Raw genomic sequence first — 142,520 nt, forward strand, 5'->3', positions numbered from 1 at the left:
CAGATAATTGTAAGAACAATACTCTTTTGAAGCTTAAGTTAACCACAAAAGTGTAAAACATCTATACAAATGCATCACTGAAAGTTCCTCAATTGAAATAATCTAATGTTACATGTTCTGTGAGGATCTGCTTCACAGCTAATACGATGTCTTAGACATGAACTACGTGACAAAATCTCAGAGCAAGTGTGTACAAAGGGGCATGAAAGGCTAGTCTCATGAAACAGACATCACCAATTGCAATTTGTGACATGCCTCAGGACAGTGAAAATTGGAATTTGGTCTTTGACTAGTCTTTGACACTCTCTGTGATGGCACTCAAAGGGATGATTCATCTCCAGCGTGGTGTGTAAGTGAGCTCAAAAAAAGGAGCTACAGTATATACACTTGTTTAATGGTTGCGAATGCCTCAGGTGAAGTGGGATCAGAGAGTCTCGTGTCCTCGGCTTCACAGCACTTCAACTTCATACATTTGTTCTTGGATGGTTAGGGTTTTTTAACAGTGAGATTAAATCAGGACAAGATATCAGGAGATGTTTGCTCATCACAATATGCCTCCTTTCAGTCTGTCCATTTCTACCCTACTGATAGAATCTGGAGACTACAGCTAAACTTAGAAGAGACAATATATTGCTATTTAACACCTTATTTTTACTGCATACTACAGAGAACAGATTGTATTTGTCATAAAACAGTTAGCGCACATGACTGTTGGATTTTTAGATCTATGTGACTGTCTTATCTGGCCAAAAGCAATTCAGAAAGTCATACAGAACTGCATACCACAAAACGTTGATGTAGTTTTGTGGTATGTCGTTTTGCATAAAGTATACTCTTGCCAGAAAACCGGATAACTGACCACTGTTTATATAAAAGAGAAGGATAAATCAACACAGTTTAAACATAAGGATTTAACAAAATGACTTCGGTTTTCCATTAGATGTAAAAAACAGAGCGGAAAGTGAACCCTTGGTGTGATGTGCTGCTGAAATTTTACACAGATATGTTGAATTTTATAACACGGCCAGCAACCAAGGGCCAAAGCAAACATTATCTTTCCATATTACAGTAAAAAACTTGTGGGTTAACTGATGAATCCCGACGCTTAATGCTATAATGAGATACTTGCCATTGGTCGGTGCCTGCCCTCACTTTGCTATTTTTGTAGTAGTATTTCACTGAGCAAACACCAGCGAAAGCCACCAATATTTGTATTATTTTTATTAATGTAAGTCTAGACAGTTTAATTTCTCTTAGAAACAAGGAGATACTGCTTAGCAAATGTATTTTAATTTCAGTCGATATATATTTTTTATTTAAAGTGCATAGAAATGGATAATTACATGTTTATTTAACTGACTGTAAATGTTGGCAAATATGTGACTTGTTAATTATTATTAATATTGTTGCATTTTTGATTTTCATCACATGCATTAAAAGCAACATATTGGTCATTATAGAAAAATTCAAACATTATTTGGATTTTTACATTTAATACAGTAAGCCTTATTTTGCACTCTCAGGAAGCTGTTGCTTTCCAGATGGCTTGTGTCTGTCCTCTTCATTTAAGAGGTTGGATTATGCAACGAGTCCTGAAAGCAGTCAGCCTGCCGACCTCCATCTTTCACACTGCTCCACTTCCTTCAAAGTTTGTGTTTCCCAGATGTGGAGTGTACTTGTGAAGAGATTACAGCAAGGCAGCGTTCAAGACTCGTTGGCAAACACACTCAAAGAGGAACTTTACCCAATTTCAAATTTCATACACATTATATGTAGTTTAGGACTGTCCAAAAATATTAAAAACACATGAAGAACTTTCCCCTAAACCCAGAAACTAGGGTGATACAACATTGTGATGTCATCAAGTATAAAGTGTGCAATTGCATTTGATTGAAATGTTAAAGCAGGACAATGATTGTGTTCTGTTTCCCAACTGAGGACACCACGAGACAATACAACTTATTTTTGCATAAAAAGAAAACAAACATTATGTAGAAAAAAGCTTTTTTTTAAACAGAGAGTAGTTAACAAATCATTGATTAAACATGGCCATGAAATTGAGAAATTGGAGATTTTACTTCAGCTGTCATTCTGCTATAAAGTCTAAAATTCATGAACTAAATCATCTTTATTTAAGTTATATTGTGTCTTACATACCAATAAAAATAATCCCTTATCTTTATTTAATTCATTTTATTTCCGCCATAAGGTTTTCAATGGCGTGACACAGCTCAATTGTTTCTTGAAATAGCTACACAGGCGGCACAAAAAAACCCTCAAAGTGTGCAAGGTCTTATAAGGATGACGCTCACGGTGTCCGATAAATTACTGCCATCTCTCTTTGTGTATCAACAACATTTCCATCCTGGGACAAAATGATGCCAGCTCACTTCCTTGTCAACAAAGGAAGAGGGGGAACCAGATGGAGAGCTGTTTCTGTGGACTTTAAACAGCCAACACAACAACAGCTCAATAAGCAATGGAACTGAAACTCTCTGACACCCAATTGTTTCCTGAGTTTCTGTGTCCGGCCTTCCGGACCGGAAACTTTTGGGCACCCCCCAGAGGTGAGTTTGAATGTTTGTGTTGATGTGTGCATGCGCTATACTGTAAGTTAGTGAGTGTGTGTGTGTGTGTGTGTGTGTGTGTGTGTGTGTGTGTGTGTGTGTGTGTGTGTGTGTGTGTGTGTGTGTGTGTGTGTGTGTGTGTGTGTGTGTGTGTGTGTGTGTGTATGTGTGTGTGTGTGTGTGTGTGTTTTGTATGTGAGAGCTAGGTGGGATTCTTACTAAGGATGCAGGAAGTACATTGGAAAAATGCCCATTGCTTTTTAAAGATTGTAGGAAAGGATGGGAAAGAAAGACACTGGGCGGTGTTGAACAATGCTGCTAACAGCTGCTCATGTTGACTACAAGGATTACAGTGTGTTCACAGAGGAAAGAGAGTAGTAACCTTGACCTCTGACCCCATAAGACCACACCAATATTACACTTTACGTGGGGTCAAAAGAGTCCAATAGGCACAGACACTGAGTGTATTGGCCATGAGAACACAGTTCACATTCACACTGAACCTCTAACTTCATAGCGTAAAGGACGATAATGAAGAGCAACAGAGCGGTGTAAATAGGCCATGACCTGTTTCCTGCAACAAGCAAGTAAGTAACACTAAAACACTTTCTTTTGGCAATCCAGGTTGCGTTAACTCCACCAAGGACATTATGTTTTCTGTTTGTTTGTCTGTTTGTTGCAGCAGGATAAAAAAAACTTGGAGGAAGGGTGAAGCATGGGCCAAGGGAGAACTCATTCAGTGACCTGGCCTTGGTCAGTGCCCATCTGGTTTGTTTAGTTTCGTAGTGGAATTTATTATTATGTTATTGCTGTGGATTATTGAGCTAACTTTGTATTATGAACAAATTCAAAGTCTTTATATCCAAGGTAATAGGAAGAGAATATTCAACTGCTGTATATAAACCATTGGTGGTAGATGCACATTGTATTATTACATAAAATGTAAATGCACATGACTAGCTAAGGCAACCATTTTCATGTATCTGATGTTCAAGTTACACACTGTTTACACGGGAAAGACGAGGAGAATATACAACGCAACTACCAAAATTGAAACAGACAATAAATAAACTCCATGGGAAACACCAACAATTCTTATTTAGTTATATATTTAACTTTTTGTAACCATATTTAGGAGCAGGCTTGGTCTATAATGTGTTATTGTGTAATAACTGCATGAAATGAATTGCTCATGACCACACTCAGAAAACATATCCTACATGTAATCACACCATAGAAATACATTAAAGAAAAAGGGTATATACAAAATATAACCGCAAAAAATAGAAGGAAATGAGTTTTATTCGATTTATATTTCAATCAGCAAGCATCAGAATAGCTACATGAGTTCGTAAGTAGCTACTACTGTATGCGTAGGGGGACAAATTAGAGCTGAAAGGAGGAGGAAGAGGCATCTCAAACATGTTCCTCTACCACCATCTGGTGTAAGTAATATACCATTACATTTTTCAAATATCAACAAAACATATCGTAGGTTTGGAATTTTTATACTGACTTAAAAAATATCCCCTTTTCTGTCATATCATTTCAGTTCTTATTTGTACAAAAATGCATCAAAAGTATTTTATTTTGAAAATCTCGGATCTGTTGTTACCCGGAAGTACCTTCGTGTTATTGTGCTAACGATGTGTCATCACCCCTTAAGGGTGGTAACAGCAATTGTTGGGGAAAATAAGAGTACAAGACCAGTGTTATTTTTTCTTTAGGGGTCCGTTACAGACAGCTAAGTTATATTGTCTTTGTGGACAGGCTGTCATACGGTTAACACGACAGCAAGAGTTACTTACGTTCTCTAACTGCTAAGCTACTTTTGTCTTCCTCAACTGCACCGTTAGCATCGGGCTAACTGGCTGATCCCCAGTCTACCTGACGGGACGGGGGAGAGATGTCCTGCAGCTTATTGGAGTTCTGTCGGCTCCAGGAGCTCAAAACGGTCAGGGACTACTTGTTCCAGAGCCAGAAAAACGAGCCAGTGGAGGAGAAAAATCTAACAGGTGAGTTAACCCAGGCTAACGTTACATAGACAAGGCTAATGCAAGTTTGTAGCATGCTATAGCACATAAATTCACTTTTAGCCAAAGTGACTTTAGTCCAGTAAGCTTCCTCTAGAACTTAGCTTAATAATGTCACAACACTGTAGCTTAAAGTTGCAAAGGGAGATTGATCTGTTTGTCTTGAACTATCTGTACATTATTTTTTGGTTTCAGGTGATTATTTTAGATTAGATTAGATTAGATTCAACTTCATTGTCATTGTGCAAAGTACAGGTACAAGCCAATGAAATGCAGTTAGCATCCAACCAGCAGTGCAAAGATGTACTATAATATATACAGAGAGAAAATACATTACTATATACAAATGTTATACCAGTAAGTATTTAGGGATTGTATATGCAGTATCTACAGATTGTATATGCAGTATCTACAGATTCACAGTATAAACAGTATAAACAACCAGTACAGTTGGTTGTGTGTACATTACTTATATGAACAGTATATTAGTTCAATCAATGCAGGATGAATAGTGCGATAACATGTTCGTTATTTACAGTAACAGTGCAGTAGTGAGTGCAATGATGATATATGGGTTATGTGTGCAAACAGCAACAGTATAAGCAGTGTAAACAGTTTAAGCAGTAATGCAGTAAGTTTAAGGTTATGTGTACAGTATCATATGAGCATTGACGTTATTCAGTCAATGGAGATATGAATAGTGCAATGAACGAGTTCTACAAGTACCAAACAGTACAGTAGTGAGTGCAATGGTGCTAATGGAGGGAGGGAGTGGAGTTCAACAGGGGCACAGCCTCATGAAAGAAGCTTTTTCTCAGCCTACTGGTGCGGGAGCGGAGGCTTCTGTAACGCCTACCGGACGGGAGTAGAGTGAAAAGTCTGTTGTTAGGGTGTGAGGCATCGTTAATGATGCCTCTGGTCTTGCCCAGACAACATTTTTGAAAAATGTTCTCGATGGTGGGTAGCTGTGTGCCGGTGATCCGTTGGGCGGTTTTCACCCCCCGCTGGAGTGCTTTGCGGTCTGATGCGGCGCAGTTGCCGTACCATACTATGATGCAGTTTGTAAGTATGCTCTCAATGGTACAGCGGTAGAAGTCCACCAGCATCCTGGGACAGAGGTGAGCTTTCTTAAGGCTCCTTAGAAAGTACAGATGCTGCTGCGCCTTTTTGACCAGGGTGGAGGAGTTTTTGGCCCAGGTGAGATCATCGGAGATGTGGATGCCAAGGAACGTGAAGCTAGACACACACTCCACTGCAGCTCTGTTGATGCAGATAGGGGGGTGTGCATGGCTCCCAGCCCGCCTGAAGTCCACGATAATCTCCTTGGTCTTCTCGGTGTTGAGCGCCAGGTTTTTATCAGCAAACCACGTAGCCAGGTGCCGTACTTCTTCCCTGTAGGCCGTCTCGTCGTCACCTCTGATCAGGCCTACCACCGTAATGTCATCTGCGAACTTGATTATGGTGTTGGAGCCATAAACAGGTACACAGTCGTGGGTGAACAGGGAGTACAGGAGGGGACTCATCACGCAGCCTTGTGGCACACCGGTGTTCAGGGTGATAGTAGCAGAGGAGAGGTTGTCTATCCTAACAGACTGGGGGTCTGTTCGTCAGAAAGTCCAGCGTCCAGTTGCAGAGGGATGGGTTGATACCAAGCTGGCTAAGCTTGGAGATCATATCTATATATAATATATATATATAGATAGATAGATGGATAGATTTTTCCTTCCAAAATTGGGAAATTGTTTTGTCACAGCAGCTGTTTTGTCCAGCATTACACAGAGTTAGACATATTTAAAAGATAGAAATATAATATAAATGAACATTTAACAGCGAATATTTACAAATTCACAGAAGAAAAGACATATAGCACTAGAGTATCCACAATTGTATAATATAACCGTTCTGTTAGTGCTGTAGAAAGAAATATAATGCAATGCTTCTTACATAAATCCCATTAAAAACTACTATTGTCTAACTGCCTTAATGTAGTTATAAATCATTTGATGGTAAGGCTCTGCAAAGTGAATGATGAAGAAGCTCCATCTGTGCTGTGCAATACCATCAGCAGGGTGCTGAAAGGGAGGAGGAAAAAGTGTCTGCCCTTTTGGCTATGAGTCATCCCACATGAGGCACCTGAACACATCAATGCAGGATGCTCAACAAAGGAGAACACACCGACAGGGGCTCTAATGCCCTTTCATGCGCTTAAACTATGGTGTCATCACCTTTAATCTTGTACCGCAAGGACATCAACACACACACACACACACACACACACACACACACACACACACACACACACACACACACACACACACACACACACACACACACATTGCACAATGCATTATTAATGTCCATAGCAACAGGATTTCATTTTGGATTTTGCAACATCACTTGGTTCCCACACTCTTGGATGTGATAAGGTTATATCCCTGGAGATGTTCTATTACTCCTTTCCCTCGCTCTCATTTATTTTTTATGGTTGGGTACCGTGTCATTAGCAAGTCTTTACTGGTTGGATGCCACACTTTCCTATTGCCTGGAAAATAAGTCTGTTTTTTATGAATTTTAAGATCACTGTTATGTTTGCTCAGTTATATTAGAATCAGCATGAATTCACAAATGAATACCAATTGTAATTTCCCTTACAGAAAATGATCTGTCCTGGGAGACCTCTGAGTGGGAGTCGGCATGGGATAGTGGTGAAAACAAAGAGGAGGAAACAACTTCTGCCACAAAGGTCTGTCATTATTTCTCTTTATTTTCATTATACAGCCTTTCTCCATACACTTTTTATGTGCATGTGCAATAGAAAAACCTACGTGGAAATGTGGAAAATGAAAACAATCTTGAAATATGGCAAGAATGTTTTTAAACACAGCCAACCTGGAAAAGTTTGTGTGTCCGTTAAAGCAAAATGTGACCAAGTGGACTGCCAACAGATGACAAAAAACAAGGGTGCAACTGGACATACATGGTTTATGGGGTTATCACTAGCAGAATAAAGGGAAAGTTGCCCTCCCACTGACTTTCCTCTACACTCCGCAGGTGGAGGAGGAGCCCACAGATCAGAGGTCCCCCTGGTTGCAGGACTGTGTAGTCTCCCTTTCGCCCTGCGCCGACCTGCTGGTTGTGGCCCATGAACAGAAGGCTGTCTTTCTCTCAGGTCAGATATTCTAACACTCACTTATCTTTTAGCACACAGAGGAGTTATACATTGCTGTTAATGATTATTGTTTGTTACAGCTAAGTGGCGTACAGATGACAGCGGCAGAGAGGAGATGACCCTGGCTGTGTCCTGGACAGGAGTGCTCAGCACTGATGAAGGGTAAGCATTAGCTTGATAACTTAGGCCAAGTGATTTAGAAACTATGGAAGATAAAGAAAGTCACATCGAAAATGGATAGTTGTTTGACAGTGGGGAAACAAATAAACATGAGCTAATGCTTAAGTGCTTCTAAGTTTTTTTGAGAGAGAGAGCTGTACAGTAAACATTTGCTACTTTGTGTGTGTCTCCTTATAACAGAGAGTGTGTGAGCAGCTCCATCTGCATACCATTGGCAAGCCAGAAGAGGTAAGAAATACCGAAACAGGAAATAGAGGGAAATGCAGAATGGTTTTTCCTGTGTTTATGTACATGACAACGTGTGTATGTTTATGTGTGTAGGAGTTCCACAGGAAGGCCTGATTGGACATGTGTGGTCGTGGGTTTCACTTCTGGCTACGTCCGCTTCTACACAGAGGTACGTCCCCGTGTATAACAACGCTTCGTTAGCCTGTGCACCATGAGCATTAAGCAGAAAAAATCAAATGAAGGCATCCAATAAATACTCAGGAATGTTGGTATTAAATGTGAGGCCGACCTTTTCTGCTCAGAATGGCGTTCTCCTCCTGGCCCAGCTGCTGCATGAGGACCCTGTGTTGAGGCTCAAGTGTCGCACGTATGAGATCCCTCGTCATCCGGGAGTGACTGAGCAGGTAACACACACTCTAAACACACCTGTCAGAACTGTATGAAAATAATGATCAAATTCTTTTATATTTTGGGATATACACTTGCAAACTTGTCAAAAGTTGTAAATATAGTGGCTAGAAACTATATTTGAATTTATATAGTTTCTAGCCACTAAGAACCACCACGTTTTAAGACTACATTCCCACATTGGAAAACACACATTTACTGCTCATCATCAAATCTGATGACAATTCCCACACTCTCACACACCATATTAGCCGGGAACTAAAGCCAGCCGCTAACGAACACAGCACACAGTCTTTGCTGGTTGCCTAGCAACATCATCGGGACTCTCAGAACTCAGGTTTTGATTAGTAAAAACAATCCCCACATAACCCCATAAGAAAACGTACTCCTTGTTCCTTATCTTTTGATTGTGTCCCTCCATGTGCTGTGGCAGATGTTTGATAACTGTGTATTTTTTTCTGTCACAGCATGAAGAGTTAAGCATCCTGTACCCCGCTGCTCTGGTCACCATCGACGGCTTCAGCCTCTTTCAGTCTCTGCGGGCCTGCAAGAACCAGGTGGCAAGAGGTACTGCTGTGTGTGTGTGTGTGTGTGTGTGTGTGTGTGTGTGTGTGTGTGTGTGTGTGTGTGTGTGTGTGTGTGTGTGTGTGTGTGTGTGTGTGTGTGTGTGTGTGTGTGTGTGTGTGTGTGTGTGTGTGTGTGTGTGTGTGTGTGTGTGTGTGTGTGTGTGTGTGTGTGTGTGTGTGTGTGTGTGTGCACATCCAGCTGGCTTGGTGTTTAAAGTGTAACATAAGAATCATAGGGTTTTAGTGTACAGAGTTTTCTATTTTTTGAAGTGTTTTTTGTTGTGCTGAGATGCGTTCTTCTCTTGCTGGCTGTTTGGATAGTGTTTGCCACAATGCATTCAGGTACTAAGGAGACATACACAACACTACAACTGCCCCACACAGCCCGCTTTAGACTCTTAGATTAGCAACCATGCTTCAGTGAGTTTTCTCTGAGCATCTAGTTGTGTGTGTGTGTGTGTGTGTGTGTGTGTGTGTGTGTGTGTGTGTGTGTGTGTGTGTGTGTGTGTCTTCCATTTAATGTGCCCAAATTCCTGTCACTGTTAGTTTACGTGTTTTAAATGTTGCTTAATTTCTAGACGTGACTCCTAGCTGTCGATTATAAAAACCTTGTCAAACGTTTGGTGCTTCAATGACAAGCTGCGTTCTGTATCCACTCAGCGGCAGCAGCAGGCAGTGATGTGATCCAGCCTCCCCCCCTGGCCTATAAGAAGTGGGGTCTGCAGGACATGGACGCCATTGTGGACCACTGTAGTGTGGGTAGGAAATATTTGTTTAATTATCACTTATAATATACTGAGTGGTGTTTTTGGCTGAACTTCTTAAAATACAATTTAAAAGAGTGATGACAGGAAACACTTATTCAAGTTTCTTTCCCCACTTTCCTCCCGTCTCTCCTGCTGTTAGGTGTGATGACGCTGTGTGTGTTTGACCAGATGAAGAACGCTTCTATCCTGGGGGGGTTTCATGCTTCAGTCAAGGGAAACCCCCCCGCTATGAGCCAGTATGTCACTGTGGGGGGTGGGCCATACACAGGCTTCTACTATGCTGTGGAGGTGAGTGAGAGCGAAGGAGCAGGCTGTTTGTTTTCCAATGAGAACTAAAGAAAAGGCTAAGGCAACTAAACCGTATAACTGTGTGTTCAGGACAGGGCCAGGCCTAAGAGTGTTTTGGGAGAGTGAACTCAGCTGTTGGTGTCTCTCTGTTTGTCTTTAGGGAAGCTCCCAGCCTCTCCTCTCTCACGTGGCTCTGGCTGTGGCCAGTAAACTCACCTCAGCTCTCTTCAGTGCTGCAAGGTACAGGTGTGTGTGTGTGTGTGTGTGTGTGTGTGTGTGTGTGTGTGTGTGTGTGTGTGTGTGTGTGTGTGTGTGTGTGTGTGTGTGTGTGTGTGTGTGTGTGTGTGTGTGTGTGTGTGTGTGTGTGTGTGTGTGTGTGTGTGTGTGTGTGTGTGTGTAAAATCAGAATACTTCATCTATCCATGTGGAAATTAGGTTTTGTGACAGTTGTTCCATTTAAGAAATAATAAATAAAGGTATGGAATAACAATATTTTAACAAACATACGTTGTAAGTAAGAGTGTGCTAAAAATAAAATAGAATTACGATAATTATCTTAACCTAAGAAGGGTGTATTTGCACTTCCATGTGGGTATATGTAAGCCTCAATTAACAATATTTTTACCAAACAGGATGCTATTTGAACTGTTTAACTGTTCTCGTGAAAATAAATAAATTGCTAATTGTATTTGTTAAAATGTATTAACTTATTTACAAAATAAAATAAAAAAAAGTTCTTTATTTTTTACTATATATGATGTATAAGACAACTTATATAAAAGTATGCAAATTAAGACCATCATTATTTAAAAACAAAACAATGTAAACTAAATGACTAAACTAAAAACTTGACTAAACTAATGACCACATTTATGTTGTGCATGACTTTAACGATAAATAGGGTTGTCCAATGTTTCCTCTGCCAGTGTGAGATTTATCTCCTGTCTCATACACACTTGAAGAATGACTGGGCACTGTTGATAGTTCTATTCTGCTCCAACAGCACAAAGCAGCCCGATCAATACTGTGAAATATAGCCTGCTTTCTGCTCAATGCTGCAGGAGGGTAGTTTGCTCCCCCCCCTGAATGTCCTTTCATTCTCTTTCTGGTGTATCTCAACTGCCTGTCAGTCGCCTTCTCTCCTTTTATTACTTATTCCAACTTTCTAGTCTCCCTTTATCAATTTTTTCACATAGATGCATCATCAAATTTTCCCTCTTGTTTTCCTCCCAGTGGATGGTTGGGTTGGAACAAGCATAAGAATGAAGAGGAAGCCGTCCAGAAACAGAAGCCGAAGGTGGAACCTGCCACGGCCCTGACCATCAGGTACCGGCTCTGATATCGCAACACAAATGCATCATGGCCCCATGGAGCTTGTTCATGGACCTCCATCGTTCGTTCTCTTAAATCCCCTTCCCCTCAGATTTGGTCTCCCAGACTCTCGTCGCCATGGCGAGTCCATCTGTCTATCCCCCTGCAACACACTGGCCGGAGTGACGGATGACTTTGGTAGAGTCACGCTGCTGGACTTGGCAAGGGGCGTGGCCATCCGCATGTGGAAAGGTGAGGAGAAAGAAAAGAAAAGAGACCAAGGACCAAGAAGGGAACTATAAAGATGTTTGTAGTAAAGATGCTCAACTCATGATGCTCAGTAGTATTGGCGCTTTATTTCTCATGGCAGATAAAGGCATTAAATGTAATATCGGCATGGGACAGATATTAACACATTTTCACAATAAGACTCACAAGATGTAAAAGGTCAAATGTGCTGGGTTTGTGCCGACTTTTAAGTATTGCCTTAGGGACAGCGTCTTCCAAGCTTGTTGAGATAAGATGAAATTGCTAGTTTTTGTTTAAAGATGTTACATGAAAGTAAATATGTCATGTGTAACATTTTACACAAGTTAAAGTGATTTTCCTATTACACCTAATTGTTGTGTACTTTGGTAAAACGATCTCCATTATGTCTGCATCTACCAGTCAGCCATCACTACGATAGTGGGCTTAATAATAATAATACAATAAATATCTTGAATCCTAATAATATGGTTATTCCACTAAGGATACTTGATGTTCTCTCCATGAGGTGAGAAAATGAAATTAGACAATCAATCAATCAAAGTTTATTTATGCAGCCCAATATCACACGTTTTACTTTTCTCTCAGTGGATTTTACAGTTTGTACAGAATATGAATATGACTCCGAAAATATTGCAATATCGAAGATTGTCAAAAATCCAATATTGTGCTCCCTTTATTTAACCCTTAAATGTTGTCTATTAAACATCAAGGGAATCTGTTCCTTCTTTATGATCAATAATGATGCCGTGCATTTAATCAAACATTTTATGAGTCCCTGAAATGCAAATGTGACCATTCATTAATTTAACACTCTGCAGGTTACAGAGATGCCCAGCTGGGATGGCTGCAGGTTCCAGAGGAGCGAGTCGATCGGGAGTCATCCCCCTCTGCCTCCCACCCAAGACGCCATGCTTTGTTCCTGGTCATCTACGCACCGCGCAGAGGAATCCTGGAGGTGTGGGGGATGCAGCACGGGCCCCGAGTCGGAGCCTTCACTGTGGGCAAACACTGCAGGTACAAACATGCACACACGCAAGACAGATGAGTCTTAGCCTTAAAAGCATCACAAAAAGCATGTACTGTACACTCACACTGTAAAACAAATGTGAAATGTAAATGATTCTCTCATTTATGTGTTTGCGCACTTTCAGACTGCTGTATGCTGGCTACCGTCTGATGGGGGTGAACAGTGTGACCAGTAAGGGCTGGCAGCTCCACACACAACAGGTGTGTCTGCTGGATCCCACCACAGGAGCTCTGAGGACCGTCAACATCCCCTTCCACCTGGCCCTCAGGTTGGTACACACAGGAAAACACACACACATTCACTTTAAAGAAACTGTAGATCAGCTGTTTGTCATGCAGCGCAATCTTTTTTTTTGGGGGGGGGGGGACTTTTTGCCTTTAATCGGATAGGACAGTGGAGAGTGACAGGAAAGTGGGAGAGAGAGTCGGGGTGGGATCCGGAAAGGACCATGGGTCAGGAATCGAACCCAGGTCGCCGGCGTACGGTGCAGGTGCCCCAGCCAGTTGCGCCACGGCCGGGGCCTATGCAGCGCAATTTAAAGGAATAGTGCACGACCTCTGTATCTCATTTGTTTAGAGCATGTTAGACACATATTCCTTATTTTTGTACATATTTCAATTGCTAATTTTGGCAAGAACCCTATTTGGACAATGCTAATGAATGTTAAGGTGATAGAATTTATAATAACTTGACCTATCATTTGTGTTTGGAAGGTTTTCAACCACAGCTACAAAAGTCATCATACTCTTTCAAAACGCTTACCCTCAACCATGGATTTTTAGACTGAGATACCTTGTCCCTAGTCTACACGCGTTTTTAAGAGACCCTTTGAGTGCTGCACGGAATCCATTCAAACCGTAACTCTGTCCATTTCAGTGACAAGAAGAGCGAGCGAGCCAAAGACATGCACCTGTTAAAGAAACTCACTACTCTACTCAGGAGCAGAGAGTTGGAGCCTGGTAAGAGATCCAAGAGAGCTGAAAGGAGGGTTAGATATAATTCTCTAAGCTGAGATAGGTCGCAATCCATCCATTTCTAAATCTGCTCCCTCTACTTTTCTTTCAGATATATTGGAGAGCGAAGCCAAAAGTGCGCTGCTGGACATCAAACATCCCGCCATTAAAAAGCAGGTATGAACAAACACTAATCGAGAGGCCTATTTCTCGGGGTAACAGTTGCATTTCTAATTGCAGTCTTTGTGCTTTCCTTATAGGCTTTGGAGTCCCTGCTGTCCAATAAGAATGCTCCTGTCTCTTGTCTTACTAACATCACATCCGCATTATATGACACTCTCAAGCAACAAGGTAATGATTCAGTTTATGTTTAAGAAGAACCATATTGTTTTGGTATATCTAAGATGTAATAATCAAAGTGTCCTATACTGGTATCAAAAAAGTAGTCCAGCTAATTGGCTAAAATGGGACCGAGTGTAAATGTGAAGTTTTGTACATATCATACAAATGGATATGAGTGTCTCTTTTTGATATTTTTGTGTCATTACAGACCCAGATGAAGTGGATCCAGCTCTACAGCAGCTCTGCTCCTCTCAGCTGAAACTGCTTCAGCTCTACTCTGACATCCAGCAGCTGCACTCCGCTGCAGACACAGAGGCCTGCTCCGAAAATGTGAGAGGACACACCTACAGAAAGCTCGTTCATAGTACTCACATAAACAACAATCCTTAAAACAACATGTAGGACATACAGGTCCAGATATATGGAACCGTAAAACAAAAACATAAAATAACATGGTACACTGAAGGCCGTAAACACAGGTAGTGTGGTCAAACAGAGGTAAGAATTTGTTCATTTGTTTTTTCATCAAACAAATTGTTTGAGTATTAGTCGAGTAGGAATTGTTAAAGTCTAGGAAAGCCCTCGAAAGAACAGGCTCCCAATGTTGCTATTTTTTCTAATATTTATTTAAATATGAATTCATGCTGCAGGTCCTTATGAGCTATCATTGCCTTATTTTGTTTGCTTGTTTTTTCCTCACTTAAAAGGATGTACACTAATAAATATAGATGTTGTGCCCGACCAGGAGGAGTCTCTGGAAGGCATAGAGGAGGAACTGTCTCGTGTTGGTCCGACCCTGCAACGCTACGCTCAGCTCACCACGAGACCCAGTGTGTCCTTCGCCCAGGACTTGCCCGACTCCCTCCTGCCGGCCAGGGCCTTCCTCTCTCAGATGGAATGCGCCGAGGGAGAGGAGCTGAGAGTTATCCGTGGCTCGGAATCAGAATGGAATCAGCTAGGTAGGGTAACATCACGCTACTGCCACTATATGCAGCATTATGTCACTGACAAATAAATAGAACCCTGAGTATAAAGAGGATAGAATCTCAGTGGGGTGTTTAAGTGTTTGTCTTATACCAGTGAGATATTCAAAACAACAACAAAGGTTTATGGGGGAGAACAGAAATGCAATTTAACCTTTTGATGTACAGAAACCTCAGTGACCTCAGACATATTGAGTACACTTGAATCCAGAATTTTCTCTTGTGTTTCCTTTGCAGGGAACTTTATGTTCTGGGGCTGTCTGTGTGGAAAGAACCCCATCCATAAAATGTGTGATACACTGCAGCAGGCAGGCATCAGTCCTCAGCAGCTCCTGGTAAGATGGATGAAGAGGCTGATGTGAAAATGACGTGTGGTTTCTGTTATTATTCAAATGTAATCATGTGTCAATAACCTAAGAACAGTTTGAAAAAAAGGTTTTCCCAGGTTAGTATTCTTAAAGTTTCTTTAAAAATAACCTTATGTGAAACTGGTGGGAACATTTATTTTCTAAACTACCCTTTTAAAGAAACAGTGAATACATAATTTTTTTTCCAGGATCATGTCTGTTGTTGTAATACTCATTTCCACCACTATAGCATGCACTGAAAATATATAAAAGATTTCGTAGGATTGATTCCAGGCAAAATAAAGACCTGACTAATTATACAATATATATGAGTCCCTAATGTTTAGAGTGCAAGGAGATATTCAACTCACCTATTTAGAACATGGGGTAATGGCACACTTCAACTCTGTGTGCTGAAAGAAATACTACAACAGCAAACACTTCAAAATGATCCTCACATACATTTCTTCACCTGTTCTTAAGTTATAAACACAGGAGAGAAAGCTCTGTAAATCCTCCTTAGATAATGGTCACCAGATTATTTTTGTAGAATGTTTCCTATAGCCCTAAAAACATCCATGTGTAAAAATGCGAATGACGGCAATCCATTAAAGACATTCTTCTTCCCTTCAGTCCCTGTTGCTGAGTGTGTGGTTGCAAAGAGAGAAGGAAGTGCTACAGAAACCAGAAGAAACTGTTAAAAATCTACACAAACTACTCATCGCCCTCAGCAACATGAAAGGTATGTGCATGTTACAGTGTGCTGACATGTTAGCTCAAGTGTCTGTCAGTCAGACCATAAAAGAGGATTAGAAGAGAATCACCATTTCTTCTTCTTCTTCTTCTTCTTCTTCTTCTTCTTCTTCTTCTTCTTCTTCTTCTTCTTCTTCTTCTTCTTCTTCCTCTCTCCTCTCTCCTCTCTCCTCTCTCCTCTCAATAGGTGCAGTTGAGGAGTCCTGGGACCCCCAGTCTATCTCCCCCTGGTGGCAGCAGGTCCGCACTACATGCATCCAGTCCCACAACGCTGCTGCTGCTCTGCTGGCTGCTTTCGTGGCTCACCGCGCTACCAAAGCTAGCATCACAAGCCGGGCTGACAGCAAGGTAGGGAGGTCTCATGCACACACACACAGATACACAGATAGACATAAAGATTTGAAACAAAGCACTATGACCTCATTTCTTTTGGGTCTAATATCAACACTTAAACCATACTTCCTGACATCCTGCCTGTTTTTATTTGGTGTGTGACAGTTTCAGTCGGAGTGGGAGGCTGTGTCCCTAGAGCTGGAGCAGTGGGTGGTGTGTGTTCGCCAGCTGGAGGATGTGTTGGTGCTACAGACTCTGCTGTTGGTGCCTTCTCCTCAGGGCACGACAGGGGGCGCTGCACCACAGTGCTCCATCAAAACACTACTGGAGGGAGGCACAGGTAGACCATAAAGATGTTCCTCATGGACGTTCACAGGCAGACGGCATTATTCCTACATGCTTCTTTTTTAATGTTTTCCTTTTGTATGAAGTTTTTTCATTCTTTCTTTTTGTTTCTTCTCTCGGTACCCATGTCCTGGTTTTTAGTTCAGAGCACAGATAGATCGTCTTGTATTTTGTTGCTAATAATGTTCTTTTCACCACTATCTATATAGGCGGCATTGCCGACAGTGTCTCAAAGTGGGTGTTCAGGCACAGCTTGGCCCCTGAGCGATTGAAGGAGATTCTCCAGAAGAAAGAAGAAGCAGATGAAAAACTGGAGCAGAAGTCCGGGGAAGGAAAGGAGCCGGAGAGTCAAGAGTCCACAGACAGGACAGCAGGTAAGAACTTAGGGCTGAATGAGATCTCATATCAAATCTTGTCCTCTGATATTTTTTGTTGTTGAATACAGGCAAATTAAGATTCAACTGTTAATGGTGTTAATGACCTTTGTATATTCCTTAATAATTTCTTGAGCTATGTAATGATTAACATGCCATTTCATTCTGTGTTTTACAGAGCTGCTGGTGGCGGTTTGCCAGCGTTTCCCTCACTCCCTCTCTCCGGACCTGCTCTTCGCCCACTGCTGCTGGGAATATGTAGTGCAGTGGAACAAAGACCCCGAGGTACACATTCACACATTCACATACACATAAGTCTCTGTGTTTAATAATATAGTTAGAAAGAATTCCAATTCAAAATGTATATTCCAAGTTCCAATTCAATGTTCCAATCCCAAATTCCAATTCCAGGTTCAAATTCCAAATCTCAAAATTGTAATTTCAGATTCAAGGTTCTAGGTTTCAATTCCAAATTCCAATTTCAAATTCATATTCAAGGTTCTAATACCACATTCTAAACTGCTCATTTAAATTCCAATTGAAATCCCAAATCCACTTCCTATTCCACTTACATTTCCAAGTTCTGATTCCAAATTCCAATTCCAGGTTCTCATTCCACATTCTACTTATATTCCAAATGTAAATTCCAAATGCACATTCCAATTCCACATTCCAATTAAAGGTTCTAATTCTGATTCCAGGTCGAATTCCACATTCTACGTACATTCCAAATGTAAATTCCCAATTCAAAATTCCAATTCCATGTTCCAATTCCAGTTTCACATTTAAAATTCCAGGTTACAACTATTTTCTATACATGTTTTATTTGTGCTAAAGCTCGAAAAGTTCTCTGTAAAGATTACCATTATGATTTTAATAATTAATCTGGACTGACCCCTGCTTCTCTCCCTAGGAGGGCCAATATTTGTGGTGTGCTGTGGAACATTTGAAGCTGGTCTCCAGTCCACATATCCAGCTAGGTGAGAGGCTTTTCCATCCAATAATGTAAAATAACAATTTTTCGTATCCATCTAACAATATGTCAACTCTATTATTGTGGGAAAGGGTGAACTTCTCGTTAGTATGCATGAAATAACAGCTCAAATATGTCGTCAGAGTGAAAGTAATACAGCAGCAGAAGTCATATCGATGTCCCCTCTAATCAGTACGTTCTGAAAGAGACGGTCACTGTGCTGTTGGGTTTCCTCAGGTATTTCTGCGATGATGTGGAGCACATTCATCGTGAAGCGCTTCTCAGCAGCGGCCTACCTCATGGAGAAGGTAAGTCACACACGTACAGTATGCCTATGTGTTGTTGAGTCCGAGAGGAAGTAAATAATGCTCACAGTTCTTGTTCCTAGGTGGGGAAGGCCCCCAAAGATCGCTTATGTCGACGGGTAAGTACATTTGATTTATTTCTGATGTAAAAGTGTGTAATGACTTTGTTAGGATGCTTTTATTAAGGACATGTGTTTGTGTGCAGGATGTTGGGATGGGAGACAAAGCTGTGACGTCTTTCCTGGGCTGCTGTGTGCAGCTGCTGCAGATCCTCATGGAGGTGACTGGAGCATTGGTTAAAAATACGAGCCCTTTGTCTTTTATAGATTACTCTGTAAGTAAAGAGATTCCTGTAAATAGCATGGAGAAACCTACCACTAGCCCTACTAACCACACCTGTACTTGAGACACATTTGATGTAGCATGCTGCTTGCAATTAGAATCGGTGTCTGATATGGGTTCTTCACAAAACTGTTCAGTCACCTTGTTACAAATATCCTAAAGTTAAGGAGATACACTACAGGTCAGTAGGGTTAACATTATAGCTGATAGATATCACCATGAAACTTCCTCCCGTCTGTTTCCTACACTATGACAATTATTGTTTCATTACATTTTAAGAAATTCTATGTTTAGACGCTATTATCTTATATTTTCTAATTTGCATACAGATGTTTACATTTGAACATTAGATAAAGCAAGGGTTTTTTATGAACGGCCCCAAAAAAACATGTTAAATCTGTAAGAAAAATTGTACTTGAAAAAACAGCCCTTCATTTAATTTAAATATACTTTTATTAAAAGGCATACATTTTGCAAGACACATCAGAATGAAACCATGTTCCCCATTTTAAATCCATAGTTTTCATAAATTCCATCTGAAACCTTATGTCTTAACCTAATGCTCACTTTTTGTTAATAAAGTATGACAAAGTTTTAAAATGCACACCTAAACCTGTATATAGAAGTTTCTTTTCAATAGCCTTACAATGGACTTTTAACATTGACCTGTAGTGACCCACCTTCAATGTAGAGCATATTGACTTCAAAGCTCAGTTGTTTGTTAGCTGCAGGTTACGAGCTTCCACATCCTGCCTGTGTAAGTTGCACACTGACTGGTGATTGGCTGGCATGTCACAAATCCTGCTCGTATTAAACTCAGCTAAGAGAAGCCTTCAGCAGATGAAATGGAAAATGGCCTTCTATTGTCAGCAGGATCCTGCTCAGTGAATCTCAAACCTCACAGTGCTGGGACAATAAGCAAAGCACACTGTTTGAGCGCTTTACATGTGTGCATGTGTGTACCCTGCACTTTAAATGTGTGGTCACATGGTTAATTATGATGTGAACACACACACACGCTTCTCTCATCATCATCTCTTGTGGTGCGTGTTCCCGCAGGCGGACTCTGCTGTGGAGGAGGTCTCTGCCCCGGAGCTGTCGATGGAGGAGGCGTGGTGCGGGGCCGAGGGCCCAGCGTCACTAGCTGAAATGGCCCTGGAGCAGCGAGGCGTCCACTACCCTCTGGTGCAGCACCACTGCCTGGTCGCCTCCCTGCTACATGCTGCTATGACCTTTAGCCTGAAGGTCAAACCTCTCAGCCTGTTTGACAGCAAGGTGAGGAGACTGCTGATACACTTTTCTTCTAATAGTATGTCCTATAGAGTTATTTGTTTACCAACATGTTTGTGTGTGCTTCCTCAGGGTAAGAATGCTTTCTTCAGAGATCTGACCACCATCCAGCTGATGCCCAGTGGAGACATGGACCCCTGCCTGGTGTCCCTAAGACAAGAGGTGAGGGCTGGAGTTAAAACTACAGGTCATCAGAACAGATGGTTTGTCGAGACAACCATCTCCTCTCTCTCCGTACCCGTCCTCTTATCTACGCTTCCCTGGTTCCTCCTGTGTTTAGTTCCTCCTCCGGGTGCTGACAGCCTGGGTGCAGGCGATCAACGATCCCTCCAGCTCAGCCTCCGGCAACTCGTCCCCCTCTCCACCATCGAATGGCCCCAAGGCTGACTGGTGGCCCTCGCTGTGTTTGGAGCTGGGCTCCCTGCTGCAGGTCAACCCCGACATCCTGAGGCGGCACCTGGTCTGCGAGCTCTACAACCAGGGCCTTGACCCCCGCGCTGAGGAGGCAAGTGAACACGTGCTTTCCTTTGTTGCAGGCTAACAATAAAGCTTTCTCCTGACCACGAGCCTGATACAGTTCTCTTCTGACTCTTCTTATTACCCTCCAGGTGATGCTGGAGGTGGAGGATAAGGACGTGCTGGGCTCCCAGCTGCTGGTGCTGACGGGACAGAGGCTGAGCTACTGTCTGCTCCATAGCCAGAGTCAGACACAGTCCGCTATGGAGCTGCTGGCCCGCCTGCCCCCCACCCTCTGCACATGGCTCAAGGCAATGGTGAGCCACCGAACAATGTCATCTTTAACACTGAACCACAAATCCTCAAATCAGCATTACTGTCTGCAGCTAAAGAGCTACCAAAGCTAACGGTCTATGGAGTAATGTTTCTCAGTGTTCTCACTCAGCAGGATTTTTTTTAAATGTACCTTGCTGCCTGTTAAACAACGCAGTATATATAATGTGTTGTTTTGTCCTGTAGGACCCCAGCGAGCTGCGCTGCCCCCTCGTCCCCTTAGCCCAGACCAGCAGGCTGGTCGGCCGGCTGGTTGAAATCCTGCCGGAGAACCACGCCCAGTACAGCCTGGCCCTGCACCTGTTGGAGGCGGTGGAGGCCCTCTCTGTTGAGGGCTGACCCTGAGACAGGGCAGCATAGTCAGTGAAGGCGGGTGGAGAGAAGGAAATAAAGAAAGAAAACAAGGTCCGTACCACTTTAGGGGAACGAGAACATATGATTAACGGCCTTCTGAACCTCTTTGTCATGGAGATTTTGTGTTTCGTCACTCAGCTCATGTTAACAATATATCTTTGTTCTCACAACGTAATCGTAGAAAGATCAATAGGGCTCTGATAGCCTATTTTAACCCTTATTTTTTAAAATCCATCATATTTTCTGCGCATGTAACATCAATTGTATTGTGTTATTGAAGATTATTGTCTGAAAAATACATTTAAGGAATGGTTATTATTGGACAGGGCATGTTTGTCTGAGGAACCTTAGAGATCACATGTCAGTGTTGGTGTCTTACTGTGTGCCATATCAGAGTTCAGTTTTCCTTCTCCTTCCTTTTTCCCCTCCCATGGACAAGAGATGTATCATAAAGAAATATGGACCTTATTTTTTATTTATATATGCAGACAGTACTGTACTCTCTGTGCCTGTACGTCTCCTATTCTGTAGTCTGTGTGCAGAATAAAGAGCTTTCTAATGCAGTGTCATTAGCTGATCATTTCATTGCTCTCATGTCTAGAGATAAAACATTTATTTATAATTAATTTTTTCTTCCACACCATTGATGAAGTTTACAGGAAACAAGATTTATTATACAGACGGATGCGTTACCTATCCCCCCCGATACAAATTCTCCCGTGATGTCACATAGTGACACTCATCGGAAGGATTCCTTTTCCATGTATTTACACATAAAAAAAAAAATGACTAGCATCCCTCCTACACCAAACATAAATGTTAATATCTTCCAATTCCCAACTGTACACAATAGTAAACGTTTCTCATGCTTTTTGATTTGTGGTACAAGAACAAAGCTCATTCACGCCGCAGACGAGTGACCGAGGCCGTCATTCTGGTTTTAGAGTTCTCCCCTGCTGCTCAGGGAAAATGTGTGTGCATAAGGCAGTGAAGCCTGAAACACAGGGATTTTAAGCGATGTCAGTCCTCTGTCCTCGCATAACTGACGGCGACCAGGAAAGCGGAGTGATGCTGATTTGGAGTCAGTTGTCTTTGGCGATTGATAGACCTTGTCAGACGAGGAACATCAACCGAAGCAGGAAAACACAACAGACAATAGGATGTTGGCTGGTCGTCGTGGTGAGAGGCCTGTCAGTGAGCCTGTGAGACGGCGTTCTGGCAGCGCGGGCACAGGCAGTCTGCTGAGTCGGCAGTGTAACGACGGCATCGAGGGCAGCGGGCGGCAGAGGTTGGCACCGCTGCTATTTTGTAGGCACTGTCCTCTCTGATAACACCACCTGAGAGGACACACACGTATATACATTAACAAATGCATGTAGAATATTGGAAAGTCATATCTTCTTCACGTTTTTTACACATTGGTGGCATAAAAATATTTTAAAAATCAAAATGTTACACTTAATAAAAATGTATTTAAAAAAAATAGTCATTACGTTATTAACATACTATTTCACAAGTCATAGCATAGTATTTCAGAAAAATGTCACAAATAAAACAGCATTTTATTTCCTAAAATTCATGGTCTAGTAAGCCGTAACACTTTAAAAAAAAGTCAAAGTATAGAAGATCATCAAAAAGTTCTTAGTACAATTTATAATTTTATTAAAAAAGCCATAGCATAGTATTTGATAAAATGTCATTAAAAACCATAGTTTACTGTAATAGTTCCTATTTCAACAAAAAAGTATAGTTCCAATATATTTCATTAAAAGGTCGTTGTTCAGTACGCCATGTAACTTCTGTTTAAAAAAGTCAGCTCCAGCAATCAGTGTCGCAAACGCAGAACTAAAACGTGCTGTCGTTTGTTTTGATCTGACACATAAAGGTAACAATGGGGATGCATCCCATTAAAGTGGAGCCAGCTGCATGGAATCAGAATTATGTATGAAGCTAAGTGTGGATGAGCTCACCCTCCAGGTTGATGAGGAAGGTGCCGCTGCTCAGCAGGGCGTCTGAGGGCAGGTCCCGGGGCAGCACGCTGCACAGGTTCACCCGCGCCACCATCATCAGCTCCGCCAGCTGGGAGGAGGTAGAGCTGGGTTTCTCTTGCAGAGACTGGGGGGGGGGGGGGGGGGGAGAGGAGGGGTTTTAATGTATTCTGTCCCTTTAAATAGAATGATTATATGCATGAAGAAAAAGACTTGCTAAGAACATTTCGCTGACCTCCATGAGTTCAAACAGCAGGCCGGGCTCTATGGCGATGCTGAGGTCATACTGAGCAGCGTTTTTGCCCGGAATGGAAGACAGGAAGGAGTCCCTAATGGCACAGGCCCCTTCCACTGCCTCCTCTAAACCTGGGCGGCGCCACACGGAGCTGCTTTTGATCCAGCCGCTCTTAAATAATGTCTCTCCTTCTGCAGAAAAATGCAGTTAATGAATACTGTTAGCAAGCAAACACAAAAGCTATACAGAGACTGCGTGGATGTGATTGGCTCCTACCTTCATGTCCTGGTGCGTGCAGATAGACCTCCTCAGCCAGGTGCGGCAGGATGGGAGCGATGGATCGGGTCACACCATCCAGAATCTCCTCTAGGACAGTCTGACATGATCTCCTGCCCAAAGAGTCCTCGGGATCACAGTACAACCTGAAGGAAAGAGCCAGAAACAAAGGTATAGATGCAGTGAGGAACACAGATGCACAAAGAGATGTTTAAAATATACATAAACGGGTTAGTTCCAATCTTTTGAAGTTCAAACAATACAAGCACAAGTTGTGGTTTTCATGTTTACCTGTCTTTGATGATGCTGAAATAGAAGCTGGAGAGCTCTCTGGCGATGAAGCCTTGCAGCACACGGATGGCCCTGCCAGCATCAAACTCAGCGTAGGCGTCCGTCACCTGCACAGCACACACACACACACACACACACACACACACACACACACACACACACACACACACACACACACACACACACACACACACACACACACACACACACACACACACACACACACACACACACACACACACACACACACACACACACACACACACACACACACACACACACACACACACACACATCAGCAGCTGATGCAGTTTGGACTGAGATCAACAAGCAATACACCTGAACTCACCTTGATGCTGTACTCGCGCAGCAGGTGCAGCATGTACTGGTCGATGTAGTGCATCTCTTTGGGGTCCACCGCCTGCACGCGGGGGTCGAAGCCCTGCAGGTTCCCGAGCAGGAACTTCAGAGTGTTCCTCAGCTGGGGGGGAAACGGCGAAAAGGCATTGAGTGTCATTCATAGAACGTAAAGTCACTTGTACCGTGTCCATGCCGCACTCTGGTACCTTGTTGATGCTGTCTCTGGCTGAGTTGAGAGCAGCGGGTCCAATCTGCACCTCGGAGAAGACGTTGGACTCTGCCACCCACCAGCGCAGCACATCGACCCCGTATGCTGGCAGACTGGGGTCCTGGAAACGGAGGGACGCAAGAGAAGAAGCGTAAGAGGCTTATTATTTAAATGAATGAATTAGGGGTTCCAATGATATGAAACTCAGATTATCAGGGTTTCGTTAAGGCCTCTTCATCTCTCCCCCCGCCATTACCTCCCCTCCATTAATGACTGTATCAGGATCCACTACGTTTCCCAGAGACTTGGACATCTTGTCTCCTTTCTCATTGACAGCAAAGCCATGGACCACCAGAGACCTACACACACACACACACACACACACACTTTTATTAGCTAGCTAAGTTATAATATAGTATTTATTTCACTTAGTGTAAATCAACATTTTGAACTTGGGAATAAAAGACATTTTGGAAATGTGATTTTTGGCTATTCTTACTGGTATAGCACATTTTTGGAGATGCTTTAAATGAGTATTTCCATGTTTAATTTGAATTTAATTGTGGTTTAAAAGGCGTTGCTGCATATTTTACAGTTCATTAGTCATTAGTTGTATAACTATTGTATTGGCTTCTGTGAAAGCAGGTATTTTTGTGTTTAGAGTCAAAAGCCACAGGAACTCAACCTCAGCGGCCTCAATTTAACTTTCTTCAGCATTTATCCACATTAGAAAAAAGTAATTGTATACATTTCAGTAAATTTTTTATGTATCTGACACATTCAGAGTGATTTAGACACGGCTCACAGCACAGGGACAGGATGGGACACTCACTTGTAAGGAGCCTTGTTCCTGACGGCCACGCTGGTGAGCAGCGAGGACTGAAACCATCCTCCTATCTGGTCCTTCCCCTCCACATACACATCTGCCCTGGAGTCCGTCTCTGCAAGAGAAAATTAATCTGTTATCGGCTCTACTTGCAAAAATGAAACAGTAAGTGTTGTCCCAGAGGAGAGAAATGTCTAAGAAAGGGAAAGGAGAACAGCCAGTATTAGTGGGGGGGGAAGCACTTTAAGGAGACTGTTGCTGAAGACTAGAGAAACATGCCATGTCCATAACGCCCCCAAACTACCCCTTTTTGTTTCTTTTACTCAAGACTTCATATCTAAACAGTTATCTGACAGACAGGTGTTGCAGCCATGGCATCACAGGCAGACTTTGGGCAAACGGCCATTCTTATCCTGAAGGAATCCACATAAAAAACACAGTGCGGAGTTTGGGCCATTCCTGGAAAAAGAAACAAGCTCCCAAAGAGAAAGAAAGGAGCAGTGGAGATTCATGCTGTCCACACTTCCATGTGTGGAATCCATAAATACTCCTCACAGCATATTCAGATGCTCAATGAAGAGTATTAATCGAATTGGACCAAATGTCCTTTTTCAGTTTTAAGGTACCAGAGTTGTCTTAACTGACAGGCACAAGCAATCTCAGCCCCAGAGAAACAAAGACAGGGAGGTAAAGGACACATGGGCAGATGGAGGCGCTGCAGGCCTGTAGGTGGAGGGTTGTGTAACCTGTGACCAGAGGTTTGCGAAGCTGAGCAGGGAGCCAGCTGAGACGGGACTCAGGCTCCTCTGTGTCTCCCTCCGTCTCCTCTGGAAATCACAACACAACCAGACAATTTTGAAAAGGTTATTAAGGAGTCATTCTGTCTCGTATTAATTTACAAAGACAGAAAAAGGACCTCCTCATCTCAATCATTTTCAGAAATATGTTATGGGTCCTTAAAAACACTTGCCGAGTTGAACCGTTTCTGCTGTAGATAAAAAAAAAACGAATTCATTTCATTTCCCATACTTATGGAATCTCCTAGAGGCAAGAGAGAAATAACATTTGCACTAATTTTCCTAAAAAATGTTGGAAAGCAAATGTTTGATTTATTTTGTAATAAAAGTGTGTATTTGTGTTATACTCATTTCAGCCACAGGAGGCAGCAGTGCACTACTACCATTTCAATGACAAAAGTTTACAATTAAACCACCAGAATTTTCTTTCTCACTTGCCTCTGAGGGATTCCATACATACTGGCACATCTGTGTATGTATGATTTGAAAACTTGGTGCGAGATTAAGTTTAGGTAATATCTCATCTTCATTTTCTGCTGTTATACTGATGTTCCGTAGCTTGGTGACCGGTGTGTGCTGAGGCTGCACTGTCTTCTAATCCATGTCTCTGCTTCTTCTGCTTACAGTCCACTTTCTAAAGCAGCTTAAGCAGCGGACTGTGTAAAGACAATGTAAGTAGCTTTCTCTACACTCACACTAATGACAGCTGAGTCCATTAAAGTCATTTTTGCTGCCACCCTTAAATCCACCCTGATGACTCTTACAAAAAAGGATGAAGGAGCAACATTATCACATAGGTGTACAATATCATTGTTAGTATTCAAGTATTTAGCAGGCTTTTTGAACATGCAGGACAGATTTAGATGTACCTTCTAGTACTGCAGCCCATGACGCTCCGCTGTCGAACCAGATATCCAGGACGTCTTCTCCACGAACGTAGTCAGTCACTGGACCTGCTTTACTCTGATGGAAACACAGGGAAAAGGTAGTGAATAAAAGGAGATTCATTGCTCACCTACAGAACACTTGTGATAATATTAATAATTGATGCATTTATCCCCCCCCCCCCCCAAAAAAAAGCAGGCTTTTTAAGATGCTTTGAGCTCTGGTTTACTTGTGGTCATGTTATTTGTTATTGATTTCAGCATTTCATTTGTAGGAAAAAATCCAAAGTCAAATGCAAAAGGTGATGCTGAGTGAGAGTCTTCTTTTGTTGATAATACAACTCCGGAAAAAATTAAGAGACCACTCCACATTTTTCTTGAATCTCAATCTCTACATGTATGAGAGCCATTCCAGTGTCTGTTGAATTCCAACATAGAGAAATGTTGTCAGTAGTTTACTTACAGAATACAATAAATATATATATATATATATTTAACTCAAAGACAAACCTATAAATAATACAACAAGAGAAAATGATAATGCTGAAGTGGTCTCTTAATTTCTTCAGCAGACAGTAGAGTGGCGGCTAAAAATACATTTGACTGCATTGATTCCAAACAGCTCTCCTTTCTACTCTTGACAAAAAGCCTTTAAAATACCATGAATAATTACTTGGGATCATATTAAAGAAGGATCTCATTTGATGTATTACTGAGGCTTATTTATCACAGCTCGGTCCTCACTGTATTTCAACCTCACACACATACACACACACACCTTCTTGAGCACCTCCTTTGGCAGTAAAGTCTCAACAGGAAGCTCCCACCAACAGTCGCTGCCCTTTTCTTTGAAGAGCTGAGCTATATGGGTCACTGTGTGTCTGCACAGATAGAAGGAATGTTCTCTTGTAAATAATAATAATAATACAGCTACGACTTTTTAACAAAAGTTCGTGCTTTGGATGGTTTAACCGGAAACAAAAACATTTCAAGATGACTTTAATTTGTGACAACTATAGCAATACAAAACCAAATTGGAAATAAAATACCCAAAAGCAATATTTAAAAACAACATTGTGTGTGTTTTACGAGGTAAAAATGACCATGTGTTGAAATGTGAGTGTGCATGCGGTATGTGTGTGTGTATCCAGGCATGTGCACGAGCCAGTCAGTCCGCATGTGTGTCGTGTTTCTGCTCACTTGTTGATCAGAGCCTCTCCGGTCTCTTTGTGGTAGAAGACGGGGATGGGGACGCCCCAGCTCCTCTGTCTGGAGATGCACCAGTACGTCCGTCTGTCCAGCATGGTCAGCAGGCTGCCCCTTGCCGACTCTGGCAAAACACGCACCTTCTGCAGTGCCTCCTACACACACACACACACACAAACACACAGGAATGTCTTTCTTAGGAACAAACTGTAACAGGATCTCTTCCTGAAGAGCACAATGCTTTGCGTTTTGTGCACCAGGGAGGGATTTTATTCTGATGGTGACATGTCTTCCGGCTTTACCTTGGCCTTGTCTTTGAGTGACGCCGTATTGATGAACCACTGTTTGCTGGGCCTGATGACCACGGGCTGCTTCGTCCTCCAGTCGTACGGGTAACTGTGGACACACTTCTCCTCCTTCACCAGAGCCCCACACTCCTTCAGCATTGTAATCACTAACACACACACAACATGAAAGGAGAAAAAAAACAGACAAATTAGTGAAAACACATGCAAGAACAAATCCACGTGGACTAAGTAAACATAGTGTGTCAAGTTTTCACATATACTGCTGTACCTTTGTCCGTGCCTTCTGTCATCACAGTCAGATTCTGCAGCTCGGGGCCGGCAAGCTCCGTGAACTTACCATCCTCATCCACCATACATTCCTTAAGTGGAGGGAAAACATACACACAGTCACACAAAGCAAGTAACAGCTTCATTTCAGCCATCTTTCACTTTGTTTTCCTTCATGAAATACTTAAACGGTTGGTGTGAAGTCCAGCTTTTCTCCATTTGCAAATGTAAAAATAAAACGTACCACAGACAGTTTAAACTGTGAGGCCACACTGTAATCATCCATGCCGTGAGCTGGTGCTGTGTGGACCAATCCGGTTCCTTTTGCCATGGTCACATGATTGGCCGGCAGTAGGGGCACTTCCTTGTCAGGAATTGTGGGATGCTTGCAGATCCCACCCTCAAGCTGGGAGCCTTGGAACAAAAGGACAGGGGACGTCAGCATTGTTATGTTTGTGCATGTGAGTGTGTGTGTGTGTGTGTGTGTGTGTGTGTGTGTGTGTGTGTGTGTGTCAGTACTACCTGTGAAGTGCCTACACTCTCCAGCTCTGTGTCCAGCAGTGCTGCCATGCTGGCTGTGCACTCTGTGGCCACCAGCAGCAGCTGAGAGCTGTCCGCCCTCTTCACCACAGAGTACCTGCACAAAGAAAACAAGGCACTTTAGTATGGGTGGTGCAATATCATGACTAAGCAGATACATGAACCAATGCACAAAGAAAAATGAGTGAAACATATGAATAATGATAGTTGCATCTCTACGGAAAGACAGGACAACCAACTAGAACGAGACAAAAGAGACAGTCATTTTGAGGTGCTTACTTGGCGTTGGGCATGTAGCACACGGCCTGATTAGCAGGAATGGTCCAAGGCTGGGTGGTCCACACCAACACAGAAACACTTTCCAAACCTGCCAGAAAACACGAATCCCAAATTATCAAGAGAGTTCTTACCGAGTCAAAAGAATAATATCTTGAAAAGGCAGAACTACCTGTGTGTGTGTGTGTGTGTGTGTGTGTGTGTGTGTGTGTGTGTGTGTGTGTGTGTGTGTGTGTGTGTGTGTGTGTGTGTGTGTGTATGTGTGTATGTGTTACCTTCTGAGGCTATCCCAGGTGGCAGTGTGCTCAGGGGGAACATGGTATATATGGATCTGCTCACATGCTCGGGGTTGTACTCCAGCTCTGCCTCTGCCAGGGCCGTCCTAGAGAGGCACAGACACAGGGTTACAGCAACAACTTAGATATTGTATGTTGATCTAGCATCAAATACATGAAGCAACCTCTGCACATGCATGTTAACTCCGTACCTTGTTGAAGGAGACCAGAAGACAGGTTTATAATCCTGGTAGATGAACCCCTAAAGATCAACAAAGAGATAATAATTAAACTGAGAGGAGAAACATTTAAATATCACACAGTATTTCTGTGTTGCTTTTTATAGTTTTTGCCCACCTTGCTGTGCATCTCCTGGAAGACCTTCAGCTGAGCAGCCTCATAGGCCCCGTCATACGTATAGTAGCATTGGTCCCAGTCAGCCATCACCCCCCAGCGCTGGAAAGCAGACTTCTGACGAGCTATGGCCCCCTCTGCAAACTCTCGAGCTAGGGAAGATAGAAGCATTACAGCAGCTGCAGACCCAACAACAGTCATCCGGCTTTCTGTCCACCTTTACCTTTCTGTCTAATCTGCAGGGGGCCCAGGCCGCTGGTCCCTAACTCCCCCAGAGCCTTTAGCTCGATGGGCAGGCCATGGCAGTCCCATCCTGGGATGTAGTGGACCTGACGGCCCCTCAGCATCTCAAAACGGTTTCTGATATCTTTCAGGATCTTAACCAAAACAACAAAGTGAAATGAATTATTATTTGGGCAGTGTTTGAGCACGTCGTTGCCACAACAGCAACTACATAGTAAAATAATAGGTAATTAATTATATTTTTGCACCATAACAGTTGGAAATAAGTCAAATATGACATGAGTTATCACCTTATTGAGGGCATGTCCTACATGAGGGTCTCCATTGGCATATGGGGGTCCATCATGAAGGCAGAACTCCTTCTTGGCCTTCCTGTCTCTTTGCCAGGAGTACAAATCTGCAAATCCACACTCCTGCAAAAGTATAGAGTATACATATTTCACGTGAAAAAAAACTAAACCTCATTCAAATAGAGCTACCTGAAACAGCACAAAACATTAGTTGTCCAAATGCATGCAGAGAGGGATAGTAGCGAACCCTAAGTAGTGTAGAGGATTTTGAGACTTTTTTTTAGTGGTGGTTGTACCTGCTGAATCTCGAGCTCTCTTTTCAGCAGCTTCTGTCCGGTAAGTTTCATTGGGAAGTCAGTCCGGGGAAGGAGCACTGTGTCCCGGTAAAGTCCCTGAGAAGAGCCTGTCTCTGCGGGCTGAGCGCTGCCGTCCCCTGAACTGACTGCATGACAGCGGCTGGAGCTGAAGGAGAGAGCCCGGTGGAGGAGGCCGCCTCCCCGGAGTGACCTCCGTCCCCATCTATATAGGTTCTGGCTTACTGCCGAAACCCGGCACAGCAGCATGGAGAGGCAAGGTAGCTCTGTGGCCAAGCGAAAACACAAAGTTATAACTAGCGTTTATCAGTTGTGACAGTTTAGTTTATGCAGTTATCGTGTTGTCATATTCCGTCCTTCGTCCAATGCTGTGTTTCTTACGGAAGAAATTGAAGCGAGGACAACTACGGAATCCCAGTTGGCTCAACAGTACCTACGTTGAACGGGCGGTCGCTGGAATTGAATAAACATTATGGAATGGTTTTAATATGAAGTGTTTCTATGTAGGAAACTACATGTTAATATTCATATTAATAGGAACATTTTTCCGTTACTGTACTTGGGCTTATCGATACTGTGATTATACAGATCCGTTTGAGTTATTTTACTTTGATAGTATGTTTAACCGGAAGTGCACGAGATTGCGATCTGTAGAGTGCTGGCCAATTTTAGCTTTCACTGCCATCCAGTGGTTTAAGTGAGAAACTAAAACTGTATAGTCAATGTTGAAAAAACGTATGCAGCAGGTGGTAGGAGTGGCTTATGACGTCGTCAGCGGGGGTATAAAGCACGCGGCTGCATCTCCTCTTTCATTCATCCCTTCATTTACCAAAGGAGCTGATCGTAGTGGCGAGCCAGCCTTTACTCACACGCCACAGCAAGATGAACAAGATGTGTCTAGCTTTCATTGGAGCTCTCCTGCTGTCTCTCCATCTCATCTCAACACAGGTTAGTTTTGTTCCTAATTTCTTTTTTGTTCTGATTTGCAACGAGATATTACTTTAGTTTTCAAAAACAAAGAAATTGTGAACATCCTCAGTTTCTTCTTCGGCGTCTTGGCAAGCTCTCACAGATTGTTTTTCTTAAACTACGTTCTCGTATAATACGAGTGCACACTTCAGGGAATAGGCCTATTCTAGTAGAAATGGTAACATTTAATTTAAACTAATCTTTTTTTGTGTCTGTTTATGCTTGACATAATTTCCCACTTCAACTTAAAATCACGACCTTACCCTATCCGAAGAGCGTTATCACCTTTTTTGTTTTTATATATAAATGTGTGTGTGTTATTGGAGGTTGTATTTTTCCCTTTGTGCACACAGAGGAATACTTAGTTGCGTTTGCTCTGCCTCAATTTAGCCTAGTTAAGATAAGGAAAGTAGCTGACGTGATCTTGTTTTTGGCAGGTGGTACAGGCTCAGAACTCCACGATGAGCAATTATACTACAATGGAGCCCACCACCACCATCAGCGGGAACACGAGCCTCAACAACGACTGCGTGAGGACCGACGCCTTCGCGCTGCTGCTGCCGCTGGCTGTGGCCGCCTCTGTCCTCTTCGGGAGGTCTTAAGGGCCAGGCTGATGTAGCTCTTCACACTGCCATGATGGCTGGACTGGGCATTCAACGGTCTCCCAAGAGCAGGTCCCTTGAACATATTTTGGATTCAAATACTTTTCTGTCACCTTTTTGGAGTTTGTTTAACTCTCCGTTATACTTTTACGCACCAACCGGGAACGCGGTGTAATGTTTTCTTGGGACTGTATAAAGAAATCTCGTCTTCGGGAAATAATGGTATTGGGAAGTTTGTATGCCCCCTGCACTCTTTGAAAAATCATGTTTATGATTCCTGGCTCCGATGGCCCTAAAGTGATTGTAAACTTTTGTATTGCAAATTACGGGAAATATGTATGATAAATGTTTTAGGCTGTTACATTTTGTAAGTCCAATAAAGCTTTGAATTGTAAGTGAACAGATTGATCAATTTATTCCTTTGCTGCGGGTATTATTCGTATTGTTTTTTTAATAGCAAATATAATTCAGTTATCTATCTGCATTTGTGGAGTGGAACTGTTCCTAGCCACGCAGAATATGTCCACTTGGACTCTAGTGTATCAATTGCACTTTGGGGTTATCCGGATCGGCTGTATACTCTTAAAAGGACCTAATCTGAGTGGAATGTAATGTCTCAGTGCTGATGAGGAACTTTTTTTTTTTTTTTTAGTCTAATAGGCCTACTGGGTCTCAAACAATTTGGCACTGCATTTCTTAATGTCAAGGCTTTCTAGGGCTGTGTTGCTATATCGGGTGTAATCTTGAAAGACTAGCTGTCCTTACTTGCGATTCACTTTTGTTTACTTGTATAATACCTTTAACCCACGGTGTTCCTTTTTGTACTGGACAAATGTAATATGGTGGGCCTAAACGTTTTCAAACGGCAAGTTCACCTGATGGCTTTCAATGGTTAATTTTGCCCTGGTTCATCATAATGCATTTTGGATCATTGAGTTCCCAAACCTCCACCCTTTCTAACGGGTTTGGAAAACAGTTGTAGCCAGTATTCACCTTAAGAGGGCCCCCTGTGTGCATGTATGCAGAGAACAGACATCAGTGAACTGTGACGCATTTTGTTAATCCTGCTACATTTGCAACTTTATAGGTTAATTTTTGGAGAGGTGCGGTTTTAAGGGGTGGCCTCTTTTGCTGGAACAATTGGGCACACACATCATTAAAAATATTTGATAACTTAAAACTAAAATGTTTCAGTTTGCACAACAGATTTCAAATGTATCCAGATCTTGTACATTTGTATACAATCAGCTGACTATATTAATATCACTACACAAAGGGAGGATGTGAGTACTAGACAAGTAAAACCTTAATTATTTACTTGAGACGGATGAATAATTCAAAGGAGCCAGGCTTCCTTTCACCTGGTGCAGGGGCTTTGTCGTCAAAGAGCCTCTCTATATGTGAAGGACAGTATGCTGGAATTCACCTGTTGCTCCCCCTTTCCTCCTTTTCCCCTCCCCCTGCTGTGCATACATCCTTGATCTGTGTGGGAATTGCATCCCACCGTGATCACATGACAATGGCTGTATTGTCCAGCTCATCTTATCTGCTCCATGGGCCTGCCTCTCAGCCTGCCCTCCCCCTCTCCATCAGGTACCTCAGTATCTTCCCTCATACACTTTTTTTATTCAAGATGTTGTCCATCTTGCATACATGTCAAGCCCATACCAAACATGCACAGGAACCCTGAAATGATTACCAACCGAAACTGTATGTGAGAACCCAAATGATCCAAAGCATTCTCTCTGGACATTTTAGGAACTCTACCCTGCCTGTTCCAATACGTGCAATTGAATTGTTTGGGAATTATTGCAAAGTCATTGTTAATGTTTCTGTGAGGGCTAGTGGGAAATCTGAAGAGAACAAACAGCCAAAGCTAAAATAGGGGCATTAATCATGTTATCCTTGTCATCTCTTTCTCTTGCACACTATCAGGTGCCTACCCATGACTTAAACCACACTGAGTGTTTCCAGTAAGTCATTAAGTGAGAGCATTTTGGACAATGTCATTAAATGAGTGAAATGTAAACTCTTCCGGATTTGATTATCCTACATTGTCATGAGTAAATTGCTTCATTCTGTTTTCCCTATGTCTCCAGTTTATAATTCAAAGCAAAAGAGGCCTGATGAAGCACTGGCCACATTCCTGCAGTGAAGCCGTGAAACCATTATGCCGCTGGAGTGCGGTCAGGTTATTGAGAGAAGAGCTCTCCTTTATTCGACCACTAGAGTGTAACCCACTTAAGGCCCTCCTCCAGCCACTCCACCCATCTCCTCCCTCCTACCAGAAACCCGAGTTCAGGCATCTGTGTTTGTTTGCTAGTAGAGAAGGGAGCAGGGAGCAAATGCTTCAGAACAAATACAAAAAGAGAGAGAGGGATCAGGGAAAGGTGAAGGATACTTATCACTGAGGTGTACAACCACTCTCGCTTCTCTTTGCTTTTCCCACCAGATATCTGCATTTCAAAACCATGACCATCAGCTGCCTTTGATAAGTGGCTTGACACCAGCCACTAAATGGCCGCCAAGTTTTTTACAATTTCAATAATGCTTCAGACTTTAAGAGCAAGGTTTATCCCTCAACATTGATTCAGCAGTCACTGCAAAGTGCCTCTATGGAGTCTAAAACAACAGGCCAGACCTTTTTGCTTATCAATAAGTCAAAGACTATCATGTGCTGGAAACAGATATCACTGCACAGTCATTGTGGTTTTCCAGAAGGCTTACAGCACCTGTGAGCTTTAAGGAGGTGTTATGTAGCTTCTAGTATTACATTTTATCTACCTATTCAAATCCACTGAGATAGAACTGAAACATTGAATTAATCAGTGCAAGAAGTTTTTTTGGACAGTCCCTGTTTTTACTGTATATTTCAAAATCTGGACTGATTGGTTCAAAGGTTTCCCAGATGTAATGATAGATTAGTACACACATTCATTTACCATTCTGGATTTATACAGTATCTTTAGTGATTCCTAAACTTTTCATTTGGTGTCATCCATGTCAACATTTTTGTATGTCCATTACTTTGTATTCTGACCAGATACCCTTGCTTGAAGGGAATGGTTATTTCATATGCGCTTTCGATTGTTCAAATGTATTAAGCCACCGTGGTATACTAAAGTCGGGGAAAACTGTCTATTCTGCAAATGTGAGGCAACATGTTAAAAGTCGCAGATTAAAGGCTATAAGATGTAGTTTGAAAATGTCAACATAACATTTGATCTAGGGAAAAAAGCGAGGCTGAGAACATAAACTTTGAAAAGACTCTGTCTTAAGAGGAAATTGAATTATGGAATATAGGACCCTGAAAACATACGCTTGAATGCTAGAACGCTACAATAAAAATAAAAAAATGGAGTATGAAGTAGCATATATGCTAAATTTAAGAATGTTAGAATCCTTATTAGCATGTTAGCATGCTAACATTAGCGTTTACCCAACTTCACCACTGTGCCTTAGTACAGATCTGTTAGCAAGGCCGTAGACTGGTCTGGCTAGCATTCGTTTAAAGCAGGCTAATAAGTCCTATACAAAATCTCATTTGAATTCCTCTGTAGTATTCTTATATCTCAGAAAATACCAAGTAGTGAGAGATAGAGGGAGAAAGATCATTTAAAACTGTAAGCTGTACGCTTAGCGGTTGGAACACGAAGCAACTCTTGGCTTTGATGGTGTTTTTTTTATGTTTCAAGGAATTTATATAAGTCTTCTTTAAAACCACTGTATGCCAAACGACAGCATGATCCAAAGCATAAACAAAGGAGAGTGTATTGTTAAATTACAGTGGCACTATGTAAAATTGTACGACTTAATAATTTCTTGCCAGTCAGGTATAGAGCTTGTAGACTAGAGGCACAGCAAAGCAACAGGAACAACTCCATTAATCACACTTCCGTACAGAAGTTGTATAACCATGATCTATGGAACTATAAACATCCTTTCATTTATTACATTTACAGTAAAGCCATCATGGAATTCATCATCACACTGAATGAATGCGGAATATAAGTCTCAGATAAAGACATTTACCAGTTCCATGCACAAAACTAATTCCTGTATTTTAGATAAGGCTAATGTTGTTAACCACTATGACTCAAAACAAAGCACGCACTGGGCAAAAGGTCAATAGTTTATCACGTTATCTAATCAAGCATCATCCACAAAACATGCTGAGTTAATGCAACCCCAATTTAATCTGTTGAAGGTACAGCAAGCTGAAGGAGCCAAACTCTGGGTTTGGGAGATCCTTTCACCTGGCAACACACACACACACACACACACACACACACACACACACACACACACACACACACACACACACACACACACACACACACACACACACACACACACACACACACTCACACTCACACTCACACTGCTAGTTTTTACATAAATAGACAGTACTGTCATGGTTTTCCAAGAAAGACACAAAGTTCTATAAAAATCTACTTCCCCTTCTTAACTCAATACAAACATGTTTATATTTCCTCTATGTGGGTGTGTGGGAATCCAATAACCATCACTGTAACCTATTAATATGACACCAAGGAAAGAGCAGGGCAGGTGGGAGGGGTGGAACAAGGATGAAAGAGTAGAAAAGGGGATAGCCAGCAAATCCGCACATCCGGAGAGTGAAATGTCAAAGGAAACAGTGGAGCCCTGCATGGGACTCCGTGTTCTTCTGTGTGGAATATTGTGACTGAAAGCTTTACGTTTTATACACATTTTCATATATGGAACCCCATGTTAAAGTGTGATAAGAAGCCATGCTGTAACTTTTCCTCCATACTCCAGAATTACTCCAAGAGTGGTTTGACTTTCATTGCTACAAAGGAGCAATGTGAAATTAAACGGATCCTCAAATCTGTACCAACGTTCCATAGTTTCATCTTTTCGGATCCTGCTAGGCGATAAGCATCAAGCCTAGAAGCAGAGTGTAACAGTAAGCCTGGCGCATTCCTCACTTATAGCAATGTGTATAGGTGGAGTCCCAAAAAGTCACACCACTCAGATAAAGACATTTACCAGAGATAAGGCTCCTAATTGCACCTGCAGAATCATGGGAACACGCTGTATCTAGTCTCTTAATCCTATTCTTAATTGTCTTAATGTGGCCTGCTGTAGCTGACTAAAGTCCTAAATATACGTGTTCTCAGGCTAAGTTGTCCTCTGTTCAACTGATGTGGAACAGGTTTTGTTCTAAACTTAGCATGTCTCATTTCTGCATGATAATTGAAGCACAGTAAGGTAGGATGTGGGGATCCCTGGGCACTATATCAAGATTAAGGAATGGTGTACCTAGTCTAAAATTATCCCAAACTAAAGAAATGTGTGTGCATTCCATTGCTGTGATTGTTTCCATGGTGCCAAACTCACCTGTATTATTGGCCACATTGAATTTCCTTTTACATAAACTTCAATGAAAACGTTTTGGAGATCTTGAAGAACACCATGGAGCCTGATTATACAATTTTGGTTTAAGATTGTCCTCAAATATGAAAATATGACAAATGTGACAAGTGCGGAAGAATATTAGTGCCACTGCCAGGCATCTGCTTTTTGAGAATAAATGGAAATTATTAATAATAAGTTCCTTAAATTCAGCTCCCCATTATGTCATTTTAATTGCAACTCGAGCTGTTGTATATACATAATTAATGATACTTTTGTTTCCAACTTTTCATTCTATTTTCTCACTTTAATTTGGTCCTTCAGTGGCAGAAGGAGGGACATTTGAGACGTGGTCTGTAATTGTGATACATATTTTGCCAGACGTCTGAGCATTAGATGTGTTGTCATGTTTATTTGACAGTAGTACATCAAAGGAGGTGTCTAAAAAATATTATGATAATATCTTTCAAGCATTGGGAATATTGTATAAATCAATCAAATCAAGAGCGGACAAATTGACCGAAACCAAAATAACACAAGATTTTTGATATATTATTGTTCATGAAATAATCTTATAGTCTGAGAATATGGTGATACAGGATTGATAATGTTTACCATGTTAATCATTTGCTTATCTGCTCTAAACAAAGAGAACAGTTTAGACTAATGGGAGTGTAAGTAGTTTAGAAGGTATTTGGTCATAAAACAAAGTAAAGTGAAATATAATAAGTACCCCTTTATCAATAAATGCATCCTGCATATCTTAAATAGCCACCTTTAGATAAACAAACAAAGCAGATTGAACACAACGTCCCTGCACTTAAAATATGACGCATGATGTAAAACAGTGATTGTAAGCTTTGTTGTAAATGTTTTTTATGATGGTTGAAACTCCATCGAAAATGTCCCAAAAAGGCATCTTATGTGTGGAGAATGTTCGTAAAAGTTACACTTTAAGTCCACAGTTCTCTTCATAAAGCTGAAGTCCGCTCTCTTTTGGACTTTTCAGTATCATTCCTGCTCTTGCTGGAGTCTCCATAGTCACTGATGGAGGGAAACCCAACACTCTGCTCCATCCATTGGGCCACACTAAGCAGCTTCCGGTCTTGGAGGGCGGGGCCTATGAGCTGTAAACCAATGGGAAGGCCCCGTCTTGATAAAGCAGTAGGCACAGAAACAGCAGGGAGACCTGTTATGGAGAAAGATGTTAGTTTGGAGAGTGATACAAGGCAAAACAGAATTTAAACTCACTCCTTTAAAGCTCTCAGGTACAATTTAGTCTGAGCTGAAATACTCGTGTGTTTACCTTTAGTTTAAGAGCATAACAAAGTAAAGAAAGAAGTGCAATACTCCTTTGCCCTTTTAAAAGGGACACTATTCTGCTCATTTTCAGGTTCATATTTGTATTTGTGCCTGTACTGTGACACGATGCTTTAATGTTCAAAAAGCTCTTTGTTTTCCTCATACTGCCTCTGCTGCAGGACCTCTTTTTACCCTCAGTCTGAAACCAGAGCCCAGTCTGCTCTGATTGGTTAGGTGGCTGGCTCTGTTGTGATTGGTCAATCGCCTAAAGATGTCCAGCACCTTAGCCTATCACGTACAATGCCTTGGAGCACTAGTCAATAGAAGCGCAATAATTACATAGTGATGTCACTATGTTGCGGAACGAACAAAGGAGTCTTCTTAGTCAGGAGGGGAGCTTAGCCTTTACAAACCATTTACATGCACAACAACCTATATAACTCCCTACAGGAGAGTGGAAACACCAAAGAGGAAACCCCCCAATACAAATAAAAGCACAACAGGGCCCCTTTGAACTTCACCACCACATTGGTGATTATTAATTTATGAGATGAACTAAACTGAAGTATATTTTGGGGAGAAAAAACGTTTTTTGTTGTGTGGGAGTATCTTTGAATGCATCCTCCTACACTTCCTATACGTTCCTCCTGAAGGCCTTGCTGCGTACCTGCCATGTTGACAGGCTGGGTAAAGACGTCTTCCTGGGTGCTGCGTGTGCGGTTGTCTTCCTGTGTGAAGTCGGAGTAGCGAGCTGCATCAGTCAGAGTAGTGGGCGTCAGCAGCACGTCGACACCTGAGCTGAAGACATGCTTAAAGTCTTCTGCAATCAGCCGCCGCACTTGCTGAGCCTTTAGGAAGTAATGCTCGTAATTCCTGGCAAAATGGGAGAGAGGATGCAGACAGTTATTTGTTAATGTTTCAGAAACATTACGTCCCACCATACAATAAGTTAAAGAGGTCAACGACAAAAGAAGAAGTAATAAGGTGCAAGTCTTACTGTTTGAGGAGGAAATAGTTCCCAGACAGTATCCTTCCTCTCACTACATCATTGAAGCCCTCATGTCGGCTTGAGGCATACATGGCCTCTGTCGAGCTATCCACCTCACTGCGATGACCTGAAGGGAAGCAATTTGTTTTATGTTAGATAATCAAAGAGATTCCCTGTGTAATTTGAAAGTTATGTGGCAACTAATGTGAAATGGTCCTCACAAGGGAGGGTGATTTATTAAATGTAATAGAAGTATTGCGTAAATTACTAAATTAGAAAAAATATTAATTGTCACTTTATCTTTAAAGAGACTTTGGTTTTCTGATTTCAAAAATAAAAGCAACCTTTCAATGAAGAAAATAGGACATTTTACATAAATTTTACAAATCAGTCAGTACATTTTATATAATTAATAAAATGAATCAAAAAACGGAAAGGAATACAAATAAATGTGATTAAATTAATAACATATCTCTGCAGTACTTCAGAGAAAAAATTAATAGAATTGTGTGTTATATCTAGTCTTAATAACAAAGAGTGAATTTCCATATTGACAGAACATTACTTCAGAGAGTTTAGATCAGTTTACTATCCCACTTAATGTTTAAAAGAATCGAAGGGTTCAATCAAACTGAAAATAAAAAGATATTGAAGCAAATCCTTAAAATGTTGAGATATGATTTATAAGCCATATCACCAAGCACTGGGGCACAATGAACCTTTATTAATATAATGTACACGGGTTCATACCGTATTCTAGGCCGTCGAAGCGGGCCATGTTAGACGCCACCTCAGTGGTACACAGGACGTGGTAGCACACAATGGAGTACTGGGTGTGGGGGAGAGATACTTGCTTTACCCGTGCCCCCGCCTTCTCAAACATGTCAGCAACACGACTCCACTGTGCTACAGTCTCCTCAGACAGCCCCGGGGCATGGTACTCCTGACATACAACACAAAGAGACAGGAAGGAAAAGCGGCTTTAGAAAATCCATGCATTTGTGTTTAAGGATATTTTTCAAACACATAGAAATATCCTTAGCTGCACATACTGTTCAAAGTATGTATCTTAATGACAATGCTGACATGCTGATAAGACACATAAACTTCAAGTACAGGTCATGGACGCATAGCTTACCTCTTGGTCTTTGACTATTCAAGTTAATTCTAAGGAAAAGATGATTTTAATATGAAGTTAAACTCACCTTAGGAATGCCGACACAGATGTTTTTGACATCAAATTGTTCTGGTAGCTCTGTCAGGGATGAGGGGGCAGGAATTGTTGTTGAGTCTTTAATATCAAGGCCTTCAAGGATTCCTGTGTGACATAGTAAAACCAATGTTAGGTAATCATTAGATCGCAGTATGACAAATTAGGTGCTATATTGTTTTTTTTGCAATGTCACATATTAGGGAAGTGACATTCTGGAATCACCATCTTTAAGAGCAATACATGTTTTTATGTAGGCCTGAATGACGTTCATTAAAAGATTCCTACCTAAGACGATAGCTGCGTCGCTCACACTGCGAGTGACGATACCGGGGACGTCCATGGAGTTGACCAGTGGGATGAGACCATGTCTGGACAGCAGACCATAGGTGGGCTTCAGGGCTACAACACCACACAGTGCCCCAGGGTTACGAGTAGAACCACCTGTGTCTGAACCCAAGGCCCTGTACAGTAAAAGTATTTTTTTTAAACATTGAATCAAATCTTTACTTTTGCATTCAGTTGTTTAATTTGTTTTCTTGGTAACAGTTATGAAACCTGTGAATATGTTCCCTCACAGGTAGCTGGTGAGTGAGGCCACAGCTGCAGCACTTCCTCCTGAACTTCCTCCAGTGATGACCCAGTCAGAGTCTGGCATTGCCCCTGTCTGCTCTCTGTAGGACGCAGCATAGCTCCAAGGGTTCCTCACCGGACCGAAAGCCCCGTCAGTACTGCCCGCACTTTAAGCAAAGAAACCAATCGATAAATACATAGGAAAACTGCAGACCAGTTATCAAAACATTTCTCTTTCTGTATGTGTAAAAATCCGTAAAGCAACTTGATCAAGCTATTTATAAAATAAAATGGGATTTGGAGATATCCAATACTGCATACTCGGCTATTGTGACATTGATAACAATGACCTTACCCCATAGCAAACTCATCCATGTTGACTTTCCCCATGAGGACAGCCCCTTGGTCCAAAAGCTTCTGGACCACTGTGGCATTGAAGGGTGGACTGTAGTCTGAAGCACAAGTAACATAATGTTATTTTTGGGAGAAAATAGGCTTCTATAAAATCAAGCTATTATAATATCCAAACTTGTAATAAGTCAAATCAGGTCTGTAGTGTGTTTATGTATACTATACAAGCAAGAATGTATGGGTATGAGAACATACCCTACTGCACATACTCAAGAGCACAATGCATTGTGTCTGGGTGCACAGGGCTGGCCATCAGTCATGTGATATTTTGAGCAAGGCTAATACTGTAGCTGTTAAAATGTCACTTCATTACATTTTGAAATGTTTTACACAATACTAACCATTTAGATTCCCAGATTGTTGTCATTTTCTTATCTTTATAACACCTGTTTGAAAGTTTGGTGCAATATTATTGGAGATGTGACAGATCCACCTGAGTATACTACAGTGTGAATAGGCTGCTGGTTAAATAATACCAATACTTGTTAATTTAGTAGTTGGTATTCAGTACATTTTATTAAGAATATACTGTAGTGTGCAGTATGCAGCATGCAGAAAGTTAGGATGCACAGACCTTTAAGCATCCTGGATGCACATGTAGTCTTGATATTTTCCGTGCAGAAGTTATCCTTGACTGCAAAGGGAATTCCATCCAGAGGACCTCTGGGGGCACCTGAAGGAAAAACAAGATCAGTAACACCAATGTCTTTACTAAGAATGTATATAAATGCATGCTCAGGTTTCCACACCTTGCAGCAGTCTAGTTTCTGCTTCTTGAGCCTGCTTCAGCGCCAACTCCTCCGTCACAGTGATGTAAGCATTAAGATGTTGTGTTTTCTTAATGCGGTTCAGACACTTCTTACAAAGCTCTGTTGGGGAGATTCTTCCCTCCCTGAGCGCCAAAGACACCTGGAGAACAATGAGGAAAAACAAGTAATGGAATATGACTTGTTAATTTGACTCAATTTACCATTTAAAGAATAAACACTTTGCTTGTTAGATTAGGAAAAGCACATTTTAGCTACAATCTATACAGGTGTCCCAAATTCCTTTTCAAATTAAGATTTACAAAAAAGGTATATGAAGTTACCAAATATTTATTCATTTGAAAAGCCTCACATTGAACACTCTGAAAGACACTTTTCAGTTCTGGGCTGGACATAAAGATATAACTTGACCTACTTTATAGAATCACGACAGGTAAATATACATTCTTACGTTAATACAATCATAAAATGTTGTAAGGATCAACAATATGTGTAGGCATTTATAAAGCCAAGGGTCATACACTTTACACTGTTTCACTTCAGGCTGGTTTGATTTAACAGTACACAACGACCAAGATATAATTAACTGTAACATGCTCTGAACAGACATGGAGAACAAAGAATAGTCGTACTAACCTCCCTTATTGTCAGGCTGAGCATTTTTACAGTATTTGCATCGCAACCTTTCAAAATAATAAACAACCTTCGTACAGTGTGCAGCACAAGCAGGCTACCATGTTTGTTTGACCAATCAACATCTAACAACGCCTTCTGTGATTGGACAGCGTTGAGGAAGACACGCTCTGATTGGTGGAGAGGCGGATCGCTCTGGAAGACACCGGTAGTAGAAGAGGCATGTTAAGGAAAGAAGAGGACGTTGGTTTGAATTTATCATAAGCGTTTTAAATATTGCTTAATAGAAATGGCTTGACATGTTCATAAAAGAAGAGCATGTTTGCATTTAGTTGTAAATGACTTGAATAACGTAATTTAACTGTAATTTAGCATAGTACCTCTAACGCTATAGCTAGAGTTGTTAAGGGACTTAAAGCACTTCTAAATTATAGCTGCCCTATTTTATTTAATATTTAAGAGTTGAAAATGAGTTCCGTGAGACACTTAATATACAGTAGGTTGTTGTTTCACTATAGTAAATCACCAATTGTGAACACATCAGTTTGCTGGAATGGCAGGCAGAAAAGACTGTTCAGTACTACCAACAGAAGGAGGACTGTTATGCCTGCCTGGGTTATTGATAAATATGGAGGCAGTGATGTGTTACGGTTCACTAAAAATGCCAGTTTCCCCGTTATCACATACCCCAATGAGGTTATTGTCAAAGTGAATGCAGCAGGACTGAACCCTATTGATGTCAGCATGAGAGGTGAGTGACAGCATGTGTGCATCCTTACAATGGGAACAGATTTGAACCTGAAGACAAGTATTCGTATTTAATCAAATGATGTTAATAAAGCTTCCTTTATAGATGCTTAGAAGTCAGGATACAGAGTGTGAGGTTGAAGTTTCCTGTGGTTATGCTGATCAAAATGCAGGGGTGCAAAGAGATGGGCAAATGCAATGGCATTTTCTGTGGTTGCTCACTAAAAAATGTTTGTCATAATTTCCCCCTAAACTCCTCCATAATTAGGCCGACGATATATACAGTATATTATATCTGCAGACATATAGATGATAATACATTTCAAATCTGTTCTTAGCCCTCAAGTTTCTCTTCAGACACTGTTTGTTAAATTAAATATGTGCCTCTCAAATATGTAAATCTCCTCGCTTATATCTCTGTAAAATCATTAAAGTGAACATTTTGGCTGTCGGTGAGCAAAAACAACACATTTAAATACACAACCTTCAACTTTGAAAAACTTGGATGGACATTTTATAGATCAAACAATTAATCTAGAAAAGAAGTGGCAGGCTTCATATTGAAAATCATTCTTTATTGAGATTATTTTGAAAAAATAATCAATTTAAATAATTGTTAGTTGCAGCTGCTCTTGGTTGATCGTAATGTAGATACCATTGACTGAATTACTTTCTTCCTGTTTTCTTTTACATTAAGCACACAAAAGTACAACATTTTCAATCTTGTGTTGTTGTTCCAGTGAATGATCTCTAATCAGAATCTCTCCCTGTCAGGTGGCTATGGTGCTGCATCACTGTCCGTAAAGAGAGACCCTCTGAGTCTGAATCAGGCTGGCAGGGAGTTCCCTCTCATCCTGGGAAGAGATGTGTCTGGGGTCATCATGGAGTGCGGCCTGGATGTGAAGTACTTCAAAGAAAGGGATGAGGTAAATGTACACTCAGTGACCACTTCAAGATACACAAGTAGCCCGCATGGGTAAGGAAACAACATGTTCCCGCACACAGTGAGTCATGTATGAATAAAGTATGAGGTAAGATTATAGTCATGATGCTGTAAACAAAAACATGCAGCTGTCTTTAACAGTGCACAAAAACACCTGAAACACAGATGATGAATCCTGACATCGTAGATACTTACAAAATGGTGCAAGCATCTGGTGGTGTAATAGTTTGGGGCTGTTTTCAAGCTGAGCACCGTCATCATTACAGTGGATGACCTGTTCATGCGGTCCTGGCCGCAGTGAATCCTCTGTCACAACAATCTCTCTACCGAGATAATGAACCGTCATGACATGACTCACATCTCAGCCCTTTGCAGTAGAAGATGGTGGTGCAGGAAGATGAGATACTATTTGTCATATTCAACCAGAACTGCTACCTGATTGGTAACACTTTAACTAGCTTTTTCCTTACTTTAACTGATGATATAATTAAGGAGGACATATGCTTATTTTCAGTACTTTATTTTGCTCATACTGCCTGTGCCGCAGCACCTCTTTTAACCCTCTGTCTGAAACCAGAGCCCAGTCTGCTCTGATTGGTTACCTGGCCGGCTTTGTTGTGATTGAGCAACTGCTTAGAGATGTCCCGCCTCTTAGCCTATCACTTACAATGTGTTGTAGCGCTAGCCAATAGAAACGTGAGTGTTACAGAGTGATGTTATTCATATAGGGGATGGATGGATGTAAACAAAGGAGTGCAATGGAGGCGTTTCAGGCAGGGGGGGAGGGTGTGGGGGGGAGAGACTCCCTCTGGATAGAATTTTGGGAATTTAGCCTTTGCAGACCATTTACACGCACAAAAACCCATATAACTCAATACACGAGAGGAAACAGTATTATAGGGCCCCTTTAAGAAACAACGCATTGAAGGGTTGAAACGACTTAATTTATTTGATAAATCCGTTGACAAGTTAATTGGAATCAAACATCAAACACACGTCTCTATGGTTAAAGGATGAAATACACAAAGATAATTAAACTCAACATTGGTTGCACATCATATGTTTTACTACTTTAGTTTCTTTCTTTTACTTTTAATAGTTTATTTGTTTAAACGTATCGTTTTTATAATAATTTTTGTATATTTAGTTCTATATACTGTACATTATTTGAAATTGTTTTTGATGTTTGTGTGAAAGTAAACTGGGTACGAGTAGTTTAAGCACTCCCCAAAGTCATATTCTGCTTTTGTTTCTACAGAGAGTGACTTACTGTATGACATCAGATGTGCTGCTTTAATTTTATACTCATCTTACCAAAGACGAACAAACTGTAGAAATGCAGGCGCACATTTGTTTACGCCATCATTTAATGGGTGTCATGTTTTTGTGTCTCCTTCAGGTGTGGGCAGCGATCCCTCCATGGAAGCAGGGAAGCCTGGCTGAGTTTGTGGTGCTGAGTGGCAACGAGGTATACTTCATTAATGTTGTTAGTGCTACAGCAAATCGCCCAATAGACTGTTGAGGTTAGTTTCTATTTCTGAGAGATCTCAAGGATTATAGGTTTCAGTTTTTTAGTCAGTTCCTCTTTAGTTTGTGGTTTGTGTCTGTCGCCCACTATCAGTTTCCTTATCGTCATACGAAAAATGGGCTTCTTCCTTTTAAATGTACTAACTTACCCTTTGAGGAATGTTAATGTGGATATCATTAAAGGGGCCCTATTATGCAATTTTTCAGGTTCATACTGTGTTTGTATTTTGTTCCTCTACTGGGACATGTGTCCATGCTTTAATGTTCAAAAAGCTCTTTATTTCTCTCACTGCCTCTGCTTCAGTACCTCTTTTACCCCTCTGTCTGAAACCACAGCCCCGTCTAATCTGATTGGTTACCTGGCCGGCTCTGTTGTGATTGGTCAACTGCTTAGAGATGTCGCGACTCTTAGCATATCACATACAATGTGTTGTTACAAAGTGATATAATATATATATATATATATATATATGATATTTAATAAGTTAAGAAGATAACTTTGGGATTTTAGGCTTTGCAGACCATTTACATGCACAAAACCTATATTCAAAGATTCAAGATTCAAAGGTTCTATTGTCATATGCACAGTAGCTAAAATACAGATATGGCCATAAAAAACTCCCAGGCTCCTCCAACAATGCAACATAACATATACAGTACAGGACATAAAACCAATAAAAATATAGAAATAAAATAGTGCAAAAGAATGTTGCAAAATGTGCAAGTCAATAAAAATATACCAAACTACAGGAGAGGGACAACTAGAAAAAGCATATGGGGCCTCTTTAAATGTGATGATCGGGTACATATTGTGTTGGTGAAGGCATTCAGATGCTTTTTCTTAATGACTCAGCAGGTGTACTGCTGAAAGGTGATCCCTTTATTACGGCTTTATTATTTAGAGATGCACTATGGATTTGTTTAAGCCAGTACGATAATTAGCTGCTTCTCATGGGAAGTAGTGATAAGATGATTTTACATTTTAACAGAGTAGATTATACTCCTGCTGTCTTCTGAAACCGTCCACACTGTTTGTTCTTAAAGGTGCTGAACTTGTAGTGTATATTTTTTGTAATGCAAACCATCTGTGAAGGTGCACACCACCACCTACAGTATTGGAGTGTTTAGGGATGCTGCACACGTTACGTCAATGAAAGCATTTTGGCTTATCATTACTGGCTATATTTTATTTAATTATCGGAATAACACATGATAATATATATATATATATATATATTTGTCATATCTGCCAGGTAAAAATTGTGAATCCCTAACTCTTGTAACTGTGTGCTGTGTTCAGATTTCCCGCAAACCAAAGTCCCTAAGCCACAAAGAGGCAGCAGCCATTCCCTATGTGGCAGCAACGGCCTGGTCTGCACTGGTCAACACCGGGGGGCTCAGCAAGGACAACTGTGCCAAGAAGCGGTGAGGGAGCATGGATAAACACTGCCACACACAATCACAATGTCCACTCGTTGTTGATCCCTGTTCACCCCAAAAAGCTTCCTGTCTTTGATCTGAATAATTATTCCACTCGGCGCTCCTCCTAAGCTTCCTGGCTCCGTAATGAGCCTCCAGGTGATGTGCCATTGTTCTATGGCAGCGGCTCACTGCAGGGAACTCAACACGCTGAAGCCCTGAAGCGTATTTGACATGTATCATAATGAGGGAGACTGCAGCAAAAGTGTATAAACATTCTTGACACTTATTTTTGCATGTGTGCTCTTCCTTCTCCCTGCAGGATATTGATCCTTGGAGGATCCGGGGGTGTGGGAACATTTGCTATACAGGTACGGATGAAGAGGAGGAGGAAGATAGCGGAGCTATGAAGTGGAGTCATATACTGGGCAATAATACTCTTAAAATCATATTCAAAATGACTTTTTTTGCTGTTTTGACTTTCAATTTGTTGTCATTTTATGAGTCACTGGTGTTAATATGACTTCTTTATACACCTTGTATTTTTATTCCTATTCTTTTTTAGTAAATATTATATTCCTTTTTATTCAAATTACTTTTACTAAATTAATCTTATTCTTATTGCTATTTTAATTTGCACTGATATTGCTTCCCATACACTGCTCTATTGTGATTTTATTTCTATATTGTTTTATTTTAATTTTCTTTGTAAGAAAATGAAGTTCCGTCTTATCTTACCATACACAAATAATTAGTTATGTAGCCTTTTTTAAGTTCATCAAGCTCAAAACAGCCTGCTCTAATACACACATATTCCTTCTCTGACACAGTAGTGTAGAAATAGACTCTGATCATAAAATAAACAGTGGCGTAATAAAAAGTCTGTTCAGCCTGTCAGGTTCAGACTGTGCACCACACCTTGCTTGGTGACCTGAATACTCTATCTCACATTACACCGACGTAACACTTGATCTCGTTCGTGATCCATAGTGAGTGCTTCTCAAACACTGGCTAGCATTCTGCTCTCTTCATAACTTCAACATGTGATTGTGTTTAACGTTAGATAAAAGTTACAAACTAAATCTGATCCTATCGTTTGTGTCCAGATGCTCAAGGCTTGGGGCGCCCATGTGACTGTGACCTGCTCCCAGAATGCAGAGCAGTTAGTGAGGGACCTGGGAGCCGACCATGTGGTTGACTACACCACGGGGCCTGTTGAGAAACCGCTCAGTGCACTGGAGAAGTAAAAAAATCCCAAACGAACAACTAAAGATATTTATGGAGGTTTTTAAGGGGAGTTGGTGTGTGAATGTATCAATGACTTGCCCCAAGACAACCCTGTCCCTCTAGCTACAGTTGACGCATTAGTGGGGGAGCTCTTACGTTTTCGAACAAACTTGTCATCTGTCTCGCAATTCTTGTCTTTGCACACCTTCAAATTCTCCTTTTGTTTTTATTCCCAGCAACTACATGTATCTTTACCCTTTTCTCTTGTATTTTACCTGAAGATTCGACCTCATCCTGGATAATGTCGGGGGGGAAACAGAGCGTTGGGCGCTGAGCCTGCTGAAGCCTTGGGCTGGCGGCAAGTATGTGACCCTTGTAACGCCGTTCCTCCAGAACACTGACTTACTGGGCGTTGCTGATGGCATGATGCAGACTGCTGCCACGATGGCCACTAAAGCCCTCAAGGTAATGGTGGTAGAATAACAAAGATGCAGCATGATGAGATATATATTTATTCGAAATTCACTGGTTGTGCCCTTGACCGGAATTGATCCAATTGCAAAATGTTAATCACGTTGGCATCAGACATGCTAAACAGTATATTGCTTTTTGTAGGTGTTATAGGAATAAAGTATCACCATGTTATTATTGATGTGTACTTATGGAGTGCTTCAGGGAGGAGTCTTGTATGCTAACCCGGAAGTTAGCTTTGTGCTGGTTTCCCCTTTTGCCATTGGCTTTTGGATTACTGAATTTAAAATAAACTCTATGGCAGACAAGAGGTTATGAAAATTAAACCTTTTGTCCGCAACTTCACAAATGAACTCCACTTTTATGATTTACGAGGATAAATGTAATCACTAGGAAAAAGATATTTTGAGTGTCTAAACGAACTACATCATGGTCACAACGCTTCAGCTTGAACACCCTGAGTCGATGAGTTTCCCCATGTTTGTCCTGATTGCTATATGTCCCCCAACTTCCTCTGTAATCTCATTTAGCCACTTGTGTTAAAATCTCCTCGGTTTATTTGAACCACAGACCTAATTAATCCAAGTTGAAACTCAATAGAACTGAGTGTACAAAAATGCTGACTCATCTCCAGGTCTAAGGACTTATTCCTGCAGTATTCTTTTTCTTCCCATGATAAAATGTCAGGATATCATGATTTTGGTTCAACATTTTGCATCATTTCCCTTAGTCTAAAAATGTCCCCGCAGAAACAGACATCTGAAGATGGATTTCAGTTTGGCTGCGTTTACGTGTGATGCATGGCCAAATGTATGTGTTCATCTTAACAAAGTGTGGGGACACATCAATGACATCCATATCTGTTTGCTGAACATCTCATTTTAAAACCATGATCATTTAATCAAAATCATGTCTTAGTGAACTTTGTGTATGGGGGAATTGTTGCACACTATTGCCTTAATGTCACAGTTTGCTAAGATATCCTTTTACCAGCACCAAGGGGCCTGACCTATAGTTAATTTCGCTAACGAAAACTATACCATATTACTTTTACTAAGAAAAGACAATGACGAGACAGGACTGACATCATAAGACACTAAATTGTCCGGCAATAATGTTGAATAAATATTTCCGTTGAAGTAAACAAATTATTATTTTTCTTTATTGGTCTACACTGGCAGCACAGTCAGGTGGACTTAAAGGTCTCCTATTATGCTCTTTTATGGCCTTTGTTATAGGTCTCAAATATATAAAAAAAACATGTCTCTGACGCTTTCATGCAAATGACTGCTGCTGGCCACGCCCCTTTGGAGCGTCATGATCTCTCTCTGGAGAGAGAAGTTTCTAACGGAGAAACTCTGCTAAACGCTGCCGTGATTAAACGCCATATTTTGTTCCAAACCACATCCAGCATTATTTCTGAAACACTTCTCAGTGTTTACCACTAGAACAGAGACATTATATATATATATATATATATATTATATATACAACAACTCTAAGTCCCTCCTGCAGACATCCTGCTGAACACACAGATACAGAGAGGTGCTGCAGAGGTTATTCAGCTCGCGACTGTATATTGCAGACGATAGGTTGGGACGTGTCACGTGGACTGGACGTTGCCAGGAGTTTAATGTAAAGCCAGTCCACATTTCCAATATGACGTCATATCGGCAGCAAATCTGGAACAGCTCGTTTGTACCCCTGTTTTTAGAGATGTGGGTAAGGAGGAAAAGAGAGAGGGTTGTATTTTCTGACACTTTGTGAGTCTCCTGACACACTGGGGACACATATTTATGTATAAAAGACATCAAAAAGTGCATTGTGCATAATAGGGGACCATTAAAGTAACTAACCTGCTTACAGTAAATTTAGCAACAAAAACAACAAAGCTCGGGAGAAAGACAAGGTGTATATATTATTGTTGTAATATTTGTGTTCCTTTTTAAAAGGAAGTAGCCCAAAACAATTACATATGTCTTTATAGTCCTCATGCAAAGAACACGTCAATTTTTGTGAGTGGCTTTAAACCTGATAAAATGTGTAGATTTTTAAAAAGTAGCTAAATAATTGTCCAACACAAAATGAAACCAGAGTTCTCCAGTAGTGATTATCTCATCACAAAATCTAACTGATATCATACCGAACAATAACATCATTAATACATTTCCATTACCTTTATGTTTTTACGTTCAGGATATATTCAGAACATAGCATCATTTACCCCACACACATTTCCTGGAGATCAGTACATCCTGTCAGTGCTGCGGTGAACAACCTGCGCAGAAGAGATGGCTTGTAGTGCAGTTGTGGCTAATGTGTGCATGACACCATCTCTTCTGTCTTGATGCAGTAACCACAGAATCCAGTACAAACTAACTTGTGTGTTGTTCAAAGTTAAAACCTATCTGCTTCCTTCTTGATTCAAGGTGTGGATACACCTAGAGCCAAATTTGAGTTGTTTGTCATGTTGATATAGTTACAATTCTGTTTTATATAAATGGCGTTGAGAGGAAGTAAATAGATGTTTTGTTTCTGGAAGTTCTGAAAAAGCTCTAGAGATAGAATTTACTGTCTGGGAGTTAAATAAGTGAACATGATGCAATTTCCTTTCTGTTCTGTACCAAGGAAATTGTACTTTGACACATATCTTAATGCAGACAGGATGTGAGATGGAAGTAATGTGCTCAGGAGAGACTTGTTTTGATGTAACAATATATTTATTGCTAAGAATACACAGATGAATGTAATGGTGTTTTGGCGATTAGACCCCGTTTTGTGGGAGTATCATTCAGGACGGAGGTCGGTAACGGGAGGTGGAAGGGATGGAGGAGGGTTGCGTCAAGTCACGTGAAATGGCAACTGTGAGGAGGGGAGAGAGCAGATTTAAAGGTTTAACAATGCGCTGTGATTGGCTTGTAGGAATAGAGACGAAAGTAATAGGTTAAACTGGTGAGTGAAGGCCCCGATCACTGATTGGGAGGGGTAATAACATGGACACATGTGAATAACAGAATATAAAGACAGTGTTCCCGATTGAACTTGCTCTTAGATTCATGTATAGTCAAGTATATCAAAGTATTTTTAAAAGTTCTTCACAAAATCATCAATGCTATCCTCAGTGACAGATTTTTGTGAAAAGCGAAACAGGATTATCAACACCATATTTGACTGTTTAAAATAGTTTCACAACAGCCAAAATTAACAACTTTGTAAAGCTGCTTTCATCAATATTTGATATTAAAAGTGGATCAATCCACTATTTGTGAATTCCATAGTACTGGGTACTGGGATATATCCATTGATAACTTCATGAGAAACTCACTTTTAAAAGCAAAGTGCCCACCAACCCACACACTGTGAAAAAAACCTGTCTGTTTTTCTTTGGTCGGAAAAAATGAGCTTCAACAAGCCATTCAGATGTGAGAAAGTTAAGAGAAGAGCGCTTAAATAAAGTTATTTTAAATTAATAAGAAATCAAAATCCTCAGTAGATAATAGTGATTCATCCATGGCCTTCCTCCAGACTTAACCTGCATTAATTTCCTCAAGCGTGATTGGTCAATACTGCTCTTGTCCTATCGCCTACAGATTCATATTCAGAACAGAGATTGCTCTATGCTGCCTAGGTACAAGCTTCAGCTGTTGGTCTTGAATTACTCATGTACTAGAAACTGAGTGTGGAAGGAGCTTTATAAGAGGCAGGGGAAGCCCCAGAGAAACTTGTCCTTTTCCTTAGTTTTCTGGCCTAAAGTACAGTAAAGTGAATGTGAAACCAAGGTTTTTTTTCAGCCTTCTGACGTTAACAGAAGAGGTGAAGTATGACTTGAAACAGTCTGTAATGCCAGATCTTAAGATGGGGGGTTGGTGTTCGATACAATACCATTTGAAGGTAGAAATAAAACTTAAGTAGCAACTGCATATTTGTGTAATTCTATTATCTTTCAGCATTTAAAGAAAATGCCAAATGATTTTCACATCCTGAACCACTTCATTGATTCTGCGGCATGTGTCACCAGACATTACAGAAAGAACATATTCACCCCACTTCTGTAGAAATAGAAACAAAATGAACGGCCCATGACACTCACATTACCCCCATGAACTTCAACTCTCTCACTCGTGAAGGGCTCAGCTGGTTTCATGGTTGACCCTTGTGCTTCAGACAGTGTGATATACAGTGGGGCAAAAAAGTATTTAGTCAGCCACCAATTGTGCAAGTTCTCCCATTTAAAAAGATGAGAGAGGCCTGTAATTTTTATCATAGGTACACTTCAACTATGAGAGACAAAATGAGAAAACAAAATCCAGGAAATCACATTGTAGGATTTTTAATGAATTAATTGGTAAATTCCTCGGTAAAATAAGTATTTGGTCACCTACAAACAAGCAAGATTTCTGGCTCTCACAGACCTGTAACTTCTTCTTTAAGAGGCTCCTCTGTCCTCCACTCGTTACCTGTATTAATGGCACCTTTTTGAACTCGTTATCAGTATAAAAGACACCTGTCCACAACCTCAAACAGTCATACTCCAAACTCCACTATGGCCAAGACCAAAGAGCTATCAAAGGAGACCAGAGACTAAATTGTAGACCTGCACCAGGCTGGGAAAACTGAATCTGCAATAGGTAAGCAGCTTGGTGTGAAGAAATCAACTGTGGGAGCAATTATTAGAAAATGGAAGACATACAAGACCACTGCTAATCTCCCTCGATCTGGGGCTCCACGCAAGATCTCACCCCGTGGGGTCAAAATGATCACAAGAACGGTGAGCAAAAATCCCAGAACCACACGGGGGGACCTAGTGAATGACCTGCAGTGAGCTGGGACCAAAGTAACAGAGGCTACCATCAGTAACACACTACGCCGCCAGGGACTTAAATCCTGCAGTTCCAGACGTGTCCCCCTGCTTAAGCCAGTACATGTCCAGGCCCGTCTGAAGTTTGCTAGAGGGCATTTGGATGATCCAGAAGAGGATTGGGAGAATGTCATATGGTCAGATGAAACCAAAATAGAACTTTTTGGTAAAAACTCAACTCGTCGTGTTTGGAGGAGAAAGAATGCAGAGTTGCATCCAAAGAACACCATACCTACTGTGAAGCATGGGGGTGGAAACATCATGCTTTGGGGCTGTTTTTCTGCAAAGGGACCAGGACGACTGATCCGTGTAAAGGAAAGAATGAATGGGGCCATGTATCGTGAGATTTTGAGTGAAAACCTCCTTCCATCAGCAAGGGCACTGAAGATGAAGCGTGGCTGGGTCTTTCAGCATGACAATGATCCCAAACACACCACCAGGGCAACGAAGGAGTGGCTTCGTAAGAAGCATTTCAAGGTCCTGGAGTGGCCTAGCCAGTCTCCAGATCTCAACCCCATAGAAAATCTTTGGAGGGAGTTGAAAGTCCGTGTTGCCCAGCGACAGCCCCAAAACATCACTGCTTTAGAGGAGATCTGCATGGAGGAATGGGCCAAAATACCAGCAACAGTGTGTGAAAACCTTGTGAAGACTTACAGAAAACGTTTGACCTCTGTCATTGCCAACAAAGGGTATATAACAAAGTATTGAGATGAACTTTTGTTATTGACCAAATACTTATTTTCCACAATAATTTGAAATTAATTCTTTAAAAATCCTACAATGTGATTTCCTGGATTTATTTTTCTCATTCTGTCTCTCATAGTTGAGGTATACCTATGATGAAAATGACAGGCCTCTCTCATCTTTTTAAATGGGAGAACTTGCACAATTGGTGGCTGACTAAATACTTTTTTGCCCCACTGTAAGTAAGACTGTGAGACGCCTGAAAATGTAAAAAGTACAAAAGAAAGTGACAGGGATGTACCTTTTTTAAATATATGTATATATATATATATATTTTTTAATGCTGTTAATACTTACCCACCGAAATGATTAGGTTTCACCTCCGTACACTATTTTATTCTAACACTGAAACTTCTGAACCCTTTGCCTCAAGCAAGCACTCCTGTCCCTCGTAGTTAACACTCTTCATTTACCTACACACCTTCTGACTAAAGTCGAAAATAAAACTAAAATGTTAATCGTCGTGCTTACAGCCTATAGTTATACCAGATCAAGTGAATAAAAAAAGGAAAAATGTGTAAATTATTATTATGAAGACAAATGCTTTAGATATGACAGTCGCAAGAGCTAATGGTTTGCCTTTTATTACAGGAACTAGCAGCACTGAGATAAGCTTGAATGCTGGACATTAGGAAGCCAGTAAATCAAGTAGTGAGAAAATGTCATTTTTTTAGATCGCTCAGCTCTCAGCTTTACTTTTGTGCACCGTCATTATCAGCAGGAGTGTGTCTGCTTTGCTCACAGTTAAACAGGTTTAATGCAGCTCTTTGCCTTTAATCTCCTTCTGTTTTCTTGTAGCACCTCGTCAAAGGAGTTCACTACCGCTGGGGGTTCTTCGCACCGAGTGGTCCTGCTCTGGATGAAATCAGTGAAATGGTGGATGCAGGACAGGTACAACACCGCCTTTGTTCTCAGAACTGTTTAGGGATGAAACCAAACTGACTTGTTCCTTCCTGTTTGTTTATAATTATATATAATTTACTCAAATATAAAAACACATGTGGAATGAATAGTAATTTCACTAGACTCCACTTAGGTGTGGCGATCACACAGCAGCAGGATGTATGAACTCTTTCTTCCTCTCTCTTCAGATCCGGGCGGTGGTGGAGGAGACTTTCAGTTTTGCCACTGTTCCTCAGGCCTTTGAGAAGATGGAGAAAGGCCATGCTCGAGGGAAGACTGTGGTCCAGATCAGCAAAGAGGATGACTACTTATAGCACTGACAGCTGGAGAATGTTTTGCTGCTCTACATTTGTCTGTGTTTTGTTAAAATGTCCTTAAAATGTGTATGTCAAAACATCTAAATATACTTTTGTGTTTTTTGATTCACCAGTAAATTATACAAAATCCTGTGTGCCGCTATTAGCTTGCTCTGGTGAATGCAATTCCAGCTAAAATCCATGAAAGAGGGATGACTGTTTTGAAATGATAGCATCTTAAGTGTCACAGAAACAGGTTATTAAAATATTTTATTTTCTACAAAAGACAGAAGAAACAAAACGGCATTCTTATTTGCGCGTGTAACAGTTCTCTCTCATACATTCACATATTTACAACAGTGGACAGCATTGTTATTGCAGTTCTGCTCTGAAATTTAAACTCAAATATATACACTTGAGGCTTATGTACAACCTGATGCAGCAAAGTACAGCTTGGGAAAAATGTAAGAACTTAGTCCTAAAAGTCAAAAAGATATTCAAACTCAACAATAAATCTTTGCTGATCTACAGTCATAAAAACAGAAAACAGTTTAGTCTCCATACAACTTTGGAGTGTAGTGTGCACATCAGACTTCAAAATGCAGCTGTCTGTATAAACTATACATTCATATCTCAGACATGATCAGAAATAAGACAAAGGAACCAGTAGAAATGTACCATAGAGTAAAGAGCGGTGTGCAGCATTGAAACAGGGCTGAGTCCTCTGTATGCAGTGAAAACATAGAGATGTGTGCATGGAGTCTTTGGTGTATAGTGTTGGAAATCAAAACAATATTTCATATTTTTACACTACTCAATCATTCAATCAACTCTATGAACACAGTTATATTGTTGATCCAGTCAATGGTTCCCCTCAACAGTCAAAGCTCCACAAAAAGGTGCAATTATTGATCCGTTACTCCCCTTTCTTCCCATCTCTGGGGAGTGGGCTCCACGACAGAGCTGCATCACAGGGTTCAGTGTGAGTGGAGGCTCATTAGATCACAGGATGTCCAGGATCCACCTTTGGTTCAGTTTTCTTTCCTCACATGTGTTCAGGATCACCTGGTTCTTGTCATACTGGTGTCCACCTAAGACCATAAAACACAAGTCAGTGTGTTTACACTGTAAACATTTTTGTTGACACAAACAGGAAAATGGATCATTAAGGGGAAAAGGGGAAACATCATCACCATGGAACTCCGTACTCTACCTTTTTTCTTATTTTTGGACATGTTATACTATGCCTTCTTTTGTATTAATCGACATATTATGCTACTGACATTTTATAAAATGTTTGGCATACTAAAGTGACTTTCTTCACATTTTGATATTGTGGTGAATCAATGCATCTCTCAATATACCAGCAGATGGAGCTGTTGATTTAGGGTTATGCTTTTACTTGAACCTTTTTAATACATTCCTGAAATGTACCTGGACAAATACATGGTTGAAGTTAGGAGAACGCTGTCTTACCTTTGACCTCCAGTACCAGCTGAGGTTTAAGGAGGCAGTGCACTAGACCATCAGGGGTGATGTTCCACAGGTGGTTGCCGTTGCCTCGCTCAGGGGTAACACAGAGCCTGCTGCCCTCCATCACCATACTGCCAGAGGTCTCCAGGCAACAGTCCTCCACCAGCTGCAGACAGAGAGGGCATGACGGTGAGGATGGATACACATTCATAATTCAAAACAATATTTACCTTTCATTTTTTTGTGTGTAAAAAAAAGAAACCTCTATGCTACAACCCACCGACGCTTTTGTAAAACAATCCCCTATGTGCTAATGCATTTTAGAGAGTTTTTAAAACCTCTATTTGAATTAGAATAAACAATGATAAAAGGAAAACACGTCCCACTGAATAACTTTCCAACAAACTGCATCAAAACCTGTTCCACAGTCTGAGACATCCTGCTGATTACCAGACAAAAAACAGAAATGAATGCATAGATTCTTTGGCAGACACCTATGGAATGAAGTCTGTTGGGAGTACATGTTTTTTCCTGCTTTGCATATTGTCTCGATCACGCCCATGTTTTCAGGAACACGGCAAGCTAAGACTACTGTGGCAGAAGGAAGAGGAAGTCCTCACCTTTCAAGTGTTTGTGTGACCGTTTATGATTTATTTTTAATACAGATTGTATTATTTTCTGTTGATTGTTCAGTTTTCTTGTTTGTTGGATGTGTGATTGTAATTGCAGAACAGGAAAGTTTAAATATAAACATGTATTGTTACTTGAATCTTCTTTCTATATCAAACAATATACACATGCTATATAACGCACTATAAGTGTGTTTATCATTTCAGTACATACATGGGCGCCTTCAAAAATGCATACAGACAAATACAGCCATATCTTTAAGTAATAAAACATTGGCAACATAAAAGTAAAAGTTGATCCCGGAATATCACTCTTTTTATTTCCCAAAATATAATGAAAATAATCAAGCTGTAAATGGTTTCCCGAGGGGATGTGAGTGTTACAGCATCATATATTGTGTGGTGCAGGTATAATGTACCTTGCAGCTTATCTGCCCATTCCGATAGAGCCAGACCTGCTCGAAACCTCTCGTCTCCTCCACAGCCTGAACCCTCATCAGCTGGATGTCGTCCAGAGTCCCCGTCAGAGACATCACACTTCCTGTCTCCCTGTTCCTCAGACGGAAGTACATCTGCTTCTGTTGGGGGCAAACAGGCAACAACAGAGGGTTAGATTCCTGTCAAAAACATGTCTGAGAATTCTTTACAACTAGATGTGTGACAGTTTATAGATCTGACTTCATTAATGTTACAGTGATTATTTGGTGCTCAATGTAGCACACAGTATATTCTTCATTTTGTATTTTATATCTAGGTTACAATAGTTTAAAAGGCTCCACAGTTATTCCTTTTTTTTTACATTTTAGACTTTTTTGTTAAATTTAAATTTAGATAAATACATTTCAATTCAGAGGGTGTATTTGTTTAGGTAATCTATTTTGATTCTGATGGTTTTACTAGGGCCTGCAACATGTATGAAGCTACATAAAATCAAGTCAAGTCATTTATTTGGTTCCATGTCAAAAAAGTTAACGGAAAATACCGTTTAAAGCTTAAAATACCGTTTAAAGCTTAAAATACCGTTTAAAGCTTTAAATACTGTTTAAAGCTTTAAATACCGTTTAAAGCTTTAAATACCGTTTAAAGCTTAAAATACCGTTTAAAGCTTAAAATACCGTTTAAAGCTTTTTTCCCTTTTTGTTTAAGTTTGAGTTTGCCATATAACAGCCCTGGGTCATATCCCTCGTTCCATACCTGGAGTAATGGCCGCAGGGATCCTACTGTCTGCATGCCGCTGGACTTCCATAAATCCACCACTTCACTGGGCTGCAGGAGCAGTTGTCGACCCCGGAAGTTACTTCCTTCATACAGCACCCACCTAGAGAAGGGACAGCCATGTGTGTTAGTTCAGCCTCGCAAATGTAGAAAACATGGCTCAATGTATTACAGAAATCACAAATTCACAAAGACAGACAGTCTTGACATTCCACCCTGTGCTTCCTGATGTACAGTTGTGACATACACAATGTACCTTGTGGCTTCCTCACATCGCTGATATGTTTACTGCTCCTAATGAGAACACGTGTGCTTCTAAAAGCTAAGCTAACACCATTTAAGGGAATTTCATGAGTGCTTGTCAAACCTTTCTGAGAAATATGAATATTTAAATGCTTTCCCACTGAATCCTTTTGCGCTCCTCTGCGTTAGAGCATGAGCCGGTGTTTTAGGACATGTCAATTAAGTTCATTAATAGCAGATTTTGATTGCTTGGGATGCGGTTTCTGATTTGTTTCCATTTAGATTACTGACTTTCTCTTTAAAACTACTAAAAAGATAATAGAAGACATTTTTAAACAACACATACATTCCTCCATCCACCACCAGGGAGCGTATGTGTGTGTCCAGGCCGGCCTGCTGCAAGTTCACAGCTTCTTGAGACAACACCACCCTGCGACCTCTACAGCCCGCCTTACTGAACAGCACGATGGAGGGCAGAGAGAACTCCTAAGCAAGAAAGAGAAGAAGAGAGTTTTGTTTATTATTAGTCTAGTCCACAATGATTTTATCACACATCGTTTTTAAAAGAGGCAGATGCTCACATGTCCAGTGGTCTGTGTGGAGCGGATGATGCAGTCTGAGGACAGGAAGCCCATGGCCTCTGCGTTGGGGTATTCTCCCTCCTCCAACACATACATGTTCTCTGTGAATTGAGCTCCTTCATAAAACACCCAGCTGACACAGAGAGACAAACAAACAAGTACACACTTAATATTGTTCTCAACTGTGACAATAACTCTGTATCATTTTTAAAATCGCTTGTTATAAAACACTGTACATGTATACATTCTCAAGCCTTGTTTTTGAACTTTTTAATTGTGAGGAAAACACATTTGTTTACAGATGGATAATTATCAGATATTTTGCTGTGTACTGGGATATGTGCCTGTAGCATTAGCAAGTCAGATAAAGGACATAAAAAACGGCCTATGGTCTCTTTTTAACCATACAATTACACAGTTTGACTACCAACCTAGTCAAGCAACTGTATTGAATAAAGTGCACACAATCTGCCTAAAATGACCCGCAAAAGTGTTGCATATATGAGATCATGTAGGTTCTTATAGGAATAAATGGACTTCCTGTTGATTTTATTTTTTACATTTGTATTAGTGTTTGCTCTCTTTCAGATCCAACCATTTTATAACCATGCTGAGGTGAAAGATGATATTTGGGTCCCACGAATGTTGCTGAGTTTATTAACTGTGTTTGGAAAGAGATTGTAAGTTGTCCAACTGGAGATGGATGTGAACTAAAAAAAGGTTTATATCTGTCAAAAAGACAGTTTTCTATTTGACGCTAAATAGATAAAAGGTTATTCTTCAGCCAAGTCCAAATCTCTTATACCCAGAATGTCCCTGATAGCTCTGGGGGGTGTTTGGTGCCTACCTGCCAGCCAGCACCTTACAGGATCTGGGCGTGAAGTCCTCATCCAGAGTCGCTGCGCTGTCCTCCAGAGACACCAGCCTGCCCTGGAAGCCTGCCTCAGAATACATCTGCAACTGTGACACACATAAAAACACAATTTAGCAACTTAGCACGAACAGAAAATGAGTTAATCTGTTATTATAAAGTCTCGAATGAAGGGATGATACCTTAAATTTAGTCGTTCCCATCAGCGGGTCCTATAACACAGACAGGAAGGAGTTATTAACACAAGCTTTGCACTAACACAGTCCTTATTAAAATAGCTGAATCCAACACTACTCCACATCCTGTTAACTGATCCCACACATTATTCCTTACACGGAAGACCGGCTGTATGGATGAGATCTTGGGGTTCTGGGCCCCCCAGTCCTCTGGGCCTGCGTACAGGCCTCTCTCCAGGACGTAGACCTCTCCACTGAAGCATGGCTGCTCAAAGCACACCCACCTGCAGGGACACAAAAACAACATCTCAAATAACTTTCCCTCCTTTGATACACTCCTATACTGTTGTACTATTCTATACTTCGTTATTCTTCATAGATGCGAAATATAATCGATTAGTTGTCATTGTTTAAAAAAAAATTGCAACTATTTTGATATTCGGTTATTGGTTTGAGAATTTAAAAACGCATCTCAACATTATACAGCAAATTGCATAACTTGACAAAAATAATCAAAAAACAAATCTGTAGTATAATATTCATTGGACACGTTAATCCAAATCGCTCATTGTAAACAGTCAGTTTTTTAAATAGCTATTTTGATGTACCTCTTACCTTTGTTTCTATGTTTAACTTTCTGCAACACTCTACATTTCCTGTCTGGGGATCATTCATCTTTTACCTATCTTATCTTATTGGAGACAAATACAGGTGAGTCTGTCTCCTCGTAATCTGTCTATCTCCTCGTATAAATCACTGACTTGGACTGCATGCTGCCATCATAAAAACATAAAGTCCTTTCTTCTAGGAGGTTGTAAAACTATCTAGCTGGCGCAGCTGATGTAACGCAAACAGCAGAATGTGTTGAATGTTGATAAAGGCTCAACAAATGCACTCTTCTAACACAAAAAAGTGTGTAATGTTTCAAATATATTATTTATATAATGAACTCACTTGTAAACTTGTATAACCTATTGTGAAATGTTTACTGATTTCACAAACTGTGCAGTATGTGGTGTGCCTGGATCACAGCCCTACGTCTCTCTGCTCTTAGAAAATAAGCTTGTAATGTTTGTTTTCTTAAGTAACTAAAGATGCAGTAAACTTATTAATATCAGTGTAAATCCCTGTCTTCAAGAGATTTCTATTCTTTGTCAACCTATCAATTACTCAAATGGATCAGCTACACAATATTATTCCTAATGATATCCTCTAGTGTGCGTGTGTTTGTGTGTGCAGTGACAGAGCGCTGAGTCACGTATGGAAGGTAAGAGGTACACGCCCAAACACCGCAAGGGTGCGGAGTCTGAATATTTCCCTCCTTCTTTATGACTTTGGGAGTTTTGCTTTTTTACTTACACTCCACCCATGACGTTGACAGAATGTGTTTTGCAACCATGGCCGATGTCCTCCATGTTGGGTACAGGTCCCAGCAAGTCCACATTGAGTCCTCGTTCATCAAAGTGCCGCTCAAGGAACAGTTTAGCGCGAGGGGAGAGGTAATCCTAGGGAAGATAATAAAGGGAAATGATAAGTTTTTCAGGTTTCCAGTTCATTAAGAACCAATAGGGGCAGAGCGGGAACTGATTAAATGACCAGTGCTCTGTGAAAGACAACTCCATGCAGAAACACCCCAGCAATGAGTGCCAAAGAAAGAATCAAGATCATGCAGAATAATGTTTCAATTATATTGCAGCTGACACTTACTGTGCATACAGGCCGAAGTGACAGGAGCCCATCCTCAGATCCTCCCCAGTCACTGAAGTGAGGATACTCACCCTCCTCCAGGATATACTGCTGCCCCTCAAAGTCCGCCTCTAGATAACCCACCCAGCTGCAAGCACAGAGAAAAACTGAGAATGTCTGCCATAAATATGATCCGAATACTATCAACATTTGCTATGAATCCTAATTATTATCTTATTGATTTCTCTTAGTGCTTTGAAGATGTCAAACTTTAAAAGGGGTGTGGCTAAGCACATAAATAGGCTAAAATCAATCACAACAGAACTTGCAGAATATGTTATATGTTATTATACATAACAGTGTTCAACTATTTTGAAACGGCTCCAAACAGTTCCAAAGTTGTGTCTGGCTCTGGAGCAAATGTAGCCATGTATATCAATGACAGTGTGTACAGACATAATAAACTCAAACAGATACTTACAGACCACCAAGAATCTTTATAGACCCCACTGTAGACAGGGTCTTCTTCTTCTCATCTGGTTTGCCCGTTTTCTCCTCTTCCAGTTCTTGCAAGTTGTACATATCACTCTCGACCTCTATGCACTCTCCGTCAAAGTTGGGCTTCTCAAACACTAAGGCCTGGGAAAAGAAGGAGTAAAAGGAGTTAAAGAGGAGAAGTCATTGTAAAGACAGACCTTAGATGTGTATCTGTCTACAGAGTTTCTACCCCTAGTGTATGGCTTGTGTGTTTTTTGGCCAATTGTTGTCCTAAAGTATAATGAAAATCAATGTTCAGATTACAGTGACATCAAGCCTACAAGAAAATATGGTGACAAATATCAAGTTTGCAAGGATTTTTCTATGTTGCTTTTTTTGGGGGAAAACATTTGTGTTTTTTGTTGTAATACTTGTTGCATTTTTAATCAAATGTACATGTTATATTGTGTGTCAGCAAGTAATCTAATATCACTAACTTTTGGCAAGAAATATTTATTATTTTAATCCTATTTAGAACAGTTAATTTAATCGGTAGTGGTTCATGTCAGCCTTTGGTGGCGAAAATAGGTATTACAAAAACAAAGAAAGGCACAACTTTCTTTTTGTGTCATAGATTTAAAAATATTGAAGGTACTTGAGATCAGACTTTATTTTTTTGCATTTTCATCTCACGGCTTCCATGGCATACAGGTGGTACCAGGAGCTAGATTTTGTTTCTGAACAAATGTCAAGCTTTGTTGTCAGCCTCTCAAATCCATTTTTAATGTAACTGTTGTTTAAAAAGGGAAATTGTTTAGTTTAAAATTTGATTTTTTACTGCTTTTCCACCATTCTATTAACATCATACTATAACTCAATAACAAAAACAACATAAAAGACTTTGTGTTGGCACTTTTGCTGCCAACACGTTTGTTGTTTAAGTAAACAGCAAATATTTATAGATGAAACAAATATAACGCAATGCATCACACACCTTTATCTCATGAGGCTGCTCCACCTTTATCTGCCCCTGTCATGAAGAGATACACATATTTGTCAGACCAAGGCAATTTACAAAAATACATTATAGTGGAAACATATATCTTAAATGTAGTGTACCATGCGGAGAGGTCTGAGAGAGCCAATGAAGGGTTGAGGGAAACCCCAGGTCTCTGGGCAGGGATACTCCCCTACCTCCAGCACTGCGAGAAAACCTCCAAACCCTGGATCAGTGTACACCAACCAGCTGCAGACACAGGCACAGCATGAAAGAGGGGAAAGGAGGGGAAGAGAACTTTCCACTGCAGCGCTCTGAAGAGGCGAATCTGCATTATACTAGTAAAAGGACTAAATACGGGACTTCTCCTCTATTAGAGTAGAAGAATATAAGTAAGATAACCATCAATGATGAGCAAGAGTTGAAACTATGCTACAACAATTGCAAGCACTAGCCTGCAGTTTGCATACCTTCACAGACAGACTATGATTTAAAACTATCACACCAACAATGAAACGGAAATACGCTTCCAAAATGCAACAACCACATTTACATTCGTTGTTACATTAAAATAGTTGGTTGAACTTACACTCCAGAATGAACCTTAATGGAGCCAGTGGTCTGCGGCATATTGTACGATCCAATCTCCACAGCTTCATCACAGTAAGATGTCATCCTCCCCAACCCATTAACCTCAGCATACAGGTCAATACGGGGTATGCTATAGTCCTGTAAACACAAAATACAAATAAAATGTGGTGCATTTGAATTGTATGACTGTCAATGCATTAAAAAAGAAGCCAGACTTTTTTAAAGGTAGATTTAAATGTAAGAACTCCACATAAAAATACAGCATAAAATAACATTATAGTTAAATCAGAAACGGTCTGATAAAAACAAATAATTAAACATCACAATACAATACTTAGCCAAAAAGTATTAAGGTACAATATTCAGCAAGGTTTTTCTTGCACACTCTACAGGGATCATATGTGGTTGGAAACAACAGAGCGATACAATATGGAAACAGTATGAGAGTTTAACCTACTCTAACTGCCAGTCGAATAGAGCCTATGACCATAGGTGCTGTCGGTACAGGCTGACCCATTTCATCTAGTGTGGTCGGGGTTCCTTCCTCTGCCCACATATTCACAATGTGCTCCGTAGGACCTTCCTCCAGGGCGATGATACGACCCTGGAAGCCAGGTTTCTCGTAGAGCAGCCAGCTAATGAAAAAGAGAGTTACATTGTCAGTTATCTTGCAGTTTGTGGAAGGAGACAATTTACACCTCTGTAGATCACTGTTAGATACAGTACATGTTTACAAGGGCAAAGAGAAACAAAAAACAAATGGGATGAATCTGAAACAAGTGCCAGCATTCTTTCATGTTCATTTTATGATCTCGGCATTCATATTAGGACTGTAGGTTTAAATATATATCAAATACACTTACCATCCTCTGATGACTCTGACTGAGATGACAGGGGACAGCTTCATCGTGGTGGCATCCTCTACATCACAGTAGAGTTCAAACTGCTGCCCTCCAAATTGGTCTTGTTCATGTACGACAATCTGGATTCAAATAGACATTTCATTTAAACATGACGCAGCAAACACAATATTGACACAAAACATTAGGAAATAAGTAAATAACATTTAATCATACCTTTCCAGGCCTTTTGTGGAACCCTCTTACTGCAGGTGTCTGAAAGAAAAGGTTATATTTTGATCATGTATAGTAGTAGATTTAACTTCAATTGTTTTCCTTCTCAGAGCTGAATTACATGTGGAAATAGGAAAGATTTATCCCCAGCTGCCATCTCCTAAATGTGTTGATTTGAATGTTTCTATCATTTATCCACTACTTCTAGCTATCTATTTCAACCATTTTCATTTTGTTAACCATATTTAATAATGCTTACTAACATTTTCCTAACCAAATTGTTAAAAACATGTTGTCAATAGGCATCCCTGGCAACTGCAGAAATAAAAACCCTAAGGTACAAGTGTTTTTGAATCACTGAGGGAGAGAAATGAACACGTCGTGCAGGAAGTGATACACAAACACTTATTTTGCATAGCCTTGCTTTGTTTGCATGTTAATGCAAATATGTTGTTGTGACGTGACAGTTCTTGGCAAATATTTTCTATGCAAAATGCCAGATGAAGCCATCCTGCCTTGTCTTGTCTTTACTTGCAAATCATTCATAACTAACCACAGAAGAACAGAACAGGATATGAGACTTGAGTCATATTACCATGGAAACACACTTCAAGAGAGAGAGCTCTTGTTAGGGCATAACTCAAAATCCACTCAGGCTGCTTTTTCTTTATTCTTTTAAAGAATAACATGAAAATGTACCTGATTTATCAAAGATCATAAAAGATTTAAATTCCTACCTTAGGCTTAGGTTTAGTAAGTCCATTTCGGGAAGTCTGCTGGGTGTTTTCGCTGGGTGGAGGCAGTCCTGCAGGGCCCTTCGGGCTCACATTTACATTTGGTACCGCTATTGAGGCCTGGTCCATTGCCACACCCGTAGGACTTGGTTCAGTTTTAGTCATATGTGTAGAGCCGTTGGAAGCCTCAGACTCTGATTTGTTCTTCTTGAGGTACTTCTCTAAATGATCAGGCAGCTTTATCACCGAGGGCAATGGGAGAGCAGGAGGAGGAGGAGGAGAGGAGGTGTTGACTGCTGACTCACTAACTGCACCTATACCTCCACCCACAAGTGGGCCTTGATCTTTACCTTTCACACCCTCCTTATCTGCAGGCAGAGGTGATTCAAACACTCCTTTCTTTCCAAGCGAGAGCAAGTCCTGTTGTCGATTTGAAAGTGTGCTATTTGTGTCAGAGGCAGCTTCCTCTTTGGACTTCCTGGAGGACCGAGGGGAATTCAATAAGCTGGAGAGGATGGACATCCTTTCAAGTCGGGATGTCAGCTTCCCGGCCTCTTTTCCATTGTTTTTTCCCTCTTCTTTTCCTTGTTCAGAGTGATTCCCCTCTTTGACTCCATCTTTACCTTCTACCTCGTCAAGTGATTTCATTTGGCCTCTAGATGTGTGATTGGCATTATCCTGTGCTCGTTCCAGGGACCGCCCTTCCCTATTAGTTGCTTTCTGTTTCATCCCCATAGATGGGGGAAGATCCTTAAAACCAGTGCCATTTTTCCCTAAGCCGAACTGGAATTGCTCAGGATCAAATTGTTTCTCAGAATGGTCCTCAAGGATAGGCGGCAAAACAAAAGGTGGAGACGGGGAATTCTTACGAATATGCTTCTTGGGAGGCTGTGAGAAAGGAATGCTGCCCTCCTTAATGCTCCTGATTAAATCATCATAGTCATCAGGATCAAGATATTCATCCTCACTTGCTGAGGCCTTTAGTCTTCTTTTATGTTCCTTCTTCTGCTTCGGATGCTCTAAATCTAACCAACTAGATGGAGAATCCTTCTTTAGCTGAGGACTTTGAGATGTTGTGGGTGCTTCCGCTGTTGCAGAAAGAGACAAACTGCCGTTGAGTGAAGGCTTTGCAGGCTTTTGTGGATCAACAAGGTTTCTGGTGTCTTTTTCTGAAGTCTGCTGTTCACGTTTCAAACCACTGCCTGATTTAGTTTTATCTTTAGTGTCTTCAGCCTTCTTCTGAGCATCAGTGCTATAACGTCCGGTATCTGGAACAACAGTGTGTTTGTGTTTTTGTTCTGCACCACTTATTTTGCTAGATGCATCTTTCACAGAAAGGCTGTCTGACTCTTGGTTAGCATCTATCTTTGATGCCTTCTTCTGCTGATGTTGCTGCTTTGTCACTTTATTTGATATTTCAACACCGTCTTTCATTTCTTTTATTTTCTTCTGTTTCTCAGGATTCTTGTTGTTTGCTTTAACATCTGTGGATTGATCAGTGACGTTCTCTGGTTTCTTAATCCTTAAAGATTCATCATTGACACCTGAGGGCTTCTGCTCCTTTTCTGTCCTTTCTTCAAAGTTAGCATTCTCACTAACAATCTCATTCACCAAACTCTTTATTGTTAAATCCATTGTTTTAGTCTTTTCTTTAGCTCCTTCTACACTCTGAGAGCATTCATCCTTTAGTTCTTGAATTAGTTTTTCTGATTTCTTCTCTGGTGCTTCTTGTTTACGGTCAGCATTTGGAGGTTTGGATTCGGTTGGTTTGCTGGTATCAGGTTTGGTTATGTCCTCATGTTGATCTTAACAATTACAGACTTTTGATCCTGTTGGTTGCTAACTTCATAGTTAGCTTTCAAATTTGCCGGTTCATTCAGCACACCCTCTACTGATGATTCCTTCGTTTCAGTCTTCTTTTTAGCTCCACCAGCTCCGTGAGATTTGTTGCTTATAACCTTTAGTTCTTCAATTTTTCTTTCAGATTTCTTCTTTGGTGCTTCCGTTTGTACCACTTCCTGTTTTAGGTCAGCATTTGGAGGTTTGGATTCTGTTGATCTGCTGGTATCTGGATTGGATATATCCTCATGTTGATCTTCAACAATTACAGACTTCTGATCCTGTTGGCTGATAACTTCAAAGTTAGCGCTTGCACTTGGGGTCTTACTCACCAAACCCTTTACTGATAAATCCTTTGTTTCAGTCTTCTCTTTAGCTTCACCAGCACTCAAGGTTTTTGTGCTTTCAACCTTTGGTTCTTGAATTTGTCTTCCTGATTTCTTCTCTGGGGTTTGTGCTTTCATCACTTCCTGTTTCACATCAGTATTTGGAGGTTTGGATTCTGTTGATATGCTGGTATCAGGTTTGGTTATATCCTCATGTTGATCTTCAACAATTACAGACTGCTGATCCTGTTGGTTGCTAACTTCACAGTTAGCTTTGGAATTTGCCGGTCTCTCTCACCAAACTCTTTACTGATGAATTCTTTGTTTCAGTCTTCTCTTTAGCTTCACTAGCACTCACAGTTTTTGTGTTTGCAACCTTTGGTTCTTGAATTAGGTTTTCTGATTTCTTCTCTGGTGCTTCTGTTTTTAGAACTTCCTGTTTAGCGTCAGTACTTGGAGGTTTGGATTCTGTTGATTTTTTTGTATCTGAATTGGATATATCCTCATGTTGATCTTTAACAATTACAGACTTCTGATCCTGTTGGCTGATAACTTCAAAGTTAGCGCTTGCACTTGGGGTCTTACTCACCAAACCCTTTACTGATAAATCCTTTGTTTCAGTCTTCTCTTTAGCTTCACCAGCACTCAAGGTTTTTGTGTTTTCAACCTTTGGTTCTTGAATTAGGTTTTCTGATTTCTTGTCTGGGGTTTGTGCTTTCATCACTTCCTGTTTCACATCAGTATTTGGAGGTTTGGATTCTGTTGATTATGCTGGTATCTGGTTTGGTTGTGTCCTTATGTTTATCTTGAACAATTACAGACTTCTGATCCTTTTGCTTGCTAACTTCACAGTTAGCTTTGGAATTTGCCGGTCTCTCTCACCAAACTCTTTACTGATGAATTCTTTGTTTCAGTCTTCTCTTTAGCTTCACTAGCACTCACAGTTTTTGTGTTTGCAACCTTTGGTTCTTGAATTAGGTTTTCTGATTTCTTCTCTGGTGCTTCTGTTTTTAGAACTTCCTGTTTAGCGTCAGTACTTGGAGGTTTGGATTCTGTTGATTTTTTTGTATCTGAATTGGATATATCCTCATGTTGATCTTTAACAATTACAGACTTCTGATCCTGTTGGCTGATAACTTCAAAGTTAGCGCTTGCACTTGGGGTCTTACTCACCAAACCCTTTACTGATAAATCCTTTGTTCCAGTCTTCTCTTTAGCTTCACCAGCACTCAAGGTTTTTGTGTTTTCAACCTTTGGTTCTTGAATTAGGTTTTCTGATTTCTTGTCTGGGGTTTGTGCTTTCATCACTTCCTGTTTCACATCAGTATTTGGAGGTTTGGATTCTGTTGATTTATTTGTATCTGGTTTGGTTGTGTCCTTATGTTTATCTTGAACAATTACAGACCTCTGATCCTTTTGCTTGCTAAAGTCATAGTTAGCATTACCAGTTGCTGTCTCATTCACCAAATGCTGTGTTGATGAATCCCTTGTTTCAGTCTTCTTTTTAGTTCCATCAGCACTCTTAGTTTTGGTGCTCTCAACCTTTAGTTCTTGAATTTGATGTTCTGATACCTTTGGAGTTGAATCTTTTGTTTCGGTCTTTCCTTTGATACTAGATGAACTTTGAGTTTCAGTGCCTACAAGCTTTAGATCTTGACTTAGGCTTTCTAATTCCTTCTCTGGAGCTTCTGTTTGTAGCGCTTCTGCTTCCTGTTTTAGGTCAGTGTTGGTACGATCTTCATTGCACATAGGTTGGAGTTCTTGACTTGTATCAGTTTGTGAAATCTGTTCCTCCAGTAGTTTCTTTTGAACTTGAGTTTTATCGGTCGGTGGTTCCTGTTCCAGGTTTGATTTTGGACTTTTGGATTCTATTAATTTGTTTTTCACTGGTCTTGTAACTTCCTCATCTTGCTCTTTCACAAGTGTGGACATCGGGTCTAGTTGGGTGCTTACTTCACTGTTAGCATTCCTAACTGTGGTGTCATTCACAGAACTCTTTATGGGATCAATTGTTTCAGTTAGAGTTTCAGTGCTTCTATCCTTTTGTTCTTGAATTTGGTTTTCAGTATCAGGATGTATGGATTCTGCGAAGTTGCTTATATCTGGTTTGGTTATGTCCTCATGTTGATCTCTAACAATTATGGACAACTGATCTTGCTGTATGCTAATTTCACTCTGAGCATTCACAATTGGAGTCTCATTCACCAAACTTTTGATTGGTGAATCTTTAGTTTCAGTGTTGTCTTTAGTACCTTCAGCACTCTGGGTTTCAGTGTTTGCTGCTTTTAGTTCTTGGGTTGTATCAATTTGTGAAACATTACTTTCTGTTGTATTCTTTGGAGCTTTTTCTGTTGCAGGTTGCTTTTCCACGTTAGTGTTTGGAACATTGGATTTACCTGATCCGTTAGCATTCTCCTCTACTTCGTCCGCATCTTGATCTCCAGCAATTAACGTCTTTTGTTCCTTTTGGCTCCTAACTTTGGAATTATCATTTGGTACATTTTGCATTGAAACTTCCTTTGTATTACTCTTAGTAGTTTTAGTGATTCTTTTCTTAGCGACGTCAGTTTTTATGTCTCCTTGTTTTGCCTCCTTATCCCTGATCTTTTTATCTTTGGTAAGACTTACTTTGGGTTTCTGTTTATTTTCCAAAGTTTGAGTCTTCATGTGCTGATCATTTTCCTGATCACCACTCTCTTCAATTTCCTTAATCTCACATTGCTTCTTTGTGTCAACCAAACTGGCTGTATCTTCCTGGAGTGCACTTCTTGCTTGCTCAGACTTTGTCTCTTCCAGGGCATCAGTAACTACCATCTGTGGTCCGTCCTCTGAGTCAGGCTGGGAACATTTCTCCCTTGATGATAGATCTGTTGACTTCTGTGCTTTTGTAAGGTCTTTTCTTTCTTCATCCTCAATAGTTATGGCCTTCAGCTCCTTTTTGCAACTGCTCTGTGAGTCAGCGCTTTCCAGCACAGTATCATTTAACTTTCTATTTGGTTTTGAGACCTTATCATCTCTTTCACATTCTCCTGGCACTAAAAGACGCTCTTTGTTCATCTGATTTTCAACATTCTTTTGCAATTCACAAACAGTCACAGCCTCTGTTTGAGTGTCCAAACCCTCTGCTGGTTTCTTGCCAACCTCCTTCTTACTTTTCTCTTCAAAATCATCTAATACATCTCTGATCAATGTGGGGGGTCTATCATTTTCAAGGATGGTGGTTTGATCCTTCAATAACTCCTTTTGCTGCTCCATTCTGGCCAGGTCAACACCAACATCAAGGGAAGTGCTTGCTAATACAGCTTTTGGTTCAGCATCTTGCTCTTTAGCAGGAAGACTATTTCTGCTTTTACATTCCGTAGAAGAGACCTTATTTGTTTCTTTAAAGGAAACACTACCCGGTAAAACATGATCCTGATCAGAATGGGTCATTTTGTCAGAGTGAGTGCTGCCAACCACAACAGGTTTTGCTGACATATCAGTTACATCCTCAGGTATTGTGTCTTTCGCAAACACGTCAGAATTTGGCTCTGGAACGGCTCTATCTTTGATTAAATCTGGTTTTCTGTTACCTACTAGCTGCGTTGCCTCTTTTACTTCTTCCGGACAAATCTTTGGTGCTGTTTCCTGTTCCTGTTTAGTGTTTTCACTTCGAATGAGAGCTGATTTGGGTTGCGAATCAAGTTTTGCACCCGTATCTACATCAGTGATAGACGTCTGAGATGAACTTGCCTTGGCAGCATCACTGCTTGGCAATACCTCAGCTCCTGAGCCTTTTCGTGGTGTAACTGTTATTTGAGACTTTCCTGGAATACTTGCATCATTGTTTTTGATTTGTTGGATGTTTGAAATCTCCTCTGTTGCAGGACTGGTTACGGTCTCCTCTAAATCTTTTGACCTTTTTCTTTTGTTTTCACTTATGCTGTCTGTGAGTTTTATTCCATGTTCCTTTTCTTCTGTGGATATAGACTTGAATACAAATATAGAATTGTCATTCACTTGATCTGCGTTGACACTCTCAGACGCTTTGTTCTGATTTGAATCCTCCTGTTTGGATGCGGATGTGCTCGCAGAATTCTCAGTTGGTGATTGTTTTCTGGATCTAATTTTGTTGGGGCTTCTCTCACCTCTTGTAGGAAGCTTGCTTACAGGCGATGGGACTGGACTCTTTTGGCGTTTGAAGTCGCTGGGTTTGGAGAGCCTTGATGAGATGGATTTCTCTTGCTTGGTGGGAGGTGGAGAGACACCAGCGGTTTGTGTGTCACTATCTTCTTGGCAGATGCTTCTTTTAGTAATGCGATTGGATGATCTTGGTGACAGCATGATTCCTATTTGAGACACACAAACAAATAGTTGTATGTAACACAAGAATGCAAGCAGATCCATGTGTGTGGTTAATAGGAAGCTGGTGCAAACAGATGATTAGCTTAGCAGCTTAGAATAAAAACAGAAAAGCAAGACCCAGCACATCTAAAGGTAACAAAATAAATACAAGTTTATTTATTCTAAAGCTTAATAGTTGTCAAATTATAACTCTTTGCGATGTGTAAAAACATTCTTTATGAGCTTTTCATCAATTTTGATCTGCTAGTTTTGCATCCAACAGCAAGTTGTTGTTTTTTTACACCATATGATTTTTGTACCAATTCATGTTTTATATATTTCTAATTAAATCCTGCAATTTGATTGGATGCTGTCAGAGTGGTTCAAACAAGGTGGATTTTGGAAATCAAAATTTAACTACGCTAATTAATAGGTCAAATGAAGCCATTGTAATTTAAGTCCAAGTTGAGTTTCAATTTAAATTCTAAATTCCTATTTTTTTTTATTGGTGTCTGACTCGAGTCATGCAATCAGGTCCACACCTTTAATGTCAAACTTAGGTCTAAGGATTATGTAATAATCACAGTACTATGTTTTGGTCGTACTTACCTTTCTTGGGACTTTCAGGTAGCGGAGATGCTGTTTCACTACCGGGCTTCTCATCAGGAGTTACTTCTTGCTGCTTTTGCTTCTGTTCTGTCTTGGATATTTCTGAATCGGTCTGATCATTTGTCACTCTTTTGAAGTTTGTTCCACTTGTTAGAGTTGTATCCACATTCTTCTTTCTTGTAGGAGATGAAATGGGTAATCGGCTCTTTAATGCCGAGGAGGTATTGCTCTCCTGATGGTTTTGCCTTTGTTTTTTTACTTCCAAGCTCTCCCTGTCTGTTTGGTGTCCTGTTTTAATACTACTCTCCCCGTGGTCATTCTCCAGGCCGTTTACCAGCTTTGTAGGGTCACTGACCTCATTTGGCTTTTCTTTAATAAGCTTTGTTCCTGTCTTGTTTGTTGTTTTTGTTGGAGAAATGCTCCCTGACAGAGCTCGGCCTCCTTTGGTTTCTTCAAAACTTTGTTTCCTGACAGCTCTGGCTGGACTCACCGGAGATTTCAAGGCTTCTTTGGCTTTGGGTTGTCTCTGCAGTCTGGAAGTGAGCACTGACCCGGAAGCATCAGCCACTGAAGTTTTATCTGGCGTCACTGGTGATTTCACATCAGCATCTGATGCCGACCTTTTGGGGATTTTAGACTTGGAAGCAGTTGGACTTGAGGGACCACTGGTGCTTGGGTCTTTTAATGTTGGTAACATAGAAGCTGTTTTATCATTGCTAGGTTCCCTCTGTGCTGGAATATCACTGGAAGTTACAACTTCTGTGCTCTCTGTGGAGGCTTTAGCTTTTGTTGTCACAAGTTTTGCCTTGCTGCCAGCTGCTGAGGACGGGGCCTTTGCTCCACTTGCTGTGGTATGCCGACTTTCTGCTGCTGCTTTAACCCCTCGTTTGGAGGGTGTAGCCTGAGCAGTTCCTTGGCCTTTTATCCCAGACCCCGGCGTTTGTGACTTTGCTCTGAACATGTCTGAGTTTGCAGAGGTATCATCAAAATCAGAGGCCGCAGACTGTGTGTTATCTATAACTAAGGGTTCAGGAGTGTTTGTTTCGGAGTGTTTTGTGTCATCTCTTGTTGGAAATGGCTCAAGGTTGGCTTCCTTAAGTTCCACATTGTTGTTTTCCTGGAGGCTTGGCAGTCTGAAAGGAAAGAGAGTGAGAGAGAGACATTAGCATAGATATTTTAGGGAGACATCAACAACCACACACTGAATGAGTCATTAAACGAGGTACAATGAAAAGTACATTCCTTTTTACTCTGCTGGGAAACGTTATATAATCTAGTAAAATAACTCAGTAGTGTACAGTAGTTGCATTAGTGTCACTATGGCAAATCAAAATGGTAACAGTATTCCCTTAGAGTGACATTTAAAAAAGGATCAATCGCTCTTATGCTACTTTCATTCTTCTTTATTTTTAAAAATCCAGTAGAGGGAAACCTGATTTGATACAAAATATCTGTGATTCTTCTATTCCAAGGTAACATTATTCGGTGGTAAAAAAACATCTTATAGATACTTTTTTTCTCTTGTATTTATTAGCATCACATTTGATGTTGAAGTCATCCAAAAACAGAAAGTAATCAGGTTACATTACTCTCATTTTATTTAGCTAATTATGAAGTTTTTTTTAAAGTAACCCTCCCAACTCTGCTGATAAAAAACGTCAACTATGTTAAAGAATAGTTGTGAGACTATAAATCAGTCATCAGGTATGTGTCAGGCAGGACCATTTGTAGCCTGGAGTGTTCGGTAACTCAGGGTTTTGTCACACAACAATGCATCCTTTTTTCTTTTGAGAGACGTAGCTTTACGTCTGCCATGCCTTTTCTCTATATCCATGTGTCTCAGTGTAACGATGTAACCTTAAGTCAAACAAAAGTGTTCACGCAGTAGTCGCCAGTTGCTTGTCCAGTTTCCGAATGATTAACTTATTCAGGCAGTGAATGCACACCATAGGTAAACACAGCAAAGGTGACCTTCATTTCAATGAAGCATAAACCTGACACGTATTTCTTAGAAAGTAACACATGCATTATATTTGTAGGGTAATCTATAATACTGTTTTTCTATGATTGGATGTACTGTACATGAATATTTCAGTGCTGGTCTGTATTGTTCTCCTCTGGTACAATAGAGCTTGGGAACTCAGAGCTCAGGTTGCATGCATGCTTAGCTCCCATGGTTTACCCCAGGATCAAAGGGACTATTAAACAGTAACCACAGAAAAATTAAAACACTCACGGCTTCACTTCTGTCGCGTCTGAAGTCTTTGTAGTGGTTGAATCTCTGCTGAGCTCCTCTTCCGCTGCTTCGTCCCCATCCAAACTTGGCTCGGGGCTAACGCGCACCTTGTGGGCAAACACCTTGTGCTTGGAAGGCAGATTCACAGACTTGCGCGTAACGCGGTGTTCCCTCGACTTGCGTTTCTCCTGAAGTGAACTTTGCTTTGAGCCTGTGCCAGTGCCAGGCTCCTCCGGCTGTGGTACTGTTGTTTGAAACTCCCCTGTAGTCAGTGCCAAGGAGATGTCTGATTCTGACGGCAAAGTCTCGGAGGGGGTGGAAGGGCAGTCTGCCACGCTCTGGGGTAGAGAGTCGTCCTCAGGAATTACTGTGACAGGTATAGCCAGCACGGGAGGAGAGTCTGCTCTGAAGCATTCCTCCCCTTGTTTCATTATATCCTTCTCTTTCTCCCCCTCCCTCCCCACGTCCTCCTCTGCTCCCAGGTGTGTTTCCACCCATAATGCTTTGTATAGTTGGACAGGAGAATCCCCTTCAGGCGCTTGTTCTTTTTCAGGTGATGGGCTCCATTCCGAGGCTTCAGTGTCCCAAGAGAATACCTGACCCCTCCTCTTGTTTTCCCTCGCTATGTACGGAGAGTCTTCGCCCTCCTGTTGGGTCGTGGCAGGTTGCGAGGTGGAGGAACGAGAGCCTAAAGTTATTCCTCTCAAGGCGGTGCTGTGCCCGTTCTCTCCAATTTTCACTGACATTTTCTTTGTTCCCAAGCTTATAGAGGTTAAGTTTGGTGACTTTGGGTTTTCAGCTGCCTTGGAAAGGGAGATATTCAATGTCGAGCTCTGATTAGCGGCATTATCCTTAGTATTTTTCACAGTATTTCCATCCAAACTGCTTAGCCTCCTCCTTACTTCCTCCTCCACCGACTCTGCAAAGCCTAGGTCTGACTCAGCTCTTGGTTGAGTTGTGGTAGCGAGATCCAAAGTGGTAGGAGGCAGATTAACAGTCTGCTTTTCAGTGATGGGTGTGCTGACCCTGCACACATGCACCTCCCTCACACTGCTTCTGCCGCTGCTGTTACTGTCTGCGAACGGGAGGTCTGCATCGGCGGTCGACAGAGAGATGACGCTTGAGCCGCTGGGACTCGAGCTTTGGCTGTGTGTGTCGCCAAACTCTGCTCCTTCAATGTCTTTTCGAGATGGAGTTAGCGTCTTGAGCCCATCTTCCTCCAGGAGCAGGGGTGAGCATGGAGACAAGGGGGATGTTGGGGTTGTTCCATCGCTGGAGGCGTCTGAGCGTGTTCTAGTGCTCTTCTTTCTCTTGTTGAAGAAGTGGCTGAGGCGATCTAACACTCCCTTCTTCTCCTCCGAACCCTGAAAGAGACAGACATAAAACAGATAGAACGATAAACAATGAGTTGAAGAGAGCAGCTGGCACACCCTTTCTGGTTTTGCTATGGATGAAAAGAAAGAAAAATAAAATAGGGAATGAAGAGGTATGCTCTTCAACAGACAGCACAGCTAGACAAATTGACATCATTTGCCATAGCTTTTAATTACAAAACCCGAAAACTGTAACATAATCATTGTTAAAATTCTAACTTAGAGCACATGATTGTTCTTAGAACAGGTACAATATTAGAATGGAATAACTATAGAGCATAAAACTACTGCATTCAGTTTCTGGAGAGAATATGAATGGAAAATACAAATGCACTAATTTATCAGACAGATGGATAAATATATAATATAATATAAACGTTTTTAGTGAAATAACAAATCCTTGAAACAGTGTGGCAAAAATCATTTTTGGTTTTGCTTAAAGTTTTGCTTTTGAGTTTTACTTGAAATCCTACAAATTTACTTCAAATGATAAGCTTTGGAATTGAATTAAAGAAATTGTGGCTTCATTATGAAAAACACTGGGCCTGATTTTATATAACTCAATTATTATGTCTTGAGAAAATATTGTGTATTGTATGTACTGAATCTTATTTTCAGAAAATAATTCACATATTTTAATTATTTGCTATTATTTGATCAGCGTTTTCATAAAAGCTCACCTTCAAGTTGTCAACGTATTGTCTTTTCAGGTTAAAGATTATATTAAACATTAAAGATGAAATAAAAGAGCCAGAATAAAGAAATGTCATAAATGAGATCTAGGTTGTTTATTTCAAGATTCTTTCATCTAATGCCTGTTAAAAGACAAACAAGTTACAGAGCCTATTAAAATATGTACATTAGGCAGGAAGGGTTAAATGCATTAATGGTTAAATGGTTAAACAACACAGTGGTGAAACAATACGACTGGGGTATGTTTGCTAATGATTGACTAGACAGATGTAAAACTTCTTTGATGCTCAGTTCAAGGTTCACTTCACTTATCACATCTAACTGTACATAAACAGTATGAGATTGAAATCAAACAACAAGAGCCTCATAATCAATCAGTACAACATTATTTTTAAAGTAAAATATCAGTAGAGTGTGAAACAGCAGCAGTGACTTCTACATGTTTGTGTAGTAGGTTTTAAATCACATTTTTATGCTGCTTTAGCACTTTTAAACCGAATTTCTGTCACAGTAAGGAATACCGAAGAAACACAGCTTGCGCAACATGGAAAACTGAAGTCCCTGTATAAAGAGCACACATCAGGACAAGAAGCATGAACCACAGTGTGAAAGCAACAGTTACATACCATTTTGACTTCCTGGAGGCTTGAGGCTGGAATTCTTTAGGAGTTCTGTGTCTTTAGATTCCCCAAAAAGTTAATATTTAAAGCTTTTTTGAAGAGATTATGATCCGTAAAACAACTCTTACGACTGAAATACAAAAGCCAGTATCCTCCTTCTGTAGCAGATTACATAGAACATGGAATAGTCCTCTCTTATGAACACACAAGCAGTACTGGCTGCAAGGGACATGTGCGTGTCAACGGTTAATGTCCCAGTGCTGAACAAAGTGACTCTAGGGCATGGCCATTAGCATCATGACTACAGCATAAAAAAGATATTGTGAGAAATGGCTCGCATGGCAAACAGGGAAAAAAAGGAATTTCCATTCCAGTGATATTGAAAGGGTGTGGAGAAAACTCCACCCTTCCTCATTCTAAAGAGCTGCAAATCAATAGGACATGTGTTATTTGCTGTCTGAGAAAATTTAAATCAGTTAAGACTCATTAAAGTTATCATTATGATAGGAATAGAAATGTACATTTAAACTGCAGTAACATATTTCTGTGTTACTATATAAATACATGGGCAACCCAATTTGTTTTTAACTTCAATGTTAAACCTGAGTAATTTGGGGAAGTATTTTTGATAAAAACCTGTTTTGCTCCCTTCTCCAGTGTTGTCAAACGGTAATTCACTAAGCAAACAGCACATAAGACAGCCTGTGGCAAAGTTTTCCAGCTCTTGTCTAGAATCAAACTCAAAAACCTAACTGAATAGCCTCCCTTGGATCAAGGATTTTATTTAGCTTTTGTATAAAGTGAAAGATTGATACAGTACCTCTGAATCGTCTGAACTCATTCACAAATCCACGCGTCGAAGCAGAGTAAACATTAAAAACAGCAAACGTAAATAATCCTGTGTTCAGTGTATGTTTAACCGTTGAGTGATTACCTGCCGTCCCTCTTAGCAAAGCTTCTACTATTAGCTCTGCACTAACCATTCCTCTTGTACTCACAGCAATGACAAATGTCAGGTAGGTGGAGATATAGAACCATATCTTTGTGCATTACGGTCCACTTCCTTATCTGCCAGCCAAAGCTCTGCTTTGTGCTCTGATCTCAGCAGCAGATATAAACAATAATAAAGTCACACACAGGAAGAATGGTGCTGATGCTAATTACAGCAGGGGATTGGATCTTTCAAACTCCATGCCAAAGTGTAAACAAGGCGGGATGGCTGTCATATTAAACCTGGGAACATTCACCACTTCCTAGCGACTCCCACCGACACACACATTATCAGGAACAGGTTTGACGGGATTGATGATAACAGCACACAGAAAATGAGATCCCATAGGATTATTATCACCTTATCTTAAAGTGGAGGCACACTTTCACTGTCCCTAAATCTCTACTTTAAATCACCTAAGACATGCTAGTCTGTCACTTAGCACTTAGCTTTGTTCCCTGGAGGCATATGTAAGAGGAAGCAGTCTGAAAGAGTAAATGTCATGGAGTTAAACAGCTGTTTGGAGAATGATCTGGAATTGGAAGCTAAGTAACTAACTAACAGTAGCTGCTATCAGCTAGTAAGCTGTGAGCTCAGATGGCTGTGCTGCAAGGACATCATCTTACTTTGACCTAAAAACAAAAAGATACATGAAGTATCATATAAAATGTACAAATGAAGAAAATAATAATGAAGAAATTGCCCCTCTAAGACTAATTATTTAATATACTATTAAATTATTATTGAAGTTGCATTCATGTGATAATAGTATTTTATTCTTGTAGTTGGTTGATGCTGCGCAAACTTTATTACACAACAGTGCATGATATTTGAAAAGCCCTATTCTGCTCATTTCGAGGTTTCGATGGAGGGTGTGCGAGAGAAACTCCCTCTGGAGGGAACTTTGGGATTTTAGCATTTGCAGACTTTCACTTGCACAAAAACCTATATGACACATTAAAGGAAAGGGAAAACCCCCAAAGAGCATAATAGGGCCCCTTTAAAGGATCATGCTATGTTTTTTTATGAAGAATATTATGCCTTTAACTCGTAACTGAAAAAATGCTGTTAAATTATGTAGTCAAGAATGCAATATTTCCATTTGAAGTAGCTAAAGCAACAATAAAAAAAAATAGCAGTAGTAAATAAAAAACAAAAAAGTTATTCAAAAGAACTTGAGTACTTATAAAGAACTTATTTTAAGTAGAAACTCCATTCCAAATATAAGTCAAATGTACTCAACATTACTATTTATTTCTAATTTTAGATTCTTTATTCATTTGCCTTACAAATGAGTGTCAGTTCCCCAGAAAGAATTAATGGTTCTCAACATCATTCCTATCTTTTTAAATACAACAAATGTAATACAACTATTATATCTGTTAGATCATTGAAAGAAATATAGAAACATTAGCATTGATTTCATGAAGATCGTCTTCAAGCATTTTACAGTTGCTGTAAAAACTATTATAAAACTGCAAGCACAGCACTTCTGGAAAATGCACACAGACACACAGACACACACGACACAGACACACACACACACACACACACACACACACACACACACACACACACACACACACACACACACACACACACACACACACACACACACACACACACACACACACACACACACACACACAAACTGAACCAAAACATTTAAAGTTTAAAAGTTTAGTCCAACGCTGATTATAAATGTCTGAAGTGTGTGAATAAAACCAACCTTGAAGAATTTGGAGGGTGAGGGAGGGTGGTGTGGCTGATTCATATCAAAGCTGATCATGGAGGAGGACTCAGGCTCCCAGTCCGACTTCGTCCGGAAACTGCACTCTGTGGAAACACTGATCTGGTCGTAGCTCCTGGTGGAGAGAGGCAGGAAACAGAGAGAGGGGGGGGGGGGGGTTATGTCATTGGCCTTTGTTTGTCCTCGCTTTACAGAGAAAGACAAGATACTGTACAAAATAAAGAGTGAGGAACATCCTTAAAGAAAGATTTATATTATACCATAAAACAATACATCATGAACCGTGATAACGCTGAAATTACCCCAAATTTAAAAAGGTGTGTCTTTAATTTACAGTTATAAAATGAAAGGCAGTCGCTGATGTATAGTAGGGGCCAGGTTATGTAAAGCCTTCTAAATCATTAAGAGCATTTTAAAATCCTTCTGAAAGACAACGGTAACCAGTGCAGTGATGCCAGCACAGGGGAAATGTGATCCCTTTTTTTCTTTTTTGTCACAACCTTGTCCGCAGCATCCTGAATAATTGCAATTTCTTTGAAGACTTATTAGGGAGACCAGTAAAAAGAGAATTGCAGTAGTCCATGCGACTATAATAAAAGCATGTCTAACCATTTCAGCAGCATTCCTAGTTAAAAATGGTCTGATCCTGGCAATGTTCCTTCGGTGGAAAATTGTGTTTTTGCCAGCTTGTTAAAATGACGTGGAAAATTAAGATCACAGCCTAAAATTCCACCAAGATTGGTAGCTTGGGTTTTAATATATTATACACTGACTCTACTCTGAACAAATAGTGCTTTGTTTTTACATTCACTTCATCAAGGTCTCTGTCATACCACTTTGTATGGTAACAGATTTCTCAAGGACAAATTGTCATATTGCTACAACTTCAATGTGACTTCAATATGCAAGATTTAAAAGAAACATGTGTACGACAACAATTGTAGAATTAGGAATAATAATAAATATCTAATAGTCTATAAATAACAAAAGAAAATCTACATAAAAAGAAACAAAAAGCAGGGATTATAGAAGATATAAAAAGATCAAATCTACTTATAATAAAATAAAGAATATATATATATATTAATTTGGGGAATCATTTCATATAACTTAATGTCTGTGAATAACAAAAGAAAAATGATTTATAATATTATATTTATAATACTGCTAATACAACATTTAAATAAAAGGGATAATATAAGATATCCTGTATCCTGTAAGTGTATGAACAACAACATTTATAATTAAAGAATAAAAAGATGGTGAAAATCTAAATGTGGGCATTTAACATCATGTCTAGTCCAAAGAGTTACAAACAGGATTATGGGCTGTCCCCTGTTTTTAACGGCAGTGACACTCTCCACTTTGCATTGGGTTGAAAAACAGAGGTGGAGACAAGCAATATGACACCTAACAGGCAACATTGACTCCCCAGCTACTCTCAGCAATTAGAGTGCAGCGGAGGATTGTAGGACACGTGTGAGGCATGAAGAGGTGCTTCTATTTTAGGGAGGAGTGGCTTTTCTGCGGCTGAAGTATTTACAGAAAAATCACACCCAGTCTGGAACTAAAGAGCAGCAAGATAAGAGAATGACAGCGTCGCACCTCATTTCAACAGTGGATGAGCGACAGCTGCTGTTGAGCCGCGCTGTATTGTGTCTGCGAGATAGTACTGTCATATGACTCGATCCTGGGTTCACAAATATGTCTACCTCCAGGTGTGATGTCAGAAACATATCCAAATGTCTCTTATAGCAAAGACATTAATCCAAGACTTCCATATACTGCAGCATTTTGTTATTCTGAACTGATCCAGACATTGTTTTATATTTACATTTCTACCAGAATGCTTGTAAAACTGATACCCACCCCTCAATTTGCCAAAACAATACATTGAGGGGTGCCAAAACCACTTTAGCAAACCATTTAACACACTTAGACACACTTAAGTGGCAACTTATAGGAGGGGGTGGTGACTTATAACAATTTATTCAGGGGTTAAGAACTTTTTTAACCACATTATAGAGTTGTATACCTTTTCTTATTGTGCAAGTCTTTGAGTTAAATTGCAAGCACATGCATTTGTTTCATGTGGAAACTAATATGTAATAGAAATTGAATGTAAATACACTCCAAGAAATGGAAAATAACTGAAGACTTCCTTGATTACTTGCAGTTAACACAACAGTAGAGAATACATCTTAAGACATATACATTTGTTATTAGTTGTAGAAATTTTAAAACCTTAATTTCAGAGTGGAAGGACCCAATAAAACCGTGTTATTTTTTATTCAATTAAACTTAACAATTCTTATTATCTAAATCTGTAAACATTTGTCCTCCTATAATCTATCTAAGAATTATTTTCATATAATTATTTTCTTTATACATAGATCCTTTAGTGTTTTGACTGTCTGAATGGTTGTTTCTCTTTCAGGGGTGTGTGTTTGGGACAGCCTATGCTCTCGAGGGGTGTGTCCTGAAATAATACATTTCTGACATGTTGCCACCTGTGGCAGTAGTCCCCTTTTTTCACAGCCACAATAACCAGGACATGGGTTTCTGTAGTGCAGTGTTTCCCCACAAGAGGACAGAGCTAGATTACTTTGTCAGATATCTGGCAGAGTGTCAATTCAGTTGACATGAATGACTGTTCTGAAGCCTTTGTCTGTGTTCAAATGTGGCAGGACAAGAGGTCTGAAAAAATATGGAAAAGCCAATAGCAGTTAAATTATGAATTAGAGCAGGATATCCAGACAGCTTGTGCGTTATTATTGTGCCGTGTTTACATTCTTGTGCAGGCTGAGCTGTGGGAGGACTGGGCCACGCCCTCACCTGATGTGAACCTCAGTAACTGTACTCTCGCTAAAACAGGCTGAATGTGTACTTTGCTGGAGCTATTGAAACCTCATGATGATATTTACATAATCTAATAGAGTTATGAACAGTTATATCACCATCTTGTTCATGGGTTCACTTTTATCTAATCATTTGGTTATTGTCTTTGGTTCAATTTCCAAAAATGTCCTTTTTTGAAATTAAAAAGACCTTCAGTGAAACAAGAATTAAATTAAACAAAGGATGAGGGAGTTTTTTCTGCATGTGTTTGTGTGCGTGTGGGGGTAGAGTTATTGTGGGAGCCATATTGATGTTAAAAGATGTTTTGTAAGTTATTGTTTAGATGTTAACAAAAGTGAAACACAACTGGTTTTTCTGGCCTGTGATTGAGATCAGTGCCAGCTTATCATCAAAATATTCTGTCAGCCAAACACATTAATATTAATAATGAATGACATTCAGTTTATTACCAGTGTGTACAAGTTATTTATTATTATTTAAAGAGGACATACAGTATTCCGTGCCTCTACTGTTAACATGCATTTATGTTCACAAAGCTCTTTATTTTTCTGTGCTGCAGACCCTCTCTTCACCCTCTGTCTGAAACCAGAGCCCAGTCTGCTCTGATTGGTTAGCTGGCCGGCTCTGTTGTGACTGGTCATCGGCTCAGAGATGTCCCTCCCCCTTAGTCTTTCACGTACAATGTGTTGGAGCACTTGCTACATTGTGATGTCACTATGTTACAGATGCGAGCAAAGGAGTCTAATCGGGGGGGGGACTCCCTGTTAGAGCCATTTTACTTTCATCATTATGGTTTGGATATTTGGCTTATTAATATAAGGCTTTAGATTAAACTCTTAACTATTTATTTTGTGAGTTACACTAGGGTTTAATAGAGGTTAATTTAGATGATTTATAAGTTCATTAAAGTCTCTATTTTTCTGTCAAATGTGAACTGTCAGGGGGATTTGATGTGCATGTCTATATCCCTATATATGGCGGGATAATGGGACACAGCTGTGAGTTATTAGACGGGAAGCAGTACAGTCCTTTGACCGAGTTCTTTTTGATACGGAGAACTTTTAGTTACTTTTTGAAGCAAGACAGTTATGTTCATGTTTGTATGCTGCCTGGATCTGGAGAGAAATTTGGGATTTTAGCTTTTGCAGACCATTTACATGCACAAAAACCTATATAACACACTACTGCAAACACACACACAAAAAAGCATAAAAGGGGCCTCTTTATTTCTTATGATTCCTGTAGAAAAGGCTATGGACTTTTAGGTTTACAAGTGGTTTTCCCTGTTTATTTAATGCACTTCCTGAGTTCAGCCTTATGACTCTTATTTTGACATGGTAGTTTCAGTTCCTTCATCCAAAGTAATCCTGGTGTTTGTGTGCATAAATGACCAACGTAAGTGACCAAATATTGTAGTTTTGGTTGAGTCAAGTGAATATTGATGCATATTTTGGTGTATTTTGTATTATCCTGTAGTTATTTGGTAGATTGTGTCAAACCTGCCTAGCTCACATGCTGCCAATGTAATGCTAGTTTAACTACCTCAGATGTGTATAAGTGATTAGTATAGTGCTCAGTGTGGAGTGAATTTAGTAGTAATGCCACAGACAGCAGTTGATTTATTGTATTTTATTTCCTTTGTTTAGAATCACGCAAACATGCGAACAAACCTGTACCTATGTATATACTGAAGTTTAATAGAAGAAAGTCAAGTTTAATCCACCGGTCTGGCGTCATCCTTTCCAACCAAACCCCCCCCCATTCCACATCTTCAGGCCTTAAGTAGTGCTCTGGCCGGCACTCCTTGATTGTGTTCGATGGAAACTGAACGGCGCAACCTATCAGTTTAATATACAGTCTAACTACCTGCTATCTCCCCTACAATTCCTGAAATGCTTCTCAACATCCTCTAAGGAGCAACATGCATGAACATGTTGCTTTGAGTCGAATACGGTCATATGGATATAATTTTACAGCAGAATCTGATCAAGCTGATACATGCAGATGAAGAAAGTTAGCTCTTAATGTGGATTAAAGCTCCTGCAGCATGTGAGGCAGGCCAGCCGTTGCTGCCTCCAGCATGTGAACTGATTTATTGTCTCTCATTGGAGCTCAGAACAGTAGACAGTGTCAGGCTGTGTCATGTATTCAGTGATAGTGTTATTGAAAACTAGGACATGTTTAAAGTCTTTGTGATAAAGCAGCAAAGGAGCCTAGAAGGAGAACAAATAAGCAGCCCTATAGGAGCTGACCAGTCACAGTGCTTGAGTTCTTCACATGTTGTTGAGCTGTTATCCTGCCTTTATATAATAGAGCACATCAGTTCGAGCTATGCATAACCTAAAAATCCATCTTAAAAATAAAAAATATATCTTAGATTTCAGTTTAAATAAAGATACGTCAAGGGAAAAATAAAATGTTTCAAATGTGCTTTGCTCAACACCTAAAACTATGAGTACAAAAGTACAAAAGTACAAATAGGCCTTTAACCGAAAGAAATGCTCACATAGGTGTGAAGGATCCTGGTGCTACAGTATATGAAAGATAACCTGCCCATGATTTGTTTTCCAAAAGATTTTGTCTATGAACTTCCCCTGCTACGTAACCACCGAATTTCAAAGTAAAATAAAAGTGAATAAAAACCAATAAAAAGAAACACATCAAACAGTGAGGTCCAGGTTTTAATGCTGGTCTTCACAGCTTTTTGTGAAGGGGACAAGTGCACTCTGTAACCTTTGACCCAAACACAACCTTTAGGAATTTCAAATAAATAACTGCAAGCACATGGCTGAAGGCCAGGTGTCACCTTGAAAACAGTACATCTCATTGTGAGAGAATAATTATGCATCCATTCCTTACCTTAAAGACCTAATAAAAGCATAACTTCTACCCCTTACCCTGTGACAGAATCAGGTGGGTGAAATCTTCCCAGCGTCCCGTCAACTCGCAGGCACAAACCAGCTCCGACTTGTTTGAACCTTCTCTATGTTGCAACAGACAGAAGCTTCTCTGTTGTAAGCACTCAGTTTATGAGATTTTAACAAGGAAAATAAACCATTGCAACTGTCAACAATTTCTTGGGGTACAAACTGTTTTTAAATATAACAATTGATCTCATATAACAATACAGTTAGGTTCAACAAATCCGTGTAAGGTCGCTGTTCTTAAGTCACCTTTGCTGTCACCTTGTCCTTTTTTGTGTCACTGTGAGTCTAAGAATGATGGATGGGCTCTTTATTTTCAAAACCAGTGCTACCAGTAATGCATTTATGACTGAGAAAATGTTGACAGTCTTTTTTATTATCATATATTTAATGTGATGTTGCCCTCAATTACCTAGCAATAAATTAAAGCAATATATTCCAAAAAAATACAATTTTCAAAATGCTTCTTAAAGTAAAAAGGTTGTTTCTCTTCAGTTGGAGGCCTTTTGGAAAATGTATCTTTATTGCTGGTATTAACATGCTTTTCTTTAAATAGGAAGGTGGGTAACATCTCTTCCCTTCTCTTTGGGTTTAAGTTTAGAAATATTTAGAGAAATGTTGCAAATCTGTATCTGAAAAAGGTGAAAAAGCCAATCTGGAATGTTCCAATCATATGTCACCTTCATTACTATGACACAGGCATTTGCATACTAGAAACCTCTATGAACTCCATAAGCAGTATGTCAGCCAACCCAGGGATCGACACCACACTAATACAACAGGCCGTTGAAGAAAGAAAGAAAACTTTATTGACACTAACTCACCTTTCACTGCTCAAGAACACGCAAATACAAAAAGAGAGTGAGCGGACCTGCAGGCCTGTGTGAGCTCCTGAATACACTCTAACAAGGGATGGAAAGGATTCAAAAACTGACTCACTGTTTGTTGGGTATATGAGGGGTATAATGTCTCACCAGAGGCTGTTGATGGAGTATAACTTGCTGTAATATAAGGGCACTGGATTAGACTGCTGCACACAGGAACAGACTGTGATACAAACATGTATGGCCTGTGTAAAGGTGAAGTTGCCCAATAGGGAACTGGATCTGATGCAAAAAAGAGGCTCATGCTCTGCAATTGGTCTATTTTTTTTATTTCCTCATGCTCAGAGCACAACCAAGTGTTGGATGTCATGCTAAGCAACACATCATGCACTTATAGGCCACTCAACACATGATAAATGCTAATGATATGATATAAATAGGCCCTTGAAACCTTGAAACCTTGAAACCTAAAGTGGCTTTACACTAGGAATCGAAAACAGCCTTTTAGAGTTACTGTAAATTGGGGAGTGCCTGGAACAACTGCTGCAGGGTCGAGTGTTTGCCAGATGCTGGGCGGGTCTGCGGCAACCAGTAGGCTACAGCCACTACACTTCCACATGGACTCATAACTGGTGTGCTTGTGTGCAATGGACACCAGTTCAATATGGTTTTTGAAAATGTTTGCAGACATTGCGAGCAGCCATGATCATGCATCTTTGGAAGCTGAACTATGTTTGACTTGCGGTGCAGAAGCCAAATGCGTGTGCGCTCCATCTTGCAGAAAGCAGAGGAAGTAATAAAATAGACACAGTGTATCTTTGTTACTACAACCTTGGGAAAGACAGTTGTGATGCAATCTCAACTACAAGGTGATGACGGTGTTACAATAGCTGTTCATAATGCTGGCTGACATGTTGACTTTGGAAAGGGAGGCAGACACAAACATACACTGGCACGTCCATTGTCTCTCCTGCTTTTTTCCCAATCTTCTATTTCATAAGCAACTATTATTGCTAGGGAACCTAGTTTCATGTCAGGACAACATCAACATATTGATAATGATACATAAAGATACTTTATTTCACTAGATTAGAGAAAATACTATGTTTAGTAAGTAAGTGTTTTCCTGTGATATTTCATGAATTTGACTTACATTTTAAAGCTAATTTTGAGTTAAAACGAGTATGTTTACCTTTCTTATCCATAATATTTAAGGGCTTTATAACATCAAACCTTTACCCGTTCAGAATGATATCCCCAAGTCCACAAATCACAAAAAAAACCGATATATTCAAGTATAGAAATCAGGAAACGTAACCAATGTAGTTCCTAATCATAACTGTTATGCCTCTTATTCCTTTTATTTGATATATGAAATAATCATTTTGTATGCTTTGTTATCCATTATAATATGTTCAATTGTTGACAGACTATATAATAAAACAGAGAGGTTGACTCATATTTTCCACACAAGAATTAATCAGGGCATCAATAAGAATTGAGCTGATAAGCAACATTTAAAATAGACTTGGTATTATAACAATCTTTCTAAATCTAATCCCTTTATAAAGTGAGAAGAAAAGTAAAACTGTGATGCACAGAATTTGAAACAACGAGGTGGATGTGACTGCATGTCTTCACACAGTTGGCTCCTGTGCTCACTGTGCTGCAATAATGGGAGCTCCAATATTATTCAAGATCCTTTCCAAATAACAACATTATTTTCCATGGAAAAACTTGATTCAGCCCAAAGTTCTTACCTAATCCCAATTGGATCCTGAGAAACACATTCCTGGAGGTGTGTGTGAGAGCTGTGTGATTGTGTAAGCAGTTTGTTGTATATTGGCTTCTTAAATTAAAGGTAAAATAAGTTAAAGTCCCATGTCAAACGTCACGTGTTAAGTTGTGTACTTACTTGGTTGTTTTCATGAGGGAATTTGGATTTGAATTCATTAAAGGAACAAGCTGAGCAAATGTTGGACATTGAACAGCCAAAGACAATCTCAGGTTTTTGACTTGAGTCTGCTTTATTCAGCGTATTTACTGTTAATCACCAGATCTGTTTTAGGGGAGAGGAGATGTCTGGGGCTAATTCGGCTCCTGGTAAAAACCTCCTGAACGTAAGGGGCGCACCTTGAAAACCCCTTATTTTTAAGTAGGAAATTCCTTTAAGTGTTTTTACCTGTTTTAATCAAATGATTTGTTTGTTTTGAAGAGGAGGAGGAGAATGTGTCTTTTGTCTTGAATTTGATTTACCTAGTGACAAAAGACTACATTTCCCTGATGAATAGCTGCACACAGGTTCAACAAACGTGTTGGTTTGGGGACCAAAGCCAGGTCATGTTTACTTAAGTTATACCTGCCTATTTGCTGCTCACTCAGCTTTTCAGTTTTATGGATGTGTTTTTGTTTGAGGGCCTATTGCAGTACAAAAGTGCAACAAAGGGGTGTTTATGCTGGAGTTAACACGCAGCTACCATCACATCGTCAAAATCTACCCAGCATGCAAATAGTGACAGAAAGAAATATACAGTTATGCAACATTCAACAAAGATGGAGACATGTGCATGTTTATGTAACATCATTCAACTGCGTTCCACTTTCTTTATAACTGCAGTCCGAATGAAGTAGTAATCAAAACCCTGCCTTCTACAGAATCATAGCAAATGGCTTTTAACATCCTGCACAACTTAAATGACTAAACAATCTCAATGGTTTACAAGGCCAACAGAGAACAATATTAAACTGGCTCCAGGTAGACAACACACAGTCTCACAAGCAGTAAGTCTCAACTGAGGATCTGAACGCTGAAGGTTTTCTTGGTTTTTGCGGAAAATAAAAGTGAGAAGATGAACACTCACTCCAAATGTCTAACTTAGACATTTTCCATTCTCTTATATGATAATGCCATAAAACCCCCTAGTTTATCCTTCTACTTTTAGTTATCCACCTGCATGTAACATAAAGCTATGACAAACAGCTCTACTTAGGAGTAACACTTATTTAATACCTTAGTGATTGGACCAGTTCAAAGTGAAGGCTGATCAAACGTATCCAGTGATTCATAGTATACTAGTTCATTTGCAGGCCATGTGTCCAACCCCAGTTTAAGTATAGTAAATATAGTCAGAGCTCAGCTTATCAGAACAGTTAAGGTGGTTTCGTAGAGAGTATGGCCAACCTTTTAAGCCTTAACAGTATTTGTTTATATTAGTGCAAAGATTTTAAGTAAACTATTAGCAGTTCCTGTTTGTGATGAGGCCCTAATACTCTTCCTTCGAGGCCTGATGTTTTGAGTGTCATGTTTTTATTATATTTAGGCTAATTTGTGAAAGTTTATTTGTGAGTTACATTAATCGAGGAAGAATAATTCTAAGCTAGTTTGAGTGTGGAGTTTGAGAGGCTTTTAGAGGCTGCACAAACCCAGGTCCTGCTATGCTAGCAATGCAGTCTCGCTGAGGACAGATCTATAAGTTACAATAAAGAGGGAGGAAGAACAGTTAAAAATGATTATTTAGATGCAACTATGAATCACTTTGGAGGGGGACAGAAGGACAATCCACATTCCTCAGTATTAACGTTAAAACCTGTGCAAATGTAGGTGGTTTGGCCAGTTATGTCAGAGATGTGTGAGCATCAATAAAGATCTTCTGCAGGTCAAAAGTGCGTTGATTTTTATCAACACTTTTTGTAAAGATAAAAAACACACTTGTCAACCCCACCCAAGGCCGGTTCAAAAATCTCTCTCCCAACAGTTAAAACAGCACAATTTACAGCGTGCTCCCTGGATCGACATCTTTCAAGCGTGAGTGAATTCTTTTGTTTCCCTCCCAACCCTCCCTGCGGCACACACCTTCTCAACCGTGCCTGCGTTCCTCGTTCCTCCAGCAATATATCTGAGCTTATATTTGATATAGACAGCACTCAACATAATATTAACCAGTTAGGACAGCATGCGGCTAGTATCATTTTCAATATTGTGTTATTGTCATCATGGCAAATCCACGGATACACCCACTGCAGCTGCAACCGCCTCAAAGCAGTTTTGTGGAACTGTGCCAGGTGTATATATTCTAATCTGTGGGCAGATTTAGTCAAAGCAACAGTGCAAGATGCAGTCAAGAAACATTACAGATAGGTATTTGATCTTCAAAAGATGAAGATGGGCGTGTTCCATGATCATCACCCTACAAATAGTTAATTTTCATTCGTTTGAAAAGCTTTGCTCTTCCTGTTTTGGATCTCAGTGAATCTTTTTCGCGTAGCAGGTGAGACAAAGAAAACTGATTCCAGCCGCTCATTGACATCTGTTTCCTGAAGTTGCAACATTGTTTAATTACTTATAACACATTTAAACAGCTGTAATAGTGGCTTGTTGATTGAACATGTGACTTCATTCCTTACAGATAAGGCCATGTGTTCGTTTCTCAGGAAGGTGAACCTGTTGTTTCAGCATTTGCCATAAACCGCACCTGTCAAACAGTACATCTTTATTTATAATCTGATTCTCTAGAAAATGCAACCAGTCAGTTGGTATTGCTGGCTGACTGCATTCCCATGAAGTTAATGAAAGTAGAGCAGAGAACAGTAGCAGAGGTAGGGTTATGAACTGGATCACCAACAAACAAAAGAACAGTAGAAGTGCACTGCTTATCCACTCTTTCCAATTCTTTGTGTCACACACCTTTCTGCTTTGATGTTTGGCAAAATAGCAAACACAATCACTCTTTCGTTCTCTGTTGACTACACACACACCACTTTAACATTCAGCCCCAAAACTAACAAATACAGACAGTTTTTTATGGGTGTAAACCCATCCCAGCATTATTAGTCGCTCAAAGCAAGTGTTCCAGGGTATGTAGTACTAAGACGGAAAAAAGAACGACTTAAGGTGATGGGAGGATGAATGGATGGGATGATAAAAAAAACTGCTTTTTTGCTTTTGTGTACAAAAGTAAGTTTACTTGTACTTATCAAAAGCAGTTCAGTTAAACTAAAAACGTTTCTAAAGCTCTCACAAGGTCATTGTGTTCCCAAACGTAGTCAAGTTCTTTAGTTTGAATTAAAAACATTAACCAATTGTTAAAGCATTATATTTTCATAGGTCTACACATCTGAAAGTCAAGGGGGTCCTGACAAAGCATCCATATGTGATGGGAGAATGGCTTGACACACTGCACACTGAACTACTCACCAAAGCAGCTAAGCTAGTGTTGTTATATATAAACCTATGTTTGTTGATTGCAATCAAACCAGGCCTTGGCCATTTCAGCACATAAGTATTTGCTCGTGGTGTGGTGCTTAAAACCTTTTTCTTTATCTATTCCCATTCAAGGGCAATGTGTGTCCAATGTTTTTTTCTCTGCTTGATGATATTCCATTTTGTTCTATTACATTGCAATCTTGGTTTAAATTTGATGATCATTAAGTTATATTTAAGTTACTTATGGTTGCATTTGCTTATACAAGTTTTCCCATTGCCGGGAGAAAATCAGCAGTATAGCTCTCAGCCTGGTCCATGTGGCGTCTAACGCTCCTAGTGTCCTTATTCGACGTCCTGGTGTCTAGTCTTTGTTTGCACATGGATGAGCAGGTGAGAACATGTGTGCATACTGTATATATCACGGAGTTCCATCTCATCTTATTCAGTCCATGTCCATCGGTAGAATCATCAGAGCTTGTGACTAACAGCGTTGTGCCCTGGGGAGGAGTTGAGCTTCTTAAAAACATACAGACTACAGGTGGTATGATGTAGTTGCTCTGCGTGTTTGTTTTATGAATAACAGTGAAATATATTTTTCTGGATAGTCGACAATATCAACCTTATAACATGTCAGGGCTTCTAGATAATAATGCTGGGTTCACACCTAACGGCCCAGTTTCTTCATTTAACCAATTCTAGGGTGACACATGGTTTACATTCTCCAACTGAACCTGTTGAGTTCCCAAAGGCAAACTCAAATGGTTCAGAAATGTTAAACAAAGAAATGTGGTGAATGTTGGCTTTCCATACGACTCAACAGTGTCCATGTTGGGTATGATGTGCGTTTCTGAAGTTTGAAAATAGTGTCTGGATAAAGGAAATGTGTACAATTGTACTCATATAGCTGCTGGTCAGTAAGCTAACTAGCTTGCTAATTCCTGTATTCTATACTGGTGAAAGAGAATGGGCCAAATCGCAGCAGGGGGTTAAAACACTCCAGGGTTCAGTTCGACCTGGTTAACTCAGGCTGATGAGAACTAGGTGTAACGTTCTATTGATCTGTATCTTTATCATCGATGCAAGGTCAAACGATGATAACCAGTCTGATACATGAATGATTTAGGTCACTAAATGCTGCAGAGTGTTTGGTCGATATAGAAAGCGAGTGACAGCGACTGCTATCGTAGGTAGGAGGTTAAGTGTCAGTGATACACGCTATGACCCATGTTTACATTTACTTCAACTTTATCAATCAGCCCCTGAACTGAACCAAACAGAAATGCTACAGTGACGGAGGTATTTCGGCAAACACAAGGCCATTGTCCAAATAATAGATTTTTAATCGTAACATGAAGGAACTTTAGATTTACACCCTTAGTGTGAAAGTGTTGCAATAGGAAGAATAATCTTAGCAGATATGAATTAAGAGTGGCCAAAGATAATGTTGATTAAACAAGGCAGAGATTATTCTCTGTACTGATGTGGGACCACAGCCACAAAAATGTGGACTTGTTCATTTTTGCTTTTAAACTCCACACCCTCACCTTAGGGATTGTCTAGAAACAGCAGGGGCAGGAATCTGCAGTGTCTGCTCAGAGGGTGGGACAGGTATTTCTGTGTGATAGATTAGATATTTTGGAAGACTGCATGAGCTTTCAAATACTCTCAAAATCCTTTGGTTAAAAGTCATTCAGTGAAGCTAGCTTATTTTTGCTGATAGACTTTTTAAAATATTGCTGCAAAAGAGAGAATGCATGTATCCTAGCACCAATCAGACAACAGACTCTAATCCTCAGTATTATCAGTGAGTTTGAACAGGCTGTTCTTTCCCTCGGCTGTTCCCTCAGTACTTGAAATATTTCAGGTGCTATACTGGTCAGATTCCAACAAGTCCCAGTCCTTGAAATTCTAAAGATCTGTGATATAAGCAGCTGAAACCTGCCTCAAACTGAATGATTTCATTCTCTTGCAAAACAGTCTTGAAAAGGTGTAGCGTGATGATGTATCTGTTTTCAGTTTACATATTATAGGGAATATACCTGAATCCACAAGGTGTGTATGTTTGTTTAATACTGTACAAACTGACTCAGCAGGCCATGAAACTCGGGAATAGAGAACACAGAGAGACATTTACGGTCTTGAAGTTGCATAACAATGTAGAAGTTGACAGTTTCTTGAGATGCATGAATAAAATGCACCCCTATGTATTACAGTAAGTGTGAATAAAGTGTGTCACTGATTCTCCTTAAATGAATACTTGAATGACAGGTGAAAAACCAACACCATTTACTCTGTCATATGCAGTTGAGTTTATGTTGCTGAACTACATGGCTTAGTAAACACCACACAATCCTCCTGTTTGTGGCAAGATGTTGGTATCATAAGTGTACTGGGTTCCATTTGTAGTCTGATCAGTATAAAGGTAAACCGTTCATGTGGAGGGCAGAAAATGTGCTTTCAATCGTTCTACTTCTATCCAAACTCCATTCTTGCATTCTCATCAAGTAACCATTGCACAGAAATGACCTAGATATTCACCAGCAGCTTCCAAACCCTAAAATATGTTCCCTACGATAACTAGGTTAGTTAGTTTAGTGTGTTAATTAGTTATCTCTTCAATCTAGCAGTGTAAAACAAAGAAAATAAACAAAGAGAGGTGTTTGCTAGAGGGGAACTCTTCAGAAATTGGACAAACCTTACAGAGTTGTTTTAGAATGAACTGTATTGGCTCTAGTCTGTTATTATCTATTGCTTGTTTTGGTCCTTGTTTGTGTGACTAAGAAGGTGTCTGGCTGATAAAACAACTCAAATCCTCTATGTCATGTATATCATTTTAAACCATGACATAAACATGGTTGTACATTTTGTAGGCAATGTAAAGCATAGTTGTTGGCAATGAACAAATCATTATATTTTTGATTATGTATGTTTTGTTGTTCTCCGACCTGTACCCTACACAGAGACTTAGGTTAGGATGATGTTGGTCTCTCCAGGAAGTCATCTTGTCTTTTGCCCTGATGCATGTGACTGAGTTCAGGGAACATTCATTTGATGCACAAAGGCTCTCACAACACAAAACAAGTATTATACCGAATCAAGTTGATTGGTAAAAACATAATCATTGTCATATGAATGAGACAGTTATCTTTTTCTGATGCGTCACATGTCATGTGTCATCCAAACTCTGTTAGTCATATTTACTCTAATGATCAAGTCCAGTTCACAACACCAACTTCAATTCGTCAGATATACAGTATTTGGACGGGAGAGGGACTGATTAATACCTGCAGGGCCGGTTTTTCATTTCACCATTAATTGATATGCAATGCTTGCTCTCCTCATATCATAACAGCATCTGTCACTGTAAGTTAGCCCGACCGCATGTGAGAAAAACACCTGAGTCAGAGGCAACAGATCTAGACTCATCAACAAACTGGTTTTGGTGCAGAACATCATTGATCTTATGGAAGAGAAATGGGGCCAGGGATAAGGGGGAAATGACAGAATGAAGTCAAACTACATTCACTCAAAAGTAGAAGTCACACACACGCAAGGATATTCACATCACACATTCACCTGGGATTAGCTAGTCGCTCCCCAAACATGATTTAATGGACCAGGGCTGTTCATTTTACTCGTGATATTTGAACTTTATGTTGAAAACTTTAACTTTATCCAACATTAATTTGATCTCTACATTTCAGAAAAGTAAATGTGCTTATCTGATTTAATTTGTTATGATCTTATAATCTTCATGAATAGAGGAAGAAGGAATAGATAAAAAAGACCAAAAAAATGGAAATATCTAGTATAAATAAAGTCCCTGAGATGTGAATGTATATCATTATTGTGACCGCTTGAGGTTAACCAATCGTTCAGTTTGAATCTTTAATACATCCAGGGGAAGAGTGACTCAGAGTGGATATTTACTTCTTCACAGTCACACAGTTCCCCATGTTCCCATCAAGGATCTGCTAGAGTCTTGCACCGTTGGCCATAAAGCAATGATTGAAAGGGTGAGTGGTCAAATACCTTGCCCAAGAGCAGCAGAATGGGGTTTAGCAATCACTTTTTAAAACTTCCCAAGGAGTGAATGATTTGAATTGCGAGAGGCCATGCAACAGCATCTCGTGTCCTGCGTGACAGTCCAACTGCACGCCCTCCTCGCTGTAGCTGTTTACCGCTCTCTGCAATTTTCAAACTTGACTAAACTAGCTGCAACCACAGCTCAATGCCACGGTGGTAGATTTTGTGCCAGGGGGGAAATGGTTGCTATGTGAGATGTTTTTACTCACACAATTCTGATCTTCCCTCAGTTCCTGCAGCTTTTTATATTTGGTGCACTGGTTTTCAAAGTGGGGTTTAAAGTACTGCCAGGGGCCAAATTGGGAGTTTCGGGGGGGGGGGGGGGGGGGCATCAGTATTATTCTGTATGATTTTGTTTTGCACTTGTATCACTCAGCTCCCAGAATCAACAGTGATTATGATCAATTGATACAGTCAAATATAAATGACCACATGTTTTATGATCAGGGGTCTTATTTAAAATGGTCAAACAGAGTAAGAAAGAAAACAAGGCTCTGTCTGTCTTACTTTTATTATTAATTTTGTTATTTTTGCAGGAAAAAAATGACTTTAATGATTAAACAATTAAAACAGTTCATGTTTTTCTGTCAATCAACTAAACAATTAGTCGACTAATCGCGCAGCTCTATGATAGCGGTATGATTTTAACAGTTCAATATCTTATTATTAACTCAAACGCCAATGCATTGCATCAAAACATGAAACAAAAATAAATAAATAAACTTGTTTTCTCTTACATGTTGCTGTGGAAGCTGTCCAGTTCATCAGGGAAGAACACCTCTCCTCCTGCCTCTTCTTTGTGCTTGGATTTCTTCCTTTTCATCTTGAATGACAACAGCCTCCTGGACTTCTTTTCTTTCGGGGAAGTTGGTAAAACATCCCCGGCCAATGTGACGATGTCTCCCGGGCTCGAGGGACCGAGGTTGGCCGGTAAAGTCTCCGACCTTTCTCTGGGGCTGGTCGCTGTTACATCTTTGAGGGAACAGGACCGTTTCCGCTCCTTGCTTTCTTTATCAGGTGATTTGATTTTAAATAAGTTCTTTACTTTCAGGGAGCTGGACTTACTCATGGTGGCTGTTATTCAGAAAGTGCGAAAAGGAAAACATAATCATGAGGAGAGCTGTCCTACTTATAGCTCCTGGAGAAGTGAATCACCGGGATAACCTGCAGAGCGAGTTACCGCGAGGCTGGGGACTTGCCCACATTGGTCGCGCGCTCCATCATGTAAAATAAAAGTTCTGTTAAACACTTCCGACTATTAACTTCAAAATAAAATGATAGAAACACTATGATCGATTTATAAATACGAACGTTTTATTATTCTGATTCTAAAATACCTGATGTAATCAAAAATAGTTGCTGTCATATATACTTCATGTTTCTACTCATTTCTAATACTATATATGTAATAAATACAGTAGGTATACATTGTAAACATTACATTTTATAACTCTCCCCAGGAAAATTCCCAGAGTCGGAGTTTGATTTTGTAGTCTAGCTTGCCCTACTTGTAATAATATTATATTTTTACATTTATGTAATTACTCAATCAGAACAATGCAACAAAGTGAAACCCTTGTGCTTGACTTTTTAAAAGTTCTGATGTCATTAAAAGATACACATTTCATACACTGCTTAAAAATAATCTACATAAAACGACCTTAGAGTGGCAACAGTACAGACACACACGCGAAATTACACATAGAATGTGTAATTTCGCCTTGAATATGCAGCTAAACGTGTTTGAAATAAAGAAGTGCTTCTTTCAAAGGAGCTGGGTGGGAGTGAGCTGCAGGCACAATGAGGTTAAACATAAAGGTTAAAAGATCAACACAGGAAGAACAGATAGAAAGGCAAAGCTATTGACCCACAATAGAGGCCATAAATAGGTCCCCACTGCAGGTTTTTAATTAGTATTTGGTATTCAAAAAAATGCTTTAAGCAGGGATTTAAACAAAAAGGTTACCCAAGTAGTTATGCTGGTGTTTGAGAATGTCCTTTACCCTGTATCCTCCTGAGACCCAGCCCACTGTAGTGGACATTTTGTTCACATGCATCTCCTTTTACTCTTTTGGGCTTCTTTATCAATCTCTGCTGCACTGTACAGAAGACATCCTGGGCTTTTCAGTGATATGTCATGGGTTAAAATGGCATGCTGGGGAGTTCCTCTTTCTTTTCAACCAAAATGGCCAGCATGCCAACAACACATTTGAATGGAAGAGGACGGGTATTTCAAATATTGTTGATTTATTGTTATTTTTACAATGAAAATCATTTATTTTCTTGTTTATTAACATGTTAGGAATTATATAACTAGTTCTGAAAGCAGTTAAATAAGGAGCTTTTTGAAATAACAGCCCTTTTATAAATGTCCATTCTAGTGGACATCAGTACCATCTTCATAGAACTAATGACTCAACGTTGTTGCAGGAGACAGAACTAAAGCAGACATATTCTGTACCAGATATTAAAGGGAGATTCAAATTTGGAGCTTTCTACACCAGGGATAGAAGAAGGTGAAGAACAAGAGAAAAAGATGCAGGAGTAGCAAACAGGGACAGACACAGATAGGGACGAGCAGGGAACGTGCCCCTCTGCGGACCAGGGGTAGCACATATTTTCCATTGTTGTTTTTTTATTTTAAGTGGTGCCATGAAAAATGCAAATTGCCTCAGGAAATCAAAGTTTGTTCCTTTTGAGTATGGTCAATTGGAGACCAATATGGAGACCATCCATAAAACTAGTCAAGATGACCCTACAATCAGTGCAGACTGGAGTCCAGTTCAGTACTTTCCCCAGTACATTGACTGCAAATTCTTTGAAGATGTGGCAGCATTCACCAAAAACCTAACTAGTTTTTTAGTGGCCCATTATACAGCAATGTTTAGATCAATGTCTTCTTTTTTAAATAAAGGTGAATCTATTTTATTATTAATATCACTCTATAAGCATAATATGTTACATAGTTTATCTGTGAATATTAGCTTTCTTTTCACACTAAAATGGTCCTGACTTCCTCTACAGTGGACATTCTGTAAAATTAAAAAAACTAAATATATTTTAAAAAGTCTGAATTGCAAGATGTTTTTGTTTTTTTAACTCTAAATAGGTAGGGAATCAAGCAAAAAAGAAAATTGGAAAACACTTATTTTCCTCGGTTCCCTGGAGGATATGTTAAGCAGGTGACAATTTATTGAGTGTTTAAGGTCACAGACTTGATTTTTTGCAACCATGCTTTAAAAGTATACCCTGCATTTTATTACAGTATTAGCTGTATAGTTTATTGACGATTCACAATAAAAAGCTTTCATTTTGAAAACAAACGTTTCACAGCCAGATTATTGCTTGATGCTGCTCTTAAATATTTCAACAAAATCTATGCAGTTAAGTCTCACAATGATGGGTAACCTGCATTTTCCTTTAAATGACATCTCAACACTCTGTGGGATTATGATGGTTTAATATTTGTATATGGGTGTGGATGTAAGTCTTTTTCTCTAAATGTAAGAGAGCAATACAAGTTCCCCCACATGCTTTTCAAGGATGTCAGTTGGATTGAAAACTATGATAATAAGGGATACAACTCAGTCTGAACATACAGCACAGATACCCCCCGGGGGCAACTTTTGCAAAATAACAGGAAGCCAGGGTCCAGTCAATAAAAATGCCCTTGTCGTTGCCTATTTTATTCCCTGTTTAAACTTTGGGTTCTCATTCACTTTAAAAGTACAGATAATAAAAACTTCTCTTAATATCAATGTATTTTCATTTTGAATCAGTGAAAGAAATGGTGGGGAATCCAGCATTCTAACCCCCTTCTTAATCTCGCTGCCATAGGCTCTACCATAATATCTGTTTTACTTTTTATCCTTACAATCCCTAGAATCAGCATTTGACATTGATTGTACCTTAATATCACATGAAGTTCATTAAACGTGGCCAAAAGATGATTGGTTCCATAAATAAGCACTCAATTCTTCTATGCCTAAGAATGAGAGCTTGAGAAATATTATTAGATCTAGCATCTGTCAATTCAAATACATTTAGTTTCTGTTGTTGTGACGTTCTGCTTTACAACAGTAAGAACGTTTGTATCTACTATCCACTCAAATAACAGCTCTACCTGCTGGTGATGTTGTGGAAAAGCATTTACAGTCTGTATTATTGTTCATCTTTGTTTTACTTCATGTTAAACACTAACAATTACATCCTACAAATATATTAACATTGACTCTTTTGTAAAGGATTCATCAAGCTAAATCAGGGTTAAACTATACTTAAATCTGACAAAGTTGAGCAAGCATAATAACAATAGGAAAATACACAAATAATATGAAAGGGAAAACTAAATAGCATGGTTTCTATAACTGCCTAGCATAGGGTAAGCAAATTCTTGGAAAAAACAAAATTGAGGGTTTGAGGGCATGAGAGAATAAAGAGAGAGGTTAGTATGTGCAGGATGTTGGCATGAATATGTTTACACCTACCTTCAAAGACAGAAAGTGAGAGTGAGGGAGGGCAGCTAACTGATATTCAGTAGTTTGTAAAACTCTATTCAAAATGTAATTGATGATATGAAAGAGACTTTCTGCAAAGTGACGAAAAAAAACCAGTAGTTGTTAAATAAAATAATTGCGCCCTGAACTTCAAGGGTTGACTTGTTGAGACTTTGAGCAGTCGTGGTGAATTGAGCTAAAAATTCAAAGTGCTGCCTGGAAAGCAACAGAAACAGATCTGCATCGAGCGTACAGGCGTAATGTCCCTGCATGTGTGACTACAAAAAGGAGGAAGATCCCTGATGCACTTTACTCACACTGCAGCAGAACCTGTGAGAACGAACTTTGCCTCTATCCTCTTCTTCGTTTGATATTTAAGACGCGCAGTAAGTAACATATAGCCCCCTCCACTGATCTTTGTTCACAACCAGCCTGGCCACAGGTGAAGCTCCGGCGCCTGGGAGGAAGATTTCTCACTTTTTGGTCTTTGTTCAACCAAGAGATAAATCAGCTTTCTGCAAGGTATGTATGATCAGAATATAAAATATACTAATATAGAACAAGTAAATATGAATTATTATTTGGTTTATTTGGTCACATTAGCCACTTTGGTAACTGCCCATTGCATTTTCACCATTTGTGGACAGTATCTAAATAAATGTACATATTAATGTGCTTAAGTACAATTCTTAGATAGATATACTTTACTTAAAGGTACTTTTAGTGCTACTTTATTTTCTACTCCACTACAATTTAGAAGCAAGTATTGTTATTTTTATTCCACTAAATTTATTTGCAAAAAAAGAAGGTGAATAATAAAACAAATAAAAAACATATTGATAAACTATCATGTTTTATTAAAGGTAAGAAAAAACTGAAAAAGATCCCTCTTTACCAGCTGAAACATTAAAGTTGTGAATACACTTATGCATCAATAGTTTTAGTTCATTAAAATGCGATACCTTTGTACTTTTAAGTGATATTTTAAATGCAGGACCTTTATTTGTGGTACAGTATGTATACACTGTGGTATAAAAACTTTTAATTAAATACCATATTTTAGTACTTCCTCCTTATTGTGGTGTTCCTAAATGTATTAGAAACATTAGTGTGGAAAAGGTCATGGTTTGTCCTTGACATAGCTTGTGTAGAGACTTTCACAGCCTGAAAATGCAGTTGTTGATAGATCACTTAAAAAATGTATAACGTTGACATATAACATTGACTCAAGTTTCCCACAGGACAGACTTTTACAGAACTAAACTGTAAAATATGGAAACAATACAGGCAGAGCTTTTGAAGTTCTCATACTGAGTTTCAAAACAAAAAGCTCATGTTTTCTCGTTCAATTATCTACTGTTTGTTTAAACCCATCCCTTCCTCACTGACCCATGCCACTGTGCCTATGTATAATCCTACTGTAGGGATTTGTGAGAAGTGAGAGTGCTGGCAGGCGATATCATCATATTGTCATGTCTGTTCCTTATCAGGCTTTTAAAGAAGTAAGTGGAAGCAAGCAACAGGTTTCTCTCATGCTGCTATTTACATAAAGGGGAAATCCTGTGTTGAGGTGTGTAATTTTATATTCAGCAGATAAAGCAGAAACGGTTAATGTTGTCACACAGAGAAAATCATTTTCTTATTTATTTCAGATAACAGTAGGTTTCTACTTTTACATGGAGTTAAACTTTTTTTTTAAAATTATTTTATTTAACTAAATCCAGTTAGAAAGTCACCAAGTTATTCATACTAAAGCTACCAAGCTTAGCAGCCTCTCCTCTTCCATTGACAGCTGCATACTGCCACACACAGCAATCTGCTGGCCTCGTTTAGCCTTAACTACAGAGAAACAGTAATTTCTTCAAAGTGAGAAAGATCTGAGCACCTCTCTGCTGAACCTGTTACATAGTGAGCTCCGACTGACTGATGCTCAGAGAAACATCTCGGATCCTTCATGATAAAGATCTTATCAGCCTCTGGGATCAGACAAAGCGCAAAGTAACAACCTACTGCCTCATTTTGTTTGCATTCCCTTTTTGTCTAAAGCTGCTGAAATAAGGTCATTCAAACCCAGAGGTAGAGCTGAACTAGAACACTGGCTTTTATCCTGTAAGCAGAAAAAAAAAACTGTGATGTGACTCATACCCAGTCCAAGTAATGTGCACACTTTGCAAATAAACTTTAACAAGGATGTTCTAGATTTTGTGGTGCTACCACTTTCCATCCAAAGTCTTTGTTGGGGTACATTACTCAGTCGTTTAAGAATAAATACATTTGTTATACCTTTTAGTAACGTCATAAGTTATTATTAATAATATATTTAGTTGCCTAGTCGAGGGAGAACGTAGATATTTTTGGCTTGGTTAAAGAACAAAATAGTCAACAAACACTCAATTACTGAGTATCACAAGACTCAAAGAGTGCATTTTACAATTTGTGACACAAAATCTAAATGAAGAGCCTTCATTAAAATGTGACACAGGAATGTTTTAAAACGGTTTGACATTTGTTGTTGGTGTAAATTTTCTTTTCCTTCTCCAGATCTAAACCATGGAATATTCGACACAAGACTACGATAACTTCAGTCTAGGCCCCGAGGAATTGCTCTGCAACCTCGACCCTAACCATGTTGAAGTCCTCACCCAGACGTACATCCACTCTATCATCTGTGCGTTCGGTCTGATCGGCAACACCCTGGTAATCGGCACCTACATATTCTACAAGAGAGCCAAAACGATGACAGACGTCTACCTCTTCAACGTGGCCGTGGCAGACCTGATCTTCGTGTTGTCTCTGCCGCTCATCATATACAACGAGCACAACGGCTGGGCGATGGGCCGCGTGGCCTGCAAGATGCTGAGGTCAGCCTACAGCATCAACCTCTACAGCGGCATGTTTCTGCTGGCGTGCATAAGTGCAGACCGCTACGTGGCTATAGTTCAGGCTAGAAGGTCCTTTGGTGCTCGCTCATGCGCTCTGCTCTACAGTCGCCTCATCTGCTCAGCTGTGTGGGTGTTAGCCGTGGCTCTAACTCTGCCCACACTCATCTACACCGAGCGCGATGAAGAGCCCAATCATGGACAGGATGAACCGGTTTCTGTGACGTGTCAACTGTCTTTCAGCAAGAATGAAACGGCAAAGCTGATTAAGGTGGTGGTTCCCAGCCTTCAGATGGCCATCGGCTTCCTACTGCCTCTGCTGGTGATGGTGTTCTGCTACTCCTGCATCGTGTGCACCTTGCTGAGGGCACAGAGCAGCCAGAGGCACAAGGCTGTGCGTGTGGTTTTGGCGGTTGTTGCGGTTTTCATCGTTTGCCACCTTCCCTACAATGTGGCTCTGCTGAAACACACCCTGTCTCTTTTTAAGGAGAGGAGTTGTGACATAGAGAACATTAAACTCCAAGTTCTGGCCATTTCCAGGAGCGTAGCATACCTCCACTGCTGCCTCAACCCCATCCTGTATGCCTTCATAGGGGTGAAGTTCAGGAGCCACTTCCGGCAAATAATGGTGGACCTGTGGTGCTTTAGCAAGAAGTACATCTACTCTGCACGCACTTCACGGCCCACGTCCGATATTTGCATTTCAGGACGCGTCTCATCAGAGGGATCCAACCACTTGACATCATTCAGTGCATGACACTGCAGTTTCACACAGCTTTCTAGAAACGAGTTAATGTAATGTCATATGGGCTTCTAGTTATACAGCCCAGAAGTTGTTGCTCTCTTGCATTCCTGTCTGATGTTGAGCAAGTCTTTTTGTTTTTCCTATATATTTACCAGAACGATATACCATTTATTTTTTATATTTTGTGTATCGGATAGTAATATTCTGTAACAATTTCTGATTAAACACTTTCTAAAACATATGGTAAACAGTCACTTAATTTCATTTGAATTTTGAGTCCTCTCAAAAAGCACTGCAAACTGAACTGGAATTTAGTATAATAACAGTATGCTTGTAACCTGTTCTGTCGGAAACTTTGTTGGCTCACATATTCAGCCACCATCTGTCCTTGTAAGAATACAAACTAAGTAAATAACAAATCCACTTCATCGATCCTTTTAACTTGATAAACTTGTCTGAAAAAGTACATTTGCTCTTTAAAATTACCTTTATGGGGCAAGACCCAGATTTCGAAATCCACCTGTACCCATGAAAACAATCATTTCCTGTAGTTCAAGGTTTACGTTGGTTGTGTTAAATGCCACCACTTCCTTCCACTTTGAAGCTGTCAAAGTGGAACAACAGGCTTCTGGGGCACTGACCACAGACAGAGGTCCTTAATATAGACAGTTAGGTGCACATCAACAATAATATTGAGGTCATTGATGCTCCGTTCCATCTCTGAGCAGCTACAGAGAACAGCATTGTTCTCAACTGAGTATTTAATTACAAAAAACAAGGAAGTACTAAAATAATGACAGCTATAACTTTCCTGGTCAGTTATCTTGAACCACTATGTTGTGTTTCAAACATCCTTATTAGTGGTGTTTGTGTCCCAATCCTTTAATATATTTACTAAAGAAGCATTTTGTTGGGTCCATTTTCCTATTTCTGCAATAGCAACTTTGTATGAACAGGGCCCCTATTGTATGACCAAAGAAGGATTGTCTTTAGTAACTCCTCATGATACGTCTCTTCTTCTTTGATGGGTTTGAGAATTAGAGATTTTGAGCCAAGAATTTGACATATAATAGGAAATGTAGAGGCAAACAGAAACGATGTGGAACTTACTCTAGCTCAGGTGTACCTCGTATGCAACAAAATCTCCTTCACATCTCAGAAACAACCTTTTAACTGCATGAGAATAAAATGTTTGCTATAAAATATAACAATAATCACTGAATTTATAGCTACTAGTTGTATGACATCTTGTGAAGTTTGTATTTGAATATTTAATTGACTGTATACCTCAGTGTAGATGAAGCTCAATTCAGAAACACAATGTGGCACCTTTACATTACAAAGACAAATGCGTTATACCGACCACAAGAGGAACTCCTTCTTTCTCCACCACTGGATGTCCTCAGTAAGCTTTGATGAGGTTATATTCTTAACTTTATGAAATACTATCCTTTTACTACACAATTTACTATAGTATTTTACTGAAGTTAGAAAGCTATTGACAAATTTGAACATGACAGATCAATAACTCAAAAAGCAAAAAGTTCGTAAAACACAAAGTACCTGTCTGTACTGTTGTAAGGTCAGAATATAAGACCACAAAGACTTTAGAGGCCCATGGCACTGGAGCATGTCAAGATGCTTGATAAAGAAATATATATACAGTATATTCTAACTTACTCGACACAACGACACTGTCAGGAAGAAAGAAGTCCCCAATTCATGTTATGTCCCTGGTCTAGGGCAACCTAACATAAATGCAACACCACACTCCAAAGAAAGGTCTGCGACACAATATAGAAATCAAATTAGCAGTTTTGTTTAACTACAGACTTGAGCAATGCCAAAAATGAATAACAATTAAAAACTCTTAATATAAAAAACAAAACCCAACAAAACCCAATTATCTGGCCTAAGCTCCTAAAATTCCCCCCAAAAGAGGAGTAACACATAAAGGGCTTTTCACTCCTACCTCATCTTTTTCTGGTTTGGTTGTTCTCTCACCTCTCGTGCAGTTTGAGTGTGACCTTGAGCTGGTTGCTAACAGAGGTTAACTGGAAGGAATTTCAGAACTTGAGATTACACAATGTAAATCACTCAATCAAATTGATATTTCACCCGAGACCTATTTTAGACACGCAGGATGCCTGATGTGAACTGCAGTTTAAACTCAACTGAATCTGGGCACAGTGTGGACACATCTGGACACAGGATCTGTCTGAACAGGGTGGAGAGTAGAGGATCAGACCCAGCTACAGGTGTGTTGGCAAAGCACCTGTCCGCTAGGTGTCCTCAGTGAGCTGTCTCTGCCCACTACATGACATAGTATGCTGTGAGTCATGACTGTGCAGCTGTTCCTTTTTAAGATAGTTTGCAGCAGGAGCGTGCAAAAGGAAATCTTTATTTTTGGGAAATAGCTAATAATTGATCAAGTTAAACCAAATAATATCACAACATATCACACAAACTTTTTCATTTGCATTTTTCCAGTTTTATTTTACATGCCTACAACAAAATTGTCCAAAGAGGATGACAGTTATTTTGTATATTTAATTTGAACTTGATTCTAGAATTGACACAGCTTATCTGTATCGCTATTAATTGCATTATTTGGTTGTTCTTTGAAAAATGTATTCAACAGTTTAACTGTATTATTTTTATTTTATTACTGTTTGAAATAGTTTACCCATGCAGGTTAATATACTGTACAGTTTCATGTACACCAACAATCTCACAGCACACTGCAGAATTTAAAAACACAGACGTCCTTCTTTTCAGGCTGTATGAATTAAGATGCCAGAATGTGTTGTGAAATAGTGTAGGACAGGTGTAAGTGATTACATTAATGATGGCTCTGTTCCAGCGAGATGTCCTGGTATGTTATGCAAGTTGTAAGCGTGCATAACACCAGAGCCATGACACACACAAGTGGAATGCATATAGTAATGTTTTTGCAAAATGTTGCAATGAGAAAGTTGTATTACTAATTGATTTATTTATACAGTTTGAAAGCCCTGTGCAACACAGGAGATTTCTAGTTTTTTGGTGTGTGGAGTATCAGAATGAGAATCAGGAATCCTTTATTTGTCCGAAAACGGGGACATGTAAGTGATTACAACAGCAAAAGATTTTAAAAATGTATGTATTTGTTGCACCAGTTACACCTTCAACATTCTGTCGCTCAGCCCAGTGGAGGAGAGGTGGTCCGGGGTTAATTCCACGTCCACATTTCTCACATAGTTACTCTCACTTTTTCTGTGGATTGGCACCTAAAGCACGGAACTATGTCTTTATATAGGTGATATATGACCATCCATTTATCTTCTGAGAAACAACACCTTGTAAAAGATCATTTTACTGTGATGATTTAGAGGCCCTTAACCCTAAGGCTCATTCCAGATGACTCTCTTTAGTCTCACTGTATGGACGGACATGCTTTAACAAGGAAGCACTGGATGCCATCTTTGGTGCAGCAGTGACTATGAGGGGTTCAGATCCAAGAGGGGTCTTTTCAAACCACGCTTGTATAATCATCTAAACATCTGGAATTTGATAATAAGCCACTCCTTTGACTCTGTCACCACAATAGCTTGTGATTCATTCTCACAAGAGCCATCACTGCTGAAGGGTTTTATTGTAGCATCCTCATATAGTTCCTTGTTAGACCCTTTATACAGTATTTGGTGAGTCCAACTCGGCAGGGATTACTGCACTAAATGTGTTTTTGTTTATCTCCTTGTGTGCTTTTGCTGTGAGTACCTTTGTTTGTAGAATACAAGGCCTTTACCAGATGTTGGAGAACAATGGCAAACAGTCTGATGTGTGACTTTCCAGACTCTCCACCTTTGTTCTGAGGAAGAAAAACATCTAGGCAGAATGTTTTTCAGCCTTACATTACTCATTTGCTCCTTCCGACAGAAATAATGCTAACTGTAGATTTGCCTGGCTGGAAGTGTTTCATGTAGACTTGACACAAAATTTGAAATGGCAGAAATTAAGGAGACACTGACATTTTAGCACTTTTCCTGCAAGAACATTGTGAGTACTTAAAGTCACATCTCCCTTTAGCTCCTTTTCCAATGGAAGTAGCTACAGTAGCAGCACTAGCTAGTCACCAAACCTAGAAAAGTCGTGAAATAGGAAACAAATACAGATACTTTCACAGCCACTTCTAAAATTCATGCTTTCATGTAAAAGGGGTTTTATGGTTACCTCAACGGTATTCAATTCTGCATCTGCTGAACAACAGGTTGTTAGCCTAGCATTGATGTAGCATTAGCTACTGGCAATAATCAAGAACAGGGGCAAACAGCAGTAATCAATGATTATATTTTGTATCTTGACTTCCACAAAAGAAGGGACACGCCCCTTTGTTTTGTATCAATCCTAAACTGTTGACAGTTACCTATTTGGTTTTAAACTGAAGTTGTGCTGCGTCGCTCCTTAAGAGATGTTTTACATAGGTTAAATTCCACAGATAACAATCTTTGTATACATGTTTTGATTTAACTGTGAATCCAAAGCAATTCTCACTTGGTTAATGCACTTTATGACACCTTGAACTAAAATATCATAGTAAAATGCCAGCCAAGTCATAATCTTGTCTGATATCTTTGATTTAGGAAGATATGGATGTTTTGCTGGCGCCGCAGTGAGTGTGTTTTTGTGCGTGTGGACATACATTCCTTTTGTGCGTCAGGTTGGCTTCCCGCATTAGCTAGCACATTTCAGGGCCAAAGGAGAGCTGATTAGGGGTCCTGGCAGCGAGAGGATTATCACGCTGGGTCAGACTGTACCCTGCTGGTGTCCACTGAGGAATGCAGGAAAATCAACCCTATCAGTCCGCCAGTCAGTCGGTCATGCAGAGTCATCCCATCTGCCAGTCAGTCATCTGCCAGCAAGGCGCTAAACCAGTCCTCACATGAGATTAGCTTAGCTTTCTCTCAGCAACAATTATTTTGTAGGAACTGTTTGTTCTCCTGAACTCACTGCCTGGCTATCAGACATATACCCAACATGATCATATCTTTACTGGATGACATAAGCTCCTCTTATCTGCTGACCAGTTTTGTCTATTTTTCAGCAAAACGGTCCCTTCTGTTTGGGCAATTATGGTTAATAGACCTTGGAAAGGAGTTTGGTATTTTCATATGGGGGAGAAAATCCCCCCAGGGGGAGAGGGGTTGAATGTAGCACTCAATATGGCGCCTGGTTACAGCAGTAAATTAAATTAGTGTAACTGAAACGTTGCAAGTTGGAAACAAAAAAGCTGAGAATGACATCAGGGAAGTAAGAAGAAAGAGGAACACAAGCGTGGAGGTGCTCAGTTTCACACACACACACACACACACACACACACACACACACACACACACACACACACACACACACACACACACACACACACACACACACACACACACACACACACACACACACACACACACACACACACACACACACACACAGAGACATTCGCACACACAGTTACATACTTCTGTACCCTTAGTGACTAGAGCAAGTCGCTAAATGTACATGTGCACACCTATCATCAATGAAACAATGGCAATCATAGCAAGGTGTCAATGGTTAGCTGTTTTAAAAAGCTGTTTTAGGAATTTGACGGCACTTTAGGAAGTCAACTGCTACCTGAGCAGAGTCAGAGTAAAGTGACCTTGTATTGTTTTTTGAAAAATAACTAGTACTAAGCTACTCATTTTTTTATATCTGTTGGGGCAAATTTTGCAGTCCTTTTAAATCACCCAAACCAGAGTTGGTGATTTTTGGAACATTGTTATGAATGACAAAGACCATTTGATGTGTTTGAGTCATTTGTTAAACAACTTACAGCAAGCAACATTACTCTCAATGAAGTCTGCTGTTTTTGAGGAGAGATAATTAATTCAAGGTGTTATGAAGTTAATACATTATTATTATTGTTCAAATCCTTGGTGATATTATTAATTTATAAAGTATATATTCACTTCTACATCTTCATATAGCACTGCATTAGAAAAGGGGCAAAATGTGTCCAAGTGTCATGTTTCCGTTACTAGATCAAGGCAGGATTTTTAAAAACAACAGGTAACATTGGAGAAGCCAGCAAGAGTTCACTTAATTTTTTTAAATAATCTAACTGAAAAACCAACAACACTTTTTTTCCCCAATGAAAGTACTGAGCAGCACTTTCTCCATATTTATCTAAATCCAGTTAGAAAGTCACGTTTAGCCTTTACTACAGAGAAACAGTCATTTCTTCAAAGTGAGAAAGATCTGAGCACCTCTCTGCTGAACCTGTTACATAGTGACCTCCGACTGACTGATGCTCAGAGAAACATCTCGGATCCTTCATGATAAAGATCTTATCAGCTTCTGGGATCAGACAAAGCACAAAGTAACAACCTACTGCCTCATTTTGTTTGCATTCCCTTTTTGTCTAAAGCTGCTGAAATAAGGTCATTCAAACCCAGAGGTAGAGCTGAACTAGAACACTGGCTTTTATCCTGTAAACAGAAAAAAAAAACTGTGATGTGACTCATACCCAGTCCAAGTAATGTGCACACTTTGCAAATAAACTTTGACAAGGATGTTCTAGATTGTGTGGTGCTACCACTTTCCATCCAAAGTTGTTGTGTCTTGTCCAAAATGTTAGTCTTGTCAAGTTTCTTGTTTGGGTCATCATGCCCCAGGTCTATGGTTGGTCATGTTTTATGTTTTGTTTAGTCATTTTTGTCTTGTCTCCCACTTCCTGTTTCATTTTGGTACTCACCTTCTGTGTCTCGTTCCAGGTCTCTTGACTCCCTGTCACTGCCCTCGTCAGCCCTGCCCCTGATTGTTTCCACCTGTTCCCTGTTACCTCATGTTTAAATAGTCCTGTCTCCCCCTGTCTTGTGCCAGTTCGTCTTGTCCTGTCTGTGGGTCAGTAACCAGCGTACCAGCATTTTGTTTATTAATCCTCCATGTGAGCGTCTTGAGTTCTTGTTTTTGTTGTGCCTTTTTGGAAATAAAGTATTTTTTAATACTTTAACTCCTGGGGTCGTGCATTTGAGTCCTACTGCATTGTGTTTAAAGTTTGCGACAAAAGTCTTTGTTGGGGTACATTACTCAGTCGTTTAAGAATAAATACATTTGTTATACCTTTTAGTAAAGTCATAAGTTATTATTAATAATATATTTAGTTGCCTAGTCGAGGGAGAACGTAGATATTTTGGCTTGGTTAAAGAACAAAATAGTCAACAAACACTCAATTACTGAGTATCACAAGACTCAAAGAGTGCATTTTACAATTTGTGACACAAAATCTAAATGAAGAGCCTTTATTAAAATGTGACACAGGAATGTTTTAAAACGGTTTGACATTTGTTGTTGGTGTAAATTGTCTTTTCCTTCTCCAGATCTAAAACATGGAATATTGGACACAAGACTACGATAACTTCAGTCTAGGCCCCAAGGAATTTGTGCCCTGCAACCTCGACCCTAACCCTGTTGAAGTCCTCACCCAGACGTACATCCACTCCATCATCTGTGCGTTCGGTCTGATCGGCAACACCCTGGTAATCGGCACCTACATATTCTACAAGAGAGCCAAAACGATGACAGACGTCTACCTCTTCAACGTGGCCGTGGCAGACCTGATCTTCGTGTTGTCTCTGCCGCTCATCATATACAACGAGCACAACGGCTGGGCGATGGGCCGCGTGGCCTGCAAGATGCTGAGGTCAGCCTACAGCATCAACCTCTACAGCGGCATGTTTCTGCTGGCGTGTATAAGTGCAGACCGCTACGTGGCTATAGTTCAGGCTAGAAGGTCCTTTGGTGCTCGTTCATGCGCTCTGCTCTACAGTCGCCTCATCTGCTCAGCTGTGTGGGTGTTAGCCGTGGCTCTAACTCTGCCCACACTCATCTACACCGAGCGCGATGAAGAGCCCAATCATGGACAGGATGAACCGGTTTCTGTGACGTGTCAACTGTTTTTCAGCAAGAATGAAACGGCAAAGCTGATTAAGGTGGTGGTTCCCAGCCTTCAGATGGCCATCGGCTTCCTGCTGCCTCTGCTGGTGATGGTGTTCTGCTACTCCTGCATCGTGTGCACCTTGCTGAGGGCACAGAGCAGCCAGAGGCACAAGGCTGTGCGTGTGGTTTTGGCGGTTGTTGCGGTTTTCATCATTTGCCACCTTCCCTACAATGTGGCTCTGCTGAAACACACCCTGTCTCTTTTTAAGCAGAGGAGTTGTGACTTAGAGAAGATTAAACTCCAAGTTCTGGCCATTTCCAGGAGCGTAGCATACCTCCACTGCTGCCTCAACCCCATCCTGTATGCCGTTACTAGAACAAGGCAGATCTTAGGGGGGTATTTGTGGGTTTGTCATCCTTTCGGAAAGGGCCTTAAGGGTCTACACATTTTATGTTATGTAAAGTGTCTCTTTTATGCTAAAAACAGCTGCCTGTTGCTGGAAATGAAATTGATGAGAGGAATAAGGTTGAACCAAGAAAGTACATTTGTAGGCAGAAAACCAAAACAAGTAGTTAAAAGACTAAGAAACACAAATCAGAGGAAACAGGAGATCCAGAGAAAAGAAGGTAATGGCATTCAAGGGTCAGAATGAACCTTTCCTCTTGTTCACCCATGTGGACAAGCTTTACATTATGATAACTGGGCTGTACTTATATACCCATCTGTTTACGAAGACTTCATTCACCCTTTCACACCTCATTCATACAGAGGAGTTTCATACAGCGTTGGCCAAGTATCTTGACCAGGGATACATCTTCATGTTGACTTGTTACTGGTATCAAACTCACAACCTTTTGTTTGAAAGACGACTGCCCTCCCTCGCAGCCACAGTTGCCACATTAAGCTTGACTAAAGAATAACACAATGTTAAAATCCAGTGTAACTCTAAACAATTTAATGTGAAACTAATTTGGTGCCAGTAGACTGTATCTTGTGATTACAAGCGGGTCAGACACCAATCACCTTTCCTAACCCTTTAACACATACGGTAACAGCCTGTGCTAACACCTGCAGTATCAACTCAGTGGGCTTGTGTGTCAGTGCCAAAAACACTAGCGGGAAGCCATCTCTTGACATTTCCCACCCACTGGGGGTGACAAGCCAAGTCTGCAGTCCTTTGTGTCCCAGGATGCAAAACCTATTTTCCCCTAGCGGGACACCACTTCTCTCCCTTTCATCCGCCTCGCTCTGGAAATGAGAATGACGTTCCACTAGTGAGGGGAAAGAATTCCCCACCTTGGCGAGTGAGACGTGCAACGCCGAGAGCCATTTGCTTAAATGAAATTCCAGTAGGCTGAGAGGTGAGTGGGAAGTGTTGGGTAGCCAGGCTTTTGCAGCTGCAGGCCTGTGTCCTGTCCAAACCCAGAAAGCCACTATCGCTTCTTTTCTGTAGTCTGGAAGGAGATATAGATCAAGGATTTTGTCTCAGTTGACTGCAACCGATTCTGTGCTCTGATACAGGTTTTTGTGTGTGGTATTATCTACCCACATCTAGCTCCACACACCTACAGCAATTTCTAATTTACATAATCAGACTGCCCATCTCAAGTAAACACAGGAGATTTCATTCAAACAGCCTGGAAGGGAAACTCCAGCAGATATGTGAGTAACCAGAGGAAGTGCATGTGTGTTTCATGTTTGTATCTCACAGGAATAGACCTATTACTCAAAGGTAAGGTAGGTCCCTTGTTGTTCGGAGTGATAATGTCTTTTCCTGCCTGGCTGGAATATGAAGGCACTTTTATCTGTGCAACCACTGGAAAGCTCATTTCCTGGTCCAGTTTTCTTTCCAGAGCCTCGGTCCACTCACCTGCCTGGCTGCCAGTGCTGAGTCTACAGGGAGAGGTAAAGAAAATGAAGGGAGGGACAGAAAGCAGGGGGATGGAGAAGAGTGGGAGCAGGATCCAATGGGGGAAGATTGTGTTGTTTTTGAGACACTACAGGTCAACACAAATACACTTTTTTAGTGTTAATCCAAAATGTAAAAATACAAAGTAGAAATTAGTTCCCACTGAGCACATGTGCAGACACAGTTTGTGGGTTTATGTGCGGTACAACCTGTGACAAATAATCCAAGGCTTTCTCTCACATAGTTTAGGTTCTCATGCCTCTTATATTACTCACTTTGCAAATATCTTTCCCCAAACACTTCACAGCTGCTTTCTGTTTAGACACACTAGCTTAATGTTGTCTCTGATGTCAAAACCTGGCTGATAGCAAAAACCATGTATGGTTGAACAGGAGAAACAGGGTCAGAGCTCTCAATTCAATTTTCTGTACTTTGAAACATTATTTTGGGTTTTATTTAGCTGTCTGTAATGATCCGGTACCACAAAACAATAAGGCCTTGACTTACCAGCCAAATTGTTGTTTCCAGTAATTGCACAACAGCTTTTGTTTTGGATTTGAGATAACTGTTCTCCCAAAATGTTTTCACTGAGGGCCACATACAGAAAAAACATATGAATGGCTGGGCCCCTCACTAGAGGTAAGGTATATTGCATAACAAGTTCAGTTAGCACAATTAATCAAATGTAGGTAAATTATGCTTGATACTTGAATATGCTTAAAGAAAATAAACAGCCTGCGTCACAGCTTTCCATAGGGTTTCATTTATTTGTTGGCAGCCCATCCCTTAAAACAGAAGTGTTAGATTGCTTATAATAAGGGGAAATAGGAAGGATGTATTTCTTGTTATGGAAACAAGTAATTGGGCTTTCTTTATCAATAAGATTTGTTTAAAAATGTTTTCAACTTTAATTGATTGAATTGATTTGAAAAGTGGGCTTATTAACACGTGGATATATTTTTACACAAGCATCTCAGAAGTACAATAAAAGAAAGGCACAAGTTTCAGATGTGGGCCATATTCCATTATGCATTAACAATCTGCTGAGGGCCGATGAAAAATGGACAACGGGCCACAGTTGACCCCGGGCTGTAGTTTGGACACCCCTGGTGTACACAGTATTATAGCCTACTACATTGAAGTGTGAACTCTATTAGTTTAGCTGAAAACAATAATTGTTGAATGCAACATTTAAATTTTTAACTTAATATTATTGCATTCAACTAAACTAATACAGTTAAGTGAAATTTGTCGAGATAATACATTTAATCGAAGTCAACGTTACAGTTTTTCAGTGTGAGGGCGACTTGTACTATGCTAACCTCAGCATGCTAACACGACAATGCTAAGATGCGTATGTTTAACTGTTCATAAAGCCAACCTTAGTTTAATGAGTAAGCATTTGCTCATAAGACCTAATACAGAGCCATCGCTAGAGCCATGCCACTTACACAAGAAAACCAGTTAGGAGGTTTCTTCCCATCTACAAATATCCAAATGCACTTCATGCTTGTGAGTGAATGCAGGTCAAGCGATAAATACTACATTTGCTCTGTAGTAAAGTGTCCAAGTTAATGAAAGCAATAGAGAGGACTATCACAATCCCAACATGTCTATGTATTTTCAGAGCAACAAAGAGCTGATGACAGCTCACATCTTTCACAGTGAGCTCATCTGTTGTTCAGCAATATGCCTCCTGCCAAGCAGAGGAGCTCAAAAAAACAGGCAGTGACATGCATTCCTATAATTAACATGTGGCTTATTTATTTATTAATTATTACTATGGAGAGGCATACATACATTACAGTGCAAACCATTCTTTGGCAAACGTACAATTCAATTGTCATGATAGGTACTATTATATCCACAAAGACCACTGGCTAAGGGACAGTGTAGGTAAAGCATGTTCAGTCTTGCAGAGCAGTGCATCCATTGATACTTTCTTGGGAGGAATTAAAAAAAAAAAAACGAGGGAACTATGATGAAAATAGAAAAACAAAATGAACTAATACAACAGATATGTGACTACGCTGACAGGTAACATGAAAGCTCACAGTGCTTTGACAGCCAAAACATGGGACACTTGCCAAAATGCATTTAGCCTGACAGTCATTCATACATGTTTATGGATATAGATGAAAAATACTAAAGTCATTAAAATTTGAGCACATGAAAAATATGTTTTAGAGACACAATCAGAAAGTGATTGAGAGAGGAAAACAGATCTGAAAGGCTGTAAACACAAAGCTGACCAGTACATTTGAACATTGATATGATACCAGTTCACCAGCGCTGCTGCCAGCCCAGTAATCCATGTGGAATCCTTAATGGAACATTCCAGAGAGCATAGTTGTTTAGTGACAGATGCTCGCTCAGGACATTACCACATAAAGAAAACAATGGAAAGGAACCCTGCAGCCGCTTCTCCACAATTAGGAGCGGATAAAAACAGGAAAAGAGAAACGTGACGCAGTTTGCACCGAGTGGAACAGTCTACAGTCCATGTAGGCGGTCAGTGGAATAACTCTCACAATAGCAGGATGGTGGAGTCTTGTTTTGATTGACACTGTATTCCAATCATGAGCACCCCTCCCCCTACACTACCCTAACTTCCCCTCTCATATGGCTTCCATTAGAGCGGAATGAGGGTCAGAGCGCTGGAGAGGGCTGCGCTCAACACATGCTCTGCTCGATGACGTCACCCCGGTCTCAAAATCTTAAACATGGCAGAGAAACATGAGCAGGAGGAGCATTCCTAACCTCTATCAGCACTGAAGACTGTGCTCACAGGGGGAAATCTCCAGACACTGAACACACATGAGGAGAAACTTCGCAAGGGGAAAGCTGGAGTCAAAGCGGAGGCCTGAGAAAGGAATGCATGCGAGCGTGTCCTTGTCTAAACTGGAGCTGCAGGTCCAGCCCAGCGGAGAGGAACAGTCAACAGATATGGTAGCAGTCCTTCAATAGTGTGTAGTCTGTGGACAGAAGACTCCACATGAATAACAACACCCTGTGAGCCGGCCCAGAGGAGAATACTGCTGTGGTAGAGTGAGCAGTACAGGCTGAACCCTGACCTCATATCAACATTCAGACAGAGCTTCATAGATAGACATGTGCTATTCATTTCATTTGAGAAGTAACTTAATCACGCATTTGAGGCCAAGGAGAATACTGGGACTTAGTTCTTTTACTGCTTTCTGAAAGCAAACTGAAGGTTGGAAAGGAGCACAAAGGTGCAAGAGCTGGTTTTGAGTGTCCTGCAATGGGGAGTGCTACACGGCTCCACCTCACTCAAGTTCAGGACAGCCCACAGGTTGCCCAGGGATACAGGAGCAGTGATCAGTAGACATCTCTTTTGCGTTACAAACATTTTCCCAGGGCTTCACATTATCTTCATGTAAGCATTTTTATATAAACAGGGAGGGAAAAACATATTCATCACATGATATAAAGCACCTTGGATTAAAAGGAAATCTCTATTTATAAAACGTCTCAGTTTGAGTAAAACCATTCTCTCATTTGTGATTTATCATAAAAAGGCATATACTGAGTGTATATAGGTTGCTTTGCATACAAAAAAACAATACTTTTAAGGTTTGTATTTAGCGATTAACTCATTAATAAAAAAGGGGAAAATAGCACCAGTTTTCGGCATCTCTAACCTGAGAAACTTGTGAGACAACAAGATGGCTGCCGCCTTTCAATCTACTTCCCTTTCCTGCTTGTCGACGGCAAGTGGCCCTGCGTTTTGTCAAAAGTGTTATTGGCAGGAGAACAAACACAGCGGCTGTTTGTATCACTCCAGAAGTGTCAGCGGCCTCTGAGCGCAGGAGGAGAGGTTTGTCCGTCGTGTTTACAATCCACCCATTCATCCATAGCTTCAGAAGGTAAATCCATTTAGTGATTGCTGGCTGGCTGCCAGACCATTTCAAACCGAGCCTCAGGCCGCTGGCCCTGGTGGGGGCAACAATCCAAAAAATAAAATATAGTCACCCCCATCCCCCATCAATGAAAAGAATACAAAATGAAAAACAAAACAAGAACTGAGGCTACTGGGTCACTTGAGGATATTGGTGGCAGTGGCACACCTTCATGAGTCCCATCCTCTTTGCATGTCTGTGTGTGACTGTCAGCCACTAGAGTGTTGGCGGGTGGGGAGGGGGGGTCCTGAGGGTTTATTGGTGGCGGGTGTCTGCTTCTTGCTGCTTCTTAACAGCAGCCTGTGGAAGGCACACAGGGCAGCAGGATCCTTTTAGCTTGACGGGCCGCTTGCACTCGGGCGGTGGACAGGACTCTACAAAGCAGGTCACCTGGGTGTCCTGTGGGGGGGTGGGGGGACAACAGGTCAGATACATTATTAGATTAGACTTGAAGGAATGTTCCTGATCAGGCCAGCTGCTGATACCAGATGTCCACATGAATAAAGCAAATGGAAACCGTTATACATCACAAAACTAAAATATAGTTCCTAATATTTTATCAAACGTACATATATGTTCAAAAGGGGGGGACAGACATTCACACTGCGATTGTAAATGAATTACTTGAATAAAGTCACAAGCTGGCATCGTCTTTTGCATTTGTTTGCCGAGTTACAGAAAGTAAACGCTGCTGATGACATAGCAGGAGCAAACAATGAAGAGCTTTGTCTCAGAGCAACACCGTGATGTTTGGAAGCCTAACTATTCCTTCCCACACAGTCCTTATCACTGTGCTGAGGCCTGCCAAATTCAATTAGAACAAAAAACCTCTAATCACAGAGGAGGGGGGAGAGAGATAGTTATGTGAAGGCGAAAGAGGGAAACATGGAAGATAAAGAAACACCCGTCACATGTGGTTAGGAGAATAAACTTGTATTTGGAAAGAGGGCAACCAAATGTAAGTGAGGGAAGAAGGGCTGAAGATCAGAGGCAGTCAGGGTTGGCATCGAGAGGGTGAAGATAAAAATAAGAGAAGTAGCCTTGATAGAGGAGTTGAAACACTGTCAAGGAGACTGGGGCATTGTAACGGGGCTGACATGTGCTCTACCTAAACAGAATCAGCACATAGAGTGTGGAAAGGAGTGGATGACGAACTGTGTAAGTGATTGTGTGTTGTATAAACCATTTGAACTTAATACTGATTTATATGCTGGACATACTCTGCATTCACATGTGGTGCAAGAGTCCTTTTTCCACCGCTCTCCATCTCTCCGATCACGCCCGTCGCTGTCAGTGCAGTCAGTCTTGCTCAGACGGGACTCAAGTTTTTTAATCTGCAAAGACACAAGGACACATATACTCAGAGGAGCACGGCCACAAATACCCTATTTCACATTTTATAAGACTTGAGTCAAATACACATGAAAATATCAACCCAGCAGCAGTACAACATCTACTATCAAGTCAAAAATATGACATATCTTTAAACTAAATCTAAAACCCACCTTATTATGAACACAATAACTCAGCACCCTCTAAAATCATTCTATACATCATGCAACACATGATGTATAGAACGCTTTTAGAGGGTTAAAAGGCTTTAAAGGCTGCTGTGACCAGAAGATAAAGTCTGGGTGCTGGGCCCCATCCTGAATAATTAACTGTACCGTGCACATGTTATTGAAAAGCATGTCTGTCTGGATGCATGGGGCCATGAACGAGACTACAGCACAGCTTCAGTGCAGGCATACAGCCTGTTCAGAGATGAGATTAATGTGTGTGTTGGTGGGGGGGGGGATAAAGACCCTCACCTGCTTTCGTAAACTTGTGATGGTCTTCTGCATGTCGGTAACAAAGCCCTGGAAGTCATTCATTGATGGTTCAGCGCTTTTCTTGAAGGTCTCCTCTACTTTCACAGGACTTTCTACAGCTTCCTCCAACAGTCTATAAAGAACAATGTACAAACATTAAGTCAGGATCAACTCCACCCATCTTTCCTTTATATGCCCTTTAGGACAGAGGGTAAAAGGTCACAGAAGAGTAAGCGTTGCTACACATTTTTAGTTATTTTTAAACTGCCTGGGTGTCATGGTAGACTTTAGCACAGATGTGTTGTTTGAATATTTAATCAACCTAAACCTCAAACATGAATTTAATTGGGTTTTGTTGGATTTCACATGATGTTTTTTTCTGGTAGAAGTGCCTGACTGACCTTTTGAAAAGATTTAAATTCAAGATTTTTACCTAAAAGTGTTAAAAGAAGGCTAAACACAAATAAAATTGGAGTGCTCGTAAAGAACCTGCTTTATGAACACTCAGGTAAATAATTATAATAATTCAAGGTTTAAAGCTTTAGATTTTGGGGGTATTTAGGGGGTTCAATGGTCTGTGTTTTTTATAGGACTAGAGGTCCTTTGTTTGAAAACGTGTTAGAAACACTGGAAGCACTGCTGTGAGATGATATTCCCTACAGACCACCTTCTGAATTCTTGCTTCAAAATAACAGTTTAACCTGCCTTGCTGAATTAATGTCACACAGACAGGCTTCAGATTAGTCGTATTCCAGTAACATTATAGTCACACATTGAGACCACATTTTTTTCTTAAACCAATCATTAATAACTAGAGTCACTCCACCTGGTTTCCTGGATGCTGCCTACAGGGGCATCCTCTTTGTAGCTGTGCTCAGCTGACCTGCGTCCTCTGAAGTGGTATGACAGGGCATTGAACTGACCCTTAGTTCTGCAGTCTGTTGGGGTTAAACACAATACATCATGCAGTGATTCACTAACAGAGGCCAAATTAACCAATGACATTCGCAAGAAAATACATCTATGGTTGCCCCATTTCACTTTTCAGGATCAAGATTTATTTCCTATTCAATTTGATACAATAGCAACAAAGAGCAACTCACTGACCACACAGGGAGAAGAATACTTTTGCAGGGCAAGGAGGTTAATCATTTTCGCTGATGCACAAACACCCATACACTCTCAAAACAGGAAACCATGACTACTGATGCCACTTTCCTTCTGCTTCAAAGTGCTGATATAGGACTCTGAGGCTTATTGTATTACCACAACCCGCTACTATCTGCCATTGCTGTACCCAGATCAAAGAGAAGAATAGGCAAACGAACACACAGGGTACCCTGCTCATACCCTAGTACACACCCAGGGCATGCTGAGCACCAGCCAAGAGGAACAAGAGACAGTCCATAATACATTTGGGGAAGGACAGATAAATGGGATCAGGCCCTGTGGTTGGGAGGGCTTCACCTTTATCTGCCAAACTTTAGAGGCGCTGCTCAGCCTCACAGGGCCTTTGATATAACAGTCAGTGAAAGACAAAGACTGTCTTAACACAACAAGGAGTCCTATCTCACGCTGATACACGCATGGGCACACAGATAAACGCTCATCCCCCGCTGCACTGCGTGCTCAACACACACACACACACACACACACACACACACACACACACACACACACACACACACACACACACACACACACACACACACACACACACACACACACACACACACACACACACACACACACACACACACACACACACACTAGAGTTTCAGTTCAGTGGTGTCCTCATTCTAAATGGGGCCAAACACAACTGTGAATCTTACTGACAGACAGACAAGTGTGGTAACTTCCTCCCTCCCTCTTCTTTCTGGCAGGATATCTTCTGTTTATTAGCTTAGCTCTTCCCTTGTACATTATGTCAAGCAAGGGTGAACACCAGGGTCAGAATCTGGGATGAAAGGAGAATAATTAAGTGGCACCATGTGTTGCTCATTAAAATGTTGTTTTAGAAAGAAAATCCCTGTACACTGTAGCTTGTTCCTCAAAGACAATCACTTGATGAGTGTGCCTCATTTCAGTTTAGTGTAGTCTCCTGGAAGTTGAAACCTAAAACTAGACCTACAGTGTACCATATCTAACACATCATGAAAATGAATATTGCCTCTTAAAGAGTGTACTGAATCCTATTTCCTCGATCTTTTACACAAAACCAGAAATTGAATAGCAAAAAACTTTTCTGAATTGACAAAAACTCAAACAGCCTCCAGAGGATGTCAGACTGTGAACAAAATATTTCAGATGTGTTCACATGTTCACATACAAACACACACATAATGTTTAAAGTGGATTTTTTGCTCATACAGTTGAGTCTGGTAACATTGGTCCATATAGAACTCAAGGGTGTAGGGTTGGTTGGCATATATGTTTTTTTAGAATTTGAAAAATGAGCCCAGTTACTTACAACTCAGCCTACTCAGGAGACAGGAATGACTCATTCTCTAATACTCTAAAGCTCATTCAATTCAGTTCATAATAATGATGGTTCAATGATGGTTCAACAAATAAATGACACGAGGAAAACAATCGTTATGAACCCTAATGCTGGTTTATCATAAAAAACATTTGTCTGGCTTTGTCAGCTGCACAAGGGTGGAATGTTCAAACAGGAAGTACAATCTCTTCCTGTACATTTACTGGGAGCCGGGTGTGAAAAAGACAACATTGGTTATGTCATGAGATTAGCAGAGAGAGGTCTGATGTTCCGCTGAAGCTGTGATCCAGCAGAGTAGCAACAGCAGGACATTTCATGGCATTTGAGTTGAAACTTTATTTCACGCTCCTTTCAGCAACAAGACCAAATCTACATCTGACAGAGGACGTTTGCAACGGAGAAATGATCCCAGACGCTGTTTGTCTAAAGTCAAATCCCCTTCCATTATATGGTTCTGAAGCTGGAACAATGTTTGTTATCACCTTTTTCATGTTCTCCTCCAAGTCAAACACGGTCAAGTGAAATTCACACAAATAAATGTATTTCAAATGAGCTGTACAGACAGCTGTGCTTTCAAGTAAAATGCATTCAAAGAATAACGCTGCTCCTTTGAGAGGGCAACATGTTATCAAAGGGAAACAGGAGATTAGGATATTATCCAGCTTTTTATTTTACAAAAAACGCCTAGTTACTTGACTAGTGACTTATTTGTTGAGGCATTTTCTATGCTGTTAAACTACGTCTTCTTTCTTCATAAAAAGTTATAGCTAGTAGTGTTGTATCAGCCTGCTTCAATTTGATAGGTTTAGAATAATGGGGCTAAACAAGCAGGATGAAGACAAATTCAAAATTGCTCTCACCTTCACAGCAGTCCTGCCACATGCGCAGGTCGATCTGAGGGACGTCCTCACAGCTGCCATAGCCGTGGGGCAGCTCGGCCACCCTGAAGACGTCCTGCTGAACGCGTGTGATGTTGTCCCCGTTGTCACACAGCACCCGTGTCAGAGAGGCCTGCTTCAACTGTGTCAGTTGGGCAGGAGAGAACACGCCCGGGTTTTCATACCAGAACCTGAACAAATTCAACAGAGGAAATGGTAGTGGGATGCATTCACATGATGGAGAAACACCTGGTGAAGATTTTGTGCAGTGCAGCGGACCTTGAGATGATCAACGTCATGTTCCGACCCCATAGCCTGATGGGAGCTAAGCTAACCAAGCTAGGACCTAAGGCTATTGTTTTACCCAGACTGCTCCTGGTTGCTGTTTGCTCCTTGGAATATGAGATGGAATAAGATAAGACCTGGCTGCATTGTGGTATCCCGGATCAAGCTATCAGACTTGATTGGAGGACCACAGAAAAGAGCGCAGGTCTCCGGTGGGACAAGAGGAGGCGGATCAAAGTTGATGGAGAATGTTTCCCTGAATTTTTTTATGTTGAAAATATTTTATCTGCTCAAATAATTACTAAATTACTGCAGTTTACTTTTCTCCTGAGGAACATAAATGCTCTACTGTTTTTGTCTGGTTCGGTTCTGTTTTTCTTACGTAGCATAAATAAATAAATAGGTTAGAAACTGCATTTCTTTGTACAACCTGGCTTTGCGGAATGACAATAAATGATCTTGGAATGTGTTCAATGGTGAGGTGAGGCCTGCTGTGTCCTTGCTGTACCTGTCTCCATCCCGTAGGCGCTTGAATTGAGTTGCCAGCAGACACATGAGAGTGGGCCCCAGTCTACTGCCAGGGACCAGATCTTCAGCCATCAGTGCAGGGAACAGATCGATGTTCAGAGGAGTGCCGTACAGCCTGCCGCACAGGGAAAACAATAAACAATGTCAATATATTACAATGCAGAACTATTATAAAGCACGAGCCCCGCCTAAGTCAATATCTTAGTTCGCTGTAAACTGGTCTCAAGAAAGTTTACTGAATATTCCCAAAACTATGAATCATCATCTTGAGTTTATAATTACCTCTGCAGTTTCTCTCTGACATTAGGATTCTTAATCTCATTCCTAAGGTCGTCGAACGTTTGTGCTGAGGTCAGGTTACAGAAGGTCCTGTAATCATTGTACGGTGGTATACCGTGATCCCTTCCTCTCTGTATATTCATAGCAGCCAGGTCCAGAGCCACAGCGTGGGCCATGGAGAACAACCTCTCCGTCAGCTCAGTATTCAGCAGCTGAGAGGAAACCCTCATTTTACCAGCCACACCAAAGAGCCCGCGAAGTAGTGGGTCGATTCCCCCCTCATTCACGATGCGGAACGGAGAGAAGAAGGCCCGGTGCAGGGAGATGTGTCCCTGGGGGATCGGCTGGAAGTCCTCGTCTAACCTGTACAGTATTGGGTTGATGAGCGTGTGCCCGAAGCGGAAAGCAGCAGTGGCGAAAGAATTTAGGATACCGGTGTTAATATTTGGGTTGTAACTGGTGTATGTGCCCATCAACCTCATGCCTGAATCACCGAGGATCTAGGAGATAGGAAAGGGAATGTCACACTTTTTATCATCATCTTTATAAATGGCCTATATAACTGGGAAAACAAAGGTTGTAAAAGATCAGAGAACAGAGAACCAATAAGATAACAGCTGTTACCTTTGGCAACCAGTGGCTGTAGGTGATGTGCTGCATCTGGGCCCCCACTATCTTCCTGGCTTCGTGGTAAATGGTGTCTCCGTCCCAGTGGGGGTTCAGTCTCAGCAGCTCTGTGGATATGCGGTTGTGTTCCCTGAACCACACCGTGTGCATGGCGGTCAGACCAAGCTGCTCATTAGCTCGGTGATCTCCAGCTAAGAAACATGGGATTGGACTCTCATTTTCGTCCCTCATGCACTCAGTGGGGGGTCCAGTAGCAAATGGAAGAAGAGGCTTCCCTGTTCGCTGGATGATACCTTGCCGGAGCAGACCCCTTTGGCTGGCCAAATCACGGATTTCCTCTGATTCGTGCCGTGAACTGCCGTAGACATTTGAGGCGTCGATGTAAGAGGTCAGCTGGTTGATCTGCTCTCTCGGGTAAACGCTGTTCATTAGAAGCGAAGTCATCCCGCTGCCACACACAGGGCTAGATCGGACAAAGAACATGCAGCGAGCACCACTCCGCAGCTGCCGAGGGTCATTGGGTGGGAACTGGATTGGGAAGCACGGTGGATCATTGGTGCAGACCTGCGTACACAGCTGGCCGTCGGAGAACCGTGACTGGCTGAGGGCTGCCACTGTCGAGTCCATATCGTGGTCTAGAAACTGACCCCATTGCATGAGCATGTGGGTGTATCGGTCATCAGGAGTGATGGTCTCTGATCCAATCATGGAGGTGGAAACCAGCCTGGGCAGAGGCAGCCTGTGTCCATTGTGCAGCTGCCCAGTAGCACCTCTCGGCAGGTTGAATCCATTATCATAGACTGACTTCAGCAGGCGCTCGAAGGCTGTGAGTGATGCGCCCCACATGGGGTGCTGCAGGTTGTTGCAGGTCCCGTCGTGGCTTCGGTACTTCTGGTGGAAACAAATGTCAGAGCAGTTGTTGAAGCGACGGTGGGCCGTGCAGCCGGACAGGTTAGCAATGACCTCCAGGAAGTGAGGGGACACCAGGTCGTTGTAGCGAAATGCTGTTGGAGAGAACACATAGAGAGCAGTGTTAAAAAGCTTCAGAGTTGTGACACTAAATTCACATAAGACATCATCCAATCAATTGGCAGCAACTGGTATCAGTTAATTTAACCCACACACATGGTTCAAATGTTTTTAATAGTAGACATAGAGTAGAAAGAACGTCCTGTCCCGGGGGCACAGGTTGCAGTACTTTCCTAACCTGCCCATACTTGCTTTGATATGTGAGCGCTCCAATGGACTGCAGTGCATGTGTAGGTCTGTGATGTGTTAGCAATGTTGTGTCACAGTTATGCGCGAGAACAAGTGTTGGTGTGGGTGGCCAACCTCAATGAGGGTAAGGTGAGACTTCCTGTCTGAATGGCGGAACCTGTTTCCAGCTTCAAGCCTTCCCACCTCTCACTTTATTGGTTTGTCGCGTGTGGTTCTGTATGTAAATGCCATCTCAGATACACACAGACACAATAAGAACGGCATGTGTCTTTCTGCTGACGGGCAAAAAACAATTTTGTTTTGGTGCCAATGCAACACTACAACACTTTCCCTCTCTCACTATCTTCATATCTCACAGAGCTCCATTTGTCTTTACCTTCCTCTTTTAATCCACCTTGCACTTTTTTTTATCACATAGCTATAGTTCCCTCTTTTTTATTTTTAAATCTGTTCTTGTTCTTTGAAACAGGAACATATGAGACACCATCCCCCAAAACACAGACACAGTACACAATCAGCCAGTTTGATCTTTGTGCTGTTACTTTAACCCTCCATTACAATGAGTACCTTCAGGTACCATGGATAACTTGTTCCATACTTGTGTGAATGCAAACAAAGAAGGTAAATCAGCCCATGCTTTCCTAATGCCCCCACACACATGCATCATCGAGACAATCTGTGTTGACCAACACACATCACTTTAGAATGTGTCCTGTGCTCGGCAGTGATTGCAGGTTAAGTGTTGTTGGGTGTGACACACTGTAGGGCTAACAAAACTGTTTACAGGCTCCTTGTCAACTGCCCCATGATTATGACTCTACGCCTTGGGTCATGCTTAAGAGGAAATAGCATACAGATGGTCGTCCATCCTCAGCCACGAGTTGGTCATTCACTGGCTGTACTGGCTGCATGAGACTTTGCCTAGAAGCTGAATGGGAGCTTCTTACTGAATTGAGAGTAAGATTAAAGTACCATGTTTCATGTTCCATGACGAAGATGCATATCTGTATCAAGTTAGTGATTTAAAGTGATTATAAAACAACATATTTTTTAAGTAAACTTAGTATACTTGTACACTCAAAGTTTTTAAAGACTTTGAAAGCAACAGATTTTATAAATATTAGAACTGAACTGAATGTATATTAGCAAACTTTTATTGATGTCCACCTTTATCTTCAGAGCAAGATGTTTGTCTTGATGACGTCAAACTCATTCAAATTTAAACACCTATTAATCATTGTTCCGACCATACATTTGTTCCAGTAGTTACTGCACTACAGCATATTCAACAGCAGTGGTGGGCCAAAGGCTCCGCCTTGCAACACGAGGGAACCAGAGAGCCGCCTCCCAGGGGCCCTCTCAGGCTGTCTGTAAACAGCTACAGAGAGACACATGGTGCGATCAGGTATAGAGTAACAACAGCAGCAGCACAGATATTTGGTAATCACACTCACCGGTGCCGTTGGTATCGACCATGAGACCCTGGTTGACGTGGTTCTGGATGAGCAGAAGAGTCTGCTCGAAGATCTCTCCGGCACGCGCCTGCTCCACTGTGTAGGGGTCTCGTGGATACCGGAAAAGGGCTAGCAGCTCTCCTGGGGTACGAGGCTGACTGGAGGGATGAGGAAATAGAGAGATGATGTAGAGGAGGCAGGGGGAGGGAGAAGAGTGAAAGGAGATGAATATGATGTTGTGTGTAGAGGAAAGATCAATTTACAATTGTGTGTTTAGATAGCATTCTGATCGACACTTGAGTTAACTTTTTTTTGACGGGAGGAAAAGAAGAGCTTTTCTCAGACAGGACAGAAGATATGCACAAACATCAGACAGATTTTACTTTAGTTGGATCTTCTCCATCATTATCCAGTTTGTGCACATGTGCGACTGTGTTGTTTTGTACCAAAGTCTGACGGACTTCTTTACTTACTACTCTTATTAACAAGCAGTAACTTGTGAATCATAAAAATACAAGCCAAATCCAGAGGTTTACACAAAAAGCACTCATTTTCTCATTTGTTAAGAACATTTGAAGTATGACATAATGCACATATAAGCCAAGTTACCTCTAAAATATGAACACTTTATTTGACATCTTAATGTGTTTACTTTTGTTGGAACAAAAAGAGCTACGCTGCTTTTTATTGGATTTCTGGTAGAGCAGCAACACTCTCCAAATGCATGTATTCTGTGATAAACATAAATCATATGCAGGATACATTCTTTGTTTTGTGAATGACGTTTTCTTCCTCCTACAGCTGAACACACTAACATTGGTGTGCAGCCGATGGATCAAAGGTGTTCTAACACTATTCCCTCATGTGGGAAAATGGCTGCCTTAAATGGAGTTTGGTTTTGATCATTTGAAAAAGCTGGATACACAGATGCAATTAGTTTCTATAATGAACAGCTGCTGCCATCAACAAACAACACGCAAGGTCTAACGGTCTCACAGTGAGCAGCAACACTGCCAATGAGCTTTAGGATCTGAGTAACAAGTGCTACTACCTTTGATCCAGAGGCTCCAATGTCATTCTGGTTTCTAAACCATGTTTAAAAAGCCTGGTGCCAACAGCCAAGGAGGAGGCTGCCTCTTAATCTGTGAGAGTCATTAAAGAGAGCTGGAAATCCCCTCATCTGTGTGTTCATGTGTGCCTTTCTCTTCTGTATGTGTTTGTGCACTGTATTTGTGCATGCATGTGTGGGCAGAGAGTGTGTGTGTGTGTGTGTGTGTGTGTGTACATGCCAATAAAACACAGCTGCTAACCACATCATTCAACAAGATGGAAACACTTATGAGCGATATTAAGGTCACCTATAACTGTAACAGGGACAGAGTGCAGTGAAAGCTGCACTGGTTATACAAAGACTACATCATTTCCTTCATCATCCCGACTGTGAGTATAATGATGCTCTGATGTAATAGAGATTTTAAAAACTGTAAACAAGCAGTCACAAATATTGACTGCAGCTGTTAGAATAACTGGTTGAATAAATGCCCTTCCCTAAGGCACCGTTTTTAATTGAAGCATTTGGATTTGCAATGTAAAACTCCAAACCTTGTGCACTGAGACAGGAAAGAGCAGTAATATCAGCAGCTCTTTTGAATGGCCACTGTCTTTCCCTGAAGGCTCTGACTCAGACTCAGAACATGCAAGTCATGTGCCAAGATGATGCGAGACAAGAAATGTCTGTATCCTAACTGAGGCCCCATGAGCTTGAGCTCTGGGCTGAGTCTGTGCAGGAAAACATAGTTCATTAAGTCCAAATGTGTAATGACTAATGACAAAAATGTTGAAGATTAGTGCTAAAATCTTGCTAAATCTATATCACAGATGCAATTGTTTTTAAGATAATTTGTTTTTAAAATGATCTTTGCATAAAGAAATATTAAAAGCACACTTTTTTTGCTCACACCATAAACACACCATTCTTGTATGAGCTTCTCAAAACTTACCCATCAAAGAGACGTCTTCTTGTCGACTCAATAGCGCTGTCCACATTACGGATTGCTTGTTCAATGGACGTGCTCACAAAGGTGTCTCCCTCTCTGCTGATGGCAGGAACTGCCGCACAGAGACACATGGGAAAGCAGATACCAAAGCATTTATTTTCCACTTTCTCATTTTCTGGTTTTAGTCAGTTTTGTCCAAAGTTTCATTCAACTGTTCATTTAAATGTTTACAAAATAAGTATTTTTGCTATTTAAACCAGTGCCACTTGATTCTATGCTCTAACAAACCTTAAGCAATCAGAGATAAAAACACATTGAAGTGACAAAGTGGGATATAGAGCTAAGGCTACTGTAGGTGACTTGAAGGTGCTGTACACTGACACATCACATTTATGGCAGAGTCTTTCACCTAAGTGTGCCATGAAATAGAGGGAGTGTGTGACGTGAGGACTAAGAGACTCCAACAACAACAGAGCGCATTGATACACTTTATAGTTCACCAATGGACTGCTGTGGTCTGAGCTGAGGAGTCTCAGGAGGAAACATCAACTCACACAGCGAAAAGCTTACAGCTCACACAGCTTACTAAATATTTTCACATTTTCTGTTTTATATTCCCGATTCCTTTTTCATGGTTATGTGCTGTTGGCATGAGATGTTTTTTACCCGTCACAGTGAGCACCATGCTGGCCACCTGGTAGCCGATGGGATTGCGGGCGACACACTCGTAGCGTCCGGCATCAGCAGTGCCCACGTCCTTCACCTCTAGAAAACCTTCAGGGCTGATGTGGAACTTGCCACTCTCTGTCACCTGTACACCATCCTGGAAGAGGGCGGGGGGAGGGACAAAACTAGAGTTCATGACCCTGGGAGATAGCATACAGTGGGGCAAAAAAGTATTTAGTCAGCCACCAATTGTGCAAGTTCTCCCATTTCAAAAGATGAGAGAGGCCTGTAATTTTTATCATAGGTATACCTCAACTATGAGAGACAGAATGAGAAAAAAAATCCAGGAAATCAAATTGTAGGATTTTTAATGAATTCATTTTCAAATGATTGTGGAAAATAAGTATTTGGTCAATAACAAAAGTTCATCTCAATACTTTGTTATATACCCTTTGTTGGCAATGACAGAGGTCAAACGTTTTCTGTAAGTCTTCACAAGGTTTTCACACACTGTTGCTGGTATTTTGGCCCATTCCTCCATGCAGATCTCCTCTAAAGCAGTGATGTTTTGGGGCTGTCGCTGGGCAACACGGACTTTCAACTCCCTCCAAAGATTTTCTATGGGGTTGAGATCTGGAGACTGGCTAGGCCACTCCAGGACCTTGAAATGCTTCTTACGAAGCCACTCCTTCGTTGCCCTGGCGGTGTTTTTGGGATCATTGTCATGCGGAAAGACCCAGCCACGCTTCATCTTCAGTGCCCTTGCTGATGGAAGGAGGTTTTCACTCAAAATCTCACGATACATGGCCCCATTCATTCTTTCCTTTACACGGGTCAGTCGTCCTGGTCCCTTTGCAGAAAAACAGCCCCAAAGCATGATGTTTCCACCCCCATGCTTCACAGTAGGTATGGTGTTCTTTGGATGCAACTCTGCATTCTTTCTCCTCCAAACACGACGAGTTGAGTTTTTACCAAAAAGTTCTATTTTGGTTTCTTCTGACCATATGACATTCTCCCAATCCTCTTCTGGATCATCCAAATGCCCTCTAGCAAACTTCAGAAGGGCCTGGACATGTACTGTCTTAAGCAGGGGGACACGTCTGGAACTGCAGGATTTAAGTCCCTGGCGGCGTAGTGTGTTACTGATGGTAGCCTCTGTTACTTTGGTCCCAGCTCTCTGCAGGTCATTCACTAGGTCCCCCCGTGTGGTTCTGGGATTTTTGCTCACCTTTCTTGTGATCATTTTGACCCCACGGGGTGAGATCTTGCGTGGAGCCCCAGATCGAGGGAGATTAGCAGTGGTCTTGTATGTCTTCCATTTTCTAATAATTGCTCCCACAGTTGATTTCTTCACACCAAGCTGCTTACCTATTGCAGATTCAGTTTTCCCAGCCTGGTGCAGGTCTACAATGTTGTCTCTGGTCTCCTTTGACAGCTCTTTGGTCTTGGCCATAGTGGAGTTTAGAGTATGACTGTTTGAGGTTGTGGACAAGTGTCTTTTATACTGATAACGAGTTCAAAAAGGTGCCATTAATACAGGTAACGAGTGGAGGACAGAGGAGCCTCTTAAAGAAGAAGTTACAGGTCTGTGAGAGCCAGAAATCTTGCTTGTTTGTAGGTGACCAAATACTTATTTTACCGAGGAATTTACCAATTAATTCATTAAAAATCCTACAATGTGATTTCCTGGATTGTTTCCCCCATTCTGTCTCTCATAGTTGAAGTGTAACTATGATGAAAATTACAGGCCTCTCTCATCTTTTTAAATTGGAGAACCTGCACAATTGGTGGCTGACTAAATACTTTTTTGCCCCACTGTATATAGGTGTGTATCAAACTGCAAGACACTGATTAAGAGCCTTGCAGATGGGACCTGTTGTGTGGGACGGTTCTTATACAGCAGATGTTTTTGGACGGACATTTCAGATTAAACTTACCCTTAATCAATGAGTAATTTCATAGTCATTACTTGCAATAAAATACACGATATGTGAAGTTCTTCCACTAGGGGTCTCTCAAAACAATAACCTAAGAGTTTGGTGATGTTGGAGAAGCCTTGGATGAGGAGAGTGTGTCATTGCAGTTAGCATCTCCGGTTGATTTCAATCGCTCAAAAGGTTTTTACCAGGAGCAAAAATATTCGCGGAGGTCTCCTCTATATAAACTCAGGCCAGAGGACCTTTATCATCTAACCTTGTTCCAGGTGAGCACAGGCTGAGGCTGGCCCTGAGCGCTGCAGGGAATCTGGACGTCCTGGCCAGACTCTGCCGTCAGGTCCCTTGGAGCATTTGTGAAAACAGGCGTTACTGAATGAGTTAAAACATACACACACACATACGCATGTGTTAATGATTATGCACCAGTGATCAAAGTATGTACATTTCAACTGCATTTCATGTTCAATCACAGCAAGAACTCTAAGATTTAACCTAAGCATTTGACTGTCTGCTTATGCAACAAGATAATTCACATACACACTCAGAGTGTGTGTAATAATACTCAAGACAATCTGGATTCTAAAACCAAATAATTCATTGCTTCATGTGGTAGCAAATAATGTGATGAGCAGTTACTAACGGTGGAACACATTTTCTGTCATTCATCAACTCATCTTCAATGTTTTCCCTTTTTACTTTAGTGAGCCTTTTAAATGATACACTTTAACAAACAGAATACAGGACAACGGACATTAACAGCTGTTTTCCATTTTTAACAGAGATTAAGTTGGTCAGCAATCACAAACCACTTAACTAACCCCCAACACACACACACACACACACACACACACACACACACACACACACACACACACACACACACACACACACACACACACACAACTACACACACACACACACACAATGATCAAATTCCTTCAAGGTTCCCATGTAGCAGGCAGCAGTCAGCCTGGGAAAATCCCACAAGTTTTGGAAACACACGGTGGGACGGGAGGCAGTCTCATAGCTGTCTGACACATGGTCTGACACTAATTAACTGCTTTTAAATCAAAGTTGAACTTTCGAAAACACAGGGTTCACTGCAGTCGACAGCATCAAAGCACAGAGAAATCTGGGATGTAAACACAGCCAAATTGAAAAGGCAAGTATTATTTGTATTTTAAGCATTTTCACCTTTAATGGACAGTTAAAGATCCACCACTGGTGAAGTAATGGTCAGTTGGCAGTCCCGATCAAAACATTTTTAATAAACTTAAAATCACTGTGGAATGGAAACAAGCTTTACTTCCAGAGAAGAAAAACAAATAGCCTTTCACTTTCTCCTAATGCTTTGTCTACTCTCCTGCACGTCACTCTCAGAATAAGGCATCTATCATACAGCATGGTTGTGGGCTTGTTCTGTGCTTTAACAGTGTGGGGGCCATTATGCAACATGTACTTTGTGCCATGTTAACAGCCATTACTACATGGAAAACATGGTGTCATCTCAGGATTACAGAGTGCCATGCTTTCCTATGTCAAGCCTGTAATTTTACACACACACGCACACGCACACGCACACACACACACACACACACACACACACACACACACACACTTCCATTTGCCTCCTTCAGAACAAACAAACATGCAAACACATACGGTATGCACATGCAGTGTGGTGAGGTAGCCGTACAGGCAAATAAAGATGCATTACCTGCACTGTAAATGTTCAATTGAAGATTTGTGTGTGAACAAGTTGGCTTTGAAAAGAGTTCTGCACAACTCATTTGATCAACTACCACTTCCCCTCCCCTCCTCCTACATTGTGTGTGTTTGAAGAGGGTCTTTCAGCAGTCACACTAGCCTGTGTATGATATCATTTCTATTGCCACCTGCCTTATGCCCATTTTAATCCTGGGGAGTGCAGTGCGGCCTGTGCTGAGCCGTGGCATCAGCTTCAACTGTGTAGCCAAAGTTTGACTTTTGAATGACTGCAGTGCATTTCAACCAGCAGCTGAATGGCTCCATCTTCTCTCCCACTTTAAGTGAACTGCACATTACATAAGGTAATGTTGAGCTCAAGCATTGTTTGCTTTATAATTATGCCCCATCGTTTACATTATTCTGAAGCCTCACCCTGCATCCTTACCTCTCTGCTGGATGCTGAGCTGCACGGCGGTGCGCACAGTCCCCACAGGGCTGACTGCCTGACACTCATACTGGCCCTCATCATGGGCTGCCACTCGAGTGATGCGGAGAGTACCGGAAGACAGGACCACATGGCGGCGATCAAGGGGTAATGGACTGCCCCCACGTGTCCAGGCAATCACTGGCTGGGGGTAACCACTTGCCTCACAGGGGAAGTCCACTGTGTGACCCTCCAGTGCTGATTGGTCCTGTGGTGTGACCGTGAACTGTGGGATTGCTGGGGCAGAAGTAAAAAAAAAAAAAAAAAACTTGATTTCAAACAGTTGATGGTGAAAATATACGTCCAGGGGATAAGGGGATCAGTAGGAGAACTTGTGACAGGTAATATGAGCCAAGAAAACATTAATTTTGTCAAAATGAAATCTCAAACTGATTACGACACACTAATAGACATATTTACATTCAAACATGTTAGGTATATAGAGGCTGACAACTAAAAGGTCCAGAACAATTGCAAAAGGGAATTCATCACATTTGAGTGGCATGGAGAGGCTTCTGTCATTGAACACTGTCCTTGCAGTGAGAGGACACAATGCCAGCGGAGTAGAGAGTCTTCAATTCAAATAACTTTGTATTGGGTCAGATCATCTGAGGTGATTGGTCCAAATGTCCTAAGAGATCATGTGTCATTCTGTAAGATGCACTTCATTCGAATAAATAAAAACAGTTTTTGATTTTTACTGGCTTTTAAAGAGTCCAAAGTTGCCGTTTCTTAGAGCATTTGAAGGAAAGTAAAACACTCTCCACCGAAGAGAAAATTGGGTTCCTACCTTGTACGATGATATATGCTGTAGCGTGTATGGTATCAACATTATTGGAGGCAAAACAGGTATACTGTCCCCCATCAGCCTGGACCACGTTCTGGATAAAAAGCCCTCCAGAGGGGGTGATGTTGATGCGAGCGTCGTTGGGCAGGGGTGTCCGATCGCCCTTGGTCCAAGAGACGCGGGGCTGCGGCTGGCCGGTGGCACTACATTCCAGGGTCACACTTTCTCCCACCAGCACCTCCGTGTTCTGCGGCTGGATCACAAAATTTGGCCGTGCTGAAAGAAAAGGGGGAGGGGGAAACGTGGAAACTGTGTTAGATCAATTAGGAGAGAGGTTATTGTGGTTTAATGTTTGCGCAATGGTCAAAAAGTATTGAGAAATGTGCATTTGAAAGGCCAGTTTCTGCACAAAGATCATCTGTGTATATTTCTGTCAACAAAAACTGCTAAAACCAACTCCCACGTGTATGACAACATTTGGTGGGGTCCTGTCCATATTTGGCCAGTGATTACAGTCAGAGGAAGTACTGTATGTACACAGTGAGAGGCCTGCTGTTTACATCACACTGAGACAGGAAATGCACAACATCTGCTCTCAAACCGTTTCTTTACAAGGGGTCGTCACTAAGGCCATCCATCACCCCGGCGATGACCCTTGGGTCACCTAAAGACAGCCGTGCTAATCTCCCACAGGGACAGATATGTTACTGTGACTGATGGATGTGTGAGTAATGTGTAAGTGTGTGTGTTTGTCTGGACAGAGCTAGACAGAATGTATTTGTGTGAGCTTGTCTCTTAGTGTAAAAATGCCAAAGGAAAATTTGACATAAAAGCCAGCAGGCTTTGCTCACAGCTCAGTGAGACATCCCAGTTATTCGACCTGCTGAACTGTGAGGGTTGCTTAGGTGCTGCTCAACGTGCAGACACCTTGCTCTGTTCTGATAACAGACAAAGATCAAACATGAAAAAAACTAAAGGTTTTAAAGGAATCTGGCTCACAGGGGAGAGGTAAAAAAATCATTATTTCACATTCACTGAAATTGGAAGAGAAGGCATTTGTCACACAGTGTGGTGTCAGAATAATCCCCAAGAAATGTTGTCGACGGTAAAGGTTCTGGATAAATGGTGTTTTCAACTGAATTAAATAAACACATCTTCTTTGAAGGGTTTGTGTTGTTAACACTTTATGACTCAGAGCTCATGTACAAACGGAAGAGCGAATTTCCTGCTAGGGGAATGCAGCGTTGGCCTTGGAAGAGGTCTGAGCCCTCCTCAAAGTGTGTATAGCATGACCCCCAATGACTCCACAATAAACCAGGAGAACTAATTTCCATCAAGCTATCAAATGCAGTCCATCAATGTTGGTATGTGGATCTGAACGTAAGAGTGGACATCGTTTTTGTCAAGAAGATCACTTTTCGGGAAGCAAGTGCCAGTCAGAGTTTTCCAGTTTAATCTGCGCTGTAGGTTAATAAACCTCGACACCGCCAGATTGGGATCGAGTCTGCATGAAATGTTCACAAAGCAGGTTTAGAAGTGAATAAAATTCTCCTGTGATAAGCAGAGGTTGACATTAAAAGCAGCAACTTACAGGGGGCTCCAAAATATCGCAGCGTGACCTCCGAAGTCTTGACCTCCCCGGCCACGTTTTTGGCCATGCATTGGTAGACTCCCTGGTCTGTCTCCCTGGTGTTCTGAATCATCAGTGTCCCGTCTTCCAGCAGGTTCAGACGGCTGTCATCACGCATATTTAGAGCATTGCTATCAGGAGGGCATAGAGACACACATATCAACCGATTAGACATTGTAAACCACCGGGTCCTAACTGGGAAAAGCTGACTGAATGACAGCAATGCATCGCACCAAACATATCATTTTGTAATTCATTTGATTGACACGCTTATAAGCAAACATTACATATTATGTGTGTTTAAGTGCCCTACTTGTTCCTGAGCCAGATGATTTGTGGTTTTGGGTTTCCTTCGGCCCTGCAGGTGAAGTAAACAGTGTTCCCTGAGGTCACATCCACATCCCGCGGCTCCGATGTGATCCTGGGTACCTCTGGAGGAACAGAGACAAGCATGGGAACATTACTATACACAGAATGTACATTTATGAGTCCCTGTACAGTATGCTGAGTCCATCAGTCTGTTCTTTGAACTGAGCCTCTTGTGAATTGGTTTAGTCCTTTCAATGATGCTAGCAGGGAGTCTGTAGCTGATCATCATGCCTTGGCAGACATTCTCAACAGTAAAGACAAATAGTAGACTATCCTGTCTGGGCATATTTACCGAGCCATTGAGGGCAAGTGACACTGTCAGTTCATTAGCCTGAGCCGCAGAGTAGTCTAATTTATAACCCAATATAGTCAGCAGGCCTTAACACTTGAAACCCCCTCCCACTGAAAATACAAACCACTCTCGAGGAAATGATTGAAACGGCCTGTAATGTAAGGCCCTTTCCTTGCCAAGTCTATGTAGATGATCAACCACAACACCAACTACACGCGATCTGACAGATCATCAGATATCACAGACGCTGAGGTAAGGGATATCCACAAATGTTTCCAGCTCCTAAAACACGATACACATTAGGTTTACTTCTGTCTCAAAAGGAAGTTAAGCTCCCACACTCAGCCCTCACAAAGCAGCACACACTTTTTTCTGTGGTTCCTGCTAAACACACTCAATGTACAGACGGTAGACACATTTCAGAACTACCTCTACAAAGGCTTCTTTCCAATGCGCTTACATAAAGAACAAGCCGTAGGATGTGGGTAAATCTGTGTACAAACTCATAAGAAGCTTGTGAACTGTAGGCTACCCATCATCTTCATCTTCTCACCTAATTACTCCAAATAACCCTGGGGATTGTAATTACAGTTTTGTGGTAACCCAGCCTGCATTGTGGTCCAATAAGGAGGCAAGCCTGGTTCATCACAAAACTTGTGCAGGGTAGCACTTCATTTTTAAGAAGGATGGCTGTTTTGACAGCTGCTCGACCTGCCATGCATTGTTCCACCTCGTTTACAGGGGCAAAAAGGGAGTACAGGGAGGGAGGGAGGTACAGAGGGAGGTGTGGAATGACTTCCAGGGTGTTTTGAATTAGACATTCGTCCTCTGCTGCCCTGATATGCAGACAGATGAAGTGGATGGGGTAACGTTGAGCAAGAACGGGCAAGTTGGTGCCATCAAATTAGCTGCTGAGAATTAAGTGTGGTTGGCTTACAGTCAGCTGCCTGGCTCAGACTGAAGCGTTCAGTGGGAGCTGGAGGAAACCCTGAGATGAAGCAGTGAGATTTACTGCAGGAGCCAACCACCGGGTATAGGAACCAACTGGAAATCTGCCACGCAGACTTACAGTGATTTTTTCATATGCAGTGTTTAACGGTACCAATATAATTTACCCTGTGGTTAAGCATATTTCCCTTTGGATTGAAAGTTTGCAAAAAGTTCTCCACCCAAGGTAAACTATAGACATTTGTTGTGTTAATAGTAACTGTTAATCTGCACTGCTGTGTTATTCTGTGTGTAATGTTGTTTGTTTTCATTACACTATTTGAAAATAACATTTGCAGCAAAAGATATAAAGGCAGTCTTCCAGATGTGTATCTGTATTATCTGGCATTTGCTGTCAGGTATCATCTGACCTTTGCTTATAGAATGTAATCACATTTGATCTAACCTAATCATCGCTGTTTTTCTTCACATATATAGTGTTGATCTGTCTCTACCCTATATCAATAGCAAACTGTAAAAAAAAGAACAAATGACAAAAGCTTAGGACTCCCCCATCACACCCCATAACACAAGCATACATATCATACACAGGCTGAGCAGCTGCTGGTGGTCTGACACTGAAGAGATCAGAGGCCAAAGAGGGTCCCGACTGACATTTCATCCAGACCAGAGACACAGCTGGTGATGTATGAGGAGTGAAACAGCTGTGTTCCCACAGACGTCAGACACAAAGAGAGGATACACCTGTGTCTGCACGAGTGACTCAGGGTGACTACCCATACATGCTCTCTGCTGACAGGAACACTGCAGGTTTTGAATGTGGACTTAGTTATGGATTAAATGAAGATAGTATGTACAGAAATAAGAACATGGAAACCACACGCAAGCTGCTATGCAAACATCTATGGCTTCATGTATGCTGCCCTGATATGTGTTCCTCTCAGTTTAATACTAAACTTCCAATGTATAACTAAAGTAAAGACATCTTGTGTTGCTTTGTGCAAATGTTGTGCCGACTGTATTTGGTGGTGTTAATGATGTGGAGATAAAAACCCTGCTTTTATAATAAAAAATAATAATAATAATACATTTTATTTGGAGGGCGCCTTTCATAGCATCCAAGGACACCTTACAGGGCGTAGGGTAATACAGGGAGAGTTAAAACAGTGGACAGCCGGGGTAAAACAAGATAGATCTGCCTTTACACGCTAATCTAAACACACAGCCTTTATATTTCAGGATTGCCATGTTCAGTGGAAGGTGTGGTTATTTTCTCCGTACCACAGTTGAGTTCCTGGGCGGTGAGTGTTGCCACCGATCTGCCCTGCAGGCGGCTTGGATAATCACAAGTGGCAGCAGCCTGGGCATTTCCCGACTCAGCATACTGTTTCAGCAGGTCAGCCAGCCACAGCAGCTCACAGTCACAGTTTAACGAATTGGAATCCAGTCGCCTAAACACACAGATAACATGCACAGACACATAGCAAGTAAGAAATTGGTTCATGTTAAAGCTGTTATACTGAAATGTAGCTGTGAACTTGTACCAGCAGCAGTGTAAATGAACTAAAACTGCTCTGGCATGGCTAGGCCCACTCA

At 40.7% G+C, this 142,520-nt stretch overlaps 9 protein-coding genes across 11 annotated transcripts in view; 4 read left to right on the plus strand and 5 right to left on the minus strand.

The window, feature by feature from the left end:
* The first annotated feature begins 3,114 nt into the window (after window positions 1-3,114).
* rab3gap2 (RAB3 GTPase activating protein subunit 2 (non-catalytic)) lies at window positions 3,115-21,861 on the plus strand. 2 transcript variants are annotated; one of them, XM_063908560.1, is made up of 37 exons: window positions 3,115-3,154; window positions 3,250-3,320; window positions 4,424-4,582; window positions 7,255-7,343; window positions 7,652-7,769; window positions 7,850-7,931; window positions 8,130-8,177; window positions 8,271-8,346; window positions 8,480-8,581; window positions 9,053-9,152; window positions 9,812-9,910; window positions 10,058-10,206; window positions 10,367-10,446; window positions 11,440-11,532; window positions 11,630-11,769; window positions 12,606-12,801; window positions 12,939-13,082; window positions 13,691-13,773; window positions 13,880-13,944; window positions 14,028-14,118; window positions 14,318-14,439; window positions 14,855-15,068; window positions 15,330-15,427; window positions 16,073-16,181; window positions 16,380-16,540; window positions 16,691-16,865; window positions 17,080-17,244; window positions 17,423-17,529; window positions 18,158-18,224; window positions 18,455-18,525; window positions 18,606-18,641; window positions 18,728-18,856; window positions 19,924-20,139; window positions 20,227-20,316; window positions 20,435-20,659; window positions 20,763-20,927; window positions 21,130-21,861. In XM_063908560.1, exons 3-37 carry the CDS (start codon window positions 4,474-4,476, stop codon window positions 21,280-21,282), a joined length of 4,167 nt encoding a protein of 1,388 aa, XP_063764630.1. In that variant the 5' UTR covers window positions 3,115-3,154; window positions 3,250-3,320; window positions 4,424-4,473; the 3' UTR covers window positions 21,283-21,861. The 2 variants fall into 2 exon arrangements, with proteins under 2 accessions (XP_063764630.1, XP_063764631.1); XM_063908561.1 differs by lacking the exons at window positions 3,115-3,154; window positions 3,250-3,320 and having other exon boundaries at window positions 4,188-4,582; window positions 18,728-18,802.
* An 83-nt stretch (window positions 21,862-21,944) lies between these two features.
* iars2 (isoleucyl-tRNA synthetase 2, mitochondrial) lies at window positions 21,945-31,624 on the minus strand. Its single transcript, XM_063908562.1, has 24 exons — window positions 31,218-31,624; window positions 30,922-31,044; window positions 30,612-30,765; window positions 30,392-30,540; window positions 30,247-30,296; window positions 30,035-30,141; window positions 29,763-29,850; window positions 29,473-29,580; window positions 29,188-29,365; window positions 28,945-29,035; window positions 28,671-28,822; window positions 28,363-28,523; window positions 27,941-28,043; window positions 27,148-27,241; window positions 26,228-26,308; window positions 25,488-25,596; window positions 24,912-25,014; window positions 24,654-24,776; window positions 24,437-24,568; window positions 24,088-24,194; window positions 23,797-23,942; window positions 23,521-23,711; window positions 23,268-23,412; window positions 21,945-22,634 (listed from the first exon to the last, which is right to left on the minus strand). Exons 1-24 carry the CDS (start codon window positions 31,482-31,484, stop codon window positions 22,489-22,491), a joined length of 3,108 nt encoding a protein of 1,035 aa, XP_063764632.1. The 5' UTR covers window positions 31,485-31,624; the 3' UTR covers window positions 21,945-22,488.
* A 6,971-nt stretch (window positions 31,625-38,595) lies between these two features.
* Window positions 38,596-44,205, minus strand: qrsl1 (glutaminyl-tRNA amidotransferase subunit QRSL1). Its single transcript, XM_063908135.1, has 11 exons — window positions 44,091-44,205; window positions 43,437-43,596; window positions 43,262-43,360; window positions 42,632-42,728; window positions 42,282-42,443; window positions 41,992-42,167; window positions 41,699-41,811; window positions 41,244-41,436; window positions 40,503-40,620; window positions 40,173-40,378; window positions 38,596-39,392 (listed from the first exon to the last, which is right to left on the minus strand). The coding sequence occupies exons 1-11, from the start codon at window positions 44,112-44,114 to the stop codon at window positions 39,175-39,177; spliced, it is 1,566 nt and encodes a 521-aa protein (XP_063764205.1). The 5' UTR covers window positions 44,115-44,205; the 3' UTR covers window positions 38,596-39,174.
* A 72-nt stretch (window positions 44,206-44,277) lies between these two features.
* On the plus strand, window positions 44,278-57,328 carry rtn4ip1 (reticulon 4 interacting protein 1). The gene is made up of 9 exons (XM_063908355.1): window positions 44,278-44,838; window positions 45,609-45,760; window positions 47,177-47,245; window positions 48,605-48,729; window positions 49,046-49,094; window positions 49,830-49,966; window positions 50,232-50,415; window positions 56,822-56,914; window positions 57,115-57,328. The coding sequence occupies exons 1-9, from the start codon at window positions 44,556-44,558 to the stop codon at window positions 57,238-57,240; spliced, it is 1,218 nt and encodes a 405-aa protein (XP_063764425.1). The 5' UTR covers window positions 44,278-44,555; the 3' UTR covers window positions 57,241-57,328.
* A 145-nt stretch (window positions 57,329-57,473) lies between these two features.
* On the minus strand, window positions 57,474-70,905 carry crybg1a (crystallin beta-gamma domain containing 1a). Its single transcript, XM_063908354.1, has 19 exons — window positions 67,972-70,905; window positions 67,238-67,276; window positions 67,025-67,143; window positions 66,619-66,796; window positions 66,160-66,299; window positions 65,693-65,819; window positions 65,568-65,603; window positions 64,578-64,735; window positions 64,118-64,244; window positions 63,770-63,915; window positions 62,568-62,694; window positions 62,417-62,446; window positions 62,211-62,323; window positions 61,364-61,496; window positions 61,129-61,268; window positions 60,519-60,642; window positions 59,744-59,902; window positions 58,699-58,861; window positions 57,474-58,313 (listed from the first exon to the last, which is right to left on the minus strand). The coding sequence occupies exons 1-19, from the start codon at window positions 69,601-69,603 to the stop codon at window positions 58,225-58,227; spliced, it is 3,780 nt and encodes a 1,259-aa protein (XP_063764424.1). The 5' UTR covers window positions 69,604-70,905; the 3' UTR covers window positions 57,474-58,224.
* A 79-nt stretch (window positions 70,906-70,984) lies between these two features.
* Window positions 70,985-99,757, minus strand: LOC134881192 (mucin-2-like). Its single transcript, XM_063908352.1, has 5 exons — window positions 99,362-99,757; window positions 82,708-82,843; window positions 77,302-78,665; window positions 75,066-76,198; window positions 70,985-74,461 (listed from the first exon to the last, which is right to left on the minus strand). Exons 1-5 carry the CDS (start codon window positions 99,691-99,693, stop codon window positions 70,986-70,988), a joined length of 6,441 nt encoding a protein of 2,146 aa, XP_063764422.1. The 5' UTR covers window positions 99,694-99,757; the 3' UTR covers window position 70,985.
* Window positions 99,758-103,169: 3,412 nt separating this feature from the next.
* On the plus strand, window positions 103,170-106,985 carry LOC134881641 (C-C chemokine receptor type 6-like). The gene is made up of 2 exons (XM_063909144.1): window positions 103,170-103,642; window positions 105,662-106,985. The coding sequence occupies exon 2, from the start codon at window positions 105,671-105,673 to the stop codon at window positions 106,754-106,756; it is 1,086 nt and encodes a 361-aa protein (XP_063765214.1). The 5' UTR covers window positions 103,170-103,642; window positions 105,662-105,670; the 3' UTR covers window positions 106,757-106,985.
* A 7,162-nt stretch (window positions 106,986-114,147) lies between these two features.
* On the plus strand, window positions 114,148-119,303 carry LOC134881700 (C-C chemokine receptor type 6-like). The gene is made up of 2 exons (XM_063909217.1): window positions 114,148-115,065; window positions 119,244-119,303. The coding sequence occupies exons 1-2, from the start codon at window positions 114,148-114,150 to the stop codon at window positions 119,301-119,303; spliced, it is 978 nt and encodes a 325-aa protein (XP_063765287.1).
* Window positions 118,350-142,520, minus strand: part of LOC134881768 (peroxidasin) — a 43,088-nt gene continuing 18,917 nt past the window's right edge. For both annotated transcript variants that reach the window (XM_063909310.1, XM_063909309.1), the window contains 17 exons: window positions 142,206-142,375; window positions 139,629-139,746; window positions 139,277-139,446; window positions 137,689-137,961; window positions 136,860-137,135; window positions 134,964-135,076; window positions 132,771-132,927; window positions 132,108-132,216; window positions 130,108-130,265; window positions 127,433-128,439; window positions 126,812-127,308; window positions 126,510-126,644; window positions 125,699-125,907; window positions 123,165-123,276; window positions 122,339-122,471; window positions 121,748-121,861; window positions 118,350-120,926 (listed from right to left, as the gene is read on the minus strand). In XM_063909310.1, the coding sequence (XP_063765380.1) occupies window positions 120,783-120,926; window positions 121,748-121,861; window positions 122,339-122,471; window positions 123,165-123,276; window positions 125,699-125,907; window positions 126,510-126,644; window positions 126,812-127,308; window positions 127,433-128,439; window positions 130,108-130,265; window positions 132,108-132,216; window positions 132,771-132,927; window positions 134,964-135,076; window positions 136,860-137,135; window positions 137,689-137,961; window positions 139,277-139,446; window positions 139,629-139,746; window positions 142,206-142,375 (3,895 nt within the window). In that variant the 3' untranslated portion in view covers window positions 118,350-120,782. The remainder of the gene's footprint in view (window positions 120,927-121,747; window positions 121,862-122,338; window positions 122,472-123,164; window positions 123,277-125,698; window positions 125,908-126,509; window positions 126,645-126,811; window positions 127,309-127,432; window positions 128,440-130,107; window positions 130,266-132,107; window positions 132,217-132,770; window positions 132,928-134,963; window positions 135,077-136,859; window positions 137,136-137,688; window positions 137,962-139,276; window positions 139,447-139,628; window positions 139,747-142,205; window positions 142,376-142,520) is intronic.

The sequence above is a fragment of the Eleginops maclovinus genome, chromosome 19 (genome assembly GCF_036324505.1).
Source record: "Eleginops maclovinus isolate JMC-PN-2008 ecotype Puerto Natales chromosome 19, JC_Emac_rtc_rv5, whole genome shotgun sequence".
Taxonomy (NCBI): Eukaryota; Metazoa; Chordata; class Actinopteri; order Perciformes; family Eleginopidae; genus Eleginops; species Eleginops maclovinus.

Excerpts from the sequence above, each read along its gene's own strand:
- rab3gap2 (XM_063908560.1), top strand. The coding sequence starts at position 4,474 with ATGTCCTGCAGCTTATTGGAGTTCTGTCGGCTCCAGGAGCTCAAAACG. Across the intron at positions 10,207-10,366 it reads GCTTCTACTATGCTGTGGAG|GGAAGCTCCCAGCCTCTCCT; the intron begins GTGAGTGAGAGC and ends GTTTGTCTTTAG. Across the intron at positions 18,526-18,605 it reads CGGCCTACCTCATGGAGAAG|GTGGGGAAGGCCCCCAAAGA; the intron begins GTAAGTCACACA and ends TCTTGTTCCTAG.
- iars2 (XM_063908562.1), bottom strand. The coding sequence starts at position 31,484 with ATGCTGCTGTGCCGGGTTTCGGCAGTAAGCCAGAACCTATATAGATGG. Across the intron at positions 28,823-28,944 it reads GACAGAAGGCACGGACAAAG|TGATTACAATGCTGAAGGAG; the intron begins GTACAGCAGTAT and ends TGTGTGTGTTAG. Across the intron at positions 23,413-23,520 it reads TGCTGTTTGAACTCATGGAG|TCTCTGCAAGAGAAACCCAG; the intron begins GTCAGCGAAATG and ends CCCCCCCCCCAG.
- qrsl1 (XM_063908135.1), bottom strand. The coding sequence starts at position 44,114 with ATGCTCAGCCTGACAATAAGGGAG. Across the intron at positions 40,621-41,243 it reads CTTCGACGGCCTAGAATACG|GTCATCGCAGTGAGGTGGAT; the intron begins GTATGAACCCGT and ends GCTTCCCTTCAG. Across the intron at positions 40,379-40,502 it reads AACTATTTCCTCCTCAAACA|GAATTACGAGCATTACTTCC; the intron begins GTAAGACTTGCA and ends CCATTTTGCCAG.
- rtn4ip1 (XM_063908355.1), top strand. The coding sequence starts at position 44,556 with ATGAGTTCCGTGAGACACTTAATATACAGTAGGTTGTTGTTTCACTAT. Across the intron at positions 47,246-48,604 it reads TGGTGCTGAGTGGCAACGAG|ATTTCCCGCAAACCAAAGTC; the intron begins GTATACTTCATT and ends TGCTGTGTTCAG. Across the intron at positions 56,915-57,114 it reads AAATGGTGGATGCAGGACAG|ATCCGGGCGGTGGTGGAGGA; the intron begins GTACAACACCGC and ends CTCTCTCTTCAG.
- crybg1a (XM_063908354.1), bottom strand. The coding sequence starts at position 69,603 with ATGGATTTAACAATAAAGAGTTTGGTGAATGAGATTGTTAGTGAGAAT. Across the intron at positions 66,797-67,024 it reads GTCAGAGTCATCAGAGGATG|CTGGCTGCTCTACGAGAAAC; the intron begins GTAAGTGTATTT and ends CTTTTTCATTAG. Across the intron at positions 61,269-61,363 it reads CCACACAGACCACTGGACAT|GAGTTCTCTCTGCCCTCCAT; the intron begins GTGAGCATCTGC and ends TTTCTTGCTTAG.
- LOC134881192 (XM_063908352.1), bottom strand. The coding sequence starts at position 99,693 with ATGAGTAAGTCCAGCTCCCTGAAAGTAAAGAACTTATTTAAAATCAAA. Across the intron at positions 78,666-82,707 it reads CACCCTCCAAATTCTTCAAG|GGTTCGGAGGAGAAGAAGGG; the intron begins GTTGGTTTTATT and ends TGTCTCTTTCAG. Across the intron at positions 76,199-77,301 it reads GACGCGACAGAAGTGAAGCC|ACTGCCAAGCCTCCAGGAAA; the intron begins GTGAGTGTTTTA and ends CTTTCCTTTCAG.
- LOC134881641 (XM_063909144.1), top strand. The coding sequence starts at position 105,671 with ATGGAATATTCGACACAAGACTACGATAACTTCAGTCTAGGCCCCGAG.
- LOC134881700 (XM_063909217.1), top strand. The coding sequence starts at position 114,148 with ATGGAATATTGGACACAAGACTACGATAACTTCAGTCTAGGCCCCAAG. Across the intron at positions 115,066-119,243 it reads TCAACCCCATCCTGTATGCC|AGCGGAATGAGGGTCAGAGC; the intron begins GTTACTAGAACA and ends GGCTTCCATTAG.